The sequence below is a fragment of the Marmota flaviventris genome, chromosome 12, assembly GCF_047511675.1.
Source record: "Marmota flaviventris isolate mMarFla1 chromosome 12, mMarFla1.hap1, whole genome shotgun sequence".
Lineage (NCBI taxonomy): Eukaryota > Metazoa > Chordata > Mammalia > Rodentia > Sciuridae > Marmota > Marmota flaviventris.
Genome location: NC_092509.1, coordinates 17,104,340 through 17,248,518, shown reverse-complemented (window position 1 = coordinate 17,248,518; position 144,179 = coordinate 17,104,340). Strand labels below are relative to the sequence as shown.

General features: G+C 38.4%; 1 protein-coding gene across 3 annotated transcripts; it reads left to right on the top strand.

Annotated features, from left to right (window-relative positions):
* The first annotated feature begins 50,883 nt into the window (after positions 1–50,883).
* Larp4b (La ribonucleoprotein 4B) lies at positions 50,884–143,435 on the top strand. Of its 3 annotated transcripts, none has more exons than XM_027948015.2 (18): positions 50,884–51,159; positions 78,156–78,275; positions 80,026–80,085; positions 92,947–93,091; positions 93,336–93,476; positions 104,679–104,757; positions 106,350–106,486; positions 113,355–113,458; positions 118,102–118,212; positions 119,339–119,392; positions 119,481–119,690; positions 123,972–124,078; positions 124,566–124,817; positions 132,465–132,510; positions 135,288–135,452; positions 137,801–137,925; positions 138,022–138,130; positions 139,647–143,435. In XM_027948015.2, the coding sequence occupies exons 2-18, from the start codon at positions 78,195–78,197 to the stop codon at positions 139,932–139,934; spliced, it is 2,214 nt and encodes a 737-aa protein (XP_027803816.1). In that variant the 5' UTR covers positions 50,884–51,159; positions 78,156–78,194; the 3' UTR covers positions 139,935–143,435. The 3 variants fall into 3 exon arrangements, with proteins under 3 accessions (XP_027803816.1, XP_071475973.1, XP_071475974.1); XM_071619872.1 differs by lacking the exon at positions 50,884–51,159 and adding an exon at positions 51,736–51,869; XM_071619873.1 differs by lacking the exons at positions 50,884–51,159; positions 124,566–124,817 and adding an exon at positions 51,736–51,869.
* Positions 143,436–144,179: the final 744 nt, after the last annotated feature.

Below are 144,179 nucleotides of genomic sequence, written 5' to 3'. Positions count from 1 at the left end.
AAAAATACTAATACATTTTTTAAGATATATATAGAGAGAGAGTGAGTGAGAGAATTTTAATATTTATTTTTTTAGTTTTTGGTTTGGCAGACACAACATCTTTGTTTGTATGTGGTGCTGAGAATCGAACCCGGGCCGCACGCATGCCAGGCGAGCACGCTACCGCTTGAGCCACATCCCCAGCCCCTAATATATTTTTTAAAGCTATAAACAGGTTTATTTGGGTTTGCAGTGCTGGCCCAAGGTCAAGGGTCTACATCTGCAATGGCCTTCATGCTGGCAGAGGTGGTGCAGGGCCTCTTGTGGCAAGAGACAATTTGTATGTGTGTGTCTAATATGGTTTAGTATTTAAATAAAACCTTAAGAATATAACACCATTAATAATTTATGTTGCAGAAAAATAACGGTTTGCTTCAGTCCTATCCCCCACTCTCTTGGCTTACACCAATTTTGAACACATGTCAGGAGATATATGTTGAGAGGAGAATTCGGGACTAAAGTCTGCTAACAATAGGCACCTTACCACCCGAATCTTGGGGAGAAGGGTTTACCACCTTGAAGATGTTCATCCTAAGAGGGGCATCCAGGAGTCATGCTGCATTGTACAGCCAGAGTGGCTGTTGGCTTGGCTGCCCACCCAATTTGTATCATCAACATAGAGCACATTTCCTGGCCCAGAATCCGAGACTAATCAGTAGGACCAGGGGAATGAGTGAATGTATATAACTATATTTATTCAGCAATGATTACTGTGTATATGCACTATTTTAATTACTTTACAAGTGATTTAAAATTTAATCCTCATAAAGACCTTATGTCAGGCACTATTAGGTTATGGCTTGAATCTGAAGTGTTCCTCAAAAGCTCGTGGGTTGAAGGTTTGTTCCCCAGTGCAGCCATGTTTAGAGGTGGGGCCCTGGGAGGTGATTGGGTCATGAGGGCTCTGCCCACAAAAGTGGGTTAATTCTTTGATGGATTCATAGTTTAATGCCCTATTCAGAGGCGATAGAAACTTCAGGAGGTGAAGATATGTTGGAGGAAGTAGGTCATTGGTGGGTGCCTTTGAAGGGTCTAGTTGTCCTCGGGCCCTTCTTCTCTCTCTGCTTCCTGGCTGCCCTGAGGTTAGCAGCTTTGCCCTACCATGTGCTCCCCACCATAATATTCTGCCTCATTACAAGCCTAAGATCAATTGAGTCAGGTGACTATGGACTCAAACCTCTGAAGGTATGAGCTAAAATAAACCTTTTCTCATTTAAGTTGATTTCTCTCAGGTATTTTGTCACAGTAACAGAAATATAACTGACACTTACTATTAACCTCATTTTACAAATGAGAAAATTGAGGCACAAAGCATTTCTATTACCTGAATAATATCATATAGCTCATCAGAAGCAGAGGCTGAATTTAGACCCAAACTCCACCATTTGTTCCCTTAAGAATTGCAAATGAATGAATGAATGAACGAATAACCTTGGATGCAGGTTGTGTCTACCAAGTGAACTGGAAGTTTTTAGGTATTTGTCTATCACCCTGGTAGCTGTCTAGAAGTCTCTGACGGAAGCTTCCCTACATAGAAAATAGTTTTGTCTTGATAGGATTGTGGTCTTGGGTGAGCAGCCACCAGATTACCAGTCTCGCCAGGACCAGGCATTGTACATCAGCAATTTGCTGTCTTGATGCAAGGAACAGAGGGGTAGAATAAACCCAGAGCATCAAGTGCAGCCATGCTCACCTTCAAAAGGGATGCCCTGCAGAGAACTTGAGGAGCCACTTGGCAGATGTGGCTGTGGTTGGTGTGCAGCGTTTCAGCTAACCAGCGATCACAATCTGGCCCATTAATGACAATGGGTCCCACAGGTCAGGTGTCCACTGCTCAGAAATGATTCCTGATTAAATAATGTCTCCCACACGGACAATGCCCTGCTCAGACTCTCACTCCTCAAGTGAAGATTCCTAAGAAAATGGCAGCAGGGTAAGGAAAGATCTGTCTCAGGTCAGTCATTACAGTCAGACCTGCTCCACGTGGAGGCTCAGAGACAGCTGAGGAAGACAGCCAGGGGCTTCAACATGAGCTAACGAAAAAAAAAAAAAATGGTGGCGGGGGGGGGGGGGGGGGGGGAATTAAACTCCCATGGGATTGTGGAATGGCCTCTCTCAGTGAAATGTCTCCCGCATTTACTGCAGCTCTCTAAAATTCACATTTTAAAAAACAGAATAAGAACTGGGATATAGTCCCAGCTCCTCAGGAGGCTGAAGCAAGAGGATCCCCTGAATCCAAGAGTTTCAGACCAACCTGGGCTATACAGTGAGATCCTGTCTCCTGAAAAATTTTAAAAGTAGAGAAAAGTAAAAATAGAATGAGAATTATAAAGCAATAATTGAAAATGAGCACATTTAATGGAAGCTTTTAAAGAAAAACCTGTCAATATTTTTTGATAAATACTTTAAAAATATAAGAATCTTTAGTAATTATCTCCAAATCCTAGTGTCATGTTAATTGTGACTTTCTTCTGGAAGTCTGTATAAATTTGTATTTTATTTGACAGTAAGTGATTATGCTAGATGGCTTTATGGAGAAGACCTTCACTTTATTCTTAGAGTTTAACAAGCTGTTAGCTACCCATCCTTCCAGAATCATCACACAGGAAATTGAGAAGGATTTAACCCAGAAAATATGACCAAGCCATTTATCACCTCAAATGAGGAATTAGGCAGTTAAGGGAGGAGTGGAACAGGAGAGGACTTCTGGACGAGCAGAGCCAGGGGCACACTTGGGGTCTAATCTCAGCCAGCCAACCAATGAGCCTGCAGCGGGTATGCAGGCACTGCGGTCTTCCTTTGGGTGGCTCAGAGCAGGAGGCAGGCAGCAAGTGTGGGAGAGACGCTGGAAGCCAGGGTGCAGTTAGAAGTCTGGCTGAGGACAGGAGGGTGTGTTGGAGAAAAAGAGGAGTCAAGGATGCCCTGTGATTTTAGCCCAAATACCTGGAAGAAAGTTGTGCAATTAACTGAGATGAAGGGTGGGAGCTGGCTTGAAGAAAAGCATCTGGAGCTCACTTTTGGACATGATAAGGAAGCATGAGTAGCAAGTTCAACATCGAGGTGGAAACCTCAAGTTAACATAAAAGTCAGATTCAGTGAATGAAGGTCTGGGAGGAAGATAAAAATGTGGGGGTCAACCATACACTGATGACACTTACAGCTGAGACCAGAAAAGATAACCACAGGGGTGAGTATATAGAGGAGACTGAGGGGGAGGAGGGGACGCAGGAGCCACCTGGAGAACGGAGGTGCACCCTGAATCACGGGCTCAGTGCCAAGACCCCTCTCCTGCTCCGCTGGCCTCTGCTCTTGGGGCCAGGCCTCTGCCGTTTTTTCTTACCCAATGCTCTGGCTCCAGCCAGGGTTGGCGTCTAGCCTGACCTCTAGCCTGCTTGGCTGGAATCCTGTGACCAACCGCCTTGGTCCAGCCTTGCCCCCAGGGGTCTGGCCTCTGACTGCCTCCCCTGTGAGGAAACTGGTTCTCTAGAACTAGACTGCTGCTGGTGGATGCTGGGTGGCTCGCAACCCCAGAAACCCCTTCCCCATCTCACTCCTGAGTGTATCCTGCAGCACGTGGAATGACCCATTGTAACTCTGGGCTGCCCGGGTCCTGTCAGTCCAGACGACATCAATACTGCTCTATGGTTCTCTCTTGTCTCACATTTGTGTCCAAAGATGTCCCACGGCTTGTTAGTTCCCCTGTGACATGAACTTTGCACTTTTCCTGGTCATCTGTTACTTTATAGTATACATTTTTTAGGACTTAGGTTTCAGAATGAACCCAAATATTATTTGTAGTGGTAGGAGGGAAGAGAAAGGAAATATGACTGAACACCAAACACCTCACTAAACATTTTTCTGATCTTATATAATTGAATTTACACAAAATCCCATGCAATAAGTTTTATTCCTGCTTATCAGATGAGGAACTGGGATTTACCAAGACTGAACAATTTTACTAGTTACCAGCTAGTAAGTGACTGAACTCAGAGGTAAATCCAGGCCCGACTGGCTCACTAACCTTTATTTATATTTTCTGAGGTATACAGATACAGCCATCTACCATCTACGAAACTCTGTCCCACCCAGAGCTATACAGACTTTACCTCTATTCTCTCATTTAATCTTCATATCAATCCTACTATTGCTCTCATTTTACAAACAAATTGACACACAGAAAGAGTAGCTTTCAAGAGTTTGAACCTAGAAGGTCTGACTCCAATAACACCCATTAAATGCAATCAGCATGATATAATGTTCCTTCCTTCCTTTCTTCCTTCCTTCCTTTCTCTCCTATCCCATTCCAAAGGAGTATTAAGCAACTTACAGAAAATATGCTTTATAATAAAATGAAAAATATATGAAATATTTTTTTTTAAAACACAAAGGTAAAATAAGAATCTGAGGCCTGTTAAAGAAGCTACACAATGACTTTTGTGCACAGAGAGGCAGGCCATTCAGGACCCTCGTAATTGGGTTAGGGACCACTTGTTATGCTAGAATTCGGGACCCCCAAAGACCACCAGAGACCCAAGATCGATGCAAGCAGCAAAGAGGTGTTTATTGCGAGCTAGCTCGGTCCTCCGCACGCACACACAGCAACTGGTGACGCTGAGAGGCCCCGAGCCCAGGGTTTGCAGCATTTTTATACATTTTTTGGAGAGGGCAGGGACTTCACATACATTATAGCATCCCTTAGCAAATCATCACACACCGCGGGAAAATCAAATAACAACTCTAAAACATGATTAGCACATTCACTGGCGGGAACAAGTTAGGTAGGGGTGATTGGTCAGTACAAAAGGGGTATTCATTTGAACTGATTGGTTTAAGCCAAGAGGGGTGTACGCGCTGAACTACATGGTTTCCCAACTTGTTATCAACCACCATAAAATACTGGGAGGGTCATCTGGCATCCCAGGTATTTCCCTGTCTCATGCTGATTGGTGGCTGCTAGGGGACTGCTATGGATCCCCAGCTAGCCTGACTGAGTCAGGGACACCTGGTGCAGCAGATCTCTCCTGTTATTTGTAGATAAACAACTTAGCAGAGTGGGAATGTGCCTAGGAGTGCTCTGTGGGTTTTTCCAAGGACAAAGGCATGTCCCTTCCTTGGACAGGCTTTGCTCTGAGATAGAGGCTGGTTTTTCACACTACAATGGGGTCCTATGGTGGAGAAGAGAGATTGGGCATGGCTTTGAATACAGTATGGGCATGGTAGGATTTACAGTCAAGAAGAGGACTGGGGGGGTGGTGGTCAATGGATGGAAAGTTACAAAGATTGGGAGTGAAGGGCATTTAGCTAAACTGACCTGATAGGATTCTTGCAGAAGACAGGCCAGGGTGACCAGACATCTCCCAGGGAATGGTGGAGGAGGATCCTGATCAGATATTGGGTGTGATCAGATACCAAGGATGGGGGTGTTCTCCCTAAAGTGACCTAGCAGGGCTCTTTGCCAAGACAGTGGACATTATAAGGAAGTGCACAGATGGGTCTAGCAGAAGATTCGGAAGCTTGACTAAAGTTTGACCAAGTAAAGGATCTTTGTCAGGCCAGAAAAAAACGGAATACAAGAAAAGCATGCTGGGGAATGTATTGGGCTTTGCAAAAAGAGAATGAAAAACAAGTCAAATGAGTTTAGGCAACTCAAACACATTGTAACAATTTCTGACCTATTTCGCAGTATCCAGTTTAAAGATTCAAATAGAAGAACCCACAAACCCTTCTTTTGTCCTACCGAGCCTCTAGGTCAAAGTCTTTGGAAGTTTGATAAATCTGCTTTTCAAGATATCAACAAACCTTCAGAATCTAAGATAAAGCCAAGGGGATCTGAAGCCTCTCACCTGGGATCAAACCACAGCCTCAAGTCCAGGAAATAAATGAAGGACTTGAAAGGACTCATTACATTAGCCATCCTTACTCCACAGGAGGTAAGAGATAGAATAGCTTCTTCTGCTGCTGTCCTGAATTTGTCCAAATTTGCAATGTTCAAACGTGTGGAGGTCAGTTCTCAGTGGCAGACAATGAAAACAACTGTAGCTGAGAAAAGCACACAAGAGAGTTGGTGATCACAGAAGTGGGCTGTGGGTCGAGAGGCTGGATATCTAACCCTGAATGAACCAGAAGGCCAGCAACGCTTGAACACACTGAACACAGCACACCACCCAACCCTCAGTCCATGTGCCGGGCCTCTGCTACAGACCTATGCTGTAGGATGACCCTGGTCCAGTGTTTTAAATTGCCAACTCTTGTCTCAAATTCTGAGTCCAAAGTGTCTGGCCAAGTCCAGGGCATGGGTCTGTGTTCCTGCAGTGCAAGGGGCCATGAAAGAAAGTACCTGGACTTTGAGTTCTAATGGAGTCAGACTCTGCCCTCCCTCTGCCCAGTCATCGAGGGAGGACTTGCCCAAGCATCACAGGAGATACAACTGGGGCTGGGGGTATATCTCAGTGGTAGAGCACATGCTTAGCATATGCAAAGCCCTAGGTTAAATTCCCAGCACCAAAAATAAAATAATATCTAAAAAAAGGACATAGCTATGCATACATAATTTTGGCCCTACGTGGCATAGTGGGCCTTCTGTCTCCAGAACCTGTAAGTATAATAAATTTCTTTTCCTGGGCCTGTCCTGTGTTTTCTCTTGCAACTGCAGCTGACTGGCTTTCACATAAGACAGAACACCCTTTATTTCTGACGTATGATCAGTACCCTAAACAGTGTCCCTTCTGGGATCACAACAGTGCTTGACGAAGCCCTTCTAAATCGATGGACTTTGAACTCCAAACTATTTCTCTGTGGTCACGAAGCTGAACAGTAGTTACTCATAGTTCAGGAGCCAGCCAGGAATGCAAGATGTGTCTTTGCACGATTTTAGGAGATCCTATTTTGTGGGTCCCTTCCTTATTTTTCTCTTCAATTTCTAGCCCTTCTGGCAGCTTCAAACTTTAAATCTTTCTTTTCATCTCAGTAAAATTGCCACTTTGAGTTTAAACTCTGTCCTCACGTGCCCTGGAGGAACAGGGGAATGCCCTTAGGGGAAAAGTCAGATGAATGTGGCTAAACCAAGTTTACTCAGGGTGTTAGTCAGCTGTCTGTCACTGTGACAAAATACCTGAGATCATCAACTTATAAGGAAGAAAGGTTTGTTTTGGCTCATGATTTCAGAAGTTTCAGTGTATAGTTGCTTGGCTCCATCGCTTTGGGCCTGTGGCAAAGCCATCAGTACATAATAGCAGGAGCGTGAGGCAGAGGAAGCTGCTTACTGCATGATGGTCTGAAAATCAAGACAGACAGGAAGGGCCCGAGGGCCCAATATCCCCTTCATGGACATGCCTTCAGTGACCAGACTTTCTCCCACAAGCTCCCTCCTTTTAACGTTTCCACCTTTCAAGAGTGTCCCAGGCTGGGGACCAAATCTTCAACACAGAGGACTTCTGGGGAAAACTTATCCAAACCGTATCACTTGATTTACTTCCCTTATTTTAATGATACACGTCCTTCCAATTTCTGTCTGATTTTATGTGACATCTGATGGCTTCAAACTGCAGTTGTTAATATTTCATACAGAGTTTACCATTGTTATTAGCAGGAGAGTTAGTCCAGCAGAAGCAACTCTCCCATGCCCAAGACAGATTGGCCCACCTGTATTCTCCATGTGAAAGTACAGTCAGAAGATGGAATGACATGCAGTCAAAATCAGAAATTCTTACTGACTAAGAAAAATCTACTTCCTAATTCTCCAAATTCTACAAATCATAGAACATAAACATTTGACATACTCTACACCTAAAAAGCATCATATCAGAATAATTTCTTTCTCCTTTACATCTTCCTCTTCTATGCATTTAATATCTGTGGCATTCTATAGTTCTTTATAATAAATCACGTGAGTGACAAAAATCATTTTTATGTGGATTCAGAAATAGGAAAGAAAAGTTGTTTTTTCACCCTTTTTCATATTTGAACTAAATGGACTTCTTGTAGCTTTCACTAAAATGAAAAACAATTAAAATTAAAGAACAAAATTCTGCTCTGACATTTCTGCACAAGTAATACTCGTCGAAAGCTGTGTCTGGGTTTGAATACCTGCCAAAGGAACTGGGCGGAAGACCTTGCTCCGGCAGATTGGTGAGGGCGTGTGTGTATGTGTGTGCTAATGCTGCTTTAATTGGTTTGTGCCAAGCTGACAATCCATCTGACACACAGCAGAATGGTCACAGGACAATGGAGCCAAGTGCAACACTTGGAGCCCCAACGTTTCCGGTCATAAAACTTGGGCTTGGCTTGGGAGTGCCACTGGTTACATTTCCATTCTTTCTTTTCAGTCCCCATCTTCTCTTTCCTCTGTCCCTAATCCTTCCAGTTGAACTTCCAGTACATACTCCAAATTTCTTCTTTGTTGATGCTCAGTCGACTCTCACAATTACCATAAAAAAAAAAAAATGAAAGAAAACACATTCCTTAAACATCAAGAAAGAAGAAAGGAACACCCCAACTTTGAGAACAATCAAAGCTGACGCAGCTGTCGTTTCCCTCTTTGAAAATGAGTTTAGTCACCCATTCTAGGAACCAGAGTAAAATAAACACTTGAGTTGTTATTCAGTGCAAAGTGTTATGATACAGAATTCTTCATGACTGCTTTCAGAGGGCTCCTGGGCAAATATGTACCAGCTGCTTAGATTTGGAATCCCTCACCCTCTTGGGAGCCAGGGATTCTGTTGATCCATACAATCACAGAACCCAGCATTGGAAAGGATGGAAACATCACTAAATCCGGTTTGTACCACCTATGGTAAGATTTTTTTCTGCCATACCCCCTGAAATGCGGGCATCAATTTTCCGCCATGTGACGGGAGCTATGGTTTCTCAAAGCAGGTCCATCCTTGCGGGACAGGGTCAATGGTTAGAAATTTCTCGCATTAACTGAAATCCTCCATCTAGAACCTTCGTCTTATTGATCCTTTCTGTGTCCTTGCTATTTAAATGTTTTCTGCGAAAAATTGTCATTTCTTTGAATCAGTTTGTATTCATATCTGAGCTTCCTCAACTATTAATGGTAATCCTCTCAGTCAGAATCAGATTCCCAGCCACTTGCCCACAACCCCAGGGCAATAGAAGGGTCCCAGCAGCTTAATGCAGAGCCAAATATTCAGGGAATGTTCTTTAATCCTATACCAGTCAGTCCATGGTCTTGATCCTGGAGTGCTCACAGCTCCTTGAACTTCATGTCCCACTTGAGGCTCTTATGGTGTGGAGGCTACAGACAACCCTGAGTTCCCACTATCTCCTCGGGACACTCCATAGAACAAGAAACAGATTGTGACTTTGGGGCAGGCCACCATACATCCATTCCCTTCCCCCAGGATAACTTTTTTTCTCCCTATTCTTAAAAAATGTCACTCCTCTCTTGACCATTTGTTCAATTTCTTTTTTCTTTGAATCATTTTTTAGTTGTAGTTGGACACAATACATTTATTTTATTTATTTATTTTTATGTGGTGCTGAGGATCGAACCCAGCACCCCGCATGTGGTAGGTGAGCGCTCTACTGCTGAACCATTACCCCAGCCCCCCATTTGTTCAATTTCTTCCAGGCTTTTCTAAAAGTTAGGAAAAACCCTTTTCATCAAGAATTCTCCCCCCACCCAAAACACTTCCCAACAATAGAATTCATTGTCTGACCCTCATCTGAAATGGGCTTGAGTGGAAGGGAAAATGGGTTAGCTCTTTATTGCTACGAATACAATACCTGACAAGAATGACTTAGAGAAGGAAAAGTTTATTTTGGCTCACAGTTTCAGAGATTCAGTTCATGAGGGGCTGACTCCATTGTTCTGGGCCCAAAGTGAGGCAGAACATCTGATAGAAAGACATGGTGGAGGAGAACTGCTCTGCTCACAGAGGGCAGGAAGTGGAAAAGGGCTATAGGTAAGATGCACTCTTCCAGGTCACACTCCCATAACCTACCTTCTCCAGCCATGCTGCACCTGCTGCAATTACTGCCCAGTTGGTCCTTTCAAACGAGGATGGACTGATTAGGTTAGAGCCCCAATAATCAAATCATTTCACTTCTCACATTCTGACATTATTAACCCAGGAGCTTTTGGAGACACCTCATATCTAAACCATAATAGAAGACAAACAACAAAGGTGGATGTAGGAAGACCAAATACAAGTTGCAACTGCCCTACCTAGTAAAAGTGGAATCATTTTCTTAATCTCCTTCTAAATATTTGAAAATGTTTTCCTGAAGTCCTCTCCAATCCAGGAATTATTTCTATTTCTTTCAATTATTGCTCATAAAACATAGTTTCCTGAGTTTTGTTATTGTTGTTTATTCTTATTTAAACCTACTGTTTATCCAAGTCTCTCTTAAAATATGGTACCAAGACCTAAACACAGTGCCCGCGATTTGGTCTGACCTGGGCAAAAGGTCTTATGGGTCCTGGGATAGTCATTTTTCTGGGACATATACAATAAAGTTGAAGATAATATCAGTTTTCTCCCCAGACACATCCTATAGTGTTGACACACACTGAACTTGCAATTAAAATGGAACTACATCATCTCTCTAGAACTTTCTTTGGTATGCATGTTCCCTGGTGACACAGAAAGGAACTCACTTCTGCTACTACCACAAATTCCAAGATGCAATTTTTACCCAATGTTTCCATCACTTCATTCCATAAGCCAAGTTCTTTCTTGTGGCTCCAGAGGGTTTCAGCTTTGAAATGATCAACAAGGCAAGTGAAATTTTCAGAGGCCAAACTTTTGGGACAATCAGTTTTAAAGAAGCTGACTATGAAGTCACAGTCTCCATCCTCAGTAACTTGTCTTTGTGTTCATTTGATTAGAAGTAGCCTCATTAAAATCATCTTTCTACATCTATACTTAAGATGCCTACAAAGGGTAAACCCCTATCAATTTAGGCTAATTAGAGGAAAGCCCAATGGAATTAGTGAAAAGTCAAGCACATTTAGTACCAGAAATATGTGAATACAGGGTTGCCAAGTAGGAAAACATTCCTTGGAAACTATCTCCAAGAACTATTTTAATCATCATAAAAATTGTTTGTATGGCACACCTATAATAGTTGACCTCAATTTACTCTTCAGCAGCATTTCTTGCTTAGAAAGACTTTTTATTAGCTCAAAACTACACTACAACTTGAGCCCAGTATGATTATTACAAATTACCAGGTTTCAACTTAATGAGGTTTTCATGCCACAAGGATTATAGGTCTCAGAGAGAAGGAATCTTAGTGGGTATTAAATCCAATTTTCTAGCCATTTCTAGAAGCCACTGCTTGAATATTTCCTGAGCCAGATATGTGTACTTGGAGGCGTAACACAATCCAGAAAATAAGAAAATGCTTATCAAGGGAAAAATAAATTTCAGGTTATGAGCTCTATACTTTAAAAAGATGCAGGATTTAAAATGAGTAGAAATGAATGCTTAATTTGCAAGACTGTTCAAAACAAAGTGTTTGTATGATATTCGAGCTGATGGACTCTTTGATGTACAAAGAAAGTAAAATGTGTTATTATCCTCATTATTCCCAGGGAGCTGTGTTAACAATCCTCACCATTTATAATAGAGACCAAGCTGATTCCAGCTGATGAAATGGGTATTTTCACCAGAGAGAGCTATGGAAAGAACAGCATCTGACTCAGAGCATTTCACAAAAATGCTATTGAGAAGAGAAATGTAGACGAAGCAAAAGCACTTACACAGAATGTCCCAGAAGCCTCCAAAAAGATGATTATCTTGTTCTTATTTGGGACAGAATCTGACCCATCTTGTCCCATTAGGGGTAAGGCCCAGGCCCCTCAAGTTAGTACAACAGCCTGCCTGCCCACCTGTGGGCCCACAGAGCAAAGCCATAGCTAAGCATTAAAGGAGAGGAGGGCAGGGCAGGGGGAGGGAAAGGGACAGAGGGAGATGAATACAAGGGGGAAGAGCTGGGCACACGGTGGACCAAGGCAAGGAGTGGCCTAGCAGCTGTACCTGGTGCCACAAACAGCAGCCTAGCAGGACTATATCAAGAGCCCAGATGCCCCGAGTCAGGAAGGCTTAGAATAGACCCTTTGGCCCCTCTGGGCAAGTCACTTAGCTTCCCGTTCTATTTCCTAAACTGGAAGATAAGCATCTTGTATTTATACTAATAATCTTTCATCTATAAGGTCTGGTAGGGATTATCTAAGATAATATCTACAAAAAACATGTTAGCACAGCACCCAGTACACAGTAGACACTCAGAAATTTCTTTTTATCATTTCAATGCAGACTTGAGGACAATCGCTAGCTACATCAGTGTCAAGTCCTGCACAGCAGTGGCCGAACCTCCTGCCTGAGTTGTGTAAGTGGTATCAATGAACACAGAATTTCAGTTTTTCCAAACCCCCACTCTGGTTGCCCCAAATGCCAACACATAATTGCATTTCTTTCTCTTATTAAGTTTTTGTGTTTTCTCAGCAGTAATATATAATTTTTATTGCCAAAAGAACTTTTTAAATATTTTTAAAGATTTTTTAATTTGCTCTAATAAGTTATACATGACAGTAGAATGCATTTTGATACATCATAAACAAATAGAGTATAACTTCTCATTCTTCTGGTTGTACATGATGTAGAATGACACCGGTTGTGTAATCATATATGTACACCACAGGTTAATAATGTCTCATTCATTCTACTACCCTTCCCATCCCCATACCCTCTCCTCTCCCTTCACTCCCCTTTACCTAATCCAAAGTACCTCTATTCTTCCCTAGCCCCCCTGCCCTTATTTTGAATTAGCATCTGCGTATCAGAGAAAACATTCAGACTTTGGTTTTGGGGGATTAGCTATTTTGCTTAGCACAATATTCTCCAGCTCCATCCATTTACTGGCAATGCCATATTTTCATTCATCCTTAAGGCTGAGTAATATTCCATTGTGTATATATACCACATTTTCTTTATCCATCCATCTATTATGGGCATCTAAGTTGGTTCCATAGTTTGACTATTGTGAATCGAACTGCTATAAACATTGATGTGGCTACGTCACTGTAGTATGCCGATTTTAAGTCTCTTGGGTACAAACAGAGGAGTGAGATATCTGGGCTAAATGGTTGTTACTTTATCCTGAGTCTCACATGCACAATCTGTTCTAAGCTTATTATGAAAAATACTGAATCTGCTAATATGTAAAATACTTCTAATGTAGACCACATATTTATAAGTGAAGAGGGTCTGACATAATCCAAGGATTTCAAATTAATCAAACACACGTGTACAGGTTTCTCTGTCCTCACTCATCCTTTTCTGCTCCTTGGAGACAACTTCTTACAATGTTTTTAGCAGCTTTTTGTGAGGAAGAGGGGTATTTCCATCTCTTTAAATAAATGCTTACTATGCTACCTCTTGGTATTTTTGTTTTAGACATTATCCACAGATTTCATCTTGTATGATGGGGTTTATCTCTTCACTGCTGTTGTTCACTACCAAATACACACACACACACACACACACCTCCACGCACAGGCATGTACACCCCACCAACATATTCCCAACATGCTAGATCAGAAATATTTGGTGTTTTCTTGTATCTGTGTAAACACAATCTATGTGGTTAATTATCATTCCATTTCTTTTCGTGTATAACTATTAGCTCCAAAAATGAATGGATGTCATTTCCTTCCAGTTGTTTAGCTTCCTGTGTGTCTATTAGGGACTCATCCCTAAACTCCACATGAACATAAATCTCTCAATCTCTGTGGACAACTAAGATTATTGGACTATTTTGTCTCCTTGGCATAGATCTCCTGGAACCCTCCTCTGTCTTCCTGCTCTAAGCTGGACTAGTTTTTCTGGGCCCACCCTACTAACACTAGGTAGCATTCTCTTCTCTCCTGTGTTAGATTCTTTCTTTCCTGAACACAGTGTCTTTTTTTTCCTTTGTTTATTCCCTTGTGCAATAAGAACCATCCTTCATGAAAGAGTCCGTGAGAGATAAAAACATTGAGACCCTTCAACCTTGTTAGACAATTTAGATGGAAAATTATTTGCTGGCAGAGCATCTGGTATTGCTCTGTTATCTTCTAAAGCCCTGGGCTGCTTTTGAGTACTTCAATGGCATTCTGGTTTTTAGTTCTGTCTGATGTTGAACTTTTTCCCCTCAGGAAGTTCTTAGGATTATTGCTTAATACGCAGAGTTCTGAAATTTCAAGATATCACTTGTTATGGATCTTGCTAATCCTTTGTTCAAGCTGGAACCTCTGTTTCTATTAAATGTTTTACTTATTAACTGAACTACTAATGCATTTTTATACCTTTATTTTTCATCTCTTTGGCTTTTGGTTTTACTTTCTGAGAGATTTTTTTTTGGTGGGGTGGGGCGGGGGGCGGTGAACCAGGGATTGAACCTACTGAGCCACATTCTTACCATTTTTATTTGTTTTATTTTGAGACAGGGTCTCCTAAGTTGCTAAGAATGGCTTTGAACTTGTGATCCTCCTGCCTTAGCCTCCCAAGCCACTGGGATTACAGGTATGCACAAACACCCCCAACCTTTTTTAATTTAATAATTTTTTTTTAAAGACAGGATTTCACAAATTTGCTGAGACTGTCCTTGGACTTTCAATCCCTGTGCCTCAGCCTCCTGAGTTGCTGCAATTACAGTCATGAGCCATCAGCTTGATGTTTTCTGAGAGGTTGTTTTTGTTTTTGTTTTTTTTGAGAACTTTTACTTTCCAACCTTTCCATTGAATTTGACATTTATGTGATCAAAGAATTTTTAAAGCCTTTTTTCCCCTCTTCAGTATGTTCCTTTTTAAGGTATTCTGTTCTTGTTTCATGGTGCAATATATACTTTTCTCTATCTATGGATGTAAATTGTAGTGTTTTATTCCTTGAGGTTTTTTTCTTCCTGAGTAATGTCTATTTCCTCTGAATGGTTTTCTGTTTGTTCTGGTGCCTGAATTCAGCAGTGGATGCCTTTTGTCAAGAGTTTGATGATTTGGGGCTGTCCACTCATCACATCAGGTCACTACAGGTGGTTCTGCCCTGGGTTCCTTCTAGGGTTCAGCTTTCGTTGGCATAATGAACCAGTTACCATTGATCCATTTTCTTTCTAGTTTTTAGAGCATTCTTCCTCTCAGCTTCTCTTCATTTCCTTTACCTTCAAAGGCCATTCCACATTCTTCTTTTTAACTTTCCTTTTTTTCTCTCCGTCTCTACTTTCTTTCCTTCTGTTGTCACTTTAGAGAGATTTCAGGTAGGAACAAAGAAAAAACTATGTTTCAATTCATTATAATACTTCAGTTCCTTGTTGCCTTTTCAAACAATGCTATGCTCTGTTGTGGTTTGGATGAGATGTCCCCCCAAAAGCTCCACTTTAATGCAGAAATATTTAGAGGTGAAAATCATTGGATTTCGAGATATATAACCTAATCAATTCATCCTAGTTCCAGGATTACTGGATGCAAACTATAGGCAGGTGAGGGAGGTTGGAGGAGGTGGTTCCCTGGGGGGGCATGCTCTAGAAAGGTTCCTCTTCCCTGCATCCCCCACCCCCCCTGCTACCTGGCCTCCATGAATGAAGCGGGTTTCCTGCATCACACCTTTTTGCCATGATGTCCTGCCTTGCGTTGGGCTCAGAACAATGGAGTTGGCCAACCATTGACTAAACCTCTGAAACTGAGTAAAAATAAACTTTTCCTCCTCTAAATTATTCTTGTCAGGTATTTTTGTTATAGTGATGAAAAGCTGACCCACACAGAAATTGCTGCCAGCAGTGGGGGCATTGCTGTGACTAACCTGACCTTGTAGTTCCAAAGCCTTTGAGCTGGTTTATGGGAAGGATTTGGAAAAATATGGAGATGTGTTGTGGAAAAGATGCAATGTTGTAAGTGGAGCTTAATGGGTGACTCTGATGGAAGTTCAGAAGACCACTACAGGTAGTAAAACCTGTCCTTGAGGTTTCAGAAGGAAATAAGGACTCTATTGGGAATTATAGAGGCTTTTCATGTTACATTTTGTCAAAATAACTTGATTATATTTTGCCCATGTTGTGAAACGTTGTGTGAGGATGACTCTAAATGTGAGGGACTAATTAACCTGGCAGAGGACATTTTAAGGCAGCATAGTATTCAGGTGTAGATTTTGCTGGCAATTTTTAATAAAGTTTACTGTGAGAATCAGTGGCAGAAAGCAAAGCTGAAAGATTTTTAAAATTTGCAGTTTGACCAGAGAAGTACACATAAAACTAGGGCCCAGGAAGATGTGGTCTTAGAGATAACAGCTGCTAAAGAGATGCCAAGTACTTTGCCCAGAGACAATAGGAAAGATAAAGGTTGAGGGCATCTTGCGAATTTGCAAGACCACACTCACCATAGGCTCAAGGGTGTAGAAAGGAAAATTTCTTTAAAAAATAAATCATGGGAGCACCCTGCTTTCACAGAGGGGCCTAGGAAGTTGTTTCATCATACTCAACAACCCGGGTACTAATGGCCACTGCAGCTCTGATCCCAGGGCCCTTAGCTACTGTACAAACTGGCAGCAGATGTTAGCATTATCCATTTGTAGCTGATTCTGCAGGAATAGAGGTTGTTGGAGTTAGGGAGGAGTCATGGAGTCTTCTGCTAAGATTTCAAAGGAAGGCCTGAGAGGCCAGGTAAAGTGCAACAGGGTTAGAGTCCCTGTTATCTGTCCCGAGAAGGTGATATGTGAAACTGTGAAGAAGGTGAAGCTGGAATGGAGACCCCAGGAATTAGGAGATTCCAGTAATGAGGACTGCCACTGAGGAAAGCTGCTGACTGCAGAAACAGTCCACCTAAAAGAGAGCCCATGTGCACTACAACTGGATAAGGGCAGACGAGCAGGACTGCCCAAGCCCTCTGGAGAGCACATCCATTACCATGTGTCCCAGATGCTGTATGTGGAGTTATGGGACCTGTTTGGCTGGATCTCAGCCTTATTTTGGTTCCATCCCTTCTTTCTTTGCCTCTGTTTCTCTCTTTTGAAATGGTGATGTTTATTCTGTGCCAATGTATATTGAATATATGGAAATTGCTTTTGATATTACAAGGACTTGCAACCAATAGTTTGCCTTAAGTCTCAGATGAGACTTTGGACTTGGACTTTGGGGCAATGCTGGAACTGTTAAGTTTATGGGGGACTCTAGGAGATGGACTAAATGCATTTTGCCATTGTGAGGTAGACACATATATAACCTAATCAATTCATCCTAGTTCCAGGGAGCTAGGGGCATAATTTTATGGTTTACATATGAGGTGTCCACCAAAATCTCCTGTGTTAGTGCAGGAATATTCAGAGGTGAAACTACTGAATTTTGAGATCTGTAACCTAATAGTCCACCCTAATTTGAATGGACTAACTAGGTATAACTATAGGCAGATGGGGCATGGCTGTAGAAGGTAGATCAATGAGGACATGCCCTGGAAGGGTTCAATCCCTGTATCCCCTCTATCCCTTGCTTCCTGTCCTCCATGAATGGAGCAATTTTCCTCCACCACACACTTCCACCATGATGTTCTGCCTCACCTTGGGTCCAGAGTAATGGAGTCAGCCACCATGGAGTGAATCCCTGAAACTGAGCCAAAATAAACTTTTCCTCCTCTAAGTTTTTTTTTTTTAATCATGTATTTTGGTCACAGGGACAAAGAGCTGACTAACACATGCTCCAAATTGAGGAAGAAATTAAAGTAATGAATGAGACCACTGTGAAACCTTTCTCTTCTGAATCAATCAATCTTCCTTCCTTCCTTCCTTCCTTCCTTCCTCCCTCCCTCCCTCCCTTCCTTCCTTCCTTTCTTTTCTTATTTATTTGTTTTTGAGGCAGGGTTTCACTCTGTTGCCAAGGCTGACCTTGAGTTCCAGGGCTCAGATTTTCCTCCTGTCTCATCTTCTCAAGTTGCTGGGCTATAGAGCAATGCCATTGTTCCTAGAAGCCATTCTCTTCTAAGTAGCAAAGCACACTACTGTGGGGCAGGGGGAGTCTAAAGTTCTATTTCCATTAGTCATCTCTTTGGTTATTCAATACAAATCAATTCACGATTCTGAGAAAGAAACTGAGCTAAAATTCTATCTCTATTACATTTATTAATTGACATAACTTCTCAGCCAAAACAGAATCACCTCCATGAAGCAATGTTGCCATATCTTTTATATATATATATATATATATATATATATATATATATATATATATATATATATCTTTAGGCCTTGGCATCTAGTAGATGCTGATTAACAGATGTTTGCTTAGCAACTTGGTGAATAAACAAAGTCTCATCAATTATTTGACTATTCAACAACTGGTTAGTGTAGAAATGATCAATATGACAGATTTCTCTTCTTCTTTACTTTTGCTTATGTACAAATATCTGTAGTTTGCTAATTCTCTTACAACTTCTGAATTTTGTTCTCTCTTACTAGATTTTATGCTGTTTGAAATTATTGATTGCCTTGGAAGTATAGAATCATGAAAAGAGGAGGAGCATACATGTAGCACATAGGTCATCGAAGAAGTCAGTGTGGATGGAGAATGGTAGGACATGATTTCAGAGAGAAGCAGACCCAGATCTTGTGGGCTTAAAGTCAAGATGAGAACTGGGTCTTTGATTCTGCCACAGAAATGAATGAGCACCACTAATCCTCTGTCCTTGAGATCCTCTGATGGACAGGTATGACAGCAAGAGAAGCCAACAGCCAAGCCTGGGCTTCTTGATTTGACACTGCCTCTCTCTACTGGACCTACCCACCCAGACAATACATAGCGGGGAGGAACCATTCTCCAAGGGAAACCAGTGCATAGAGAATAAGAACAAATACATATGAAGCAGTAACAGCAAATGTCCACGCAACCCAGCCTGGCCCCTTACTCTGCTTTCAAGCTAACCCACAATGCAGCCATCTCAGAGGATTAGCATGGAAAGCAGAGGATGAGGGGTGGAGGCCTAAGCTTGCTGCCATTTTTCTTTGCCAAGGTGTCTACACTGTGTGTCAGTGTTTCATAACCCAATAAGCCCTCTCTCCCACAGTGGTGACTTATCCTTTCCATTCGTTTTTAAGAGCTGTACTTTCCTGAGCTGCCGGCTCTGGCCAACCCCTGCTTCCATGCCAAAGCCATTGCCTAATGAAGTTTCACTCTCCCCAGCAGTCTCAGCCACTGCCACAGTCAACATATCATGGCAACTGTCACCTTTTCATCAAAAACACTTTTGTTACTTAGTGGTGTTAATAGTGCCACCCCCACGGAACCTGGAAACCAGGATTCAACATGGGCTTGGACCTTGAACCCTGTATTTTGTGTCCTATGGTCTTTAACCTTGACTTGGGTTTTAATTTCTGCCTGTCTATTGAACCAGGCCACTGGTTAGTGTCAGTGACTTCCAGTTTTAATTTAGCCCAAAGTGATTATTTGCCAAGACAATATTTTACCTCCTGGATTCAGGATCTTCCTTTCTATCCTTGGCCCTAATCCAAGGATAGATTTCTTGGGTTGTACCTTATTCCATGACAAAAATAACACAAAATTATTATTACTGAAACTATCATTTAAAAAACTAACCTGATTGCTCTCAACTCAGGGTAATATAGTCATCCATCTGATTTCTGGGTCGGGGCAGGGGTTCTAGGAACTTTCCTAACTACCAAAATCCATGCTCAGGTCCTTTATATAAAATGGAGTAGTATTTGCATAGAACCTGGACCCACCATCCTGTATGTGTTCAACTGTCTTAATTTATTTATGACACCTAATATTTAAAACCATACTCCATATGATTTCTATTGGCAGCAGAGAGGAAGAAACGGATCCATTCACTAAATAAAAGCAGAATGATGTGGTGTATAAATCTGTTCTCAAGGTTTTACTTGATAATCAAGGGCTTATTTAAATAACCCCAAGGGAGTTGTTCCCAGGAGTCCACATTAAAACAAGTTGCGGTCCTTTAGTTAGAAGGAAACCCCCCCCCCCACCCAAGCTCAAGAGGGCAGGCAGGAAGGAGGAGGCCAGAGTTTGTATGTGGTTAAACCTAAGGCAGCGGTAGCAATGATTGCCCAGCAGAGCTGAGAGACACTCTGTTCAATAAGAGGTTCTGTGTTAGCCACAGAGCTATTCAGTTATCGACCTTGAGGTTCAGACACCACTTCCATTTTTACTGCAAATGCCATATAAACAGATGCAAATGCCATATAAACAGCTGATATACTACATTATTATTTTTATGACAAAGAATTTGTACATGTTCAGTACAGAGACGATTACATATGTATGTGTGTGTGTGTGTATACCTATATGTATGTTTGTGTGTTTGTGTGAGATGTGTATTTAATCCACAATTGACTGAATCCATAGATGGGGAATGCACAGGTACACTGATAAGTGGTTACATGGTGAAAAAGAACAAAGAAGGAAAATGGGACAATAAAGAAGTCCATCGTAGTTTGTGAAGTCAGGATCTCTCTGGGAATCGTGCCCTGGGGATGTGACTTGCTTCTCTCTCTCTCTCTCTCTCTCTCTCTCTCTCTCTCTCTCTCTCTCTCTCTCCCTCCCTCCCTCCCTCCCTCCCTCCCATTTAAAACTATGTGCACATTGAGCTTCAGGTAACTGTAGTGATCCAGTTGGGAGAGGAGGTGGGGCTTGACTTGCCAGGCATCCAGGGATGGAAAGACTCAAGTCAACATGTGGCCTGTACTCAAATGGGATGCAGAGGTGGAGAGAGCCAGAAGAGTAGGTGGAGGGTCATGGCCTGAACTCCACCTGTCCCACTTAGATACCATTGGCCCACATTCAGCCACATGGCCACCCTTGGTTACATAAGAGGCTTGGAAATGCAGCTTTTCTCCAGGTGCCCATTCATACAGCCCCAAAGTAGGAATGTTCAGTGAAAATAGATGATGGGGGTTGGTAGCTAGGAATCCATGCTTCAAGCAGTGACCATGGAACATTGGACACTCGTTAGTGGAAATATTCAATTGATTATTTCCAAATAAGATTATTTTCAAATGACAAAGACTAAGAATGCAAAAGAGCACCATCAGCAAAGGGATCAAGCAATAAATTATTTAGTAGATATGGTTAATTTCATAGAACTAATAGGGTATGTTTAGATTTCCAGTCTGATCTATAAAAGAGCCCAGTTATCACTTTCACTTACCACAAGAAAAAAGATGAACAGACTGAGACTCAACAATTCTTCTTAGAACCACGAGAGAACTGAGGTCACAGAGCAAACTGCCACCCCCCCAAACTGGAGAAGCAGAAGGACACAGGAAAGCCGAGTCTGCCCTGGAGCAGCACTGGGAGGAACATGAAATGATAAATGATTATTGCTGGAGGCTCACGATAGAAAAGAAAAAACACGAATCTAGAAATCTGTGTCCAGAGAAATTACCCTTTAAAAGCAGAAGTTAAAAAAAGACTTTCTCAGACAAACAAAAACTGAGGGTGTGTGTTGCCGGGACATCTGCCTTGAAATTCTTCAGACAGAAGGATAATGATATAAGTTAGAAATTGAGATCTACATAGAGGAAGAAGATTTCACAAAGAAAAATAGAGGTGAGATAAAATTTTTTATTTTTTCTGACTCTTAATGGAATTAACAGGTAACAGTTGGTTCAAAATAATAATAATAATAACAGTGATATAACAGAAAATTAGAGCTTATGGATGATGAGATGAATACCAGCAATGTTACAGGGGTTGGAAAGGAGGCAAAGGAAGAACTAAGTGCTGGTCTATGTATAAGTGGATTTGATTTAGTTACAAAAGTCCACTGAAAACTGTTGGGCAATCACTGGGGGAAAATAAAGAAGTGTAATTGACATATTGAGAGAGAGAAGAAAATGGAATTGCATAAAATGCTCAACTGCAGAAAGCAAAAATAAATGTGAAAGAACAAAGAACAAGAGCAACAAATAGAAAATCTCTACAATTACGGTAAATGTTAAACCCACTGTATCAATAAAGAATGTCCCATGTAACTAGAAGCGAGATGGCTACAGAAGGAAGGACAGTGGGTCAGAAATAGGGGGCCTGTTCTAACCCTGCGTCTGCCATCAGCAGGCTTGGCCATTCCTGTCAGAGATTTACCTGGGCTTCTACCCACATGCTGTTTCTCACCTTTGAAACGAGGACCTGAATGTGGCTCCAAGACACCGCCACTTGGTGCATGTGACTGCAGTGTCTTCAGGTCATGGGTCAGGCACACACAGGAGACTAAGGGCACCTGGGGAGACAGTACTGCTTTATTGCTTTGCTCTTCACAAACAGATTTGCTTCCCCTAGTGAATCTTACGTGGAGTTTTGCCAGCAGCTGTGTTGGACGCTACTTCATTTCCTTTCTGATTTATCTTCGTGGGCCTAGGACAGTGGCCCTTGTCTTTTCCTGTCGGTTGGAGTTGGGGGGGGGGGACGTGATAAGCACTCCTCACCAATGGACAGGTCAACTGATCATTCTGCCAATTTTCTCAGAAATTCTTTTCTTCTGCTCTTTCAAAGCTGTGACATGGAGCTCAGGAGCTGGTGAGGTCATCAACAGCATTGGAGGCACTTCCTAAGTGGCAAGGACTCCAGCAGCTTCTCCCCAGTCCATGTACCTGGACGCCCACTGGGATTCTGTGTGAGCAAACCTGCTGGCCTGTCTTCACAAATTACCAGCTGCTGCCAAACGCTGCTGTTGGGATCCCAGGTGGTGGCGGCACTGGCCAACTTCCAACTATTTCTTACAAAATATGAGTCTTCTTCTGATATTCTTCACACAGATCCTGTGCTCTCCATGTTGCTTTGCTTTCTCTTCAAATCCCTTCCTTATTTTTCACTCTTTCTTTAATACAATTTAATTTCATTTACCAGCCTTTCTCTGTGACTCCCCAGAGGCAGGGTGGTTAAAAATTACCCTACTCCAGAGTTTCCATTTCTCTTCAGCTCACCTTGGTTTCATGTTTCGTGCTTAATTCACCTTCATCTACCATCATGTTCCACAGAATTGGTGTATTTACCTTCAAAACTGAGGAAAAGTTGACTTACTTGCAGATACACCTCTGATTCTGCTTTTCTGAAATCCAGACTCTATCCTAATTTAATTTTTCAGAGACAGTTTTGGGCATTCATCGCTCAGAAAGGCAATTGTAGGCCAGGGTGGTGCACATCTGTAATCCCAGCAGCTAGGGAAGCTGAGGCAGGAGGATCGGGAGTTCTAAGCCAATCTCAGCATCTTGGTGAGGCCCTAAACAACTCAGCAAGACCTGTCTCTAAATAAAATATATAAAAAAGGCCTGGGGATGTAGCTCAGTGGTTAAACACCCTGGGTTTAATCCCTGGTACCAAAAAAAAAAAAAAAATCTTTTAAAAAGAAAGGCAATTGTAAGCACAAGGCTTAGTATAGGGACCCAGGGAAACTAAAGCTCAGCCTGGTGAGTGGAAACAGTAGGGTCTTTACCTCAGCCTGCTGCACAGCCACAGAGCAAAGGCCATGTAACCAAAATGCCATGGGGGCTCTCCTCAGGTTCGCTGTACCCAGGCAAGGAATCACAGGATGATTAGAATGTTCCATCCACACTGGGGAGCATGTCTGGGATTCCCAATGATCCTTTTCTAACCCTCGCCCCTCCTCCCACTGAAAGCTGCCTTGTATCCATCTTTTCTGCTCCACTGAAGCATCATTGAACAACTTCACCAGGACATCCTCTTACCAAATCCTCTGGCTCTTCCTTTCTTTTTTTTTTTTAATATTTATTTTTTAGTTGTAGGTGGACACAATACCTTTATTTTTATTATGTGGTGCTGAGGATGGAACCCAGGGCCTCTCACTTGCTAGGCGAATGCACTACCACTGAGCCACAACGCCAGCCCCTCCTCTGGTTCTTTCTTAATGCTATTGACAGCTCAGTCCTGACAAGCCTCTCTTCTCACTCTATCCTGGGCTGGTCCCAGGGGATCTCTGGTAGCTCCACCAGACAATTACTGTCAATCCACTTTCTCTGCCTGTACCCCTCTACATATCCACAGTCCTAGCACCTTGTGGCCAGCCACTCATTGTCACTTTACACTCTTGGTGATCCATATTGTTTTAGTCAGCTTTTTCGCTAAAAGACCTTACAAGAACAATTTTAGAGGAGGAAAATTTATTTGGGGGCTCACAGTTTCAGAAGTCTCAGTCCATAGATGGCCAGCTCCATTCCTTGGGGCTCAAGAGGAGGATGAACATTATTGGGAAGAGTGTGGTGGAGAAAAGTGGCTCAAGGCATCACACCAGGAAGCAGAGAGAGACTTCACTCACCAAATACAAAATATATACCCCCAAAGTCACGCCACCAATGACCCATTGGGGTCTTCCAGCCACACCCTACCTGCCTTCTATTACCACTCAGTTAATCCTTGTCAGGGGATTAATTAACTGATTGGGTTAAGTCTCTCATAACTCAATCATTCCACCTCTATGCCTTCTCTCATTTATAAGCTTCCAGAGGAACCCCACATCCAAACCATAACACCATAGTTTCAGGACTATCTATATATGAGTTACTTGTAATTTTTATCTCCAGTCCAGGTTTCTTACCTGAGTTTCAGAATTAGAAAGGCATCTTCCCCAGCAGGATGGCCATGGGTATCACAGATCTATTCGGTCCATAATGAGACTTTCCTTCCCTCCCTTTTCAACTCTGCAACGTCTCCTATTTTCTGGACTTTGAATAATGGCTCCATCCTCTATCTAATTTTTTTTTCTGTAGTGTTAATATTTTCCACATACAAATAACTTAAGCATAATAGGAAAATGGGCAAAATACATGAATAAGCAATTCAGATAAGTATCTAAAAACATTAATCATCCATAGTCATCATAAAATTGCCAATTAAAACTGTGAGATACCTTTTCTTCCTTTACAGGTCACAAAGATTAAACAGCATGATCACGCTTCATATTTTAGGAAGGAAGCTCAAGGAAAAGGGTACTTTAAAAATTGGTTAGATCTTAAAAAGTGCAACTTTCCCAAAGCATACTGAATGGAGACACATCAATGATTTTGTTTGCTGCATAACTTATAACCTGGTCATTTGACTCCCAGGAATGTTCCTTGTAGAAGTAATTATGAGTATGTACAAAGGTATATTTATAAGGACACTCATTATGGCATTATTTATAATGGCTAAGTGTTCTGAAAAAATGCCAATGTCTTAGAAAATGGATTGTTTTATGGAATTATGGTACATGCAGAACTTGGCCTACTCTGCAGACTTTGCAGACTATTTACTGACATGGAATGATAATTTTCATACAGAAAGAGGAAAATCCATTTTATGAAGCATTATCTCTACATTGGAATGCCCCTTTTAAAACACCCATATCATTAGAAGGACTTACACCAACCAAATAATACTTATTTCTTGGGGATAAGGATATGGAAAATTTCTCTTTTCTACTTTGGGTATATCTATATTTTTCACATTAATGGCAACAAACACTGATGCATTATTTTTATAAGCAGAAGAATCCAGTACAAATTATATCAAGAAAAGGGAGGAAACACCCTAGTCAAAATGCAACAATAGATGCCAAGAATCAAGAGGGTCTGAACCAAGGGGAAGGGAGAGGGCAACATTAGAAGATAGTTAGGAGAAGGGCCAGGAGCTGTTTCAGACTCCCTGAAAGGCCAACATCTACTCTCGCATTGTCAAAAATGTTTATGAATAGTGAGGAGGGTTGTAAGTTTGGGTTTAGGCTTAATTTAGAGTTTATTCCTTTTACAGAATGACAGAACAGAAAGGGGCAAAACAGACCACAGGCTATGGACTAGACCAGAAAGCTAGATATTAGAATTTTGAAAAATATCACACTTTTCTTCCAATATGTGTCTACATTAGAGTCCCATTTCTTTTTTCCCTTGCTTACTTCCCAAATGGAGAGCGCCTGTAAAATTTTCTCGCCACCCTGAGTTTAGGCTGAACAAAATTATAAGTTAGGCTTTTCCTGAGTGAGACTCTGCTCCGGTCTCTTGGATGTAGGTGTAGCCTTGGGCACATAGACTGGAGCCCAATAAGCACTCTGGTAACAGAACTCTGTAGTTTGTAGTTTGTGGTGCAAATCAAGCTCCAAGCTGCCATTTACATCTAGCTTTAGGGGTTGGCGCATGTATAATTTGATTTAATCTCTCAAGGTTCATGGGGTCATTAACAGTTCCAGAGCAAAGAAGCAGTCTGAGTCAGCTACTTGAGCAGTTGTACAAAGAAGGCGTCAGTTTGGTGGGTAGACCAGAAACCTGGCCTGGAGCCTTCTCTCCCACAGAGGGGTGTGTGTGCCACACTCCCTCCCATGGCTGCTTGGCAGGCACCAGTATATACAAAGTGGAAGACACATGATTCAGGGACCAAGGTAGGGAAGGAGAGAATTCTCAGCAGGCCAGGAACAGTCTACGTCAGGTGGGATTGAAGAGGGAGAAATTGAGGCCCACGGGTTCCAAGAAGCCTCACACATTTTCCATCAGGCCAGGGTTTTCAAAGGATTATGTTTTTTAAAAAAATTAACAGTGCAGTTTCAAGTGATTCCAGTTAGCACGGTAGTATTTACTTTGTTCATTTCCTGCTACAACTTAAAGCAGAGTATTAAGCTCTTATGATTTTGAAGTCAGGCAGCCTGGAAAAGATCTTTTAAATCCATGGGGTTAGAAAACAAAACAAACTATCAGGCCCAGGCAACAGGTAAAGACACACATTGCTTGGGCAGTAAAATATTTGACTGAAAAGACAATGACCTGAGTCAAAGTTCTCAGAGAATCTCAGGAGCAAAAATATCATCTGATAAGTAGAATTTTGGAAGTTTAGCAGTTACCAGCATTGCTTGGTCAGCATCAAAACCACAGAAAAGGGAGCATTTTAGGAAAGAAAGAAGTATCTCTAACCCCGTGAGGGACTGAGGACCAGGAAGAAGAGTCCGGCAATTTACTTAGGGATCGCCAACCCCATAGTTTTCCTGGCACCTGTGCTGCAGATTCATCACAAGCTGCAGTCCTGGTAGGGGTCCAGGGACCCAGGCAGGGTCAGAGGCAGGGGGTACAAGATGACAGGAAAGTCAGGATGCAGCGGGAACAGGCTTATATGAGCGCCCAGGGTTTGAGACCCTAAGTCCAGAAGTCACTGTGTTCCCTCTGCAGTGGTTGGAGCCCTAAGAAGGAAAAGAGGAAAGGAAGAAGATTCAGCTATTTGTTGAGAAAAGTGCCAAAGTCACTCTGGGAGGTCAGCATGTGGGATGGGACACATTGCCTGGGGAACTTGGGGAAGACATATACCAAGCAGTGTAAATGTCCTTTGTGGTGTCAAGAGCTTAGCTGCAGGACCACTTGGCCAGGACCACTTCTGTCTCATTTGGGTACTGTAGCCCCATACTCCCTTTCCCATCTGGACCCTGACCTCTCCATGGCTCCCTTCTCTGACTATCTATTCTAAATGAGTCCCCACTGCCTTCTCCACTGTGCCTTGTGACCATAGTGTAATTCCCAAATCAGTACCTCAAATTGTAATTTTTGTGTATTTCTTTCCTAGTTGTTATTTATAGCCCTATCTTCCCTTGTCCCCATGTAAGTTTCATGAAGCAAGAACCCTTTTGTCCAGGTAATCAGGGGTTGGGAAACTCCATAAGAGGCCAGATTTTTTGTTTTGAGGCTCTGGGTTACCTCTGCCTTTGGAGCTGACAGTGACCACACACACACATCAACAATGAGCTTGTGTTTTGGAGGGTTAGAGCCAGCCAGCTTCAGGGCATAAGACCTCTGGGTCACCTGCACAGTGTCCTGCTAGAATGCCAGCATCCTTGAGCTGACTTGCTCCTGGCTCGCATGACTTATAGGTCAGACCCCCAGCATAGTCTGCCAGGGCTCTGCCCATGCTGGACTGGCCTCAGCTCTTTATTCTCCTTGCTCACGGGTCACATGTGACTCCATCTTCACAGCTCATCTTTCAGATCAGCAAATACCTTCAGCACTGGAGTCAAATCCCATCTTTCCCTGGCTCTTGTTTAGGAATCCCCAGTTATCTCGTTAGGCATTGGATATTTTTCAGAGGATTGTGAATATGCTGCCTCTGCTGTTTTCCAGAAGGATTGGTTAGAATTACAAGACTTCAAGACAGAATCGAAATCCTTGTCATTCTGTCTCTGTGTGATTTTAATGTGTGTTCTAGAAGATTCCTTCAAGTCAATTATATGCTGGAGTTTATTCTGTATTCATTTGGTTCCTTGAATTTTGTAAGTTCTGGCTTATGTATTAAGTTGCCTAGAACTCTTTCTCACACTCTGATTGTTCCTTCTTCCAATCAAATCTGCCCTTTTCTTCATTCTGGTCTTTTTTTTTTAAGCTTATTTCTTTTTTTAATATTTATTTTTTTAGTAGTAGGTGGACACAATATCTTTAGTTTTTATTTTTATGTGGTGTTGAGGATCGAACCCAGTGCCTCATGCATGCTAGGCGAGCGCTCTACCGCTGAGCCACAACCCCCAGCCCCATTCTGATCTGTTTTGAGAGTGATTTTCCACTGGGCCCACAGATCAACTACAGGCAAAGAAGAAGCTATAAACACATATGTCTTTGAGAAAAGATAACATTAGGGCTTTGTGTATTAAAGAAGGAAATGGTTCTGGATCATGAATGAGTCCATCAATTCTGCATTCTTTCTCTTTGGCCTAACTATCTGGTGGAATTCTAGGAGAAATAGTCATGGCTAGCAGGTATAAATGTTTATATCACACTTATTTACACAGCCTGCTGTAGTTGCAAAGTCCTCTTTGGAGCCATTCTTTTTTTTTTTAATTTAATATATAACCCTTTGTTTTATTTTTATTTATTTTTATGTGGTGCCCAGGATCGAACCCAGTGTCTCACATGTGCCAGATAAGCGCTCAGTGGTAACTGAGCCACAACCCTAGCCCCTTTGGAGTCATTCTTATCATGGATTGAGGGCTGTGTGCATGCTGAGGGGAGGTAGGAGATGGTCCACACTGGAACTAAGTTCAGAACATTTAAATAGCTGTGTTGTTTGTCTACAGCTGCAAAACCTAGTAAGTAAACATCACATATTTCCTTCAAGCAGTTTCCACTGATAGCAAAAATATACACGCATCTGCTCAGGCTGAGTATTCTAAGTGCTAGAGTTTACTATTATGCTATAATTAGATGAAATGTGCCTGTACTAGGCGAAACCTAGGGAGGATGTCACAAAAATACAAAGTAGCAATATTTTCAGCAGCTGGTGAATCCCCTCTCCTGCAGGAGTAAACATGGCTCTAAGCAGAAGCACACCCAGTTCTGTGCAGAACTGTCTTGGTGGTATTGAGTTCACTCTGCTATAAACAGAAGGGACCTCAATTATTATCTGAGGCTTTCTCAGGGAGTTCATCACTGTCAGTTTCTGTCTCTGAAGGCGGGGATATTTCAGAGACATCTGCTCAGATATACTGCTCAGGGTCCTCAAATTACAAAGAAGCCCTATCCCCAAGTTAAGCCCTGAATGGTTTTGGGAATGACCTTACAAATGGTATTTCCACTCCCAGCTGACTCACTGAATACAACTGAGGGCTAATCCTGTGTCTTTTAAAAATATCTCTGTATGTATAATTCATACCAAAGGTCCACTATCAAGAGATGATCAATTGTGGAATTCAATGATAATGATGTCTTCTTTAGATGAATAAACAGGAGTTACTGCTGACTGAGTGACCACATGGGTTCGTTGCTTAATGCCAAACAATCTTCCAAGGCGGCGTTGTGATCCCCAGTTGTAATAAGTAAACTGAGGTTCAGCAAGAGAAGCAGCTTTATCAAGCCCACAATCAGTTTTTTTTTTTGCCAAAAAACTGGCAAAGCTTCTGAGGCTGGGTCAGCCAAACTAGCAGGACTGGACACTCCATGTTATGCCACACTGCTGGCCTGAGCACAATATTCTGCAAATGTCACCAGCCCCAGGTCTTGAGGACAGAAGCTACCTGGTTCAGAGAGGACGGAGGGACTGGGAGAGGATGCCCTTGCCTTTCCTTTTTGCAATCTGAACTTGAGCAAATGCTCTTCTGCCCTCAGGGCACTTGCCTCTGTGGTGTGTCTGTGTTGCTGTGGGGACACCCCAAAGCTGGGCTTCTTTTCCTACTCCTGAACCATCCTCCCGGCAGCAGCTGCTCCTTTATAGATGTGACTGGACTTTTCTAGTGTGGTCACCTTCATGACAGCTGGCAGTGCACCTGGTTGAAGGGGTAAATTTCAGCCAGCATAAGGGGGACAGGAAAAGAAGGAGGTACCCTAAGGTTTTCTGTGGGTGCTTTTCTCTGAAACCACAGATCCCCTTGACATACTGCATTTATTCACCACAATGGCAAGACTGGAAGGGTTCAAGACCCCACTCTTTAATTTGGGATAATGATCTGGAGACTGTCTGTGAATTAGCATAAAAGATAGGAGAGTGGCACCTTTCCATGCACAGACCAGTAGGACCAAGTTGGGGGTAGCACTGATTTCTAACTCGTCTAGTGAGATACTTTTGTAAAAAGAGACGCTGCAGTCTCTAAATCCAGTTATGTTATGCTGGTCTGATTAGGGATAGATGTTTCTCCTTCATCTTCAGTGGACCTCTTTGACCTTGAAGAACATGCCAAAGAACCCTGCTCCGTCATTATTGTTATATGGTAATGCATGTTTCTCTTTTCAGCTGCTGTGTTTGTGTTTTAGTAGGTACATCATGTTGTACTAGGACAGCTTGCTTGTGTGACCACGCAATTTTGTCATTAATGAAAGAGTGTGAGGTATTCAAAGTTGAAATATGAAAGCAACAACATAAAACTACAGGTTCACATAGAATGTGTTAAGCAAAAAAAAAAAAAAAAAATTGCATCATTATACTTGTTAAAGTATGGGAAAGGCAGACTTTATTCAGGACCATCCTGATAGGCCCAGGGACCATTACCATGGGTAGCATTGAGGGAGAGAGGCCAGGCTCAACTCTGAATACAGTGTGAGAAGAAGGGACTTGTAGTCAAGAAGCAGGGTGGTGATCAGTGGATAGAAAATTACTATGATCCATGGTAAAGGGGATTCTAGCTAAACAGACCTAACAGGGTTCTTGGAGAAGACAGGCCAGGGTGATTAGACATCTCCTGGGGGATGGTGGAGGATGAGGAGTCTGATTAGATATTGAGGGGATCAGATATCCGGGATGGGGCAGCAGAAGGGGGATCGGTTCTCGCTAAATGGACTTGGCAGGGCTCTTTGCCCAAACTGGACTTTATAAGGAAGTGCACAGATGGGCCTTGCAGAAGATTTAGAAGGCTGACTAAAGTTTGGCCAATGAAAGAATCTTTGTCTGGTGTTTATTCCTATGATTATTCAGAATTAATCTTTTGCATGTTACAATGCATAGCAAATATTAAATCCACCTTACACCAGGTCTTGGCTGGGTGAGTGCCACAAGTATGAAGTGGCTGAGATCCTCAGCAATAGTGGAGCCCCTTGATGACCAGAGTCCAGAGTCACTGTCAGGTAAGTACATTGGCTCAGAAATTTTCACCACCATACCAGGTGCTGCCCACTCAGCCTGGGCACATTGCTACAGCACCATGAATCCCAAAGGCTTTTGATTATTCTAACAGATGCCCCTGTTTCCAATATTAGGTATTTGGTGAAGAAGATTTCAATTCAGCTTTAAAAAAGAACAATATTTTAAAATCAAAAGAATAATTATATTGTAATGTAGTAAATGTCATTTTTTGGTTGACTTTGATGATTCAGAGTTTGAAGAATTTTTTTATTATTACAGATTCATAAAGGAGTGTCTAATGAATATTAGTGAATTTAATCTAGGCATACTTCAGGGTTTTGCCCTGAGTCCTTTCTGGCTTTCTCCTTATCTTTTCTAAGCAGACACATCAGTTTTGGTGATTCTAGAACCATTCATATACTGAAGATGCTGGTATTTTTTACATTCAGTCCTGACTTGTCCTCTGAACATCACACAAGAGATGACATCTGTACCTGAATGTCTTGTGGTTATCTCAAATCAGGCACAAATGAAAATGGAGTCCTGACCTCCATCCATGTTAGCCCGCCACCTGCATTCCCCCAGCTACCCCTCACTTCCCCAACCTCTGCCCTGTAATTCTCATCCTTATCCCCTATTTATCCCCTTTTTCATGCAATAACAAGTGCTGGCTCCCCAGATTCTTCTGGGTAAAACACGACAGGAGGTATGTTTCAGTTAGAGACAACGGCATGTACCAAAGCCCTGTAACAGGAAAAGAAGGCCTGTGGTGTGTGGCAGAGAGAGAGAATGGGAAAGGAGATGGCTCCAGACCACACAGGTGCCTGGAAGACCTCACTTGAATGAAATTCAGAGGAAGTCACAGAACCAGCCTTCCCTCTCTGGGAGGACCCAGCCTGGACTAAGTTGCCATGAGTCAGTGCAGAGAATAAATCTCTGCTCACTTGAACTAGAATCTAAGTACAAAAAAATAACAAATGTGGAAAATGGAAAATATTCCTGAGATTTTTCCATGTTAAGTGGAAAGGGACAATTAGTACAGCTGATCACTCTGTTCAGTTATCACTGAGTGGGTATCTAATGTCCCCTTTTGAAATGTAGGTTAAGAGGTCATGGCCCAAGCTCTAAGGCAAGAGTTCAGATTATAGTTCATGAAAGGAGCTGTAGGCTCATCTGTGTCATCTTAACTGACTATATGGACATTTTTCTAAAGTTACCACCACCTCCCTCAGACTTTGGAAGGAATATGTGACCTCATCAATATTTTGAGATCCACAAAGGCATATACAATTTTTATTTCATATAAGATAGAAAACACTTTATCTCATTTCCAAATGTGACTTATTTATGTTAAAGTCCTGGATTTTCTGATTCACAGTCACTGACTGAATCTATAATGCAAACAACCTAAAGTTTTACAAGTGGAATCTACTCTTCTCCAAAGGAGCAGAAAACTTGAAGAAATAGCATAGAGACTAAGTCTCTAGCATTTGCTGGGCTTTGAATAATTGGATGGTTTTGATCCTGCAGTTTCTGCCTTTCTATGTATTGACTAGCCAGATGGACTGAATTCATGTATTTTATTTGAAAGTTAGAAAAGAAATTATAGAATGCATAATTGAGGGCTATTGTCGGCATCAGGCAATAGAATAGGAAGATGGATGTTTTGAAATTGAGAACTGTAAGGGGCTTTTATTTTATTTTTTCAAAGAAAGTAATGGCAGGAAATAAGAATGATTCTTTACCATTCCTTAGTATCAAGAACACCAGAAAATAGTACAGCAATCTGCCTAGAACAAAGTGAGGAAAACTTCATTTCAGACTCCTGCAAAAAGTGTACAGTCAGAAACACCCTGAAAATTAGTTAAGTTCTTCCTATCCACTTCCCAGGGATTTTGTAAGTGAACATCCTTTAATTTTCTTAAATGTGGAAAGAGTGGTGGCCAATTAATATATCTTGTCAGAACTACGTGACTTCCAGGGAGAAACTTGTAATAAGAAATGATCGTACTTTAAGACCTTCTTCATCAGCTGTTCCATTTTTATATCCCTGTTGATTAGCTTTAGAAAAGTTTGTAAAAACATTTAGCAAACTTCTTACTTAAAAACTGACTCTCTCTCTCTCACTTTCACTCTCCTTCCTTATTGTCGTTACCTGAGCTGCTTTCCTCTGCCACACCTTTCCACCATGATGTTCTGCCTCACCTTGGGCCCAGTAATGGAATTGACCATCTATGGACTAAGAACTCTGAAATTGTGAGATGCAAAGGCATTGAGGAATGAAATTGATCAAATTGTGTGTGTGTGTGTGTGTGTGTGTGTTGTGTGTAGTGCTGGGGATTGAACCTAGGGCCTTGTGGATGTAAGGTAAGCACTCTACCAACTATGCTATATCCCCAGCCCTCAAATTGTGTTTTTACATGTGTGAATGTGTCACAGTGAAACCCACCACTGCATAACTGATCTGTACCAATAAAAATGAATATATAAATACACTATGGATGATATTAAATATATAAGAAATTGTTTGTGTCCCAGGTGAAAAATCTAATGAAGAAATTAAGGTATTTTAGATGGCTAAAATTCAAAGGACAGACTAAGGACCATATTGATGGTATTTTGAGTCAAAATGCATGTCAACTCTGTTGCTTTTACAAGTCGGAGCCATAGAGGACTGGCTGTGAGGAAGTGAACACGAGGAAGCCAGGCTCTCAGTAGATGGAATTGGCCCAGAAGACTGGGTTGATCCCTCAGGGGGTATCCACAATCCAAAGGGTAGTGTTCAGACTTGAATTAAACAGAAATTTACTTCCTGGAAGAGGGCAAGGAGAAGGTGGGTCTCCGCAGCAGAAGAACACAATGGATGACTCAACATTGCAGGAAGCAGAGTGCTGTTCCAGGAACAAAGATAGAGAAGAAACAGGGTCAGGAGAAAGACTGGACAAAACTGCCAAGAGTTTAGCCAGCCACGCCAGGTTTCTGGCCCTAGAATTGAGCAAATACACATGCATTAGAAAAAGGACACAGACAACCAAGAGTTTAACCAACCCCACTAAAGATGCCAGACTGGACCTCAGGACACCACAGATTATTTTTATGCAAGTGCTTTTATTTGTATTACTCTATTGATTGAAAAAGAATGGTGCATATGAAGTAAAATAAATATAAACTATTCAAAATATGTATAATAAAAGTAGTTGATCTGAGTGGTAAAATATCCAGACCCAAAGATTTTTACTGCAGTGTTTTCTCAAACAGTTAAAGGATTAACTCCAATTCTACAACATCTTCCAGGAAATATAAAAGGAGGGAATAGTTGTTAATTAATTTCATGAAGCCAGTGTTACCCTGACACCAAATCTAGACAAAAACATTTTTTAAAAAAGGAAACCTATAGACCAACATCTGTCATGAATATAGGTGTAAAAATCAATATCAAAATAGCAAATGGAATTTAGCACATATAAAAACTTATATAATTAAATTTACTCCAGGAATATAAGGTTGGCTTAATAGTCAAATATCAATCAATATAATCTACCATATTACTTGCCAAAGAAGAAAATCAAATGATCATATCAATTTTTAAAGAAAAAGTATTGGACAAAATCAACAACCATTCATGATTTTTTTTAAAAAAACTTACAAGCTCTCAGAAAAACAGAAATAAAGAAGAACTTTCTGAACTTAATAAAGAATATCTACATAATGCTCATAGCTAATAATATAGTTCAGGATGAAAGACTGAATGCTTTCTCCCTCAAATTAGGAACAAGGAAGAGTGGCTGTTATCATCACTCCCTTCAATATAGCATTGAAAGTCCTGGCCATTGCAATAAGGCAAGAAAAGGAAATAAAAGGTAGATATATATGGGCAGTGAAGAAGGAATGATGAAGGGGGGTCCTGTTTGCAGATGACATGATTGTCTACACAGAAAACTCCAAGGAATCTGCAAAAAACCTTCTAGAACTAATAAATGAGTTCAGTAGGATCACAGATACTGAAAACATACAAAAATTCATTATATTTCTAAACAGGAGTAATGAATCCATAAGCACCAAACTTAACAATAAAGCATCACTTATAATCACTCAAAAAATTAAATAAGGGCTGGGGATGTGGCTCAAGTTGTAGTGCACTCGCCTGTCATGCGTGAGGCACTGGGTTCCATCCTCAACACCACATGGAGATAAAATAAAGATATTGTGTCCACCTAAAAGTAAAAAATAAATATTAAAAAATTAAATAAGTGTAAATCTAGCAAGACATGTACAGGATTTATATGGTAATACCTATAAAATGCCAAGCAAAGAAATCAATACAGATCTAAGTAGAGAAGTGTAGGGTGTTATGGATTGGAAGATTCACCATAATAAATTGTCAGTATTCCCAAACTAATATACAGAGATAATGCAATTCTTATCAAAATGCCAGCAAGATATCTTGTAGATACAGAGAAGATCATTCTAAAATCTGTATAGAAAGACAAAGGAACTAGAGTAGACAAAACAATTTTGAAGAAGATGAATAAAGTGGTAGAAACAGCATACCTGATATCAAGATGGATTATAGACTTCAATGGAAATGCAAAACTTAATAACCTTTTAGCAAAAATAAACAAAAAATTTCAGAATCTAGGGCTAAACAAAGAGTTCATAGACTTTGCACTATTATCAGAATACTTAAAAAGAAAAAAAAAATTTTGGTACTGGAGTGCTTAGCCACTGAGCCATATCCCCAGCTCTTTTTATGTTTTGAGACAAGTTGCTTTGGGCCTTGCTAAATTGCTGGGCTGGCTTTGCACTTGCTATCCTCTTGCCTCAGTCTCATAAGCCACTGGGATTACAGGTGTGCACTGCCGCACCTGGCATCAAAGGAAAATTTGATAAATTTGACATCATTGAAAATTAAAACTTGGCTCTGTAGACTATGTGAAAAATACAAAAATACAAGCTACAAACTGAGAGAAAATATCCATAAGCTACACATTCCACAAAGACTAATATCTCAATGTATTAAAAAATCCTCAAAATTCAATGGTTATATTTAAAAAAAAAAACCTGTTCAGTTAGAAAACAGGCAAAAGACATGAAGAAACATTTCACCAAAGGCAAACATTTCACCACATACAGTCAGCAAATAAGCAATGCATATGCTCAACATAATGATAATGAACATAGAGAGCCAGTAGGGAACTGCAGATGAAAACCATAGTGAGATGTCACTGCATAGCCATCAGAATGACTGAAATGAGGCTGGGGTATAGTTCAGTTGTGAGCACTTGCCTAGTTTACCCACAGTCCTGGAGTCTCTCCCCAGCATGTGTGTGTGTGTACATGTGTACATGTATGTAGGAATAGCTAAAATAATAGGGACACTACCAAATATTGGTGAAGGAGGGGAGAAACCAGATCACTCATACATTGTTGGTGGAAACATAAAATGATACAGCCACTCTGGAAAACAGTTTAGGATTTTTTTTAAAAAAATAAACATACTAACAATCCAACAATTGCACTCCTGGGTATTTGTCCAGAGAATGAGGACTCACGCTCACACAAAAACCTGTGTACAAATGTTCATAGCAGTTTTATTGATAATAGCCCCAAACTGGAGACTACCCAGTTGGACTTCAAAGAGTGAATGATTAACCAAACAATGGAAAGTCTATATTATGTAATACTACTCTGCAATAAAAAGAAAAAAAAAGAAACTATAAACACACCACAGCATGAATTGATCTCTAGAGAATTATACTAGATAAAATAAGCCAGTGGCAAAAGGTCACATACCATAGGTTTTATTTATAGAACATTCTTAAAATGACAAAATTATAGAAACAGAGGCCTTGAGTGGTTTCCAGAATGAAAGAGGGGGTGTGGGAAGAAGGTGGGTGGATCTAAGGAGGCCTCCTGTGAGTTGTTCCATATCAACTGGGTCGATTATTAGATCTGGAGGCTGGCCCTTGGCCAGGTACCCAGGGACTGGTTCCTCCTGAGATCTCTCCTTGGAGTGCGGAAGCACCTTCTTACCATGGGCTCACGTGGTATACTCTAGTGGTCCATTGGCGGAATACAGGTATAGGGCACACAGGATCTCTCTGTGATATTCCCTACAAATGCATGTGTATTATAATCATCTCAAAATGAAAAGCTTAATTATAGAAAGCAAGGTAGCACACCATTATATATGGAGGCGTGATTATACTCGGTAGGTACCAGGAGTGAAAAACTGAGGGTGGAAGCACTGGGTGCTATGTTCCCAACTGGACAACAGAAGGACTTCCCTCTCTACAATCACAGTCAGCAGTTTTGCAATGGTATATTTTAAACCTCTTTTGCTTGCATTATTATTTTTTTTAAAGTCACGTAATTAACTTCATGGTTTGGAGAACTTTTTATACTTAAAGATGCCACTATTCATTAGTCAACCAACAAAATCCATGACTTCTTGTCCTTCCAGGACCAAAGAATGTTTTCTTTTGCAGTACTGGGATTGCCCAAGGGTTCCTGCCTGCCAGGCAAGCCCACTATAGCTGAGCCACATCCTCCGCATTTTTTACTTTGAGACTGCATCTCCCTAAGTCACCCAGGGCTGGCCTCAAGCTTGCAATCCTCCTGCCTCAGCCTCCAAAGTCACTGGGATTACAGGTGGGTACCACCGTGCCCTGCTGAACGTTTTGTTCTCTGAATGGTTAAGTGACATCTTCCCATATTCCTAGCACTGTAGAAGCCATCTATAACTGGGGCAATTTGATATCCTTCATTAGAAGATGTGGGTCAGTCCCTGACCAACCACTGCCTGGAAAACCATAGCATTAGGCTGTTTGTATTTCTAATGCAACAGTGCCATATTTTCTCCATGCCTGAGAGAAGCAGAACAAAACTTTTGTTTGTTTGTTAGCAAGAATTGGCAAACATGCTGGTTTTGATGAAGGAATGATGGTTCTGGCTTCCTTTTCAGGCTGAAGCAGATTTGCTTCTGGTGCACAGCAGATAAAAGGCGTCTTAGAGTTAAAGTTGTGGTGGTTCTTGTGTCCTTTTATCTGGGACTCAAATTCTCATCATTGAATGTTTCCCGCCTCCCATCCCCCAATTTTTTTTCTTTTTTTTTTTTTTTAAATCTAATGTATCTGCTCTGTTTAGCCATGGTATAGTTTCTAATTCAATCCTTTGATTCAGCAAACAGGGGGAACAAGTTCCAAAGATATTAAATAATGTGCCAAAAGTTAGGGATAGAAATGGGATTGGGTATGGGGGGGGCGTTGTGGCTCACGGGTAGAGTGCTTACCTAGCACATGCAAGGCGCTGGGTTTGATCCTCAGCACCACATAAAGATAAATAAGTAAAATAAAAATTAAAAATAACAGACATGGGATCCTGGGCCCCATTCTCCCTTCATCATGCTGCCACACTTAATGAGAGGATGCATTTTCAAGGAAATTCTATTTCCCTAAGTTAATATAATTCATTAATAACTGGAGAAACTACCATATTCATTGCCATAGATGTTATCAGGAAAGTAATTTGCTCACATTTTGTTTTTTCTTTTTTTTAGTTTCAGATGAACACAGTACCTTTATTTTATTTATTTATTTATATGTGGTGATGAGGATTGATCCCAGTGCCATTATGATAGCTAATTTTTTTATGTCAACTTGACTGGATTAAGGATCACCCAGAAATCTAGTGAAGTGTTATTCTGTGTGTATCTGTGAGGGTGCTTCTACAGGAAGTTAACAGGGGGGTTGGGTGAGGACTGGGCTGGAATGAGCCATCCTTAATGTGGGCAGGCACTATTAGCCAGAGAGAACAAACACAGAAGGTGAATTGATCTGTCTCCCAACAGCTGGGACATACTCTCCTGTCACAGACATTAGAAGTATGGACTCTGGCCTTTGGACTCTGGGTCTCCCACAAATGACCTCCTCTTCCCTGGGCTCTCAGGCTTTAGCCCTCAAGCAGAGAAGCATCTCAGGAGCGGCAGCTTGCAAATCACCTGCCCTGGCACTTCTCAGCTGCATTAGAGCATGAGCCAACCCCCTGATGAATCTTTATTTACAGATCCTATTGGCTTTGTCTTTCAAGAAAACTCTGACTAATATACCTTCCTGCATTCTTGTGGACAATTGTGCATTTACTTCTAAAAACAAAAACAACAACAATTATTCCCTAATTCGACAACTTAAAAATCTTTATATTTCCATTTGTAATTAAGAATTGATGTAAGACATACAAGCCAGAAAAAGTACTATTATAAGAAAGGATGTGGGTTGAGGTTGTGGCTCAGTGGTAGAGCACTTGCCTAGCATGTGTGAGGCACTGGGTTCCATCCCCAGCACCACATAGAAATAAATAAATAAAATAAAGGTATTGTGTCCATCTAAAACTTAAAAAAAAAAAAGAAAAAGAAAACAAAAAGAAAGAATGTAAAGATCTTGAGAAATTTTCAGAAAGAATATTAAAATTAAAAAGATTGCTTTTATTTTTATTAGTTGATTTTTGTTATTCTTTGTGTGGTGTTGATCAAGAACAAATAAATTTGGAAGAGTACCAAGAAGCAATTAACATCCATAGAGAGACTCTTCCCACTTTTTCCATTCTTTCATAATTGGATTTTTCCTGGCTGGAAGTTAACCTCTACTCAAGATGTTAAAAAGGTCAAAGAATATACTGTTGGATAGTGTCTTAGCCTATTCTTCCTGCCACCACAAAATACCAAAGACTGGATATGTTAAACAACAGACATTTGTTTTCTCATAGTTCTGGAGACTGGAAGTCCAAGGTGGGGTGTCTTTGGGGCTGGTTCCTCATAAAGGCTCTTCCTGCAGTGCAGACAGAGCCTTTTTACTGGGGTGAAAACACTCAGGTCTCTCTTCTTATAAAGACACTGTCCCAGCAGACCAGAGCCCAGTCTCATGACCTCATTCAACTTTAATTACCTCCTTATTCAGAATATGTTCAAACTGGGGTACTATAGCTTGGATCTGGAGTGCCTCCCCCAAAGTGCTAAAGGCCTGGTCCTCAGCTTGGTGCTAATGGAAAGTTATGGAACCTTTGAGAGGTGGGGCCTAGTGGAAGGGTTTAGGTTACTGGGGTCGTGCCCTCCAGGGAATGGCGGAGTGGACACTGGCCTCTTCCTCCCTTCCTTCCTCCCTTCCTTCTTTTTTTTGTCGTCTTGGCCTTGAGGTGAACAGTTTGCTCCACTGTATACTAGTGCCACCTCAACACAGGCCCAGAGCAACAGGGCTCATCAGTTATGGACTGAAACCTTGGAGACTCTTAGCCAAAGTAAAACTTTCCTCCGCAGAAGTAATCTCAGATATTTGTTAGAGTGATGGACAGCTGATTAACCCAGGGGATTAGGGTGTTAACATATGAATTTTGGAGGAACACAGTCAGTCCCTAAGAGTAATGATAAAATGTCTTTAAAATATGTTACATAATAATGTGATAAAATGTGAATTATAAAATAGGTTATAATATACACTTATATTTTAATGGATAAAAAATTGGAAATATTTAAAATCTACAAGCATAAGAATCAACAGACATTTATTGAATTCCAAACTTTGTTAAATACTATCAGCAATTTACCGACCTCCAGTTTTACATATGACTTAGATTATATAACCTACCCCCTGGGGTTAAAACTGTCAGGGAATTAACCTTCAGATACTGACTTAACAAACAGGTTACCAACTGAATTTAATCAGAAATCAAAGAATATTAGAAACAGAAGCTGAAACCTGGGGCAAGGAACTTCAAGATGACAAAAAAAAAAGAACTCCAAGTCAGAATCCAGTCAGTGGTATCTGCAGGGTAAAGTGCATCCCAGGGCAGGGAAGGGTCATACCAAATAAGAGTGGGGTCAAAAATATGTATCCAATGGAAAGATCAAAACCAGAAGGGTTTTGGGAGGAGAGGAAATCCACTTTCCCCTAATATTTATGGAATGACCAGCACTTGTACATTGAACTGCCTTCAACTTTTGCAGTAGCACAGCAAAGTTGGTGTTGCTTTCTCTCTGCAGATGAAGAAACAGAGACATGTAATGCAGTGATAATGGGGCAGAGGGCAAGTATGTGAGCTAAGATTCAAACCCAAGTCTGCCAGTGGTAGATCCATGCCCTACCACCACCTTTTCTAATGTTCAGGACCTCGGAATGATGATGTTTGTCAAAGATTTCCAAGCTCACCTTGTAATGGAAACCAATCAACACCTCCCCAATATAAAAGGTTTGATGAGCCAACAATTCATGTAGTTGAACTTAATAAAAATATTTCAATCTCCCTACTTAAAATTTAGGTGACTATCAATTCACTGCATAGCTACTCTTGAGGAGTAGGTAACAGATGAATATTGAAATCTTAGTCCCTAGCTACATAGTGATATGTGAGTGAATAATTAGCTCAGACTACTTTATTGAGAATGTTAAAGAAATTTAATCATATTGGTGGAAAAGTTTGACCTTAGAATTCAATGTCCCTGGTTTATCTCTTCCTAATTCACATCAATCATACACTAGTAAGATTTGGGGATCACCTGTTAACATTTTCCCTTAATTTCCAAGACCTCAAAGTCAGTCATGTCTACTCCTCCACCCTCACCCCTCACCCCTCACCTTGCACCTCTCTTCCACTGAGTCAGGATGTCCTCCTGCTTACTAGGAATGCCGATCATTCCACCTCTTGTAGGACCTCACATCATCCACTTCCCTTGAGAGGGATGGCACATGTTCTAGAGTACAGTGTGCCAGGAGCTAGGGGTGAAACCATGGATCCAATGACATGGTGCCTGCAGGGATGCCAATGAAAAAGCCAGGAAGAAAATGTTATTACTCTTCAGATGGTGCTGCTTTCCCCAGGATCTCGTACATCAGTCCTGCCCAGTTTCTCCTTTACAAATCTGCTTAAACACTCACATACACACACACACACACACACACACACACACACACACACGCAAGCACGCACAAGATCTTACAGCTAGGCATAGTGGTGCATGCCTAAAGTCTCAGCTACTCAGGACAATGTAGAGAGAAGATTTCTTGAGCCCATGAGCTCTAGATGCCTCCTCTAATTCTAACATCTTTGAGAGCTCAGCTATATTACATGTAGTATTTCTTTGTATACTTACAAAAATATTAAGTATGCTGTTGTGTAGCCCTTAACAAAGAACATAGTGCCTGAGATCAGAATGGACCTTCCTCGTGTGTACTGAATAGTTCTGAGGGTGGGGTGGGGGTGCATATCAACATGAGACACGTTGCCTGAATTAAAGCAAACACACTAGGCTATAGTGATAGGATCAAGATCTCAAGACTGAAGGAATTCTGATTTCTATTAGGTTTCAAATAACTCACATCTTCATTTAGCAAAAGGTTACATAACCAGAGATGAACCCATGAGACACATTTTTTATCTTCCAGTGGAATTGAAGCTATTCTGCACTGAGCAAAGATATCACAGTCTGACTGAACTATCAGAGAGCAATATATTAAGCCTGATTACTTCTTTATATAGAAAGCCATTTGTCTTCCATTTGCTATGTTAAGCAAGGTATATAGCAAAAAATTTCCACTGAGTGAAATGTGAAATTTCCATATTTTGATGGAATTTCCATTCTGCTGACAGAGAATATAGAACACATGATGGTATAATGGGAAAATGCCAGAATCTAGCGTGCTAGTTTAGCTTTCTATTTACTTGCAATGGAATCCTGGATAGATTATTTTATTCTCTGAGTTTCGCTTTCCTTATTTATAAAATTATGATAACTTACTTTTCAGTGTTATTTTAAGGATATAAGATACTGCATATGAAAACCATCTTGCAAATTCAAAGTCATAAATGGTATTCATAATTACTGATATCATTATATAAAAGCACTTGAATTGCTGGTAAAAATCCTGTCATATTGGTAGAAATTTCAAATAACATCTTTACCAATATTAACTTTTTTTTTAAGTGTAAGAGTAGGATTTATTCAAGTGTGCATAGAAACGAAACTCCTGCAGAGTGAAAGGGACCCAACAGGGGTTGCCCTACTAATATGATTTATTCAAGTTAGATTATCAGATCCATAAGTAGAGTCACTACAGTTTTGCATTTTGAAGTCTTCCATTTTGTACACTCAAGTTTGCTCATCTTAAAAAATCTCTCCTTCTGCTCCATATTTACTCCTTGATACTGTCATCTCTGTCTCCTTCAGGGTTTTTATGAACAAACTTCATAAAAATACTGCTTATAACCAAGATAAGATAAAACAGAATAGAAGATATCAGAGAAAATTGCACAAAGTAAAAGTATTGTTTCATGAAACGTTTTTGTGGGGTGGTTACTGGGGATTGAATCCAGGGGTGCTTTACCACTGACCTACATCCTCGGTTCTTTTTATTTTTTATTTTGAGAAGGGTCCACTAGGTTGCTGAGGGTCTTGTTAAGATGCTGAGACTAGGGGTTGGGGCTGTGGTTCAGTGGTAGCTCGCTTGCCTAGCATGCAGGAGGCACTGGGTTTGATTCTCAGCCCACATACAAATAAATAAAATAAAAGGTCTATCAACAACTAAAAAATATTAAAAAAAAAGATGCTGAGACTAGTTTTGAACTTGTGATCCTTCCGCTTTAGCCTTCGGAGTCTCAGTTGTCAATCTGGCAGTTTGGACATTTTTTTTACAATGCTGGAGATTGAGCTCATAGCCTTGTACATACTAGGCAAGTGCTTTACCACTGAGCTATATTACCGGACCCTTTTTAAAAAAATTTATTTTGAGACAGGTCTTTCTAAGTTGCCTAGGCTAGCCTTGAGCTTGTGATCCTCCTGCTTCAGCCTCCTGGGTAGGTGGTATCCCAGGTATGTGCCACTGCACCCTGGCCATTTGATTTATAAGCAAATGTGAGTGCCTTCAGGTTGGGTACATACTCCTTATTTAGCCATAGACTCATCATTCCCTATTACCTCACTCTAGCCAGTTCACATGCTGATTGATGTTCACTGTCAGGTTCCTAAAGGCATTTGAATTTGAAATCCTTAGCAATACATACAACAATATAAATTAACTTAATCACATAAAAAATTTCAAATTAATGAAGAAAAGATTTGTACACTAGAACATAATTTACTAACTGAATTAAGCCACAATTTCCAAATACTGTTTCAAACTTGGCCTACAAAAGCAGTGAATTATACACACTTAGGGAATTATTAGCTTGGCTTTGCTCACTTGTTTTAATTATGCTGTTCCAAATTCTTTGGAGAAGCACAGAGTCCAGTGAGCTGTGTAAAAATCAAGAGAATTAATTTTGTTCTCATCCTTTAGTTCAGCATTTCATCAATAGCATGTTGTAACCATTGGTGAATCATAGATTCACTTAAATGGTTGCATCTAGAATGAACAAAAATAAAACAGAATAGAAGATATCAGAGAAAATTGCATAAAGTAAAAGTATTGTTTCATGAAACGTTTTTATGGGGTGGGTACTGGGGATTGAATCCAGGGGTGCTTTACCACTGACCTACATCCTCAGTTCTTTATATTTTTTATTTTGAGAAGGGTCCCACTAGGTTGCTGAGAGTCTTGTTAAGATTCTGAGACTAGGGGGTGGGGCTGGGGCTGGGGCTCAGTGGTAGCGCGCTTGCCTAGTATGCATGAGGCACTGGGTTGGATTCTCAGTACCACATATAAATAAAATAAAAGGTCTATCAACAACTAAAAAATATTTTTAAAAAAAGAGATGCTGAGACTAGTTTTGAACTTGTGATCCTTCTGCTTTAGCCTCCCAAGTCTCTGGGATGACAGACATGTGCCACCATGCTCAGCTTCATTAAACTTTTTTAAAAGTGTGGTTAAAATATACATAATATGAAATTTACTAGTTTAACCATTTTGAGTGTACAATTCAGTGGGATTAAGTACATTCATAATGTTGTGCAACCATCACTGATATTTCATGAAACTTCTGCTCCAACTGTTGTTCTTTCCCATTAGAATAATCTTCTTGTTTCTTAAGAAGTTGAGTGTTAAACCAGCATGGTGGTACACACTTGTAATCCCAGGGACTTGGGAGGCTGAAACAGGAGAATTGCAAGTTTGAGGCCAGCCTCAGCAATTTAGCAAGACCCTGTCTCAAAATAAAAAAATTTAAAAAGGGCTGGGCATGCGGTAATAAGTGCCCATGGGTTCAATCTCAGCTACTCCCTACCCACTGACAAAAAAGAAGTTGAGTGTTCACTGATGTTGGACTAAAAATAGTGTCCACTTTGCCAGGTCTCCAGGAGCCTTCACCTACTTCAGTGAAATGAACTTACAACATGCTTATGAAGTTTGGCTCTAGGCCTGAAACCTCCAATTCCAGACTGGGAAATCTCTCCAAAATCTCTTGTTCTCATCGGCTCATTGTTTTTCTCCATGAGAGCTGCTGTCGGGCAGGCAATCAAGGTAGAAATGCTATATTTTCTCAGGCATACATGATGATTTTATGCCTAAGTACATAGGTCAAGTATTTCAACAGGTACCCACAAGAAACAGGATGAATATAAGCTGCAGCCCCATCCATTCTAGACCAGAGTGGTGTTAACCTTCAAAGAAAACACAAATCCAATGTCAGAAGGCTTGACTAAGGAGCCGAGGTCTTTTCTGTGGGTTTCTGTAAAGGGGCTATCCTCGTGGTTTCACAAAGCACACCGGGGGAAGCAGTTTCTCAGAAAATCTCTCTGGATATGATCCTTCTTCCCAACGTTCCATGTCCATGCAACCCTGCATCTCTGGTTCCTTGCTACTTCCTCCTGAAGTCACCCTCCTGCAGGGGTCTGGTGTACTTGCTCACACGGTTCTATCACATCTGTCCTCAGTGTCCTAGGCTGTAAGACCCAGAGGTTCTCCCAGGCCCCCTTGTTCCTATAGCAACGAGGTATAGAGTATCCTGGGAAACAGTCCTCTTTGTGTTTTGAGCAATGCATTGTCATGGAATATCTATAATAAATTAATGTATTCATCCACATGTTTTGATTATTGTGGGGAATTAAAAACATGCAAAAGCAGGAAAAAGAGCTTTATGAGCCCCCATGTATCTATCACATTCAGCTTCAACAATTTTCAACATACTTGCCTGTCTATTATTTCCTATATATCTCTAACAACCTTTCAGATTATTTTGGAGAAAATCCTAGACATAATAGACAATATCAGGTCATTCATCAATACTTCAGTTTTATATCTAAAATATATTTTTATTTTGAAGAATTTTAAATTTAAGGTTACAACTACATACATATAGTACACCTAGATTTACCAAGATTTTATCATTCTCTATACACACACACACACACACACACACACAGCCTTTGTGTGTTTTTCATAAAACTATTTGAGAGAAACTTGTAGGTATCTTGACTTTTCATTCCTAAATAATTCAGATTGTTATTTCCTAAGATCAAAGACATTCTCTTGCATAACCATAAAACAATGTTCAGTTCAGGAAATTTAACCTAGATTATAAGACTTGTATAGAATCTATATTAAAATATCAATAACATCATGATAGCAACTTTTACTGATCCAGAATCTACTCTAGGATTACACATTACACTGAATTGTGTTTTCTCCTTAACCTTTAATTTGAAAATCACCATCAATCTTTGTCTTTTATGAACTTTGACATTTTTGAAGAGTAGGAGTCAATTGTTTTGTAGAAAATGTCCCTGATTTAACTTTGTTCCATTGGTTTTATGATTGCATTTCTGGCAGGAATGCCACTTAACTGAGGTAGTCACAAAGCACATGAAGTCAGTCAGGATGCCATTACTACTGGTGCTAACTTTGATCACTTGATTCAGATGGGGTCTGCATATTTATCTGCTGTAAAAATACTCTTTTCTGTTTGAAATACATAAGCAACAGGCTTTGAAAAATGTTTAATAGAACATGTTTCTCACTGTGCTTTCACTCAGTGATTTTAGCATTCATTGATGATTCTTGCCAGGATAAATTCTATTATAGTTGCAATATGGTAAATTTTGAAATAATTCCTTCTTAATTTATTAATCAGCATTCTACTGTAGAGCTTTCCCCTTTCCTTCCTCATCTTTTTTTTTTACTTACCCATTTCTTTTTTTAAATTTAAATATTTATTTATTTATTTTTTAGTTTTAGGTGGACACAATATCTTTATTTTTATGTGGTACTGAGGATCAAACCCAGTGCTTCTTGCATACTATGTGAGCACTCTACCACTGAGCCACAACCCCAGCCCTTACTTACTCATTTCTTTGTATTTCTTATTATCTGTATGAACACATGAATTTTTAATTCAAAGTATTCTAATGTATTGCTGTCATTTATTTTGATACTTTCCCCAAATTTGACCAAGCCAGTTCCTTATTGTGTTTCTTTTCTGATTACTTTAGTGGCAGGAGATAACTTTACAGCAAAAGTTTCTAAGCACACCTCCTTGCCTCATAATAAATCTTGGCTCACTGAACAGGACTGGCCTGTCACCTACTTCCCATCTGGTGTTCCTTCTCTTTAGAAGGCTTGTGGGCAGAACCTCCACCCTTTGTCTCTGGCCTTAGGCTATTTATCACTTTCAGGTTCCTTCCCTATGATGGCTTAAACCTCCCCTTTGGTTTGCCTGCTTTCTCCCCTCCCTAGCTCTTAGCAGAGTTCCTAAAGCAGACTAGGTACTTATTAATGGGCAAATGAATAGTTCTAAATCATTAGAAATAAACTTTTGAAAACTATGGCTAAATAGTTTAAATGTAGCACATGAGAATATACAGTATGAAAACGTGTTTATTTTTTCACAGAAAATACAGGGAGAATGAAAAAAACGTTCTCAGCAACTGAAACACTGGCCTTTAAAAGGGAATGTCTTGCTTTTCTCATTGGTTAAATCAACATTCATTCATTCAACAGGTACTATGTGCCACCTATAGTGTTACAGAGATCACTGAGCTGCATCTGGCCCCGGGGAAACTGATCATTTTATTGGAGTGATAGTCACATGTCAATTGAAAATTAGAGTGTAATAAAGCTTTAATAGAGCTATGAATGAAGCACAAAGAGGACACAGAAGGAAAATCAACCATCGACAGAGAATAGATTTAAATGGTTGACTTTTGAGCTATTATTTGAAGAATAAACAAGATTTGACCAAAGTAGGGAATACTTATGGCAAGGGAAATTGCATTCTTTAGAACCTAGGGGCTCATGAAAGCATCACACATTTAAAAACAAATTCTTTCCTCTCAATGCAGTGCTAGGGATTGAACCCAGGGCTCTGGAGCATGCGAGGCAAGCACTCTACTACTGAGCCACATCACCAGCCTTGTGTTTTGTTTTCATAGGACTTATCACAAATCTGTTGGTTTGCTTTTCAGTCTTCAGTGCAAAGCTTGTGCTACATTCCAGAGTAGCCCTAGCAACTCACCCAATGTCTTAAAACATGTTTGGTACATGAAAGTGATCGAAAAGTTATGGTGTCTAACCCCACAAGGTACGAAAGGTAAGTAAGTGACTGGGCTGAAGGAAGACAGGCTAGGACTAGTTTGTGAAGGGACTTCTTTCCATGAAAGAGAGTTGGTTTTCCTTGTAGGGGGGAAAAAAAAAAAACAAGGATCCAGTGAAGGCCTTTAATGAAAAGATGGTGACAAAATTTTTTAAGGAAATGCTTGTTGGCACTATGAATGATGGACAGTAACCAGAAGGCAAACCTACTAGGGAGAGGGAGAAATGTTTTAATTCATTTTTTTCTCCTGAATTATCATATATGCTTTAAATATTAGAGGAAAACTCAATCTTAGGTGATTATTATCTGTAAAAATATAGCTATGAATATTTAATTTGCGATTTTTTTCGGATGTGACAGGTATTACAAAGGAGAAGACACTGATAAGGATGGCATTACACATATACCCAATATAAGGGGGAGGAGTCCAGGAGGCTTTCTTCCAAAATGTAGAACTGTCAGAATTTGAACATCATGGATAGGAACGAACAAGCAGCCCAGGTACACAAAGACCACGAATACACATACCCAGACCCAGACCCACAACAGCCTCAGTCCTCCACCATGCTAGGGGCAGAACCCAAGGCTCAGACCCAGAATAGTCTCCCTCCACTGTGGTAAAACCCTTGGCTAGGCAAGCACTCTGGTACTAAGTCACATTCCGTTAGCCTAATGCCTTTTTGATGGGGACGGGGGAGGCGGGCCCCAAAATTTGGAATAATTCACATATGATATATATCATCAAGAACAAGGATACAGAAAACCAGGCAATAAGCTTAAAAGGGAATGCTTTGTGCCCCGCCCCCCCGCCCCCCACTAAAATTGATCAAGGGAGGGTAAGACATTCTTGTTTTGGAAGACATTTGCTACTCGAGTCTAGAGTCTTTCCATTCTCGTTGAAATCGCGCGGAGTTTTCGTGGACCCCGCTCAGGAGCTACTGCAAACACCTTCGGTTTCTCAGTTCCAACCCCTCGTCCACATTCCGCACTTGCAAAAGCCTGTCTTCCAGACCCAGGGCCTCGCTGGGGGCGGGGAGAGGGGACTTTGGGCCAAAGTCGCCGTCGCCAAAGGCGCGAGGATCTAGGTTAGGGGTCGCGGTCCCGATGGGCAGGGTTGGGAAGGGGTCGCAGGACGCAGGCATGAAAGGAGTCCAGGCCCTGGGGAAGCGACACGGGAACCGGTCGCAGTGGTGGGGGGGCGCAGGCGTCCCTCTGTCGGTGGGTGGCACAGGGGCAAGGGCGGGGGTCGAGATATCGGGGAAGGGAACAGAGGCAAGGGAACAGATGCAAGGGAATGGATCAAGGGAGGGTAAGACATTCGAGAGCGTCCTCGACCTGAGTGTTCTCTGCTGCCTATGAGAGGTACACGCAGTAACCGTAGTCCCAGGGTCAGGTCGCTCCCAAGACCTGCTCGGAAACAACCTCGCAGCCCACCGCCTTCAGGCGGGGCCGCGGGGCGTGGCGAGAGGCTTGCGGCGGCGTGGGGCGGGGCGGGCAGCGTGCGTGCGCCGAGAGTGCAGCGGGAGCGGGGCGGGGCGCGGCGCGGCGCGGTAGAGAAGGGAGTTGTGCGCGCCGCGGGGCGGGCGGACGACGTGCGCGCACGCGCCAATCACAGATGCCGCGAGAGGGGTGCGCGCGGAGAGGCCAAAGGAGGCGGAAGGACGGCCCGGGTGCCGCCCGCATCCAATCACCGCGTCGCGTCGCCATGACGTGAGACTCTCCCGGGCGCCGTTCGCCAGTCGGCTGGCCCGGAGGGTGAGTGCGCCGGGGCAGGGCGCGGGGGCGCGCGGAGGCGGGACTTCCGTAGGTCCCCGGAAGTGGGAGCTGTGTGTTCTCATGCGAACGGGAAGGAGCGTTGGGGATCCGGAGTCTCGAGGTTGAGACATTTTCGGGCCCGAAAGGGGAAGAATCCATCCCCGCCGCAGCCAGCCCGCGCCCGCACTTCTTTCCTGCCTTCGGCCCGGCCCGGCCGCGCCGCCTCTTCCTGCCGTCTCCCTCCTCGGCCGTCCCCGCGTGTTGCGCGGTCGCCGGGCACCGGGGCTGCGGCGAGGAGCCCGCGGGCGGCCGGTCGGGCGGGGCGGGGGGCGCTGACAGGTGAGCAGGCCTTCTTTGGCCACCGGCTGGGCGGCCTTCCTCCTGGGCCGGTGCTCGGACCCGCGCCCGCGCCCGTCTGTCACCGGGCCGCCATCTTCCCGGAGGGACGAGGCCCGCGGCGGGCAGGGCAGGGCCGGGCACAGGCTTCGGTCGGGGATGACTGCGGCTGGGGCCTGGGTTTGGGGGGCCGGACAGGACCGGGGCCGGGGGGGACCAGCGGGGCCGGTGCTGGGGTCAGGTGGGGCGGGAAGGACTTGCGGGTCAGGGCCGAACGGGTCCGGCACGGCCTGGCCGGCAGGGTTGTGGCACGGCGGGGCGGGTCCAGGGTCGCCCCCGAGGCCTTGTGCCTTAGGCCCAGCGGATTCGCCCGTGCAGAGAATGGGTTGGGGTCGTAGGCCGCGAGCGCCCTCGGGCCGGGCCGGGCCGGCGCCGGGTCCCGCAGTGCGGCGCGGGGCTTCGCCCCCTCCGTCCCGTCGGAGCTCGGCTCAGGCGGCCTCGCTGCTGCTCCGTCAGGGATGGGTCATTAGGGAATCGCATTCCTTTAGAACCAGGAAGTTGGGATCTTGTCGCTCGAGTGTTTGGAATGCTACCTTTCCCACTTGATAGATCCGACCAGGGGTACATTCTGAAGGAGTTAAAAAATGAAAGTCAAACGGGTAGATTCCCAGCGTTGGTCACAGGACTGGGACCTACAGTCTGCACAGGAGCTGGTAAGGAACTTCTTAGTCACCTACTTCTTGGGGGTGTACGGTTGGAACGTCGAGAGCAATTTCGACTTCAGGTCATTGCGTATTGTAACTTTTAGTGAATGTAATCTGGCCTTCTCCCTCATTTTCATGTAAAACGGTCTTGAATTTTAGCTGAGATGGAACTTGCGAAAATTATGTCTGCCTGGCTTTCATTTGAGACCTTTTCACTGGCAACAAAATATCTGGACTTAATCATAAACTCAAAGTTTGAGCTTTTTGGAACTGAATAAACGGATTTTTCTTGACTGTGTAGTAGAGTTAGTTTGTGAATATGAACATAAAGTGCGAGGGGTTTGATAGAGATAATAGCAACTTGAAGTGAATGTGTGAGTAAATATTAAAGTAATTTTCTCTTGAATTTTTTTTTTTTTTTTTTGGTGGGGGCAGGATATTTAGCTATTATTTTCGGCTGTGTTAAATACTGAATTTGTGCTGAGTTGTAGTTTGCAAAGGCCGCAAAGGGAGAGAGGAGTGATGTTCACTTTTTGGGGGTGGTCAGACAGTATGCGATTTCCATACTTCCCCAACCTGCCTGGCTCCCCTAATTTACAGTCAGGGTAATTTACAGAAGTTGAAATGGTTGTGGCTTTTCCCTCTGTGTTTAATGTACTGAAAAGCAGTTTTGTAATCAAGCTATACAAGAAATGACTTAAGGAGGTTTGCTTGAGTTGTTAAAGTGAAATACTTTCTGAAAGGCATCAAATTAACACGTTATTTAGTCAACCATAAATTTAATTTATATACTTCCTTTGAAGAAAGGGAAATAAATTTTATTTTGTATTCTAAAATATTAATGTGATTGTTTACAGGAATAAAAATATGACATGGCTTCTTGTTTATTAGAAATTATTTTCTTGGTGCTCTGATTTCTATATCTGTAAAAGAGGGATGATAATACCCTTACAGGACTATTGTATCACAAACATGTAGATGTTGGCTGTTTTTGCTATTTTATTATTGAACTGCTGTTTTAATGTTTACTGTGTAACTGTTAACTTTACTAGCAGAATTTGTTTGTTTGTTTGTTTTCCTTGATCAGGGGTATCTGGGCAGAGAAGACAGGTTCTGAAGGCAGAATGTAAATTTGGACAAAAGAGTTACACTACATTTGAGTAGGAACCAGAGAGAAAATAAATGATAATATAACTATAGAATTTTCTTAGCATTCATTTTGCCATGTTCTCTAGATGAGTAGCTGAAATTAAGTGGCAGCAAATTCAGGGAGAAAGTTTATTTTACTTAATGTTCTTGAGAATTGCCCTTGAAAAAAATGAGATTTAGAGAATTAATTGAATTTAATGTGATTACCATAAATATAAACAAATTTTGACAAATGTATATTTAAACTTGAAACATTTAACTTAGTCACCTGTTTTTATGAAACCATCTTCACCTTATCCTAAAACATAATTCTCAAATACTAAATACAAATTGGGACATCAAATTGTTAATGGTAATTACAATAAATTGCCCTAAGTTACCAGAATAGCTGCACTCTTAGTGTAAATTGCAACAATATTTACAAATTTTTGTAGTGACCAAGAAATAACTAACAAGCTTCTTTCTTTCACTGTTTTAATAAAAAGTGTCATGTTGACATTCATACTTTTCTACAAAACTATGAACTAGTATTATAATCTAGGTCTTCCAGTTTTAGAAAGGTGTTATCTTTTTGATGGTATCTTGAGGTTGAAAAAATGCTGTGTTGGAACAAATTCCATATGTTCTTAAGTTAGAGTAAATTTTAAAATGTTTTATAACCCTTGTTATACTCTTGCAGATTTCTCTCAGTTTTAAGGATATTCTTTCAGATTGATAAATGTAAGAAAATCCTAAGGTATACTTCTGTTAATTTCTCCTATAAAACGATAAGAACAACCTTTTTATATTGGGTAGAAGAAAATGTCAACACTCGAATTGTATTGGTGGAAAATACAGTGTTAAAAATGGACACTGCTCCAGGGGTTTGCTTTTACTTTGTTTTGGGACTTTTTTCATATGAAAGAGTTCTCCTTTTTCTATAAGAGTAATTTTAGAGTACACAGTACATGAAAGACTACCTTCTAAGATGGTTAAACTCATCATATCTTAATTTTACTTTACCATTAGTTCAGTTTAAACTTTTTTGCTCTTAGGCTTGTTGATATCTTTGAAGTTGCTGTACTTCTGAAGTTATATTGAATGAAAAATGAATTTTTATTTATATTTTTAAAAATCAGGACATGAATTGTAAGGTAGAAAGTCATTGGGTTCCCTTGTGAAGAGAAGGAGAATAAATTCTGTCTTGGAATTTTTTCCCCTGATGTTCTAATGGTGTTTTTCCCACGTGTAAATATCTCCTTTAGGAACAGGGAAAAGTATTAGCTCAGCTGTTTCCTTCCTTTCTCTTCCTTGTCCTCCTTCCCCCGTACCTTTTGCCCCTCAATACCTTATAAACTCTCCTTATACTGTTTTTTTCTGTGAATCTGTCATGACTCTTATTTTAATCATGAAGGATTTGCAGTTGAGTGATGTTGCTGATTTTACATCTTTCATAGTCTTGTTCTTTCTTTGTTGTCAGCCTCAGCTAGTGTGATGTGTGCCATAGAGTGCACAATAATATTGACAATATTTTGTACTTAACCTAAATTTGAAAGCATGCTAATTTTTTTAGGGGACATTTAATACTCATGATATAACACCTAGTCTTCACTGAAAATGTTTGTGAAATCAAACTTATAAGTTAGGCTGGTATTTATTTGCCTGACCAAAATAATTTATTATTTGCATATACTAATTTGTTATACTATAGTCAGATTACTATAAAGTTATATATTTATTGCTTGGCCCTTTATAGAACCTCATCAGGACTGTCCCAGGTGCTCCTAAGCATAACATGCCTCCCACTGTGTGTGACTGTGCTACCTCTGTCTTCTTTCATTTACTGCCCCACCTTTCAGGCTGGACCACTGCCTCTCTCTCCTCTGCCCTTTCTTCTCCTCCTCCCCCTCAACTGTGGTGTTGCAAACATAGGTGCCTTTGCCTGAAATTGAATGTTCCTCTTTTAAATTTTTAAAAATTTTTACTTATTTCCTTATCTTTAAGAAGGCATTTCAGGAGTTTTTGCCTCAATTTCTGAGGTTAGACTCAGGGCTTCTCTATTTTCATAGCACCTTATGTATACTTTGTCTTATTCAGCAAGTATTAATTAATATAACCTCCTTATGAGCAAGATCCTTTGTACATACCTCATTACCCAACTCAGAGCCTGGTATACAATAGATGTTTAGTAAAATTAGTTTAACTAGAGGGATAAAAGCATGCCTAATGACAACTCCCACCTTAGTTTTAGAGAAATTGTTTCCAGATCATGTATTTGCTTAAGTATGTAAACAAATGTGAAAATTTTCACCTAAAAAAGATGCATTAGAGTCAAGGCTTGGCGTAGATCTGTAATCCCAGTGATTTAGGAAGCAAGGCAGGAGGATTGCAAGTTCAAGGCCAGCCTCAACAATTTAGGGAATCCCTAAGCAACTTAGTGAGACCCTGTTTCAAAATAAAAATAAACAAATAAATAAAAAGGGCTGGGGATTTAGCTTACTAATAAAGTGCCCCTGGATTAAAGAAACTTTCTCCTAGTGCATAAAAATTATATTTAAAAAATTTTAACTGACTTTTCATAGCTGCATCTACTGTATAAGTGGTTTTGGTACAGTAATTTAACTGTAAGACCTCCAGATTTTACATTCTCAGTCTTCCAATCTTGCCTTTTTTGTTTTGCTTTGAAATTAAAACAAATTAGCCAAAACAAAGCAGTTATAATATTGAAAACATTTTTAATGCAGTGTTCTATTTAGTCATGTAGACTAGCATTTGGATGCTGATGGCTCTCAGTTCTAAACTTCCTCAGGTAGATCCCTATAACTGTCACATTTATTATGGCATATCTTGCACCAGACTCTCCTTGTTTTTCTTCCCTGCTTTATTTTTCTTCACAGTACTTATTGAATTATAACACACCATATAAATTACTTAGGGGTAGTTTGTGCTCTTGAACTTGACTGTAAATTCCATGAATTATGGGAGATTTTGTTCATTTCTTTCAGTGATATGAGCCCAGAACTTAAAATTGTATCTGACACATACTATGCACTAAATTATTTATTATTTACTCGTGTGTGTGTGTGGGTGTGGGGGTACTGGGGACCAAGGACCTCATGCATGTTAGGCAAGCATTCTACTACTGAACTATGTATGCTCCCAATCCTCTGAATAATTTATCAGTAAATCCCAGGGTTTTAATAGTGAACAAAAGGAGTAACCCCCACCCCCTTTGGAGCTTACTGTCCCCTGAGGCAGGTAGAATGTCACATAATCAAATATAAAAGTACAGTGTACTAAGAAAAGTCATAGATTTAGGCCTGGAGGGATCAGAGAGACTTCCCCAAGGAAGTACTGAGATTGAAAGAAGTGGGGTGGGATGATAGAATAGTCTTCTCAGCAAAGAGAATGACATGTTCAGTGACTGAGGTGGGAAGGAGCAGAGAGTTATCAATGTAGATGTGGCTTAAGGGAGAAGGTGGCTCGGAAAAGTAGGTGTGGATCTTAGGTCCCATGTAGGTTGAGACTTTTGCTCTTTATCTTGAGAACAGTAGAAGCAGTTGGAAGGTTTTAAATGGGGAATTATTTGGTCAGAGTTGCTGTTTTAAAATGATTGTTCTGGTTTATGGAAGTATTCTTGGCGGCAAGGTGGAAGGCCCTCTTCCAGTTTATACTTCCTGTTGTCATAGTTGAAAAGGCCCATCCCTGTCTAAATGAAGAATAGTTTACTTAGAACACCTTTAATTTGTATTTCACAAAGCCATGCATGTTTAAGAAAAGACTTTAAAAATGACTTAAAAATATGCCTTAAATCTGCTTGCATGTGTCAATTGTTTAAGTTATATTTGTTATTTCAGATTTTATTAAGGCAAACTAATTATCGGATTTCCTTTTTAGGAACATCTGAAAAATGGGAACATTTTGTTTTCATATTTCAAAAAGCTTTGTTTTTATTGTCAATGCTCAAAATGTAGGGATTAAAAACAGTGACTGATTTGACATGAATTTACAGGTTGCCTCACTGATTGTTCTGTGTAAACAGGTTAAACGTTTCCTTTTCAAAAAATATGAAATTCTTTTAAATGTTAAGACACCATACTTTTCTTAACATTCTTTTTTTTGATTGTGTTGATGAGATTTTTATCTATGTATTTTCTGCCTTACCAGTTCAGTTGAAAGCTTGCTCTCTTTGTGCCTGTGTGTATTTGTGTGTGTGTATTCATGCAAACAATAGTACTTCTCTCTAGTCTATAGGAAGCCTTCAACACATTTGAGTTTATTTATTTTTTTAAGTGGATCCTTAAAAAAGGAAAGTTTAGTCACTTTGGGGAATGGTGGCACTTCTTCCTGAGAAGCAAAACCAGATTCTCAACCTTGTAAGGTGCCAGTAGATTACCTTTTAAAGGAAAAATCAAAAGTCAAATTCAAACCTACATGGGGAAATAGTCCATTGCCTTAACCATTTGACTATGATTACATGAAAATCTTGAAGTCCCTGTGGAAAAAAAAATGACCTCTTAAAACTCTAGAACTTCCAAAGGTAAAGGCATTTTGTGTTTTTAGGACGAAAAAACATTCAAACAGAATTGATAGTATATTAGTTGTTGTGTATTTCTTGAGTATGGTTTATGTGGATGCTTGGTTTGAAAGTCTTGGATAAAACCATCTGGCCTGATTTAAGTTCTGTATTTTTTTTTTTTTTTAATATTTATTTTTTTAGGTGTAGATGGACACAACACAATGCTTTTATTTTTATGTGGTGCTGAGGACCGAACCTGGGTCCCACCATGCTAGGCGAGCGCTCTACCGCTGAGCCACAATCTCAGCCCCAAGTTCTGTATTCTTCTGTGGTTAATATCTAGTGCTGCTTGTTATCAGTCTAGTTGCTGGTTCAGGTTGCCCTTTAGCAGTTCACTTGGAGTACAGGCCACTCTGTAAATGAGCAACTGATGAATCAGCAGTATTTGTCTCTTCACAACTTTAGCCATCTAGGGAGGGAGAAGACCATCAGGAGTACCCAGGGGTGAAAATGCATGAAGCTGTGGCACCAGTGGTTGCTGCATATGCTTGTGTCCTCAAGTTTTTTTTGCGGCTCTTCCCATTTTTTAGTATACCTTGATGAACTTGATTTTTTTCTTCTGTAATCATTATCCCATAGTGCAGATGAATTAAACCTAAGCATGCAGGGACCAGAAGTAGAAAATAGAATTGCCAAAACCAATAAGCTGCAGGAGCATTTAGGCACATGGAATTTAAAAGTCATTTCAGTTAAGAGTGAACTGCTGTGTGATTAGAAATGTAAGTTTCTAAGGAGACTAAGAAGACTCTATTTTCTTGTTTTTTTTTTTTTTTTTTTTTTGGTGGTGCTCTAGATAGAACCCGGACCTTGCAAATCCCCAGCCCCCAAGTTCAGAATATTGAAAGTGTTTATTTGTTGATGTGGTAGTTTTTAAACTATAACTGGGTTTAAGTTTTTCATAAAAATCATGTGAGGTTACAGCTCAAGATAGAGTCATTATATGCCCACAAATTGTATGCTAGCTAATTTTTTGCAGGAAGCGGGGAGGGCAACAAATAAATGCTGGCTAATTTAACTTCTGATTTGGTGTGTGGAGGTGTGGTTAGATAAGTTTATTATAAGGAATATATTTACCAAATGTTTGATAATAATGAAAGCATTTAGTAAACTTTAATCCAAGTATATGAATTGTTTTGTCAATGTCATTGCTGACAGTCTGGAGTTATAAGACTGAAAGGGGAGACCTTTCATTCTTTTTGACTATTCATATAATGTTAGGTGTGAATAAAGTAGCACTTTGAAGTAGTATAGTACTTCAGAGATTTCAAGTTTTTATTTACATTATTTTGTCAACTGAGGTTTGATAACTAGTTTCTGAAAATAACTGCTAGGAAAACAGTGTGATATTGTATGTGCATTTTCAGAGTTTTAGAGCTCTACAGACTCAGAAATTAAAGCCCACACTGGTAAACTTAGAAATACGGCTGGCTGGTTGGTGGCAGGGTAGGTCTGTAACTGGTTTTCAAAATTCAGTATCTCATTGCATTCTCGGTTACAGATCTTACTGTGAGAGTACTTTCAAGGCATGCCCTCAACCAAGGAACATCAAAACATACCTTAAATTAGTGAAAACATTAACTTTGTCACAGAATTTTAAACAATAATTTTTAAAAATATAATTTTTAAAGCAGATTCTTCAAACAGCTATTTGTGCTTTTTAAAAGATTGAAATAATGTACAGTCATGCATTGCTTAGGATGGGAATAGGTTTTGAGAAATGTGCCTTTGGGCTATATTATTATGTGAATATCATGGAATAAGTAAAAACCTAAATGGTGTAGATCAGTCAGTGCACATACACATAGATGCTGCTGCTGCTTCTTTTTTGCGATATTGGGGATTGAACTTGGGCCTTTGCATACAGTACTTCAGTCCTTTATGTGACTTTTTTTCTTTTCTTTCTTTTTTTTTTTTTTTTAGAATTTAATCTTCATTTGTTTTTATGTGGTGCTAAAGATTGAACCACACATGTGAGGGACATGCTCTACCACCGAGCTACAACCCTAGCCCTTCATGTGACTTCTTGATGCAGTTGGGAAACTTAGAACATGAAGTATATGACATTGCTGTTAGTGTAACAGTACTGTTTTATAATAAAATTTAAAAATATATAAATAGTACACTCTACCATTTAAAAAGTATATTATGGTACACACATAAACCAGTAATGGTCATTTCTCTCACTGTCAAGTATTATCTACTGTACAGATTTGTGTGTGCTATATTTCTATACACCTTGCAGTGCAGTAGGTTTTTACCAACATAACCACAAATAAGATTATGCATTACATTAGAATATTAATTATGCCATGATGTTTCAATAGCTACAGCATCACTAGGCAATAGGAATTTTTCAGCTCTGTTATAATTTATGTGACCACCCTTGTATATGCTGTTGATGATTGACTGAAATGTCATTTTGCAGTGCCTGCCTACTTTTATTGTGGAAAATTAAGAATTTTTGTCATTTTAGATAATCCATTAACCTTAATCCAGATAGGAAAGTGCCAATGAGTGTTCTCATTAACACTCTAGTTTGTGTGATACACTGCAACTTAGAGTTCATCTTTGAGAAAACTAACCTAAAAGAAATTCATATCAATTAAATTATTTTCTTCCTAAAGTATTCGGACCATTTTACTATCCACAGTTGCTGATGTAGGTTTATGTTTAGGCTCAGGGGTCCAATGTGAGTTTTTTGCCTTCTTATCCATAACTTTTTTCTAAAGAGGAACTCTTTAGAAAGTAACTTGCAATGAGCTCTCCTGGCTTTTGATTTACCATCCTCAAGCAACTTCTGTGTGTGTCAGGATCTCAAGTTCAACACAAGACAGCTTTCAAAGCCCTTCAGAGTGAGAAATTAATGCAAATTGCAGCTGCTCCCACTCTCAACACTCTTATTTGGCTCATAATTCAGAGAACTGAAAGCTATTTCTTTCATTGTTCAGAACACCTGTTTTACTTTTTGGAAATCTGAAGTCTGGAGAGTTTGCCTTATATCATGCAATATGGGTATAGCAGAAAATGGCATTTTTCTAGCTTGCCACCAAGCCCATTGCAAATACTACTCAACTCTTAGAAAGGGTTGATATCTGTGTTGCACCTTGGATCTAGGTGACACGATAGTGCATATTTGAGAGCTTAAATCACACATCACAGTTAAGCAAGAGAAATGTAGACTCTAACCAGAAAGTTAATATTGTCATTGAAGTTGGAGGCATCCCACACCACATTAGTGAGACAGGTTCGTTTACCTTGCTGAATAGTTATTCAGAATTATTGGTGCTGATTGGAATTTTACCAAGCTTTTGAAAAAATCAGTTGTTTTAGGGATTGAACCCAATGCCTCTCGCATGCTAGACAAGCACTACCATTGAACTATGTTCCCAGCAGACTGATTGGAATTTTAAATGGCTGATTTTCATAGTTTATTTGTGACTTTTATTATGTTAGGCATATTGTCCAATGAAATGGATGTGTAATCTTATGATGAGTTTTAATTTGGTTTATAAAAATAGAGATGGTGATTTCTATGCTTCTAGTCCCTACATCAGGAGCCCCAGGTTTCTGTGGTACCCAGGAGCTGAAAGAACACTAAAGGGGAACACTAAGCATCCTGAAAGCCAGAAAATGGTCCCAGGCTGAGGATGAACTGTCAGTGGCATGTAGCTGGACAGTGCTGCTGGGTGAAGACAGATCTGCAGAGCAACCAATCGACTCTGGATGTTCCTTGCCACGGGAGCACCATGGACCATCTGCTCCAGTGTCTGCCCTCAACTGCATGTCCTCCTGCCACCCAGGAGGACTGTCAATCAGAGAATGCAACACAGACCACAGCAATTCTCAACTACAGAGGGCCCGGCATCCCAGGGAGCACTTTAAATATCTGGGGACATTTCTAGTTGTCACAACAAATGGAAGGTGTCCTGACACTCAGTTTCTGGAAACCAAGGGATGCTGGACATCCTGGGACAGGTTGGGAATTTCCATAAAGTGGAGATACTTCCCTCCACCACATCAAGGGTGCTCAGGGAAAGTCCACATACCCGAGCTTCTCTGTGTCCCAGGATTGAGCCCACCAACGTCTAACAGTCACTTGAAGACCGTGCACTAACTTCCCATGGCCCTCCATGTGAAGCCATTTTCTTTGCTGTGGAGAGCAGAGGCTTGCTCAGGGCATTTGAGTGACCAACTGAGGCTGCACAATGGCATGATTCTTGTCTTTCAGGCTCAGTCTTTGCCCGTCATTCATTTTACTTCCATAATTCAGAGCATACTTTCTTCATTGGCTGAAAAAAAATAAAATAAAATAGAGATGGTGCTGTCTAGGATACGTATATTTTGGAATATTAAACCGAAGTAAGATATGTTTTTAAATTTATAATTTTGGAACTTCACTTTTTTAAAAAAAAGTTGTATCACTATTGTAAATAACAATGTTAGGGAGAATTGATCATTTTAAAATTATACAGTTTATGTTAGAAAAGATGAAAATGTCTTCAATTATAATGTCTAATATTTGAAGATCATAGTTTGATTCTGTGTTTAGAGTCAGTAGCTCTAACTTTCTGAGAAATTAGGTATTTCAGAACTTCCCCAGATCTGGCTGTGACTCTCTAGTAATAGTCAACTTTTCTGTATGTTTAGGTCTCAGGTGCACTCATATGAACACACATTTATACAAACACTAAATCTACATTATCTACAATAAAAATGAAAATTTACTCGAAGTAATTTTACCCTAATACATATATTGCCTTTCCTCACATTAACCCATCCTTTGCAGTGTGTCAGTGGGGGACGCTTTTAGTTGAAAACATCTTATTCTCCGTGTTATTGTAATTGGTAGGCATTTTTATCCCATATGTTTAGTGCCACAAAAGGAGAAATTATTAAACATGTACTAATTGAGATTCTACTCTATTTGGTACTGTATTAGGAGTACTGTGGTGAATAAGTTTTATCCTGCTTTCATAGTGATAGAACTTTTGAGTTGATGGGATGCTGATAATTTGATGGTGCTATCTTCCAGGGTATTAAAGGGTATAAGAGCACATAGAATACCTAACCCAGACTTTGTGGGGAGAATGGGGAGTAACATCATAGTAGCCATGTTTATTTCCAATTTGTCTTGGGTTGCATCTACTGGAGAGTTTCATCTGAGATCATGAGATGATTCACGTGCTTCTAAGAAGGTCATTTTGTGACCTAAGAGACAGAAAGAAGTCTGTTTAAGAGGTTGGGATAGTAAATTGAGTTCAGAGATGGTGGTTTTCTTAACAGTTTAGTGGAAGTAGGAATGGGGAGATGAAGCTAATTTGAGAAGAAGTTAAAAATGTTTTCATAGTTTCCTGGCCTGGGCAACTAGGTAGGTGGTATATGTTTCCTTGAGATAATGATTGGTAGGTAGTTTTGATTTGTTTTAAATGACAAGTGAAGTACCAGAGTGACTTAAACAATTGATTTATAGGAGACTAGAGGTTTATAAAATGTTTTCTGGACATTTGCTTCTAATAGATAGTTGAATTGAAATTCAGCATTTGGTTATGAACAGAAGCCATGGGAAGGTGAGAGCATGAGGGCATAACTCCAAGAGACAAAGTAGTAGAACCTCCTTCACCATAAGGTACCCTTTGTTACTGTGAAATCTGGGACACCTGTGGAATACTGAGGGCTGTGGCTAGTAGGCTTCTCTTTAGTTCATGTCTTCTTTTCCTAACCAGTTAAGTTCTTACTTACCAAAGCCAGTACAGTTTGCTCCCAAATTGTTCCTATTGGTTGTACTCACTAGTGCAGTTGCCATAATTATTACAAACTAATATTGTATTCTGTAAAACAAAATGACTAGAAGAAAGGGTTGTGAGTGTTCTTATGACAAAGAAATGATAAATGTTTGACATGACATTTAACTTAAAAAGAAAACATTGTGACGTAATGTGGTATATAGATGCTCAATGGAATATTGCTCAGCCTTAAAGAAGAATGAAATGGCATTTGTTGGTAAATGGGTGGAACTGGAGAATATTATATGTTAAGCGAAATAAGCTAATTCCAGAGAACCAAAGGCTGGATATTTTCTCTGATATGCGAATGTTAATTCACAATGTAGGGGGAGAATAGAGGCATTTAGGTCTAGATAGGGGAGTGAAGGAAGGGGTGGGAACATGAGGGTAGGAATGATAGAAGAATGAATTGGACATTATTACCCTATGTGCGTATATGATTTCATGACCTGTGTAACTCTACACCATGTACAACCAGACAGATGAGAAGTTATACTCCATTTATGTATGATGTATAAAATGAATTGTACTTTTTTTTGTTAAAATTTATTTATTTATTTTTATTATTTCTTACATACATCACAATAGAGGAGTGCATTACATTCATAATTTTTTGCATTGCAATGAAATACTTTTATGTATAATTAATTAGAACAAATAAAAAATATTAAACATTTTAAAAAACGGCTACAGTTACTCATTTGAAAACTTTGCAGTCTTAAAAATCACTAAGAAAACTTGTTGAATTAGGTATATGGATAAGATGATGAAAAATTGTAGGAGAATCATTCTAGAAGCAGTAGGCTATTCATTTTATTAGATGTGATTTATGTTAGAAATAAGAACATCTAATATAGTGACCGAATCTAGGAAATAGGTCCATGTGAAGGAACATACATAAGTTAAAATGGCTAATTGAATGTACTAGTTTTTATAATGGTTAATTGCATGTACTCGTTTTTATAATTACCATTTTAATATACTTTTTATAGTTCTTCCAGTTGCACTGGACAAGAAAGCTTTTCTCTACTTAACACAGAGGACGAGCATTCCAGGGATGTTGAGAAAGTGGTTTAGGGAAGCAGTGGAGCAGGCCTCACAGCAGGTGGTCAATCCTGTGCTGCTGGGAGGTTGGTCCCTTTAAGTAGCAAGCAGGAAACTGTTGATGGCTGGTGATCTTGAGAGGTTGAAGACAAAACCAGTCTGAAGGAGGTGCCTATGGGAGAGCTTGCTTCCTGCAGTCCAGGCCAGGTGGGCATCCAATCAGTGTTGGTGACCTGGCACCTGTTTTTGTCCTCCTCCTTCCCAGTCCTTCTCTTCCTCATGCTCCATCCCTTTCTTCTGTCTTTGAGACAGAATAGGTTTTGACATGTTTAAATAATGACAGGGAGGACCCAGAAAGGGAAAGATTAAAGATAATAGGAAAAGATGGACATAATTAAAAAGATAATAGGAAATGAGATCTTGACCATAGTTGGAGGGGCTGATGTTAGGGCCACTGCTGCTCCAATTAGTTTTTCTCCAAATAATCTTTAATGTACATCCATTTTTATGAAGTTTTTAAAATGGTCATATCCAGGCTATATTTAGGGAGTCTTGACTTGTGAGGTGCAATTTTCAAGAACTATATAGGGTTGATTGATATGAAATATTTCCCTTTCTTTCACTAAAGTACTAATATATCTACTAAGAATGTTAAATTCAAGAAGAGAAGGCTGCACATTCATGTATATTGGAAATAAGACTTTTTTTAAAAAAAATCACCTCTTATAATGCTTTTATTTACTTCCCCTGTCCTCCCTACCTTCCCTGTTTTTGAGATGAATTTTCCTGAGTTTAACTCATGGATTCAAATGATCCTCACGCCTCAGCTTCCCAGTAGTTTGGACTATAGGTACCTGCCACTGCTTGGTTCAGCTAAATAGCTTTTCATTTTTAAGGAAGGTGATTTGCATATTCAAATAACAAGACTTGAGGGAATATAGTAAAAGCTGTGGTTTAGGGGCTATAGTAAGGACTAGAAAGGTTGCTGGGTTGTTTTTTTTTTTTTTGGTACTGGGTATTAACCCAAGGTTGCTTTACCCTAGCCCTTTTTATTTTATATTTTGAGACAGGGTCTCACTAAGTTCTGAGCCTGGCCTTCAACTTGTAGTCCTTCTGCCTCAGTCTCTAGGTGCTGGGATTACAAGCATGTGCTTCACTGCCATTGTTAGCAACTATTTACTGCTTTAGAGCTTTGTAGACCCTTTGAAATTTCTTCATGGCCTGCTGCATTTTATTGCCCTTCATTATACATTCAAGATGTTCTCACTTTGTTTTGATTTAATAGTTATTTGATTAATACATATCAGTTGTACCTTTTCCCCAAAGCAGAGTTTTCTTTTAGTTTAACATGCTGCAAAACTGCATAATGTAGTACTTAAAGAAATTTGTCTTTCAGGAGCACTTATACACTGTTGGTTGGATTGTAAACTAGTACAGTCACTATGGAAATCAGTATGCAGGTTCCTAAAAAGACTAGGAGTAGAATCATCATGTGACCTAGCCATATCACTCCTTGGTATTTATCCAGAAGAACTAAAGTCAGCATACTACGTGCATATCCATATTTAGAGCAGCACAATTCACAGTGGCTAAGTTATGAAACCAGCATAGGTGTCTGTTGATGGATAAATGGAGAAAGAAAATGTGATATATATATATATATATATACACACAACAGAGTTTTACATAGGCATAAAGAAGAACAAAATTTTGTCATTTGAAGATAAATAGATGGAATTGGAGAATATCATGCTAAATGAAATAAACCCAACTCAGAAAGTCAAGGGTCTTATGTATTTTCTTGTATGTGGAAGGTAGGAAAAAAGTAGGGAGGTTATGAAAATGGAAGACTTTTATAGAGAGATGGGGATCGGTGGAAGAAAGAAAGAGGAGGTTCTAGGCAGTGAAATAGACAGTTATTTAATGTGCATATACAAATATATCAATCACACTCTTTTAATAATAATGCACCAGTAAAAAAAGATGGAAAATCGATTTTATAGAATGAAGAAGTAGAAATAACCTGTCAGACTCAAGTGTAAAATTTTTTTGCTAAAGTATTTTATATGTTGTTCCAAAATTCCAGTTTTTATTGTAGAAATTGGAATGTATCCCCACCCCCACCCCTGCACACAATAGAATAGTCAGAAACCTTAGTTTCTGGTTCTGTTCTCTGATTCCATTCCTAGGAATAAGCATGCCCCAGTTTGAGTAGCAGAGGGTTAAAGCAGCTTAGAGCTGTTTTCCAGCTCTGACATTGTCATTCTTTAAAATGTTGAATTCTAAATTTGCTCTTTACTACCCCCATTTTCCTCTTTATGTTATGTACATTTAAAAAATTCTTTCTCTGTTGTTCAGGGGTACCACTGAGCTACACTTCCAGCCCCTTTTTATTTTGAGACAGGATCTCCCTAAGTTGCTGAGGCTGGCCTCAGCTTGAGATCCTCCTGCCTTGAACTTACTTTCCTCCCTCAGATTTAGGATTACAGGAGTGTGCCACCATTCCTAGCTTTTTTCTACATTTTCAGTTGAAAGACTATTGCTATGTGATTATAAATTGGAAATCACAACAGAATATGATCTACAGTCCTTAAAGAAATATACAATGTATTCATAGGTTGAGGTCAATACTTTTTATATTTAATGGAGTGAAACAGTACACTCTTTAGAGTCTGTTTCCAAAGTGGTCCTCTGGGTCTCTTCCATGTTATGTCACTGATTCTGACTTTTCCTTGAAACAGTTGTATTCTTATATTACTGCCTTGTCCATTGGCACTTTTATTTTCAAATGAGAAGATGAAGATTTTTATGGAGAATATCAATAATTGCAAAATGATCACAGTCAAAATGTAGTTAACAAAGTTATACAGTAAAAGAAGGAGAACTATATATATGCAGTTCTCTCTCTCTCTTTTTTTTTTTTTAATGTGGTGCTGGGGATTGAACCCAGGGCCTTGTGCATGTGAGGCAAGCACTCTTCTAACTGAGCTATATCCCCAGCCCTATATATGCAGTTCTCTAAGGTAAAAATAAAATAGAAAATATATTGAATCAGGCAGCTTTGTTCTACATATGAGATGTCAACAGTAAGTTGTTCTTTTCCTTCTCTGGACTCTACATTTTGCTTGTCATCAAATCAACCGTCAGTGTGTGGCAAAGTTAGTTAAGAGGCACAGAATTTTGGTTGGAGAAAAGTATTTGCAAATGAACAGAATGGTCTAACAAAGACTTGAGAACAGGGTTGAAAATGAGGGACACTTGGGGCTGGGGTTGTGGCTTAGTGGTAGAGTGCTTGCCTACAACATGTGAGGCACTGGGTTCAATCCTCAGCACCACATAAAAAATAAATAAAATAATAAAGGTGTCCAAAAAATGAAAAAAAAAATGAGGGGACACTAAATAAGGCAGGTTAAGATTTGAGTTTCCAGCTTGGCATTCTGTTAGGTTAGGAACAGCAAACTTAATCATACTTCTGGGATTGACACGCTTAACGTAGAAAGTAGTTCTTAATGAAGAAAAATGCTGATAAAACAGAAAAATGAAAGTCAAAATATATTCCAAACACTGAACTCAAAGGATAAATGTCTTTTCAGCTATGGAATTTAACATTTCTATAAAGTTTTTACTTATACATTACTCCTTCCACTTTAGGTTAACTGAAGTAAATGTGTTGCATTATACCTGCAGAGGCTATAGATTTGGGGTTTAGCACTTCCTGGCAGTGTGTTTCCTTTCTGATCAAGGAACTATGCGTATTGTTAAGCCTGCATTTTGGGAAGATAATCCTGATGTAGTTGTCTGCTTTTCCTTCTTGTGAAAGTGTGTGAAGAACTTGTGGAAAAACAAGATAAAGGCACAGCAAGGAGGAGCAGAAAGACAGAAAGGCTGCAGCTTGGCAGGGCTGATTCTCTTCATACTGCAGCTTGGGGGTGGTGTAAAATAATGTTGATCAAAGGCCATTGAAATTCCATTATAGCCACGTGCTGAGTGAGAGAAGAGGATCCCCACCCCTAATTCATATTGTTACCCTTGGTTCACATCAGTTTTATTTATCACTGGGTGTGGTGGTGGTGCATGCCTTTAACCCAGTGACTGGGGAGTTTGAGGAAGGAGGACTGCAAATTCAAGGCCTGCCTGGGCAGTTTAGCTAGACCCGGTCTCAAAAAATAAGGATTAGGGATGTGGCTGAATGGTAGAATGCCCCTGCAAAAAAGTGTTTTATTTATTGGAATGGTGATTTGGTATTTGTAAGAGGTTTAATGGGTAAAATACTTCTAGCCAGAGGGTTAATGAGATGACCTAAGCCTTATGTTTTGTGTTGTCTTTTAATAAAAATCTTAACTAATGTGATTCTTTAAAAACATTGTCCTCTCTAAAATGTGTCAGAGAACCAGGTCTTTTTTGAGGGGCCTGGGAGGTGGGGAGGTACTGGGGATTGAACTCAGAAGTGTTTTAGAACTGAGCCACATCCTCAGGCGCGCACCCCTCTCCCCCTTTTAAGACAGGGTCTCACTGAGTTGTTCAGGGCCTCACTAGATTGCTAAGACTGGCCTCAGATTTGCAATCTTCCTGCCTCCGTTTCCCAAACCTGCTGGGATACAGGAGAAAAAAGTCTTAAAGGTGGAGGGGACTTTTTTCTTTTTTTGTGTGTGTGGAATTATTATGTAAGTTCTAAATTAAAATCTATTAGTGAAAAATTTTTAAAATTAATTTTTGTATATGTCATATAGATAACTCTTTCAATAAAATCTTGCCAACAAATAAAATTTTAAGTCTTGTGTTTGATTTTATGCCTTCTCTAGGAGCAGAACCAACTCCAACTATAAAAAATAAATCACATTTTCCCACTACTGGCCTTTTCAGTAGAAGCACAGATATACACATATAAAAGGAAATTAAAAAAAAAAAATTGATCTTGAAGTTTATTGGCAGCATCTGTTTAGGAATATTCCGGTGTTGGATACCAATTTAAATGTATAATTAAACAACTGCTTTACTGAGGTTGCATTCATTTGAGGTTGGATTTCTTTCATCTGTCAGTATCTTTGTCACATTTACTCTAAGAATACTCGATGGAAAGAACTATGATAGATACTGAGAGTTAACAGTTTTCTGGAAAGTAGGAAATTTTGCTCTGTAAATGTTTCCAACTTTCAAGCCTGTAAATTCATTTGAGTATATAATCTGTACAAGGTATGCAGAAGAAACAATAATCTTCCCTGAGGTACTCCCAAATTATTTGGTTTTGAAACAAGAATTTGCATTTTAGATTTTATAGAGTGGTGCTGGCAGCTATGAGATAAGCAATATAATCTTACCAACAATGCAAGACGAATGAGGAATTAATTCCAATTATTATATCTGTTTAGAGATGGGCATATTGAACTCATAAAACATTCTATTATTAAGAAATATCCTTTCTTCTAATCCTAAAATGTATGATTGTGCTTTTAATGACTTGTCTACTTTTTTTTGTAGTGAATTTATTTAGTTACAGAGATTAAAGTCTGATAGTTAACCTCTTTCTACATAATATGTTTAGACATTGAAAGTAACAAATTTAGACTTTTAGTACATCTTTAAAGTTCTTAGCCTAATTTTCTTATTTAGGTAAAGCTTTCACTTATCTAGTTGAATGTTCATTTACTTTTTTTTTTTTTTTTTTTCCTTGTGGAATGATCCCAATGGTTATTTTGGAGTTCTTAGAACAAATACATGTTTGTATAGTAGCATCTTGTATCTCCTTTGCTCATGTTCCATCCTTAACTTTTGCTTTTTGTCATTGATATTTAGAGTTAGAGGAGATATTAGCAAACTTGACCCTTCCCTCATTTGTGGATGCAGATAGAGACATGGACTGCTTAGACAACACCATAATAAGCATAATAAGACTGTTGTATATTTGGCTATAATCCCAGCTACTTAGGAAGCTGAGGCACAAAAATTTCAATTTCATGAATCTGGACAACTTACTGAGACTCTGTCTCAAAATAATGAAAAGAAAGGACTAGAGTGCCCCTGGATTCAATCCCCATTACTAAAAGGTTTTAAAAAAAAATGATTTTAGCTATTCAGAGTCCCTTACATTTTGAAAGGAATTTTAAGATGAGCCCATCAATTTTTGCAAAAAATTTCTGCAGCAAAAAGCAGGTTGAAGGCTGGGGTTGGTGGTGGAAGCACTTGTCTGGCATGTGGGAGGCACTGGGTTCGACCCTCAGCACCACATATAAATAATAAAATAAAGGTCCATTGGTAACTAAAAAAAAAAAAAAGCAGGTTGAATTTGGTAGGGATTGTATTGAATCTGTAGGTCAATCTGCATTTCATTGTCATTGTGAAAATATGTTCGTCTATGAACACAGACATCTGTCCATCAGAAGCAAGTTTTGAAATTTGTCTCAGAGCAGAATTCTCAAACTTTTCATCTGAGAACCTGTGTACAGTTTTATTACTCAAGACTCCTGAGGGTTTTAGATTATATGGTTTATTTCTGTCAATATTGGCCATATTAGAAATTAAGATTCAATAATTTTTAAAGTGTATTTTCTTAAATAATAATGTCAGACCTGTTAAATGTAACATAAATAATACTTTATGAAAAGTAGCAGTTTTTCCAAAACAAAAATAATTTAGTAGGAAAAATGGCATTTTACTCTTTTTGTAAATCTCTTAAATATACGACAACAAAATCTGCTGGATTCTCATCTTCATCCTAATAACACATCACTCACAAATGAAATACCATGACACATGGTGATATGTTATTTTGGTTGAAGTATGTGACGGAAATCTGGCTTCAAATGATAGTTGGAAAAGTGAGGAGTATTTTCCTACAGGCCTGAATATTCTCTGATACTACACCAAAAGGTCACTGTAGTTTTGTTAGGAGAAAATGAGAGTAAAAAACAAATAACATCTTGGCATCATTTTGAGAATAGTTTGATGTCCTATTCCCACTGAAAGGGTCTTTGACATCCTTGACAATGTCCAGCTCATGCTTTGAAAACCATATGCTTAGAGAACAATACTGGTGTAATTTTACAGGGACACCAAATGACATATTTATTAATCTTGATAAACATGGAATTAGTAAGCTGGATCTTTTATTAAGATAATATAATAAAAGTAAGTTATTAAAAATTGAAACTACCTGAAACTTACTAGGTCTTAACAATGACACATTGTTAGTTTTTTGGTTTATTTCCTTCTAGTTTCTTTAATTTTCACTGGCAAAGTTATGTGAATATTTAAAAAATATAGGTACATTTTTACTATTGATAGTTTTACATCATGCTTTTTGCTTTATGTAGTTTTTTGTGAATATTTTAAATAATTATAATACATTGCACTTTCTGCTTTTCCTTGGTTATTTTGTCTTTTTTGGTTCTTTTGGCCTAAAACTGCTGTGAACTTTGTCCATAAAATGGTTTATACATTTTGTATTTTATTATTGTAGGTTTTAAATAGAAATAGCTTATGAAGTTTGAGGTATGTATTGACAGTATATCCAAGTTATATTTGCTTTTTACTTCCATTACAGACAGTCTTAAGCACGTAAAAGTAAAGAGTATGCTGCGGTGATCCTCACATTGCCTGTATACCTGCCATCTGGTTCTAGACACCATCAACCTGCTGCCATTTTTGATTTGTTTATTTGTTTTCTCCCTTTGGGTTTAAAATCATTCGTATGTATTAAAAGCAAGTGCCAGATATATATATGTATATTTCATTAACAAATCTTTTTATCCCTTATAGTCAAGGTCTTTAAAATAAACATAGCAACACCACCTTGATTGAACTCAATAAAATTAGTAATTATTCTGTAATGCCCTTTATTACCTAGTCATTGTTCAGTTTTTCCTACATCTAAGTGCCATTTTAAATTTAATTTGATTCAGGATCCAAACCCAGTTCTCAAATTACATTTGGTTATTTTGGTTAAAGCTTTTATAATTTATAGCAATAAAAAACTCTCTATATAAATGTATTTTATTTGCTATAGAAATGAGATCATCTGTCTTGTCCCACATTTTGGATTTAGCTGATGACTTTGTACTTTGTGTTATTGAACATGTATTTCCTCAGGATCCTCTTTAAATTGGGAGTCAGATCCAAAGGTGTGATTAAATATAGTTTCTTTTTTGTCAAGAATAGATGGTGGTATTTCATCACATGAAGAAGTATATAGTACCTAGAGTTTCAGTTTTAGTGGTAAGACTGGAAAGTAGTTTCAGTCAGTGACTGATTCAGCCATTTGTGAAGTTCCCAGTTGTTCTTCACTTGATCATTTTAACAGACATGATGATCATTGCCTTTATTGTTTCTTTAGATGTTAGAATATTTTCATCATCTCATTTTTCTGTAGTTCTTGACTTAATCAGCTGTTTGGTTTTTTTGAAATTTGGTTTATCTAGAAGGGCAGACAGAATGAATGAGAGTCTTAAGAACCTTTAGAATAATCAGTTGGTAATCTTTTTTTTTTCCCTAAAATGGTTTTAGTTGTAGATGAACATAATACCTTTGTTTATTTTTTATGTGATGCTGAGGATTGAACCCAGTGCCTCACACATGCTAGGCAAGTGATATACCACTGAGCTACATACAACCCTAGTCCCCCAGTTGGTATTTTAACAACCTCCAAAGATGTGAGCAGTGTGATGGTGCTGGTAATTTTAGCCCTCGTGTACTTTTATATACTGTACTTGTATTCCATTTATTTTAATCTTCACATATCCCATCTTTGGCCATCAGGAGTCCTTTCCTTCTTCCTCTCTTATGGCTCCAGTGTTCTAGTGACATTACCATAGTAGTCTTCCTTCCTTTCACAATAAGATGTCCCAGGTTCATCTTCAGTAAAAGAATATTCTACAAAATAATCAGCCAGAACTAATGAAAATGAACTGGGACAGTTTGGAGAGGACTAAACAGAAATTTTGGCTGCTAAATACAGTGTAAGGCCCTAGATTGGATCATGAAATAGGAAGAGGATATTTGTGGGAAACTCTGTTTTTATACTGTAGTTTAAAAAGATTCTCTGGGTCTTATTTAACTTCTTTAATTTTATATTTGTATCTCTTATATGTGAAAATCTGTGTGCCTAATAATATAATTTCTATTTAGTTTGTTCTGTGTGGCATATAGATGTGTGTTCTTGCAGTATATAAAATAATTTCAAAATAATTATGCCAACATTTGCCTTAAAGAACAAGCTTAATGAATGAATATTAGTAATTGTTGAATTTTTAGAATTTCGTATGCAAATAGTCTTAAAATTGCAGTTCTCTGAATAGTTATATAACCTGATTGTAATTAAGTTTGAGATCATTTATGTTCTGAAGGATTGCCTTGAGTATCCAAAAAAACATAAAAATACTTAAGAAATACCATTCTTGTATGTATGAAAAGAATACTTCAGAAACTGATAAGGCCTAGGAGAGACTAAACCTCTCCCAAGTGTTGAACAGGATTGAGAAAACTTCCTTTTTAGGCTGTAGCTTTGATGGATGAGATTAAAAAAAATGTGCTGCTAGGTCACATATGAAGTTTAGGGTACTAGGAATTGCCCTCATTTTGCTTTTTATATAAAGAGAGATTAAATCAAATCAAGAATAGCTCCTATGTAACTCAATTAAAGCTTTGTGAAGGGTGTGAGACATTGAGGAGTATGAAGATGCCTCAGACTCTGAGGTTCTGTGTCAGGAAATACTTCCTTTTTGGTTGTCACATTCTTCCCCTCTTCAGTATTTCTTTCTTTTTTTTTTTTTTTTTGGTACCTGGGATTGAACCCAGGCATGCTTAACCACTGACCCACATCCCCAGTCCTTTCTTATATTTTATTTAGAGAGAGGTTCTCACTGAGTTGCTTAGGCCTCATTAAGTTGCTTTGAACTCTCAAGCTGCTGGGATTACAGGCATGTGCCACTGCACCTGGCAGTTATTTCTCTTTACAATCTAAAGATATGCTTTTTGATCATGGGGTAGGGGACAATATAGTTTAAGTGTCAAAACAGTGCTGGTCTCCTAAACCAGTGGTAGAATGTGACTTTGTTCTTTATTTAGACTATTATCAATACTTGCATCATCATACTCAAGTTTTGTTTCATTCTAGATTTAGACTTTAATAATAAAGTCTTAGAATGTTTTGCAATTTTTAGTGTTTACATCAGGTAACTATCAGTAATTATTCTGTTAAACTTCACAGTTATAGAACTTTTTTGAAAAATTATATCAAGTCAGTAATTAAGAGATATTTGTGTAATAATTACTTTCTTATGAACAGTTGCAGAGTAGTCAAATCAGAGTCACTGTTTCATTGTAAAATTATGCCAATATTACTTTTTAAAACGTCTTATAGAATATTTCAAATGTGCAGAAGCCTAGATAGAATAGTGTAATGAATGAACCTCTGTACTCCTTTTTAAGATAAACAATTATGGACTTTTTTTGGTCTCTGTTGCACATATTTTTGAGTAACATTGCAGACATCACGTTATTTCCCTCTGTGAGTATTTCAGTATACATCTTTATTTTTTTTAAATTATTTTTTAGTTGTAGTTGGACACAATATCTTTATTTTATTCATTTATTTTTATGTGGTGCTGAAGATTGAACCCAGGGTCTTGCACGTGCGAGGTGAGCATTCTACCACTGAGCCCCTCAGTATACATCTTTAAAGAGAGATCTCTCTCCTTATGCATATATTAAACATAACCACATCATTATCACATTTAAGAAAATAGTCATTCTTTAGTATCATCAAATATTCTGCAAAATTTTTATCTTTTAAAAAAATGGTTTCATCCACTTATCTAAATAAAGCCATTGTGTTGCTGGCTCATTGTGTGTCTTCAGCCTCCATGTTCCTCTGTCCCCTCATGTGCTGTAAATATGTAATGATGATATTTGTAATTCAGTCTAGGGAATTAGAATGCTTGTGTAGCATGCCCAAGGCCCTGTGTGTGATCCCTAGCACCACAAAAGGAGAGGGGAGGAAAAAAACAGATTTAAGGAGCATGATATGGTGGTGGTGGTATTCCTATCAAGAAGTGCATAATTTCCAGTTGTCTGCAAAACGTAGGTAGCACGTAAAGGATTCTTCTAGTCAAATTTTCCTTTTGGATGCCATATCTTATTTTCAAGCAAAGGTGCATCCTTAAGAACAAACATCATTTCTTTGAGAATCTTAAAAATCTCGGAGTTAATATTGGTAGAAGCATTTATACCATCTAGGACTTCTCTAGTTATTAATCTGCATCTTTATTTTCTGGATTTGATGCTTCTGTGATAATTGGTGTTTTGTGATAGGTAGGTTTTTTACAAAACTAGATCCATCTGTTTGGAAGCAATATCACGAAGTCACCTTCCCTGCGTGCTACTTCCATTTCTTGGAAGTAGTTCTTTGTTCAGGTGTTTCAGAATCATCTGCATAATTTTAAAAAAACACTCATATTGGAGCTACAAAAGTACAAAATCACAGTTTCCTTGTGTTATTCTTCAGTGTATCTAAGGACTGAGAACAGTGACCTGGAATGTGTCAGAACCAGATGTTCCTAAATCTGTTTTCTGAAGTTCAGTCACATATTCTACTTTGAAGATTTTTTTGCTGTATTCCAGCAGTGTTCATAGTGGTACTTCAAATGGACTCACTTTTTTGCTTAATTTAACAAGAGGTTAATAGTGCCACAGACACAAAAGAAAAAGATGCACATTAAAATGAAATGCGTAACTGTTGAAATTTAACTTGTCATTCATTCCACATTTTGGAAAACAGTGATCTCCATGAAAGAATTTATTTTAAGCATTTCTTCTTGGCTAGTTTATGTTTTCAGATCTGTTTTACAGCATTTAAATGTTTTGTGGTTTTTGTGATTTCTGATACCATTTTGACAATTGGATGAGATTGGCTTTGATCAGATGTGTTTAAATTAACAAGGGTTTTGAGAATTTATCTCATGTAGGGTATTGAGAATAGGAGGCAGCATTAAAGAAATGAAAAAACCTGTATGAGTATGTAGTAAGAAATAGTTATGATTTAAAGTTTATTTTTCTGGCCTTCTGATGACTCTGTTTTCAAAAGTGCCTGAAAAATATACCTGGGTTAAATCAGATTCTTTGTTTGTGAATCAGTGTAGCTTACAGTGAAAAGAAGAAATGCTTTAACAGAAGTCTTGGATTCCTAGGAGTCCTTATTATGTAAATTTATGAAAGTTACTTCCTTTTAAGTCATTTCTAAGTTAATTGAGGTATTATACATGAAGTTCAATGTCCAGCCATTGAGTTACGCAAATGCTTCCCCAAAACTGTAATATTTATTCCATTGCATTCAAATTGTTTTTAGTTTCTTATGATTGAGGATTGTATTTTGGTTCCTTTTGAATTATTGTTTATCCTGACAACAGTTATTCTTGAATAAAATAAAATTAATGGGACCAGTTAAAAACAACATGTATAAGTTAGGGATTCATCAAAAACTATATGTTTTTATTCTGGACTTTATTGATTATGTAATTTTTGGAGGGTTTTTTAAAAACATGTTTAAGGTATACAGCACATTTTGATAAACATAGTGAAATGGTTACTATAGTCAACCAATTAAAATCACATTTTTACCTGTTTATGTATGGGTACTTAGAGCACCTGAAATCTTTCTTAGCAAGTTTCTAGTATATAGTATAATTCAATATTGTAACTATAGTCCTTGCAGGTATTAGATCATAAGCTTTTTCATCCTACATGTATCTGTAGATTTATACCCTTTAACCTATTCCATGCCTCATTCCCTGCTAACAACCATTTTATTTTCTATTTCTGGGTAAATTAGTTTGCACATAAAAGTAAGATTGTACAATATTTGTCTTTCTGTGACTGTCATGTTTCACTTAGCATACTCTCTTATAGGTTCATCTATGTTGTAGCATATGACAAGGTTTTTCCCTTTTTTAAAGACTGAATAACATTCCTGTGTGTGTACACACTGCAATTTCTTTATCCATTCATCCATTGATAGATACAAGTTGTTGCCAAGTCATAACTATTGTGAATAATGCTTCAGTGGATGTGGGAATGCATATCTTCATGAGGTGGTGGTTTCATTTATTTCAGATATAGACCAAGGAATGGAATTGCTAGATTATATATTATGTTTTTTTTTGAGGAATCTCCATATTTCTTTTCAATAGTGACTAAACCAACTTAAATTCTTGTCAACAGTGTAGTGTGCTAAGATGCCCTTTTCTCCATGCCCTGAATAGCCTTTCTATTTCTTGTCATTTGGGCAGTCACCATTCTAACAGGTGTGAGTGACGTCTTGTGGTATTGATTTGCTTTTCCTTGTTGATTAGTCATGTTGAGTACTTTTTATTTATTGGTCGTTATTATGTCTTTTGGAAAATGTCTGTTTGGGCTCTTTGGCCATTTTCAAATTAGGTTATTGCTTTTTACAGTTGAGTTTGCAAATTTCTCATATATTTTTGAATATTAAATTCCTTAATTTTCTGTTTTTTAAAAATCATGAATTTCTGGGCATAAGGGGATTTTTCTGTGTTATCATTATCACCAAATTGGTATGAAGAAGAATCTTACTTAAAATAAGTATTATTACTTCTTGGTGAGTAAGGTGTTAATTATGGTCAGTTTTCTTTAAACTACTTACTGTTCAGAGGGATAAACATGTCCTGGATTTAACTTTTTAGTAATGTCATTTAAGAATCAATCATACTGTGCCCCTCAAATGAACTGTTCACTTTCTTTGTCATTTTGCAGCATCCTGAGGTTGGCATTAAACTTATCCCAGTGGAGCCCATGACTTCTGATCAGGACACTAAAGTTGTGGCTGAACCGCAGGCGCAGCGAGTCCAGGAGGGCAAGGACAGCTCTCATCTGGTGGGTGTTGTGGGCCAGGAGGGCCAGGGGCAGCCATTTCTCTTTCTTTACCTTAAACTTTAGAAGCAAATCAAAATAACAGCACTAGAGTACCTTAGGGTCTACGTATAGGTGGTATAGTCTTACAGAGGGGAAAGGACTTCTTACCCATCTGAGGTTGAGATAAACAAGAGAAAAACATATTTATTTAGTAATAAGTTTTATGTGACACATAGCCTTCAGAAATAAAGACAGGGAAAGCTATGTATTTTTCACAAGTCTAATACAGAAGTAGAGAGTTATGTAAAAGCATAGACAGAAGTAGTTATGATCTAATAGTAATAAACTGGGGAGAACTTAACAAGGGCACTTTGTTCCCATTTTTCTTGGCTTCCTTATGTGGCATTCCTGTCCTCTGAGTGTAGAGCAGGACCCCCTCTGAAATGAGGGTCTTAATATTTATTTTCAGGAGAAGGTTATCAGGTTTTATGACTCATTTAAGAAGAAGAAGAATGAGGTGAGTATTCTATATTTAGTTGTAGATGAACATGATAAGTTTATTTTTTTTTGTAGTACTGGGGATCGAACCCAGTGCCTCACATGTGCTAGGCAAGCACTCTACCACTGAGTCACAACCCCAGAATGAATATTCTAGTTTTTATGGCCTGAATCTGCTGTTTTCTTCACATGCCAAGATGCAATGATTGGGGTGTTGTATCCAAAACCTCATCAGTCTTAAAAAATGTCTGGGTAGCTTAGTAGGGAAAACTGTAAGAACCAGGTGATAGAACTAAAGGTTAGTTGTAACTATAAATACTTGAAGCTTTGTTATTTATTTATTTAGTTAGTACATTCTGTGGATTGAACCTAAGGGAGCTTTACCACTGAGCTACATCCCCATCTCTTTTTATTTTTTTATTTTGAGACAGGGTGTAAGTTTCATAGGGCCTTGAACTTGGGATCCTCCTGTTTTATCCTTGATTACAAACATGTGCCACACACATTTAAAATTTTCATATTTCAAAACAAGAAAATGCAGTTGTAAATCCTGAACTAACATCATAGCCACTGTAATAAAGTAAAGCCATTATAGCCATTGCAGTAAAGAGTTATTTAGGATTATAAATTTGAATACTTTCTCTTTTGGGGGGATACCAGGGATTGAATCTTGGGACGTTTACCCACTGAGCCACATTTCTAGTCCTTTTAGAGACAGGATCTTGCTGAGGTGTCTAGGGCCTTGCTAAGTTGCTGAGGCTGACTTTGAACTTGGCTATTCTCCTGCCTCAGCGTTCCAGGCCTCTGAGATTACAGGCGTGCACCACTGTGCCCAGCTTGAGTACCTTCATTTTATCATGTTAGGAAATAATATTTCATGTTTCTGAATTGATTTTAGGAAAAGTAACTTAATTTTTCCCTTTTGAAACTTAGAAGGAATTTTACTTATAATGTGCTGTGAGAATTTTAAAAAGCAATTTTAAGACTCCTATAATCTGAATCTTATAATTTATGATTTTTAAAATATATATATTTTTAGTTGTAGTTGGACACAATATCTTTATTTACTTTTATGTGGTGCTGAGGATGGAACCCAGTGCCTCACATATGCTAGGTGAGTGCTCTACTGCTGAGCCACAACCCCAGTCCATAAATTTATGATTTTATCATATGAAAATATATTTACCAGTAGCTTTGGTTTTGCTTAATTACCGTAGTTTGAAATGGTTGTCTTTATATTACAGTGATGGTATCTTTGTTTTCAATTTTACAGATGAATGGTCCTATATCTCAAAGCACTTCTCAAACAAGTTCCATCCCAGCTTTGAGTCAGGTAATTAATTTCCAAGATTATCACAGATTGTTTAATCACAGTGGAGGCTCACAGATAGCTCCTCACAACAAAAGTTTATTGTTTAAAAAGATATATGTATGTAAACACACGTGCATGCATATGTGTGTGTGTGTGTGTACACACACACACACACATAAGTTAAATGTTAAATGTTTCTCAAAAAGACAATGGGGACCCGGTTCATCACTATATTCCCCCCACAGTAAATGTCAATATTGTGTGTCCTTTTCTGTTCTCTGTGTAATGTACAGTTAACAGACAAGCAGTGTTCCATATTTATTCTTCTCAGACATTCATCATGTTTTTAATGGTTCACTGTTAGTATATGATTAGCCTTACATTTTGATAATCTCTTTGGAGCACACAAGTTAAATAGTAAATAATAAAAGAATAAGGAAATGGAATCCCATTGTTTTTAAATCCTGATTTTCACCATTTGCATATGCATATGTGAAGTGTATTTATAGTATTCCAAATTCAATTCTTAAAATATTTATAGTAATCCTCATCTGTTTGCCCAAATAAGCAGTTTACATAGAAATTAAAGGAGAGGTTGGGTTGGTAATCTCGTGTGTGTGTGTGTGTGTATGTGTGTGTGTGTGTGTGTGTAGAGCTAGGGATCAAAACTAGGGCCTTATGCATGTCAAGCAAGTGCTCTACCACTGAGTCACATCTTCAGTCCTTGATCTAATTTGAATCAGGTAGAATTTCTAAAAACATTTTAAAAACACTACCCTAAACTCGTATATTTCATCATTTTATTATTCCTGTTGGATTGGAAGTATGCAGTTTGATATTTAGATTTACCGAGTTGTGCAACCATGGCTGGCTGTAATGTAGTTTTCGAATATTTTCATTACCCCCCACCATGCCCATTTACAGTTAATCCCCATTCCTCCCTTATTCCTGGTCAATCGCAAGTGTGCTTTCTGTCTTTACCTTTTCTGTATCCTGTTGGCTTCCATAGTGGCTTGGTGTGCTGTTTCTAGTACGCAGATAGGCAGTACTTTGAGTGAAATTTGAGTATTAATTTATTCAACAACACTTGAATGCAATTGATAAAGATGGTTAAGACAGTTCTATGGGGACATTGTTTGCAGATTATCATGAGATACACATATATCTATTGTAGCTCTATTACACTAGGAAAGTTTATTACCAATTTTTGTGTGAACTTTAGATACAGAATGAGTATAGCCATGGAGATAGGAGGCATTGAGGTGTAGTTGTGTCTACAGAAGAAATGTTTTTCTGTTTTGTCCCTAGTTAAATAAAGGAGGGTCATTTTGAATGTTCTGACTTTGATGTAATAAAAGGCTACTGTCCTTGAAGCATATTGTACTAATAGAGTTAAAGTACTAAATTTGAATTAAATTTTCCTGCATTTACAGAATGGGAAAATGATAAAAACTCTGGAACTCTTGAGTATTTCAGAAATTGGAAGGAGACTAGGAAGGGAGTGGTCAGAGAGATGTAAAGAAAAAAAGACGGCAATGTTTGGTTGAAATGGAATGAGATAGTGGCCAAATGAAGTGACATGAAATAAAGATCTATTGATTAGACAGATTGGAACAAAGTGGGTCTTCAGTTGTAACCTTAGCAAGAGCAGTTCCAAAGGGCACTATAGGCAAAACAGATTCAGGACGTGGTGATGTAATGTACACAAGAATGTTCTACATACGATATTTGCTTCGGTGGTGAGAGGATGGATAGGGAGAGCAGGAGATGGATCAAAAGGGCTTTGAGGCTGTTTGAGATGAGGAGGCAGCCAATCTGGCAGCGGGTCTCCATGAAGGATCTCCTTCATGAGGAAGAAACAGTATCTGACAGTGGGCATTTGGCAACAAAGTCATTTGGTTAAATGCCTTTAATCTTACCTGTTAAGGCTACAGACACCATCTGTAGCAAAGACCATTATCAAAGGTTTTGTGCTGCTGCTGAAGTCTGTTCAAGGATTCCAGATTCGAAACGCTGCTGCTCAAACAACACAGTTTGCAGCCAGGTTGCCTGATTTTCCTTGGAGTAACTACTTTGGCCTTGGAGTAATTTTCCATTTTGATGATCCTTTTGCATTTTACCATAAATGAATGGCAAGTTTGAGAGAAGAATGTAAGTGTGTGATGTGTTTAAAGTACAAGTAATATGAGGTAGAAGTGTTAAATTATGTGCTGGGAAGAAAAACACATAAGTCATTCTACATCTTTTCTAATCATAATGTGAAACTTAAAAGCTTAAATCGGAAATCAAACTCTTCTGCATACAAAACTTATGTTCTGTAAAATGTGATCTGTACCAGAATAATCTTTTAAAACTCTTTTAAAGGTAATAAGATCAGAAAACTTGAGTCTTTCCATTTATTCATTAAATTAAATTAAAAACCATTTCACTTCTTTTCTCTGTGGTAGTGCTAGGGGTTGAATTCAGGACTTCACATGTGCTAGGCAAGTGCCTTACAAATGATCTCTAGTCTCAACCCAAAACCTCACTGTTGATCATATAGTTTCTGAATGAATATTTATAAACTAGTAATTCAGATTAATTAGTACAGCCTGTATCTTGAATGAGAGTAGGCTAGCTATCAGAAAGCTCGAATTTCCATGAAAGTATCCAGTGCCTATTTCTTTTTTTTTTTTTAAGAGAGAATTTTTTTTTTATAATATTTATTTTTAAGTTTTTGGCAGACACAACATCTTTATTTTTATGTGGTGCTTAGGATTGAACCCAGCGAGGGGCGCGTGCCAGGCGAGCATGCTACCGCTTGAGCCACATCCACAGCCCCCCAGTGCCTATTTCTTATATATGGACAATAACTACCTCTTTTTAGCACATTATTTATCTTTCAGGTTAAACTTGTCAGTAGTGCAGAGTGCTTTTGAGATACTTCCTGCTATGGGTACTAGATTAATTTCTTCTTTTTTCTCTTGCCTTTTTTTTTTTTTTTTCTTAGTTATAATTTTCAGGCATCTACAGAATGGAGTGAATAATATAGTGAACCCTAATGTTCCCTTCATGAAAAAGCATGACTCCTTCTGCTGAGCTGCTTGTTTGTTTTTTCCTCTGCCTTATACACATAATCATTTAGAATTTTATGTTTCTGTTTACTGGAGCTTGTGATGCTCCTGCCTCAGCCTATCATATAGCTGGGATTACAGGTGTGTACCAACCACACCCAGCTTTTCTGGGGTATTCTTAAGCAGATCCTAGGTAATTTGTCATTTTGCCATAGTAGTTCCTTATTATCTCTCTTATGTTTATTCCCATATCTGATAGAATTAGTTGTAATTTCTTTATACCCACAAACATTATTTCTTGAATCTGGAAAATTAGATACAACTGTAAATAGCTATGAATTCAGAGAAACAAAGTTCTAGAAATTGTTTTCTTTTTGGGAATTTACAGACTAACTTCTTTGGTTGACAATTATTCCATGAAAAGTTATTCAGAAAATATTAAAACACTCTAGAAAAACCAGAAGTCTGAACAATTCTTCCTTTGGCTGAGATAACAATTTTAATTGTTTCATAATTTAGTTCATGAAAATAAGAAAAACTAATGTAGCTCTGTGTGTGTGTGTGTGTGTGTGTGTTTTCTCTCTGCTGTTCTGAACCTTTGGCTTCCGTGGACTATTTGTGTTTCAGCACATGGAGTATGATAGTTGTCAGGCAGGGTTCTCTTGTCATTAGGATTTGGATTTGAGTGGCAGGAACATGTGACTGCTGTGCAAGGAGTTATTTTTGGTGTGTGGGTGTTGGCTTCTCAGAAACCAAGTTTGTGTGAGATGCATTTGTAGAGGCTCAGAAAAGGACAGGCGTTGTAATGTGAGTTTTTGAACTTTTGAACATGGGTTGTTGCTTCAGCAAAGAATTAAGTAGTGACAATGACAATGAGAAAATTGGCCTGCTACAGAAATCTGTGGTGGAGAAGGAACCGGAGAACAAGATAAGTAAAACTTTATCTTCATTATTTGATACCCTTGAGGGTGAGGAGCTTCACAATGTTGAAAATGGAGCCAGCAGAGCAGCTGCCGGCATTAACGTGTGGACTAGAACTTTTACAAGATCTGGGTACAAAGGAAATCAGAGACCAAATCAGTCACTGAATTCTATTTCCTCTTCTATATATAAGTTTTTAACTAGATATGAAAATTTAGATGAGAGAGATAAGAATTCAGATATTGTTGTTACTGAGCAGAATTCTGAGAGTGTCCCTGACCTCCTGTGCTTGGGTACTGACAGACAGGGCTGTTCTGAAGATGGCCAGCCTGTCTTATGTGTGCCAGTATGTTCTGACCAAGGTCTCCAGGAGGAAATTTCTCCAACTGACCATCTGTGCTATTACATAGGCACTTGTGAAAACTCGTTTATAGAGAAAGAAAGATTGTTAAATGTTCAAATCAGTGGTTTTAAAGAGAATAATAACTCTTTCAATGTGTCCAGTAGGGTGAGGCAAGGTGAAAACCCTATTTGTGTTGATGACAAACAGTGTGAGAATTCAGGAAAGGAGTTTTATAGCATTTGTGTTATAGACCCTGACTGCCTGCACATGGAAAAGGAACTGTGCACTCCCATGTATGGAGCAGCTACAGGAGAAGAATGTCATTCAGCTGTTACTTCTGAGGGGATTCATAGAGTGGATTGGCCTCTAGATAACAGGAAGGAATGTTCAGTCTCTCATGCCATACAAGGGGCAGGAAAGTTACAGCTGCAGCAGCAAGAATTGTCACCACAGGATATGCTGGGTCTAAATGAAGCGAAGGAAATATTTAGTAAAGTAACTAAACCTAGTGTGGAACTTTTAGTCGACAGTGATCCACCTTGTGAAGCAAACGTTGATAGCCTTCAGGCTGAGTCTTTAAGGGCAAAATCTTACACCCAGCCTCCTAAAGATTATACAGAAAGTAGTACCTTACATAATATTGGCCAACTCCATGAATTAAATATTAACATAGACAGTGACTCACTAAAATGTATGTGTGCCATCCCTGAAGAAAGAAAGAGCCATACTTCAGGAATAGGAAGTCAGATACATGATGCATCTATTAATTTACTTAATGACACTTCGTATGTTGAAGAGAATGATGAATCTAAAGCTGTCACAGTTATTGTTGATCAGAGTTTAAACTTTAAAAATGAAGGAGAAAATCAGTCCACAGAACCACTAAAAGACAATGATTATTTCCACTCCAATGCCAGCAGACCAGATAGCTTTCTTTCTTTTGATCTAGATGGAATTAATTTAAGTCCCAAAAGGTTTATCACCTTGGAGGGCTTTGGAAATAAATGTCTCCTAGTTCATGCTAATTTTGGAGACGTGGCTCTGAGTAGACTTGATGACAGGCTGGATCCTGTACCTCTTCCTGGGCCATTGTTGATGAAGGAGAAACACCCAGGGGAGAGCATCTTAGGAAATGGAAGTCCCCGACTGGTAAACAGAGGAGCACTGTCATTGCAATCAGAAAATAGTTCCTCTTATCAAGATGAGAATAGAATTCATATTTTGGAGACTGAAAGTCATGGCAAGGAGAGCGTCTTTGCATTGAAATCTTGGTGTCAGGCAGATCTGTGTGCAAATAGCAAGGCAGATAAAGCTCGGACACAAACATGTGACTTAACTGACATAGGGTGTGAATCAGACGTAGAGGGGACAATCCAGATGATAGACAACTTCAAAGTTAGAATTTCACAAGGAGTTCCTCCAAACAGTGAGTCTCATGATAACTCTAGATCTCTTCAGGGTATCTTTATGTCCTCTGCATCTGTTTTCACCTGCATTGGTAAAGAAGAAAGGGAAAGAGGCCTGCATCATAAAACAGAAGATAAAGTATGTGTGAAGAATTTGGTCAGTATGTTAAATGACCAACTACGTGATCCTCACAGTTTAGAAAATGCCAAAAAAGAGTCACAAGAAAATATTTGTAGAGAAACAAGTGAAGAGGACATAGAAAATGTCAAGTCAGATTCTAAAACAACCCTTGACTGGGAAATAGGGGTACTAAAGTACAAGGCAATAGTCACTGAGGATGCACTAGCTTGTGTGTATTCTAGTATAACCGAAAATTCTGACCTAGAAATTAGTCAAGTAGAAAAAATTAATGAAACCTATAGAGTGAATGAATACAAAGATAAAGTTCTTAATGTTATATCAACTTTAAGCCAAAGTTCAAATTCAGTCACACAGAAGACAAATGTAGTAGAGAAGAACTCTATTATAAATAGTGGTGAAAGCCGAAAACAGAAGCAGATTTTTTCTGAACCAACTGAAGAAGTTTCTGATTCTTTTGGAAATAATTCATCTAAGTTGAGTAAGCCAAAACTAACATGTGAAAAAAAGAGCGAAAGACTTTGTTTGCAGAAAACCAGTATTGACCCTAACATTGTTGACTGCTTAGGTCCATGTGGGACAATTGGATATGCAAATGATTTCAAACAAAGAAATGCCAGGTCCATGCTTAAAGAATCTCCTTTAAATGGTGAGATGCATTTTATGGGAAATTCCAAGGTAACTTTAAAAAATATGGAATTAAGCAACACTTCTGATGGACGTTCCTGTTCGGTTAATGCTGATCCCACCCAAGTAGACAGATACACAGCTATTCCTTTTGATGTACCCCAAGTAATACATGCTGTCCCCGTTGGCAGCAAAGAAATAGTAGTACCAAGTAGTGATAATGTTTTATCACTCACAGAAGATACCTTAAATATATCTGAAAATCCCCCAAAAGTGAATTGGCAGAGTTTTCCAGAAGACTTATACTCCCATTATTTAAATGAATTTTCCTATTACCCAGTGGGAGGGCTAGCAGGTCAGATATTTTCTGAAAGACTGGCAAATGGATATGGTGGATATCAAGTGGGCTATCTCTTGACTAATACAATTGCAAAAGATGCATCAGAAGACGAACAGGTATTTAGTGAGGATCTACACAGTAAGCCACAGGACTTAGAAGATGCTTCATTTTCATTGGAACAGACCCCTTATCAACTACCAGTGTCAATGGACAGTGTTGTTTGGGGATGGCCAAATAGAGGTGGACAGTTAGTAAGTATATTTTATCAGTGTTATTTTGCTGTGATATGATAGTCTTTTTAATGGCTTTTAGCTTAAAATTAATGAAGCTTTATTCTAAACAGTGAGTGGTTGTTTGAATTCTTATACAATGCTGTGAATAACAGTAGCATCAATTTAACCATGTCCAAATAGAAGAATATGAAGTCTCTATTGCTGTATTTAAGCCACAGTTTGTGTGTGAACTAATTTGCATTAAAGCATGTTCCATTATTTACCCCACATCAGCTTTGTGTACACTCTTCTTTGTGGATGTTGCTGCTGCTCTTTCTTCCTTGCCTCAGTGCAATAAGGCCCCTTATGAGAGTATATGTTCACATTGGTGTGTTTTAACCCCTGACAATGCTAGTCACACTTGCAGAATATAAACTTATTTAAAAATAATGTGCTTTCTGCTACTTTTGTGTGGGAAGTATATATCTAAAGCAGGTAAATTTTGCTACTTTTAACTGGCTTTAAAATCTTGACTGTTTTCCTTCAGTCAGAGTCACTGTATGTAGCTCTTTCTCAGGTTCCTGAGAAGGGGCTGATCCCTTTGGTTTGGAAGTAGCTTTGCAAATGATTCTGTGGGCAGCTAATTTGAGTATCTTTCTAGAAATTCTGTAATAAATGCAAACATTATTCAATAATAGAAAAATAGTCTTGTACATAAAACAGACATATCAAAATGTTGCAATTGAAAGGACATATACTTGTTCCTCAGTATCCACGGGGGATTAGTTCCATAAGCCTGGCAATACCAAAGTCCATGGATGATCAATCTCTTATGTAAAATGGTATAGTATTTGCATATAATCTACACATATCCTCCCACATACTTGAAGTTGTCTCCGGATTACTTAACAATTCCTAATACAAAGTGAATGCTATGGAAATATTTGTGCTGTATTGTATACAAAAGTGATGACAAAAACTTGTACATGTTATTACAGACGCTGATGTTTTCCCAAATATTTTTGATCCACATGTATCCATAGACACAAAGGACTGACCACTTGGAATACAAAATCTCATTTATTCAACCAGTAGTTTGTTATTTTAGTGGCATTAGGCAAGAAAACCCATTGATAATATTAAGGCAGTAGGTACAATTCAAATACTAATATCTGTAGTATGGAAATAAACAAGTAGAAATCCCATCATATAATTTTAAGGAATTGCTCATTAACCCTTTTTTTTATCCTTCTATAGCCATATTTAGAAGTGTTACCAGAGTCCCATTTTTCTCCTTAAATAGTTGTAGAGGGAAAAAGTGAAAAATTAAGCCTTTAAAATAATATACATGATTTGGTGTGGTGGTACATGCCTATAATCTCAGTGGCTCTCAAGGCTAAGAGGATCACAAGTTCAAAGTCAACCTCAGCAACTTACCAGAGCTCTAAGTAACTTAATGAGACCCTGTCTCAAAATAAAAAATAAAAAGGGCTGAGGATGGGCTAAGTGCTTAAACACCCCTGGTTTGAATCCCTGGTACAAAATAATAATAATAATAAATAAAAAACATAGACGCTTTCATGTAAGTACATACAATTGGCAGTTGACTACTAATTGCTCAGTGTTTAGTAGTTGCATGCAGTGTGCAAAGGATTCCTGTTGCTGTCTGTATTTGCATGACTTTAACAGGTACATGCTTTCTATTTTAAATTAACTTTATTTAAATCATGAGATATGCCCAGTTTTCTAAGTTGAGGCATTACCACATTTAATGGTGTTGTCTTACTTTTTCAGGTTATTTCCAAAGTGCTGTTACAGATATCTTTTTAATACTAAATCTTAACATAGCAGCTGTTTCTCCATTTTACAAATAAACAACCAAAGGTGGACACTTCAGTGACTTTGAAGTCAGTGAATTGTTCTGAATTACTAAACTTCATTTAGTGCAACTTCCAAGAACAGTACAGACTTGGGGTTTTATTTCCCCTGTTATCTCACCTATTTTATGTTTGCCATCTAAATGACACCTCTGGTATTAGTCACTCTAGTTCCTACTCAGTAACTCCTCAGATGGACCATTCTGTTCCTTTCCATAAAATACAAACTTATGAATTTCTGCTACTTTTGTGTTGTATGTATCTAAAGCAGGTAAATTTTGCTACTTTTAATTGGCTTTAAAATCTTGATTGTTTTCTTTTAGTCAGAATGACTGTGTAGCTCTTTCTCAGGTCTCTGAGATGGGACTGATCCCACTGGTTTGGAAGAATCTTTGCAAATGATTCTGTGGGCAGCTAATTTGAGTGTCTTTCTAGACTTCTGGGAGACCAAGTGTGCTGTAATAGCTCTTTGTTTTGTTTTTAATTATTTCTCTATTCTATTATAAATTATGAATTAATAATATTTTTAAAAACGGATATTTCATTTTGAGGGGCAGAGGAGTTTTTGTTTGTTTAGAGTATCAGAAATTGGTGATACCCTTCTCTTCAGAGAAGTAGCATTAGCTGTTGATGTAAAATCACTTCAGAGAGTGGCTGTTAAGGTCAGCCTGCTTCTGATTCTAATAACCATTGCTTGCTCGTAAATTTTCAGTGTAAAAATAAGACTTGTATAGCCAAGCAGATGAAACTAGAGTTCTTGATAATTATTTAGAATTATATATGACTACAAAGCAAATAATCATATTTTAAAGAAATGCATCTTTGGGTTTTAAAAAAAAATATCATTAATAAAAAAAATTCCGTATGTGCATTATTAGGAGTTAATGAATTCTTGACTAATGTTTTGTTTTTGCTGATATTGGAACACAATGTTTAAAGAAAAAAGTTAGCTCATTAATTGTACACATTAATGGGTTACACTAGAACTCAACTTTCTAATTGCCATTATTTTTGTTGGCAAGTTACTTAATCTTGCTCTGCCTTGGTTTTCTAATCACAGTATTTATTGAATACTGGTTAACTGCCTAAAATTGTGCTAAGCTTCTGATTTTTTAAAAATATCTTTATTTTATTTATTTATTTTTATGTGGTGCTGAGGATCGAACCCAGGGCCTTGCTCGTGCTAGGCGAGCTCTCTACTGCTGAGCCACAATCCCAGCCCCTCTGATTCTTGATTTAGGCTAATTTACCACTTAAGAGGTAATAACTTCTTAAGGGTAGGGTCCTGTTCATTTGAAGCATAAAACTTTGTACATGTTGTCAAATAGTGGAAATTATCATTTTCTGTGTTGTCACTTTGTTAGGTATTGATTCATTCAGCATATTTCTCAAGCCCCTCCCTGCTAAGTTCTGGACTCTACTGGGTATTAATGATACAAGGTGAGCAAACCATGGTGGCTGCCACCAAGAGTGTGTAGACAGTACACTCCAAGCCTAGACACCAGGGAGACCATGTGTGCTGTAATAGCTCTAAGTGCTGCTCATGGCCACTTCACAGCCACCACAATGAATCATCTGCAATAATGAACTAAAAAACATTGGTTACATAGGACCTTTGTTTGCAAAGGTGCTGAAACTGGAAAAGGTTAATGTCATTTGGTGTTAAGAATTTAAAGAATGCGTAATGTGTACACGAGATAAAAGGAGTCTTAAGTGGGAGGAATGAAACTGAGGTAGGAAAACTTGATTGTGTCTAATTGGGTGTTGGAAAGAACACTGGGCCTAATTAGAAGAGGCCATTTACACAAGTACTAAAGTAGAAAATAGAATAGAGAAATAATTTAAAAACAAAACAGGTCAAGAAGATGCAAATACTTGTGAAAGCTTGGGTGTGGTGAAGTAGGGAGTGTTTTCTGTACCCCTCTCTTAACTCTGGGAGGCAGGAGGCAGGTCGTGTGTTCTTTGTTGGAGCTCCATGTCTTAGCACTGTGCTTGTCATGGGCAAACTAGTGAGCATTTACTTGTTTGATGGGTGAGAGGATGAGAGAGAGAGAGAGAGAGAGAGAGAGAGAGACTAATCCTAGGCAGAATTAGAAGCCAAAGATGAACTGGAAGGTTAGAGGTAAAAAGGGAAATTGTAAAATCAGTGTTTCTTGATTATAATATTCTTGAAGGAGAAGGAGAGCCCTATCCTTTTCCTACTTAAAAAAGTAAAAGAATTCCAGATAGGTACTCATTTAAGCCTCTGGTTTTGTGGGCATGATGTTTTAATTATTACCCAGTGCCCAGAAAAGCAGTCAATAAGTTGCTTCCATAGCGTGAATATCTGGCATTTTATCCATAAGCCTGGTACTCTCAGTTTCAGAAAATGTTGTATGGTTTTCTCTGCCAGCCTCAACACCTGAGCCAATGTGAATTTATTATGTCTTTAAATTTTCTAATCTGTGTGTCTCCTTGATAGCTTAATATAGTGCTTTCCTACCTTTTTGCATGCCGTGGAGCACAGAAACTAGTACCTTCAGCACTGCACCCTGGCATAGCACAGCACCCTGGCATAGCACAGCAAGGCTGCTCTCAGCTGGAGTACTAGCCTGAAGAACACATGAGACCAGGACCCCATCCCTTCTTAGGTAGCTCTACCTCCCTGCACCATGGTGTGAAGGCTGGTGGTGTGTTTGAAAAGGCAGACAATTTATCTAGGTTTGTCAAGGGATTGTAATGGCAAAATTGAAGTTAAAATTTGGGGAGCAAGTGCCTCTGGGATGTTTGGTTTTTCTTTAGACCTTGGAGAGTCATTCAAAGTTTTTAAGCAGAAGTAAACTAGACTAGTAGAAAAACCATGAAAGTGGGGACTATCCAGTGTGGGGGGATGGCTCTTAAGTATTTTAGGGTGTATCTGCGAATGGTATTCTAGACAGGACAGGAGGAGACAAAGTGCCAGTGTATTTAGAAAAAGCAAGGAGGTCTATGTGATGAAAAATTAGCTCAAGGGAGTGGAGCTGTAGTAAGAACTTCACCTGTTACCACGAATGAGCCAGGCAGCCTTTGAAGGGATGACTCCAGTGTTTGAGCAGAGGACTGCGATAGCTAGTCTAAGCTACTGAACATCCTTTATTGTAATAATTGCTAATGAGTGTGCCTGGTGTGTGCCAGGCACCATGTTGGGTTCTTTAAATGCCCTGATTCAGTAATCCTAGAAGACGGGAACTGCAAAGCTCATTTCTCAGGTGAAGTTAAGTTAGAGGGTAAATAACTAGCCCCACGTTGCACACCTGTTTGTGGAGAGTTGTAAGCCCCAGTGGAGTGAGGGCTCATGTAAGAACTTTGGGCAAGCAGCATGGGGATCACCTGGAGTTCCCACTGCAATAGGATTGGGAAACTGTGTTCTGAGAAAGCTCTGAAGGTGAGATGGAAGTGCTTTTAGGAGTGGAAATAGTATTGTAGCTCTGCTGAAAATGTGAGAGATTTTGTTGTCCTGCTCAGTGGATATTTTAGCTTTCTCTCGTCCTCCAGTAGCTGACAGTCCTGTTCTTAGGAGGAACTTCCGTTTTGTACATCTTTGGCTTATGTGAGTGTTTGAAGCTTTATAATTAAAATTTTACCCCATTTAATACATTTACATTGTATTCAAATTTGTAAATTGTGATTTGTGTTAGATATTATAGGAAATCACCAGTTATTTATAATTACACTATTTGTGAGACACTGAACTCTTCATGAAGGCAGGGACTGTACCTGTCATTTGCAGCATCTAGAAGCCTGTGCCTAGGAGGAACTTAAGAACCTGGGGGCTAATTAAATGTTCTGAGCACTTCTACTTTGTGACTTTTGGAATCTGATTTTATCCCTGAGGTCTGCTCAGCCTTTTAACCCTAAATTCTCTTAATGTAGATGTAGTTTTAACCCTTCAGTAGCACTTAGTTGAAATTTGGATACAAATGTATATATAAATTTTTTTTTCTAGGTACCAACAACTAAGGTTTCAGAGCTAAACCCGAATGCGAAAGTATGGGGGACTCATATGTTACATTTGGAGGCAAGTAGTGCTGCTGTTGGTGTGAGCGCTGCGTGGGAGGAGGTGCCCAGCCATCGAGACTGTGGCCAGCAGGGTGAGTTGTGAGCATGGCCTTGACCAGGAACACCCCTGTTGTCAAATCTTTGCCTCTGTTACTATTTAATCTCTTTGAGAAGCTGTTGATTTTTTTCCTTTGTTTCCTGGTTTGTAATAGTACTTGGAGTCTGGAGATCTTTTATAATCCAATTAAAGATTTTGAATATCTGCAAGTATAAGTTTTTTTTAAAAGGAACATTATTCTTCTAACACTGCCTTTTGGGATAAAATTGCAATTATAGGATTGGATGCCAGTGGTGATGGTGACAAAAGTCAAGAGAATGCAGCATTACCGGACTTACAGGAGTCAGACCAGACAGACATGAACACTTTGGCTCTGGATCACTCAGAATATGAATCTCTGCCTGAAAATAGCGAAACAGGTGAAACTATTTTATGAATTTGTTTTCATATAGAGTGTGGGCTTTTTAATTATTTATCACTTAGCTTATTAAATATTTCCCTAAAAATGTATCTTTTGTTGCCTCCTTTTAATTCTCCTTTCAATTCAGTCTCAACATGGATGCAGAGATGAAAGACCCTGTGGGGGAAGCATCATGGAGCATGTAAGACCCGAGTAGCATCTGAGGCGAGTGGCATTTATTTAGAAATAGAAGATTGTTCATAGGTGAAGCATCAGTAAAGTGTAGAGATGAACCTTTAATGCTAGAATTGAGAGTGAAACAAGTTGGATAGAGAGAAGGGCATAAAGAGGGAATATAGTGGTAGATGAGGACAGTTGAAGTCTCATTCAAGAGTCTTAGAAACCAGGAGGATTTGAATTTTATCCCCATTATTGATGAATGAGTGACATAAAGAAAGCAAGATATTTGGGAAATATAAATTTTACAGGAATGTGAAACAGTGGCTTTGAGGAAAGAAAACCTAAGAATCAATGAAATAGGAAGTTGTGTTTTTCCTGTTTAGGGTTATGAGGACATCAGCATTAGATTAATGGCCATAAAAATGGAAAGAAGAGAGTAAGTAGGGAATGGAGATTTCTGGACTTAGATACACAGTCTGCCAAATGACACTAGAAATGTCATTTTAAGATGCCCACTTGCTGTGGGCATTTGAAAATGTGAGGAAGCATTTGGTCATCACAGTGACCAGGGAATACAGACAGGGCCAAAGATGTCAGACCTCCATGGTATGAGACATAGTCATGCACAATGACTTAAGACTCAAAATATGGCAAAATCAGCAGTGTCTCTTAAGCAGGAAAATACTGTTCTATAACACTGTTCTCTCTTTTTTATAAACTTCAGTTTAGCTTGCTGCCTTAAATCAGATCACATGAATCAAGTATTTATAAAGGAAAACAAAAATAAAACTATGTTGTTTTCCTTTAAATATAATTGGGATAAAATTGCAATTATAGGATTGGATGCGTGAATTTAACGTGAATTACCCGTTTTTGTTCGGTTTGGTACCAGGGATTGAACCCAGGGGCACTTAACCACTGAGCTATACCCCAGCCCTTTTTTATTTAGGGTCTTGCTTAAGGACTCACTAAGTTGCTGAGGCTGGCCTCAAACTTATAGTCCTCCTGCCTCAGCTTCTCAGGCCACTGGGATTACAGGTGTGCACTACCACACCAAGCATATAGTTTTCTAAATCTGATTGGGGTAGTACCAGTGTGTAACAAATTTAATTTGATTAGTTCCTCTTTGTTTAACCCAATACTAACTGTTCAATGATCTGGAAATAGCAAAACACTGGGATAAATTGGAGTTACTGTGAGGTTGAGTGAACTTTTTAATGGCAAAAGGAGGGAATGCTAGTCATTTAAAACAGATTTCAAAAGAAGATAAAAATGTATGATAATCAAAGGGAAAGGAATCCTGATGGTAGAAAATTAAAAGGATTAAAAGTAATTTAAACATGAGGTTTATATCGAAATGATCCAAACCTTGGACTGGATCAAATTATACAAGATGAAAGGTAGATAACATTACCACAAATGAAATGATAAATGTTAAAAATATTCATGTAAAATTTAATTTCAAAAGAAGTTGGTTCTTTGCAAAAGGTATTTAAAGCTGTTTTCAAAAGAAGAACCAAGGAGAGGGTATTAGTTTTCTTCTGGGGTCTGGGTTGGGTCAACATAGAAATAGTTTGAGGTGATGGGAAGCTGTTTACCTCCAAATTTATTTCTGGCTTAATCTAGAAATCAATCATTAAAAGACAAAACAAAACCCACAGACCTACAGTTAAGTTACACTCTCGTTATTATCATTATTTGAGAATATTTTTTTCATTGTAGATGGATACAATACCTTTATTTTATCTTTACGTTTTGCTGAGGATTAAACCCTGTACCTCACACATGCTAGGCGAGTGCTCTACCACTGAGCCACAGCCCAGCTCCAACACTATCACTATTAACATTTGGAAACGGCAAATGAAGTGGGAGAAATGATTCCTGTAGATTGACTAGTAGGAATAGCACAGAGAATGCTTACTGAATGTTGTTTTTAAGTCATTCTGGTTATTTTACCAAAGACTCACTCAGAAAACAGACCTCCCTTTCTATTCTTGTTGCACTCTTTTCCACTGAGTCTGTGTTGTATATGAAGGATACTTAATAAACACCCGTGTGTTTGCTATAAAGTATTTGCCTGTCTTCATTGTAGTATCACCAGTCCCTGTAGTGCCTTTGTTGAATGACTCCGTTGACCTATGTAATTGTCCATGACTTCCTCCTGCATCCTCATGTCCCTCGTCATTCTGTTTGTTACCAAAACCATCTTTCAATTACTTCCTTCTGTATAACTTGAACTCCCTTCATAATTGCTTAACAAATGCCTTGAATTCATTTACCTTTAATTCTGTACCCACTGTGTGTCTATACATGAGCAGATAGATAAATGTGGCTGAAAAAGATATGCAGCAGTGTAGAATGGTCTCGTTTTTAAGTTTATGGTCACATATTTCCAGTGAGCCTCAACATTGCTCCACAGTGCTGTTGTGTCATCTAGTAAAACCCTGTTGCTAGGCAGTGGTTTCACACTAACTCCTCTTCATCCCTCCTCCTCTTCCTATTTTTTCTTTTCATTTTTTTAATGTACAGCATAACGTATAATCAGGTACAATAAACACCATATAATTTAGGTATCCCTCAGCTTTTCTATAAGTTTTATGTTCCTTAGATTAAGGTGAGTTAAGGAAATATTCAGTATAGTATAGAATTGATTTGATGACTCTTTCCTCATTATTTTCTCTGTCTGGTTTGGAAAGTTATAAAACTATCACTGCAGTGTAGATCATGAACATATCCATCACCAGGAAAATCTTCCTGTGCCCTTTCCTTTTCTCATGCAACCACTGATCTGCTTTCTGCCACTGTAGGTTAATTTGTATTTTCTAGAATTTTATATAAATGGAATTTAACAGTATGCTTTTTTTTGGTCTGACATACTTAGCTTATTAGTTTTGAGATCCGTACATGTTGCAACATACATGAATAGGTTGTTCCTTTTATTGCCAAGTAGTATTCCAAAATATGGATGTACCTCAGTTCTTCTACCTACCTCTTGACAAATATTTGACTTGTTTCCAATTTATGCCTTTACAAATAAAGCTACTTTAAAATTTATAAGCAAGACTTGGTAGGGACGTATATTTTCCTTGGTAAATATTTTGGAATGGAATGGAATGGATGGACCTCTGGGATCAAGTTTATCTTTTTAAGAAATGGTGAAGCTGTTTTCCATAGTAGCGATACCATTTTATATTCCCCTCCATCCCCGTTCCACTCCCAGGAGTGAATCAGATCTCCAGTTAGTCCACAACTTCACCAGTACTTGTTAGGTTTTGATTTTAGCCAATTTGAAAAGTAACATGATAGGTCTTATTGTGGTTTTAATTCATATTTCCCTAATGACTGATTGATATCATCAGTCATTGATATCAAGCATTTTTTTTAACAGACCTTTTTGAAAAAGTTTAATTTTAGGTTCACAGCAAAATTGAACAGAAGGTACAGAGAATTCGCATACACCTTTGCCCCTATACTTTCATAGCCTTCCCCATTATCAACATTGCTCACCAAAGTGGCACATTTGTGGGACCTGTATCAGCACATCATTATCATCCAAAGTCTGTAGTTTAAAGTAGCTCTTGGTGTTATACATTCTAATAAATTCATGATTTATATCCACATTTGGTAGCATACAGACTAATTTCAATGCCCCCAAATTTAAAAAATCCCTCTTTCTCCCTAACCCATGGCAACCACTGATTTTCTTTACTGTTTTCATAATTTTTCCTTTTCCATAATGTCATAGAGTTGGAATCATACCATTTTGTAATCTTTTCAAATTATCTTTCATGTAATATTATACATTTTAGGTTCCTCCATGTCTTTATATGGCCCATTTCTATTTAGTGCTTAATCATTCCATTGTCTGGCAAATGAGTTTATCCATTCACCTGCTGAAGGACATCTTGATTGCTTCCATGTTTTGGCACTTAAAAATAATGCTGCTGTAACAGTGTGCAGGTTTTTGTATATATGGTAAGAATTCAGCTTTCTTTTTTGGTAAATAACCAAGGAATGTGATTGCTGTATTGTCTGGTTTGTTTTGTAGGAAACCATCAAACTATCTTCCAAGGTGTCTGTACCAGTTTAGTTTTTTTGGGGGGGTGGGGGGGACCAGTGGTGCTTAACTCTTAAGTCACATCTCTGGCCCTTTTTATTTTTATTTTGAGATAGGGTCTTGCTGAGTTGCTGAGGCTGGCCTCAAACTTGTAATCCTCCTGTATCCACCTCCTGAGTCAATGAAATTACAGACATGTGCCACTGCACCTGGCTCTGTGTTAGCTTTTGCCTCATGTATTTTGAGGCTCTGTTGGGCACATACATGTTAAGCATTGTTATGACTCTTGGAGAATTGACCCCTTTATCTTTATACATTATAAAGAAGCTTTCCTGACTTGAAGTCTGTTTCTAAATTTAGTTACTGCTGCTTGTCTTTGATTAGTTTTAGCATAGTGTTTCACTCTCCATTAGATTTTATTCCCTTAATTAAAAAAAAATATTGTTTTAGTTGTAGATGGACACACTATCTTTTTGTTTTTATGTGGTGCTGAGGCTTGAACTCAGTGCCTCACACATGCGAGGCAAGCGCTCTACCGCTGAGCCACAACCCCAGCCCTTCCATAATTTTTTATAGTGATAAAATAAATATATACTACATGAAATTCACCATCTTAAGACTTTTGGTTTTGTAATGCTAACTATCTAATCCAGCATGTGCTCTACCACTGAGCTTCTCTCAGCCTCTTAACCAGTTTTAAGTTTCCCATTAAGTAATATTAAATACATGAATTCCATTTTGCAGCCATCACCAGCATTCAACTCTAACTCTTTTTATCATAGAAAACTGAAATTCTCTGCCCGTTAAACTCTTTAGCCCAACCAACAGTCATCATTCCACTTGCTATCTAATCGAGGGCCCTCCATATAAGTGGATTCATATAGCATTTATCTTTTCGTGACTGGAATGTTTCATTGTTAGCATAATGTCCTTGGAGGGTCATCCATATTATAGCATGGGTTAGAATTCTTTTCCTTATTCAATAATTGTAATTATATGTATATACCACATTTTGCTTATCTGTTTTTCCACCTGGAGTTGCTTCCATCTTTTAGCTGTTGTGAAAAATGCTGCTACATTTATAGGTGTATAAATACCTCTTGGAGATCCTGGTTTCAATTATTGTTTTGTTTTGTTTTGTTTTTTATAAAGCAGGGTTTACTTAGAAAGAGGTAACATAGACTTCTTCTGGGAGGGAGAAGGGGGCCATAGCCGATATCCTCATATCCTCAATTATTGTTGATAACCAGAAGTGGAATTTGTTGATCATATCATAATTCTATGTTTAATATTTTGAAGAACCACCATATTCTTTTTCCATAGAAGCTGCATTATTTTAAATTCCTACCAATGGTGTATGAGGTTTCCATTTTCATAAATCCTTGCCTGTTGCTTTTTTGTTGTTGTAGAATTTTAGGAGGTCTCAATATATGCTAGACATTAATCCCTTATCAGATAAATAATTTGCAAATATTTTTTTTTCCATTCTGTGGGTTGCCTCTATTCTGTTGATAGTATCTTTCATTACATAAAAACTTACATTACACAAAAAATTACGTTATGTTAGAGTTCCTCCTCACTTTTTTGCATGTGGATACCTATTTTTCCTGGCACCATTTATTGAAAAAATTGTCCTTTCCTCTTTGAATGGTCTTGACATCCTTAAAAATCATTTGGGTTCTTTGTTCTGTTCCGTCTGTATATCTTGTTTTTATGCCGTTAGTTCCTCAACAGAGGTGCAGACACAGTGGAAAAAGTGTAATCTTTTCAACAAATGGTGCTAGAATAATTTGTGTATCCATATGCAAAAATAAAGATAATTTTCAATCATATCTCACATTGTATACAAAAATTAACATGAAATGGATCACAGACCTAACAAACATAAAACCTAAAAAATAAAGGAAAACCTTTGTGACTGTGGGTTAAGCAAAGGTTTCTTAGGTACAACACTAAAAGAAAGACCCATGAAGGAAAAAAATGATTAAGTTTCTGCTTTTCAGAAGACACTATCAGAGAAAAATGAGCATGGTGACTCACATATATATAATTATAGATTAGGAGACTCTATTTGTAAATCACAGATCTGATAAGGGTTTTTATCCAAAACATAAACTGATAAAATTCAGGAAAATAACCCAATAATAAAATGAACAAATAGACAGCACCAAAAACACAGGCATATGCAAGCATGTTTGAACTTTGTGTTCTATAGGAGGAGCTTGAAAGTCACTGTTCTGTCCTAACAAGTGAAGAAGCTAAGGGAAAAAAAACACAGCTCTTATTAGAAGAAATGTGTGCTCACAGGGTAAACCAACTGCCTACAAAGTTGAAAAAGACAGAGAGGTGAATAGAATCAACAACTTACTGAGCAGAAACCTCTGCAGGAACTTGAGCCAAAGTAGGAAAACATGAATTATAACCGATGAGTTGCTAGAGCCACGGGGTGGACAAGACTGAATTGAAGACCACTTAGGGGCTCGGTCAGAATGAGTTCCCATAATTTTTATGAATTTTTACTTCCTGAAGTCATCCAGATCATTAGTGAGTATGAGGGAGGGGATCTTGTGTTTTTGGCAGGAGAAAGGGGGAAAGGCACCATTTTAAATTAAGACATTAAGCATTCTGTTCATCTTAATTAGTGTGTGCCCCCCAGGACAGACTACCTCAAATCTAGTTTTTCCCATCAACATTTTACATTAATATGATATATTTGTCACCAATACTAAACCAGGAGCGATACCTGTTACCCTGATATCTTTTTTTCTGTATCAGAATCCTATCTAGGATACCATTTATATTTAGTTAGAACACTTCCTTAGGCTTCTCTTGGCCTTAACAGTTCTCAAACTTTCCCATGTTTTTGGCAGTCTTGAAGGGTTTGAGTACTGTCAAGTGTCTTGTAGGATACTCTTCTGTTGGAATTTTTCTAATGCTTTTCTCATCATAATGTTTGTATTTGGACTAGGGAGGAGGACCACAGAGGTAAAGCACCATTTTCATTATATCAAGGGTACACACTATCAAAGGGACTCATGTCTGTTCAGACCTTGATCACCTGACTGAAGTAGCATTTGTCAGATTTCTGAACTGTAAAGCTACCCTTTGGTTTCTCTTTGTTTCTATATTCTATTGTTAGGGTGGAAGTTTCTCTGCATAGAGAAAACTTAAGGAATTTATGGTCTTCTATAAAAGCAGAGTCCAATTAAATTGTTTGAAATTCTTGTACATGAGTGATTTGTCTCTTCTTTATTAACTTATATACATCTATTTACTTGTATCAGTATGGGCTCAGGAATGCTTACTCTGTACTTGGGTAATTATCCAGTAGTATTTTATTGCTCAAGTTGTTCTGGCTTTGGCCTTTGGGAAACTCTTAGTTGGTTCCATATGACCTATTCCTGTCAGTGTAGGACTTTTTGTTTTGCCTTTTTTTTTTTCTTCCTACAATCAGCAATTTCTCCAAGGATCCCTAGTTCCTTGTATTGGAGAATGACATTAGAACCCATACCCTCCTGGGCTCCAGGCACGTTCTCTTTTTGTCTCATTTATTCTTTTTTCTTCATTTCCCCTTTCCATTAGATAGGCTGCTGCTTTTGTTGTTGTTTGAACCAGGAATTGAATTCTGAGGTAGTTAACCATTGAGCCACATCCCCAGCCCCTTTTTATTTTGGGGTCTTGCTAAGTTGCTGAGGCTGGATTTGAGTTTGAAATCCTCCTGCCTCAGCCTCCTAAATCCATGGGATTGCAGTGGAGGAATTATCTCGCCTGACTGGATTAGGCTTCTTTTACTTCAGTTTGTTGTTTGAGTGGTTTCTTTGGTTGGTGTTTATACTCTGTCAGTTAACAGAGTCTAACTTCAGGCCAGTGTGTACCACTTTACATGAAACAGAGGAACCACCTTGCTTTGGTGCTTTTTTCACTGTTCCATCTTACAATACTAAGATAAAAAGCTTACATGTCTACGTGTGTAGTTACCATTTCTCTTTATCAGTGGCTTTGAGCATTTTGTAACATTGTCTCTTGTTAAATTAAGCTACTTTAAATTATCCCACAATTTCTTTCTTATATTGCCCCCTCTGTCCATTATAAAAATTGTCATTTATTTTGAGAAGTTCCTATTGCTGAGTCTTCAAGTTTACTAGTCTTCTACAATGTCTGATCTCTTAATTTCAAGTATTTCTAATATCAGATATTATAGTTCTCATCTGTTGATGTTCTGTTTGGTCTAGTTCTTCCCTCAAGGTAGCGGGTTAAGGTCACCAGAAGGTTAATGCACGTATTCATGGTGCTCAGGGTTTCATGTCCTTTGTTGCCTGATGTCCCCTCTCTAGAAAATTTTATTTGTTTTGTTGTTATCATTGTTGTTTTTAAAAGGAAAATAAATCCAGTCTCTGGAAGCAGATGACCTGGTGTCTACTGACACCACCCAACCTAGCAATCTCTCAAGTGAGCCCTCCTTTTCTACATTATCACAAACTGCTTTGTTTTGTCTACAGAGTCATGGATTTCTTTATTGCTGGATCATTTCCTATCATTGTAATGCAGTTTCATCACTTATCTTAAGTGAAACCACCCTGACAGCCCATCTTCCCCCAGCAGGATGCTTCAAAACAGTTTTCTCTGCTGGCTGCCCCCACATCTTTATCTCCTAGGTAGTTCCTTCAGGCAGACAGTTGTCTTTTCAGCCCCCAAATTGCATTTGTCAGGCTCTTTTAATGACCCTGGAATGGTCAGTTCCAGTAGTTAATTCTCACTATATACTTACCTGACATTACTGTGTCCTTTTTATAGCTGCAGATCCTTCATGTGAAACGATTTTTTTCTCTCCTCTCAGCTCTCGACTTGCTGTTCTGCTGATACTATTCTTGACTTTCGGGTTGCTTCTCTGTGTCTGTTGGCCTTCCTCTTCTTACTTCCCACTGGATGTTGGAGTGCCCTGGGTCTAGAGGCTGGTACTCTTCTCTGTTCCACTCTTGGCTTCAGTATTATCTGTATTTTGAATCCTAAATGGTGTTGTCTCCTTGATTATTGTGTTAGCCTCCCAACTGGTCCCCCTTTTCCCCCTTGTACCTTTCACAGTCAATATGTGCCATCAAACCAGAGAGGTCTTTCCAAAATGTCAGTTCTGACCACCATTTGACCCAGCTATCCCACTCCTCAGTCTATACCCAAAGGACTTAAAAACAACAAATAGTAATAGTTATGCAGCCACATCAATGTTTATATCAGTTCAATTCATAATAACTATAGAAGCAACCTAGATGCCCTTCAATAGATGAATGAATAAGAAACTGTGGTACATATACACAATGGAGTATTTATCAGCATTAAAAGAGAATAAAATCATAGCATTTGCAGGTAAATGAATGGAATTGGAAAATATTATGCTGAGTGAAGTAAGCCAATCCCCAAAAACCAAAGGCCAAATGTTCTCTCTGATAAATGGATGCTGATCCTCAATGGGGGGGGGGGGGGCATGGGAAAAATAGAGGATTTGTGATTGGGCAAAGGGCATGCAGGGTTAGGAGGGAGCATGGGGGCAGGAAGATGGTAAATAATTAAAAAATGTCAGCTCTGAATTGGTGTCTTATTAAATTCTGACATCCTTCTTGATCTGATTCATAGGTGCTCAACTTTGTGACCTCACTTACCAGGTTCTCTCACTCTGCTTCTCAGTTACCCCTGCCTCCTTACTATCTGTTGACTCTATCCCTCTAAGGTCCCTGTACCTGCCCAGTTTAGAACTCACTTTCCACTGCCTGGCATACTCCACATCCTTCCCATCAGATCAGATGTCACTTCCCATCTAGAACAGCATCATGCAGCTCTGGCCTCTTATCCTGGTTTGTTTTCCTCTCTGTGGGTTTCTATCTCACATTATGTTGGGTAGTTATTTATTTAACTACCTATTGTCTGTCTCTCCCTCTGGAATGTTGGCCTTACACAAGCAGAGGCCTTGCCTAATTTGGACTGAATTCACAGTTCCTGCAACAGATCCCAGTATGCAGGAGATACTTAGTAAGTATCTCTTAAATATGGAGGATGGGATGTGAATTTAAATGGAATGACCAGGAGAAGCCTCTGAATGAGGGAATGATAGGTTATTTTTAGTTTTCATTTTCATGTCTTGTGGTTTCCTTTATTTTGCTTTTGGTTGTTTTAACAGTTTTGTTTTCTTTTTGCTAGTGAGAGTGGATTTTGTTAAACCTCATTATATAATAGTGACCTGAACTTTCTGTCCCTGTTTGTTCTAAATGCCCCCGCTTTATTTTTTCTTTTTCATGATCTTTAATTTTGACTTTCAAATTACCAATGTCTCTTATGTTATTCTTGCACATATATGGTTGGAACATAATCACATATATGATTGACACATAAATTAACCAGGCTGATTTATATGGCAGCACATGAAAAATCTTAGTGTTTTAGCACTCCAGTTCTTTTCATCTCAACATTATTGAAACAACCTGTGTCCAGAGTGTTGCGGGTGGTGGTGGAGTGTCTTGGCTTAAATCTGGGTTCACTTTGGTAGAATGCCTGGTGTTGTCTACGACCATACACACATAAGTCACCTGTCATACTGGCTGACACCTTCTCATAAGCAACTTGTTCTGGGATTTAGAATGAACTTTTATGTCCTTTGAGTGTCTGATTTGTTTAGTATCATCTGACAAGAACATGACAGTTTCTCACTTATTGCTTTGACTATCTGGAAATTTAAAGGCAAATTTAATGCTCTAGTGTAGAAGCTATTTAATCCTTAAACTGTGATGTTTTTGATTTAGAGGGAAGAGAGGGAGACTGTTTTGTTTACACGATTTACCCTTTTCTAATAGGTAAAATAATAGAAGTGTTCTTTACTTCATGCATGGGTACAAGTGTGTAAATATGTATATTGAAAGTACTAGAACTGCCATACTGAATTATCTGCTTGGAAAATTTTAAGCTATTTTTCCTGAGTTGATCATTACTTTTATATAGGAGGAAATGAGTCTCAACCAGAAAGCCAGGAAGACCCCCGGGAAGTACTTAAAAAAACATTGGAATTCTGCTTATCTAGGTAAGACTGGTTTTTCTAGTACTGAATATCCCTGTTGGTATGTATTATTTATTATCTATAAATGTGATTTTACATAGAAGACTATGTATATACTAAAAGGTGTGTGTGAATACTCTGTGTGAATTAGATATCTAGAATAATGAGTAAATAGGCTTTTGGCATGTTAGGTAATTGATCATAATCTTCAGGTCAGTGGTCCCCATAGTTGGAGCCTCAAATTCATCTTGATAGCTATTTGAAATAAAGATTCCTTGACTCCCTACCTGCTCCTCCCTTGCCCCCATGCCACTGCATCAAAGTCTCAGGTAGTCTTAGAATCTTGAGCCTCAGTGAAGTTTGGGCAAATTTCCTATGTTGTCACTTAGACTGTGCCAGACACTGCAATAACAAATTGTTATTTACATAGCACTCATGTTTACTTTTGTGGGTTCCCCCTCCAAATAATACCTTTCATAGTGAAACATAATAGCGTCTTTTAAAGTTCAAATGCCAAAACTAGATGTAAAGGATTTGAGTATGAGATAACTGATTGGTCATGTGTAACGCTTTCTTTCAGTTTGGTTTTTCAAGTGTTCTCTCAAGCCCTGAGGAACCCATGGAGTTGTCTGATAAAGGGGCACTCAAAGATAGCGGGATTATATGAGATTGAGGGAGGGAGGGAACGTGCTGGGCTTTCCTACCACTTCCATTTTATCACAAATTAGGAGCATTGAGTATATTGCATAGTGGCATAATTTATGAACAAAAGATGGGGTAAAAGTTGAAAAACCTATGTCTCTTCTACTCACAAACCTTTATCTAGCCCTCATGAATCTAGAATCACCCACATTTGTGCAGTAGCTAGGTGAGATGAGTGATAGAAGGGTATTTCCCTCACAAGGGACATTGTAAGAAGAGTCCTATGAAACCCATTATTGTGTTTCAGTTATGAGGTGTTTTTGAGGGCCTTGCTCATTATATCACACATTGTCTGTTTCCTGCGAATTCACAGGAAACATTTAGCTTTGACCAAAATACTAGGAAGTCGCTCATCTTGACCTGAACTGCTGATTATTTGTGGCTTACCTTTTGACCTTGTGCATGAAGTTATACTGATCCTGTTTTCTTCCTTATAATTCTGGCTGCTAGGAAGCCAGAGCCGGATTTGCAGCTTCTCTAGCAAGTATCCAGATTTTATAGCATGCATTTTGGGTACTGACTTTATCTTGGCATATATATATATATATTTCCTTGTTCATTCAGCTAGATTTTCTTACCGTAAGAAGAAAAAAAGACTTCTGTGTGTATTTTTAATAAATTATTAAAGCTATTTAGAACAAAGATAAGCCATAACTACATTTTAAGAATAATTATCTACTCGTTAATTTTGATTGGATAAAGTGCAGTATATTTTACTTTTGCTCTACCTCTCCAGGTGTCTTGGAAAAAATAAACCTATGGACAGAGAAAGAGCAAATAACAGATAGGAGGCCCAGATCTAACCCCAAAGTCATACCATGCCACATTCATACATCTTGTGAAACTGATAATGCACTAGATGAAACTTCTTTTTAAAGAAATATCAATTAAAAGAGATTGTTTTCTTTCAACAGGGAGAATCTTGCTAGTGACATGTATCTCATATCGCAGATGGATAGTGATCAATATGTGCCAATTACAACGGTAGCTAACCTTGACCATATCAAAAAACTCAGTACTGATGTGGATTTAATTGTTGAAGTGCTAAGATGTAAGTAAATGACAATTTGAAATGAATAACACTTGTTTTTACACCATTTGTCTTATCGGGGACTCTTTACATCTACCAGCCACCAAATGGTACTTGTTGGGAAATCAAATACTCCTTAGCCTTTCATTCCTTTATGACTGGTCCCAATAATGGGAACACTGAATTCATAACGAAATCTCAGTCTGCTTATTTGTCATCTGCAGGAGAAAATGAATTTTTTTAAATGGAGATTATAAAGACAGCTGTTACATTCATGAAAACAAAGGACTTAAAGTAAAATACATTTTAATTAGCATTTTTGCCACAAAAAGAGTTTCTTTCAAATTTCAACTTCCTTAAGTTCCTTGTTTAAGTTTTGATGAAACATTGTAGCATTTTTCCTTAAAAGTATATTGTGAATAAAGTCCCCCCCCACCCAAATTTGGCAGCATCAAATGTGTAAACATTACATCAGTGAATTACAGGAATTTCAGGAAATGTAGATATTCAGTATTGGCCTGTTGTACCAAATTGCAGGTTGTGTTCTAGTTTGCTTTGCACACTTAAGCTTCTACAGCCTGTTTTATTTTTTAAAAGAAGAAAGACAGCCTTTATGTAGGTATAAGTGACTTGGAGTGTGCATATTCAAAATGTATACTCAATCAGTTTTGAATGAATGCATGGCTGAAATCATAAGAGAACACCACTTCCCCTATGTTCCCTGAGTTTCCGGACCCCTGGTGGTGCCTCCTGTCCAAAGGCAGATTCCTTTTCTATTAAGTGTGTGATATTTTGAGCTCCTTTTTGAATTGGGTTAATTATGGAAATTCACATTTTATACTGTAGCTACAAATACCAGGTGAATGACTTCTATAGTTTCCCTCATTAGACTCAACTTGGTGGGTGTCCTTCACAGTGTGAACTGTGTGTAACTCCTCTCCCGCCACTGCATACATATCTTTGAATGATTGGACATTGCTATGCCTGAATTAAAGCTTTGTTTCTCTCACTATTCAAATGCCTTTTCATTACTTACACTTCTGTAGAGGCAATTGTTTCCACCTTGTCCCTGTCCCTGTGTACTGAAGACACAGTCGGTGTACATATTTTTTTCTTGTGTGAGTTTGACTTTACAATAGTGTAAAAAGATGAACATCTTAACCTTTGAACTTGTAATTTGATTTTCTAGTCACAAATAAAAGTTTTGTTTTCTGTTTTTCTGTTGCTTTATAAAAAGTGAAGAAATTGGCTAACATTATTACCATTAACTGTGAGTTCTGATTGTCAATATGGTAATGTTTTATTTCCCACTTTTGCCATTTAGAATAGAAATCCAATTTTTAATCTACTTTACAAGGCCAATAACTTTCTTGTACTTGTCTGTACTCGGTTAAGTCTTTTGATTATTCTTAGGTATCCCATATTTAATTATTCCTCTTTGGCATACAATGCAAACTTTGCTGCCCCTCTGAAGATAATTTTACAGTTGTAATGTTACTTTTTATCCATTTCAGTTTAGCACTTTATTATCTATTGTTCTTTTTCATTCAGTTTTTGAACAGAAAGAAATGTACACATATAATCTATGTGATCAGAATATAGTTAGCACATTATATCCATTGTAGTTCTAAAGAGGGTGACATAAATAAGCCCTCAGAGGCTTTTTTCATCTTATATCTAAATCTTATTGCCATCCTCAAGATATTTAACAGAGTCAGATATACAGTGGACACTTTAAAATTATTTCATTTAAATTTGAGTAATGTAAAACTGTTGTTGATTATTTAGATAAACTAATTTCCAAACTATTTCTGTGTCATAATACACATAGTACATATCACAGTGTATTTGCTTCAAATGTTTTGTTTTACAAACTCATTTTGATTAAAATTGTCTATTTGAAAAAAACACCAAAATACTTGTCATCAGAAGAAACAACATTGTATTCTGTTCCTGTGTTATGTGTTAGAACTAAAAGGGGAGTTGGAACTACATGTTTTCAAGAAGAATAAAATTTTAAATCCATAATGTGATTAAAGGCATATTTCCAAATATTTACAAGATGAAATCAAGCGTATAAATATTGGGTATGTGTAAAACAGAACTCTTTTTCCATGGATTCAGTTGCACATGTTAATTGTATAAAAGCCTGAATAAGAATGAAACTTTTAATTCACTGTAAAATGTTATAGGGGCAAATGAATTAGGGAAGGGAGAGGCACTGAGGGTTTCACTAGTATTTCTTTTATTGTCGTTTTATGGAGTAGAATTTACATACCATAAATTACACATGTTTAAGTGTACGTTTGATAAGTTTTGACATTTGTATACCCATGAAATTATCATTATTGTATCTCCATGACTTACCAGAGGTTTCCTCCATCCCCTCACTAGGTGCTCTCTGGTTGTGTTCTATAGATTTGTTTGCATTTTTTTTTTAATATGTATTTTTTTAGATGTAGGTGGACACAATACCTTTACTTTGTTTTTTATGTGGTGCTAAGGTGTGAACCCAGTGCCTCACGTGTGCCGGGCGAGCATTCTACCACTGAGCCCCAGCCCCAGATTAGTTTGCATTTTAATGGAATCTATTATGTAATTTTTTTTTTTTTTTTTTTTTTTTTGAGGAGCAATGGCTGGCTTTATTTACTCGGCATAATTGTTTTGTAGTTGAGTGTATCAGTAGGTCATTGCTTTTTATTGCTGATCAGTATTCCATTGAACCGGAATTGACAATTGGTTTATTCACCCCTCATTGTAAGATATTTAGGTTATTGCCACATTTTGACTAGTATAAGTACAGTTGCTCTGAATATTTGTGTAAAACTGTATGAACATGTGCTTCCCTTACTCTTGGGTCAGTATCTGGGAGTAAAATGTCTTCATTGTGTGGTAGGGTTATAATTAACTTTATGAACCCACCTACTTGTTTTCCAAGGTGGTTGGACCATTTTATAGTTGGATATCGCCAGAAGAGATAGAAGCCGCACTTGCTACATATCCTAACCAACACTTGGAATACGGTCATTTTAATTTTAGATGTTTAGTGGTATCTCACTGTGATATTAATTTCTATTTCTTTACTGTTTTTTTCCATTACTATTTAGTGGGCTTTTTGTTATTGTTTTTGTTGTTTCGTTTTTGTTTTTTGTGGTACTGGGGATTGAACCGAGGCCCTTGTGTATGCAAGGCAAGCACTCTACCAGCTCTATCCCCAGCCCAGTATTTTTTTTTTAAAATATATTTTATTTTTCAGAACAGTTTTACTGTCACAGCCAAAGAAGGTACAGTATAAATAATAAACAACATCCCCCACCAAAGTGATAGCATTTGTTACAGCTAATGAACTTATATTACCATATCATTACCATCCAGAGTCAGTAATTTACATTAGGGTTCATTCTTGATGATACATTTTATGGTTTAGACAAATACATAATAACAGTTATTCACCATTATAGTATCATACAGATACTATTATAAATCACTGCTTTAAAAATCCTCTATGCTTTGCCTATTCATTTTCTTCCTCCTGAACCCGTGTCAATCATTAATCTTTTTACTATCTCCATAATTTTACCCTTTTCAGAATGTTTTAGGGTTGAAATCATGGAGTATAGTGTTTTATATACTGTATGATGGGCTTCTTTCACTTGATAATATACAAATTTCCTCCAGGGATTGATAGCTCATTTCTTTTAAGTGCTGAATAATATTTTATTGTCTGAGTGTACCACAGTTTATCCATTCATCTACGAAAGTACATCTTGGTTGCTTCCAGGTTTTAACATTTATGAATAAAGCTTCTGCTTGTGTACAGGTATTTGTGTAGATTCATGTGGTTAGAATATTTCGTTTTATAAGAACCCACCCATATTACTTTTTCTTGAGAATATATTCTCTCATGATTATTAGCCATCTGTCTGGTGAAGTGTCTTTTCAGGAGTTTTGCCCATTTTAATGGTATTGTTCCTTTTTAATTTTTATTTATTTAGTTAGTTAAGTTAGTTGTAGTTGGTCACAATACCTTCACTTTATTTATTTTTTACATGGTGCTGAGGATTGAACCCAGCACCTCATGCATGCTAGGCGAGCGCTCTCTACTGAGCCACAACCTCAGCCCCCCTTTTTATTTTTAAGCTTTGAGTTCTTTATTTTAACAGTCCTTTATCTGATGTGGTTTTTGCAAATATTTGCTCCCAGTCTGTCACTTGGCTTCTTATTTTCTTGACATATTTCACAGAGGAAGTGTTCTAAATTTTATTACAGTTCTGCTTATTGGGTTGTTCTTTTTTGGATAATGTCTGGTGGTGTGTCAAAAAGGTCATTGCCAACCCCCAGTTTATCTAGATCTCACCTATGTTTTCTTCTAGGACTTAACATTTTACATTTAGGTCTGTGATCCATTTTGAGCTAATTTTTGTGACCAGATTAAGGTCTGTTTTTACATGAAAACAATTTTTTTTTTGCATATGGATGTTTAAATGTGGATTATATTTATTCTTTCAGTCTGTCACTTTTTTGTTCTTGTCTTTTGAAGATACATATGTGTCTGTGTTTTGTTTTGTTTTTTAAGTTTATACCATCCTTTCGGTGTTATACTTATGATATCTTTGCCTAGTCCCAGGTTACAAAAGTTTTCTCCTATAAGCTTTATAGTTTTAGGTTTAAGATTTGGATTTGTGTGTATATGTGTGTTTAAGTTAGGATTTGTACATTGTGTGAAGCATTGATCTAATGTGCAACTGTTGCAGCACCATTTGTTGAAATAACTTCTTTTCCTACTACATCACCTTGTGGCTTTTGAATTTTAGAATCATCATTGTAATTTTTCAGAAAGGCTTGATGGGTTTTTACTGGAATTACAATTGATTGTTAAAATTTGCTTGAGGAGAATTGATGTATTACCAATATTAACTTTTCCACTGTATGAATACCTTTATTTAGGTCTTTTAAATTGTTCCCAGCAATGATTTACAGTTTTTAATATATACGTCATTAATCTTTTATCAAATTTATAATTACTTCACATTTTTTATGATATTTTTAGTTTCTAGTTTGAAAGTACATAGAACTACAATTCACTTGTATATTAATTTTGTACACTAAATTCAATTAAGTTTTTATGAAAATTGTATTAGATTTTCTATATAGGTAAACTTGTCTGTGAATGCCTCTTTATGTCCATTCTGGGTGCTGTTCGTTTCTGTTTCTTGCATTATTGCATTGGCTAGAAGATCTAGTACAGTATTGAATAGAAGTAGGGAGAAAAATATTCTTGCTTTGCTCCTGTTTATGGTGTGTGTGGGAGTCATTTCAGGCTTCTCGCTTTAAGTGTAATGCTATTTCTAGTTTCCTCACAAGTGGCATTTATCTGATTGAGGAAGTTTCCTCTGTTTCTAGATGGCTGAAATTTTTTTCTCCTAAATGAATGCTGGATTTTGTTAATTACTTTCCCTACATCTCTGTGATGGTTGTATTTTTTTTTAACTCATGAATGTGGTGATTTAGATTGCTTGATTTTTTTTTTTAATTGGTAAGCAAAAGTTACCTTACTGAGATAACCCCACTTTTATGATTCATTACATTTTTATATATTGCTGGATTCAATTTGCCAAAATTTGGTTAAGAGTTCTTGTGGTGTTCATGAGGAATACTGGCCTGAAATAGTTTTTTCGAACTGTCTGTTTAGTTTGGGTGTCAGAATTATTGGTGATTTGTGTCTTGATGGTGGTAGATATCTCAGTCTAGATTGTGACCATAATGTGTTGTAATTGGAATTGATAAAAAATAATTTCATAGAAATGACACCAAAACACAAACTTAACCAAAAGGGGTGCACATAAAAACTGGTGAAATCTGAATTAAGCCTGCTCCTGGGAGTATTGCACCAACATTGGCATCTGTTATGGTTTGGATATGAGGCGTCCCCCGGAAGCTCCTGTTGATGCAGGAATATTCAGAGGTGAAATATTCAGTTTGTAATAGAGCTGTAACCTAATCAGTTTGAACAGACTATAGGCAGGTGAGTTATAACTGGAGGAAGTGGGACACACATACACATTTCTCTTTGCTCATGAGCTGAGCATTTTTCCTTTGATGGGCCTTCCTCGCCCCCCACCCCCATTTGCTTCCTCACCTTTGGAAGCAAATAGAGCAGTGGAAGTGGAGTTGGCCTTCTGTGGACTGAACTCTCTGCAACCATGAGCCTCAAATAAACTTTTCCTCCAAGTTGCTCTTGTCAATATTTTGGTCACAGCATAGAAGGGAAGAAAAAAAAAAGCTTATACCATTTTTGCTGAGACACTATTAGAGTTATTGACAGATGTTATCATTAGGGAGAATTGAGTGAAGGTAGGTACGCGAGAGCTTTCTGTAAGACTTAGAATATTGCAAAATAAAAAATTACAATAAGACAATATTTTAGGGACTTATAGAAAGGAGGAAACCATTAATCCCGTGTTTTAATCTACTAATATTGTAGCTGCTGTTCTTTGTTTCATAGTGTTACATACATTAATCCACTTTTAGGACTTCAGATTTCCATGTTTCTTCATTTTGAAAAATTTAAATTCAAGGTTCGTTTAAAACTTTTTGATAGCTTGTATTAAACTAACAAAACTGGGCTGGGGTCGTGGCTATAGCACTTGCCTAGCACATGGAGGCACTGGTTCCATCCTCAGCACCACATAAAAATAAATAAATAAAGTAAAGGTATCGTGTCCAATTACAACTAAAAAATAAATATAAAAAATAAATAAACTAATTAAAACTTGTGGTTTTCCATTGTATCCAGGTTTCTTCAATGTGTTTAGTAATATGGTGTGATATTTTCCATTGAAGTGTCATGTTTTAATATTTATGGGTTTTTCCTCCCATTCCTTTACAGCTTTACCTTTAGTTCAAGTGGATGAGAAGGGAGAAAAAGTAAGGCCAAATCAAAATCGTTGCATAGTAATCCTGCGTGAAATCTCTGAATCTACCCCTGTGGAAGTAAGTGACTATTCCTCTCATGGGTACTTGGACATTTTCCTGAGGGTTTTTGGTGGTTTTGATTATTTTTATGACTGTGTTTTTAGGACGGCTTATATTTAAGAATAGAAACCTAACAGTTAACACTTTTCCTAGGATTTATATACTCTGATAGTTATGATGTGCATTCCTCGTAGAAGGAAACAATCCTCAATTCTTTTAATCTCAGAGCTCCTTTACACACTTTACACTAAAAATATAGGGTTTGTATATTTCAATATTTGTAAATTAAAATGAGTTTAAATATTTATCTAATAAGAAATAATGATAAACCCCAAATTAAGATACAGGGCACTTTTATGATAAATAATTATTTTAAATAAATATTTTATGAAGAGGGAGTTGTGAAGAGATCCCTGAGCACCATTGATGTTGCTGCTGAATCCAGGCTACTATGCCCACTATTTCATTTGCCAGTGAATTTCCACCATCAGTGCAGATGTCTTCAGAGTAAAAAGACAAAGTCATCTTTGTTCATGAAAATGGAATGTGAAGATCATCATTAGAGAAGCAGTGGCTTAGGGCAGTAATTTTAAGGAATAAATCATAATATTTGATAGTTTTAAAATATTGAAATTGACTGATATGCATTGCTATAAAATCTGTTACTTCTCCAAATGGTTAACTAAGCTGCACTGGTGCTGGGGATGGAGCTCAGTAATAGACTGCTTTCCTAGCATGCATGAGGCCCTGGGTTTGATTCCCTGGCACAGTAGAAAGTAAAATAAGTTGCACTTTGTAGTAAATACTGGGGGTTATGCCTGGAGATAGTGAAGATAAGTATTGATGGAAGATGCTAGGAATTTAGCTCATCAGATCAGTTCTTAACCACCTCAGAGAACAGCATCTACTTGCTCAGGGGGTGCTTAATCCAGTTAGCCTGGTTTTCATTTCTCTTAAGCCTTATGTGATATAAGCCTTTCATGCTACATGTCTTTTTAAACACTGTCTCCTCTGCTAAGGAAATAGCACACTTTCTAACTGTGCTTCCATGGTTCAGGTTTTAAGTCCTAGTTTATTTGAAAGTTTGTTAAGAACACATGTAAAAAATGTAACAAAGATAAGGATTCCAACAAGGTTGTAGGTGTGAGGGTAAGAAATCATATTACTCTTTAAAAAGGTTTTGTTCTAGAGGAGGTTTACTTTCTGTTTCACCAAGATACTTTAACTAATTGTATGTTGTAATACTTGGAGAAAAATAATTATATTTTTATTCAAGTTTTGAATATGAAGGACTAGGATATTATTATTATCATCATCATCATCTAGATATCTTTGTTATTTAAAACATGGATCCTGTTCTTCAAAGCTTGAAATGCTTATAAAAATTATAACTGAGTAGAATTTTCTACAGTTAGCTGTAGACATTGATCTTGGTATCATTTGTATTCAAAACTGTACTCACTTAAATAAGTCTGTTGTCAAAGTTTGAGCAAAATTAAGAGAGAAGGCTTGAAAGAAACCCTGTGGTAATTATAAAGTTGAGAAATAAAGAAGGAAAGTAAGTACTCCAAAACAATTTGAATAGGAAATAAGTTTCCAAGGACTGTATGATGCAGAGTCCATCTCTTGATGCTTAGAAGTATAGGGTGAGAGTTTCTAGAAAGTTCCTTAAATGTGACCAGATGCTTCTCAATGGTTAGAACATTTGAAATCTTGATCCAGTGTTTCATTTATATATATATATATATATATATATAGTGTGTGTGTGTGTATGACAATGGAATGCATTACAATTTATATTACAATATAGAGCACAATTTTTCATACTTGTATACAGAGTATATTCAGACCATTTCATGTCTTCATACATGTACTTTGGATAATGATGTCCATCACATTCCACCATCATTTCTAACCCCATGCTCCCTCCCTCCCCTTCCCACCCCTCTGTTTATCGAATTTTTATAAAATAGTTTAGAGAGAAACCTCACAGAGGCAGAAGAATTAACCACTCCAGTACAGTATTGACAGCCTAGTGGTACTAAAGGACTATTGGTTGAGTTTAGAAGTAGTAATACTAACTAATGTTAGTCAAGTATGACTTCCGCATTAATGTATTAGTTTTCTCTTTTAGCCAAAAATTATTTATCAGATGTTACATATCAAAATAGGTGTACAATTCCAGGAAACAATTTTTATAGTCATTTAATTAATTTCTTTACTTTGTGAAGAGTTTACTGGATAATAATTTTTTAATGAAATGACCTTATTTTCCCTTTTTGTTTTTCTTTGGAGTCTACTTTGTGTGGTATGAGTGTAGCCACTGTAGTTTTCATTTATTATTATTATGGTATGTCATCTCCATTCTTTTTATTTTAATCCATTTGTGTCTTTTACATTTAAAATGAGTTTCTGGTAAGCATTGCATAGTGGAGTCTTGCTTTTCTTACCCAATCTGAAAATTTTTGCCTTTTAATTATGAGTGTAGCTTATTTATATTTAAGTGATTAATGTTGTTGCTGGGTTTAAATTTGTCATTTCACTATTTCCTTTTTGCTTCTGCTGTTCTTTGTTTTCTTTCTTTCACCTTCCAACCCTTTTTTGGCTTACTAGATATACGTGTTGTTGTTAGTTGTAGTTGGACACAATACCTTTTTTATTTATTTATATGTGGTGCTGAGGATCAAAGCCAGTGCCTCCCATGTGCTAGGCAAGTGCTCTACTGCTGAGCCACAACCCCAGTCGGATATATGTGTTTTTTCAGTGCTTGCTTTGTGGTTTATCAGCATTAAGCTTCCTAGAGTGTACCCTTAAATTAATGTAATACCATTTCTCTTTAGAACAATATTCTTCTAGTTTTGCACCTTCAGCCCTGTGCTCTTGTCTTGTACTTTAATTCTGTGTGGCCATAAGCCCCACAATACATTGTTTGCTTTGAACAATTTAATTTTCTTTTAAGGAAATTAAAAATAATAAAAATGTGTTTTTTATTTATCTAATATTTGCCATTTCTAGTGCTTCTCATCCTTTGTCTGGGTCTAGACTTCCTGTCTAATATCACTTTCTTTTTGCCTGAATAGTCCTTTAAAATTTCTTGTGTTAACAGGTCTGCTAGTGATTTTCCCCCGCTAGCTTTAATATATTTGAGAAAAGATTTTATTTTAGGCCCATTTGCTGGGTATAGATTTCTAGATTGACCAGGGAAAGTTTTCTCCCTTTCTGTTGTCATTCTGTTCTCTTCGGGTATGCACTGTTTATGACAGTGAATCTGCCTTTTTTAAAAATCTTCATTCCTCTGTGTGTGATAAATCATCTTTCTCTGTGTGATTTGAAGATTTTATCACTGATTTTAAACAATTTGATAGCAGGGTACCTTGGAAAAGCTTTCAGGTTTCTTATTGAGGCATTATTTTTCATGTTCTCTCTTCTCCTTTTTTTTTCTTTAGAAAGTATCTAAGTAGCTGTTAATCCTCTTTATTGTACTTTTCATTTCAGACATTGTATTTTTCATCTCTAATTCGGGTCTTTTAAAAATTCCTCTATCTCCATTTAGCATTCTCAGCCCAGGTTTTGGAGCATATAAAATATATAATCAGTATTTTATTGCTTTTGTCTACTAATTCTGTCATGTGTCACTTCCAGATTTAATTTGATCTGTTTGATTTTAGGCCATATTTTTCTATTTCTTTACATACTTAGTAGCTTTTGAATGAATGCCAAGCGTCTGATGTTTACTTTACTAGGTACGAATATTTTTGTATTCTGATAAATGTTGTTGATTTTGGTTCTGAGATGCAGTTAAATTACTTGATGATGGCATGCTCCTGTTGTCCCAACTACTCGGGATCCTAGGCAGAATTGCTTGAGTGATCTGCCAACCTGGGCAAAACAGCAAAACCCCATCTCCATTACTTTGAACCAGTTTGATCCTTTAGGAATATTAGTAAGATGGAATCAGAGCAGTCTTTTCTCTGGGGTTCATCTTTCCCCACTGCTGAGGCAGTGCTTTTCTGAGTACTGATTTTGGGACAGTGAATTTGGGACAGTTTTCCACTCTGACTGGTGAGAAGGCAAATTATTCCCTGCCCATGAGCTGAGTCGGGGGTTATTATTCCTTCTGATCATCACAGGTGGTATTTTAAGCTCAAGCTGAGGACCTGGGGAGAGTCCTCCATGGAGCTCTGGAATTTAGGCATGAGCTCAACATTCTCAGGGCTCACCTTGTTCATGTCTCCTCTCTCAAGGACTCCTTTCCTAGAATGCCTGATGGCCAATGTTGGAAAACCCTATTTCACTTGCAATTGTTTGTATTGTGTCATATCTTGGCCAGCAGCAAAAATTGAGCTAATATTTTTTATATTTTAAATTATCTTTGTTCAAAATAATGTACTTATTAGCCTGGTGGTTAAAATGGTATCTTATCTTTCAGATTATTTAGCATAATGATATCTTGGAAGCAGGAAAACCATCAATAAGTTGTATAACTATATTCCTGTGTCATTGTGGTCCTAATTCTGGAAGCTGCACTGAACACATTATCCTTTTTTGAAAAGAGATTTACCAGGCATCATCATGTTGAACTGTGCTTAAGAGAATGCTTTTTTTAGTGAGGACAAAAAGTGGCATAACTGAGAATTAATATCTAACCTCTCTTCCTGTAGGAAGTAGAAGCACTATTTAAAGGAGATAACTTACCGAAATTTATAAACTGTGAATTTGCCTATAATGATAATTGGTTTATTACATTTGAAACAGAAGCTGATGCACAGCAGGTAAGTTCTCTCCTTGATCTCCCTGTGAAGTACATAGTTTACCAGTAATTTAATATCAGTACGTAGAGTAAATTTGGGCATTGAGGTTATTATATCATAGTGTTAAGTTTGGATATAAAGTGCAGACAAAATCGAGTTGTATAAACCTAAATTGGATGTTCTGTGAATAGTTTATATAGCAATATAGAAAGCATGTGACATTACAGTCTAACAATATTGTAAGATCAGCAGCTTAGGAAAATCAGTTGAAGGAGTGTTAGTACCTTGAAGGACACATGCCGAGTTAAGGGACTTATATTTCCTTGCTCTTAAAGGAGACTCTTGTTTGAGGGAAACAAATTAATGAGTGTTCAGTAAGAAATATTGCAACCTCTACTGGAAGTCCAAAAGAGAAAATTCAGAAAGCTAAAGATAGGTTTTAACTGGAGAGAAGGAGAGAAAGGGGAATGGGAGATTGGAAACGCTATGCTTACAGAACATAGCGCAGTGCTGCTGACCTGCTTGGAGAACATGCTGGATGAGCTTGAATGGGAATATGTGGATCCTTTGGACTTTATGTAAGGGGCTTAATATAGATCTAATTTGGAGAAGGGATAGCTACACATAAATAATGACTTTCTAATATTTTAGTTTTCATCTTTTTTAATGTTTTTTAGTTATAGGTGGACACGATGTCTGTATTTTACTTTATATGGTGCTGAGGATCAAACCCAGTGCCTCACATATGCTAGGCGAGCGCTCTACCTCTGAGCCACAATCCTAACCCTAGTTTTCATCTCTTCTCCCTCTGTTTAGAATTTCATTTCCTGAATTTCATGTTTCCGATTTCAAGTTGGGATTAATATTAGGAACTTTGTATTCAGTATTCCTCATTTCCTCCCAGGTCTTTGGTAGACTTTAATGGTATCTATTAATTCTTATAAAATTAGTATATATCTTGTTTATGAGAATTTTTGTGTAGCGGTTCCATAATTGCTGAGGTTATTTTAAAGGATTTGTGACCCAAAGAGGATAAAGAATTACTATTATTGCTCCTGTTTATTACCATAGAATCCCTTTTTTAAGCTATTGAATTAACTATTAGTTCATGTTATTTATAAGGCTAACTGGATGATTTTGCCCTTAGGCCTACAAATACCTGCGAGAAGAAGTAAAAACTTTTCAAGGAAAGCCAATTAAGGTAAGCAAGACCAGTTGATTACATTTTCTTTTGTTTTCTAATCATTGTTCTTAAGCATTGTAATAGAAACTTAAATATTTTCAAACAGGCACGGATAAAAGCAAAGGCAATAGCTATAAACACGTTTTTGCCAAAGAATGGATTTAGACCTCTGGACATGAACCTTTATACACAGCAGCGTTATACAACATCATTTTATTTACCTCCAGTATACAGTCCCCAGCAGCAATTTCCTCTGTACAGCCTGATTACCCCCCAGACATGGTCAACAACACATAGCTATCTTGATCCACCCTTGGTAAGTCTTTTTTTTTTTTTTTTTTTTAATTAAACAGACTTCTATATTGTATATAGACACTCCACTGGGTACTTTGAAAGTTTAAATGCCTTATCTAATACAGAAACCAGATATATATGCAATTTGCTGTAATAAAGCAGATCTTCAGGCTATGCTGTGAATTTTAAATTCAATTGAGTGATATAGACAGAGCTATCTGCACAAAAACTTTGAAACACTGTGACTGTGATTCTTGCCCAGTCTGCATTTCTTCTCCTGTAAAATGTAGAATACAGTGAAAACTCTGAGCATATAGAGAAAATATAACTGATGTCATCCCTCTGAGCATATAGGGAAATGGCAAGTGGGGAGCTGTTCAGGAGATAGGTATTTAAGTGAGTTTCTAGTAGTCTGAAACAAGTGAAATACATGCTTTCTTGCAGAGCTTTATTTTACTTCTCCCACCAGCCTCAGAGTTGGTTGGCATGGTTAATTTTTACAGATACTGGCTTGTGGTAAGGTCTGTGGTTAGAATTCATAAATTTGTAATGGATCTAGTCATTTTTCTGCCATTATGGTTTTGCTAGAGTTGGCTAGAAAGATCAGCTGTTCCTACTTGGAAATTAGCTTGAATTTAATTGCATGGGATGCAGGAGAATCAGCAATCTGTGATAAATGTCCTTGAAGTTGAGGTCTGGGTTAGAAAAAGAAGATAAGTTCCTGTATTGGAGGTTTGCATGGGGTAGGGATGCAGGTTTAGTTGGAATGAGAGAGGTAGAGCGGCAAAGTGCATAGAAGGTTATAGTCAGAAAGCAAAAGTTGAGTTAGTAACTTTGAAAAGAGTTTGTATCCAGGATATGGCTGTGGACCAGGTCAGGGAGAGACTGGGTAGTACTCAGGGTCAGATGGCTGGGAGCCACTTACTGGCAGAAAAACTGGGTACATGTGAAAGAGAGGGATCTTGAGAGAAGTGTTGTTTCAACTTTAATTGCTGATACAATTAAAGATAAATGCCTATGGGAAAAAACCTCAGTCTTGAAAAGTCAGATGTACCAAGGAGGTGATAATTGCAAAAAAAAGGTCACATATAAAATACCCAATTAAGAACTTCATGGGATATTATGTTGTCACCTAAATTGAGCCTCTCTGTTAGATATGAGTTTTGAAAAGGGGTCAAAGAGAAGGAAGCTTCAAGAACAAAAAGCATGCACAAAAGCATGCAAATGGTTATGGACCAGATTGTTTCTGAGCAAAAGCATAGACTGGGCTCAGGAACCTGGGAAGCAAGGCTGGTAAGTTATCATGCCAAACTATAGTGTTCTTACATAGTGTCCTGAGGCATGTGGACTTTGACCTTCTGGGAGGTCATCTCTGGTTCTAAGCAAGGGAAATTAAATCATACTCCATTTAGAAAATAGCTTTTACAACCATGTAAAGGATATACAAGGACAGTTGATTTATGAGAAGAGGGTCTCAAAGGGGTCGGCCTGTTAGCACCCCAAATTCTAGAACTTCTGCAATAAAAAATATTTATGCAAGTGGCTAAAATCCAAAGTTACTTCTTTTTTGAATGAATTCTAATGGAAAGAAGGTACACTAGTTTTTAAAATATGGCTGCATCTATAAAAACATATGGGAAGCTATATAGTTGTTCCCCCCCACCCCCAAAAAATATATCAAAAAAGAACCTTAGAGGCTAACTACATTGCTTAGACTGTCCCTATTGAATAAGTTCTCCCCAATGTGGCCAACACCATGCTTGTCAGACTCAGTTCTTCCTGTAGTCACTTGCTTCTCCCTTTCTTTAGTTATATTCATCTGTACCTGGACTGGACCCTCTTGGAAATCCTAGGTCATTTATGGTCTTGACTGGTTTTCCATTCAGGTTGCTTTTTTTAAGATGGTCATGTGGATTAGGCACAGTATGTGAGCTCAGTCCTTTTACCAGTACTCTTTTATTTGCTCTGAAACATTGTGTCACTGGAGCAAAAGAAAAGAGATGGTTGCCTGTTTATTCTCAGCAGGTTATGAAACGAAATTATTTTATTAAATTAAAACTATTAAATTATTTTGTTCATCTGTTTTATTTTTAGGCTCCTAAAATTATTCAAAATACCAGAGTTCCATGTGTAAAATTGCATATGTGAAATAATTAGTCTTTATCGGAATCCCTGTGATTTAAATCTCCAAAATCTACCTATTCTGGAATGATATGGGTTTTTTGTTTTGTTTTTGGGTGGTGGGTATGAGGGATTGAACTTAGGGGTACTTGACCACTGAGCCACATCCCCAGTCCTATTTTGTATTTTATTTAGAGATAGGGTCTCACTGAGTTGCTTAGTGCCTCACTTTTGCTGAGGCTGGCTGTTTTAGTCAGCTTTTTCAATGCTGTGACTAAAGCAACTATGAGGAGGAAAAGTTTCTATGAGGGCTCATAGTACTCCTGGGGCTAGAGATGAGGCTGAATATCATGGCAGGAGAGTAGCAGAGGGAAGCAACTCACATCAGGAAGCAGAGAGAGACTCCAGATACAAAATATATACCCAATAGCCCCGCCCCCAATTAACCACTTCCTCCAGTCACACCCCATCTGTCTCTAGTCACCACTCAGTTAATCCCATCAGGGATTAATTCACTGGTGGTTAAGACTCACAGTCCAATCATTTTTTTTCTCTGAAACTTCCTGCATTGTCTCACAGTGAGCTTTGTGGGGGATACCTCGTACCAAAGCATAAGACTGGCTTTGAACTCATAATCCTCCTGTTTCAGCCTCCTGAGCCACTGGGATTACAGCTGTGTGCCACCAGGCCCAGCTGGAATGATATGTTTTTAAATAGTCTGATTCTTATTGATTGAAGAATTTTTCAAGTAGTGATTCTACTGTATAAGTTTTAAGTATTTCTCTTGTTGCCTTTTTTTCTTAAATCGGTAAGTGATAAACTATCTGTAATACCCTTTTTCTCTTACAACTTCAGTTAGCTCTAGAGAAAATCATTTGTTCTTTTTCTTTTCTGTTTCCCTTTATCAAACATGGAAGAAGCTATACATATTACAGTCAATTCAGTGAAAATGTTTAAGAGTGGGAGCCAGGTGCAATGGCGTATACTTGTAATCCTAGCAATTTGGGAGGTTGAGACAAGAGGATTGTGAGTTCAAGGCCAGCCTCAGTAATTTAGTGAGGCTTCAAACAACTTACACCCTGTCTCAGATTTTTAAAATAAATAAATTAAAAGGGCTGAGGACATTTGCAGTTGGCTAATAAGCAACCCTTGCCACCTAAAAAGAAAAAAGAAAATAAAAAAATTAAGGGAGGGGACTGGCAAGCTCCAAACAGCTAATGCCTTCGAAGGAATGTCATTCATACAGACCATTTGAGGTCATGGGTCCAGAAGCCAGAAAGTTAGTGATCTCTCTTTATCCTTTTTTTTTTTTTTTTTTTTAAAGAACTATTTCAACAGTAAGTTTTGTGTATTCAAATCAGATATTTGAATAATTGGGTTATGTTAAAAAATCTGCTTAATATTTTTAACCTTTTAAGATTATATTTGATTTTATCTTTAAAGGGCTCTATGAATAGACCCTTTATAATTGTCTTCTGAGTTTTACGTCAATATGTTAATATGTCAGGTGTTACCTTAAAATTGCACTCTCTGCTTGCCTAGCACACGTGAGACCCTGGGTTCCATCCTCAGCATCACGTAAAAATGAAGTGAAGATATTGTGTTCTCCTACAACAAACAAACAAATAAATAGATAATAGATAATTGCACTCTAAGGGCTGTGATAATGAAGTAAGCAAAATTAGAGTAAGTATATGAATGCTCCTAAGATTGAGAAATTTGATTATAAGATTTTGGGGAGGAAAGAAATGTTGACTTCTTGCTAGGAATGGAGGTAGTATTATTATTAACCCTTAGGTCAAGCATTTGGATGTTTTCAGATAATATCTGTGTCTAAGACCCCAAGTGATCTTGAGTAAGGTTCTGTCCTCACCTAGTGTCAGTTTTACATGTGTGAATTGTGTTCCTCATTGAATTCTCATAAACATAAACTGAGATGATGCAGAAAAAGTTCTTAGCACCAGTCTAATTGTTGTGAGTGCTCAATAAATATTAGCTTTGGTAATAGTCTTGCAAGATGTTTTTCTTAGTCCACAATTATTTTTAAGTATAATATGGAACTTACTTACTATCTCTGACAACAGGAAGCAGTGACTTCTGTTGCCCCAAGATATGATGCTATAGACCAAATTGAAGTTTATTTCATGGCATGTTTACTTTTTTTGTTTGTTAATTAATTTAGGTAACTCCATTTCCAAATACTGGATTTATAAATGGGTTTACGTCTCCAACCTTCAAACCTGCAGCATCTCCTCTGACTTCACTTAGACAGTATCCTCCTAGAAGCAGGCAAGTTCCAAGCATGATTCAGACGCTTATGAGCTTCATGTTAACTGTTTTTTGTTTTGTTTTTCAGTAAGAAAGGTATATTTACCTTATATGTTAGGTATATTTGACCACTAGAAATGCTCATCAGAAAAAAAACTAATGAAAGTATTCAGCTACAGTCTACAAAGATTAAACACCAAAATTGGTTGCCTACATAAAGGACTAGATGGTCTTCAGAGAAGGCCTTTGAGATAACTTGTGCCATGTGTGTCTGCTTTTTAACTTTGTCCTGGACTTAGAGCAGAGCAGGGCCTTGGCACATGATTACATCATTGTGTGTGTGTGTGTGTGTGTGTGTGTGTGTGTGTATTGTGCATTAACTGTTCCAAATAACATTTTTTGTATTTGTTAAGTAGAGAACAGATTTTAGCTTAGCTGTTTGGCTTTAAATTCTTGTTAAATAATGCCTTGTTTTATAGCTCAGCATATATAAACATTCCATTTACAGGAATCCTAGTAAATCTCATCTGCGCCATGCAATTCCTAGTGCAGAGAGAGGACCTGGACTACTGGAAAGTCCATCAATATTTAACTTCACCGCAGATCGGTTAATTAATGGTGTTCGGAGCCCACAGACAAGGCAAACAGGGCAAACTAGAACGCGAATACAAAATCCTTCAGCTTATGCCAAGAGAGAGATTGGAACTGGGCGTGTGGAGCCAAGTAGTCTTGAATCCTCTCCTGGTTTAGGGAGAGGAAGGTAAGTTGTTATATATGATGCTGAATAGATACTGTGTGTCAGCCAGGCTTGGTGGCATACACTGGGACTGCCTGTCCAGCTACTTCAGAGGCTGATGGAGGAGGATCACAAGTTCAAGGTCAGCCTTGACAATGTAGCAAGACACTGTCTTAAAGTAAAAAAGTAAAAAAAAAAAAAAAAAAAAAAAATTTAAGAGGACTGGTGATGTAGAGCACACCTGGGTTTTGTCCTTTGTATTATATCTTAAAATATTAATATTTTAAAATTTCTTAAATTTAGATGTTTTATAATTATTTTCTATATCTCAGAAAATCAAATTGAAAACTATAAATATTAAAGGTTTGTATACTTGCTGTGGTAATTGTTAACTTTTAGAGCAGAGGATTTAAATGATTTATGTGTGTGTATATATGTAGTATGAAATTTTATTCCATGAGAACTGCAGATGGAATTGAACTCTTCTAGGTTGCAGCACTTGTAGGGAGTCTAGAGCTCTGCAGTTCTCAGACTCCATCTGTATGCCTGCAATCTCACTGTGGTTGTTGTCTCTGTCCCATGGGCTTCTTGCTTGTTTCCTTTCCACCTAGCAGTGGCTTAGAGTAGAGACATACCAGAGTTTGATATCTAAGCAAACCAGCATTTGAATTCCATTCCTATTAAATTTATCTATCAACAGAAGCTGTCATGGTGAAGTAATGTCTGTCTATCATACATTTTCATACTGGGACAAGTAGTCTCATGCCCTTGGTGCCTCAGTGTCTCTTCATTACCTGGGACTCTTACCATGCATCATGAATGAAACAGCTTCCTTCTCCCTGTTTGCATGATATAGCTTGATCTTTCTTCTTGCTTGTTGTCTTGCCTTCTGTCTTTTTTTTTGTATATCTGCCCACCCAAAGTCACTTGGTGCGTGCGGCTCTCTCTCTCTCTCTCTCTCTCTCTCTCTCTCTCTCTCTCTCTCTCTCTCTCTCGTTCTTTTTACATATGCATGACAGTAGGATGTATAAACTTACCTCTATGGAGAGGTGAGGTTAGAGAAGGTGAAGGTGGATCCTGGAGTTTCCCTCATATAGTATTAACTAGGTCAATTCATCTCTAATTTGATAGGGACAGTCATGATTCTTTTCTGATGAATGATGAGCAAGCAGTTCATCCTTCCTGAGCCTTTTTTTCTTTTTTAAAAATAATTTTTAGTTGTAGATGAACATAATACCTTTATTTTATTTATTTATTTATTTATTTATATGTGGTGCTGAGGATCGAACCCAGGGCCTCACAAGTGCAAGGCAAGTGCTCTACCACTGAGCTGCAACCCCAACCTTGAGCCTTTTTTTTTTAAACTTACCTTGAAAAGTTTTAAGAGAAGATATTTCTGTGGTCTCCCTATACAAAGTTTATAGTACAATGACTGACATACAGAAGCTCTAAAAGTGTTGGTTCGTATTTCTTCCTGGTACAGTAAAGGCACAGCTCCAAGATATTGCAGGTTTGGTTACATGCTACTGCAATAAAGCAAAAATTGTAATGAAGTGAGTCACAAACATTTTATTGGTTTTCTAGTACATATAAAAGTTATATTTACACCATGCTCTAGTAGTATAGTAAGAGTGCAGTAGCATCTGTTTTAAAAAAATAATGTATATGCCTTAATTTAAAAACATTGTTTTGGGGGCTGGGGTTGTGGGTCAGCAGTAGAGCATTTGCCTAGCAAATGCGAGGCCCTGGGTTCGATCCACCACATAAAAATAAATAAAATATGTGTCCAGCTACAACTGAAAAAAAAATTAAACAAACCCTGTTTTGCTTAAAAATGCTAATAATCATCTGAGCCTTAAAATTCTGATCGTTTTGCTGGTGGAGGATCTTGCCTCCATGTTGATGACTGCTAAGTGATTAGGGTTGCTAAAAGCTGCGGTGGCTCTTGCAGTTTTTATTTTTATTTTTAATATTTTTAGTTGTAGATGGACATAATGACTTTATTCTATTTTTTTTTTTTTTAATGTGGTACTGAGGACCAAACCCAGTGCCTCACACGTGCTAGGCAAGTACTCTACCACTGAGCCATAACCCTAGCCCATGTTGCAGTTTCTTAAACTAAGAAAACTAAATCTCTTGCCATGTTAATTGACCTTTATTTATATATATATATGGCACATATATATGTATAAATAAATAAAGTAAATAATATATAGTATATATAAGTAAATAGTGTGTATGTGTGTGTATAAAGTTGTAGATGAGCACAGTACCTTCATTTATTTTTATGTGATGCTGAGGGTTGAACCCAGTGCCTCACCTGTGCAAGGCAAGTCACCACTCCTGAGCTCCAGCCTCTTGATTGACTCTTTGTTGTGGTTGTAAAACAGCATAAACAGAATTTCTTTCAAAATTGAAGTCAATCCTCTGAAATCCTGCTATTGCTTTATTGCCTAGTTTATGTAATAATATAAATCTTTTCTTCTTAACAATATTCAGAAGACCTTTACTAGGATTAGATTCCATTTTAAGAAATTACCTTTTATGCTCATCCATAAGACCTACTAGTGTTCATTAAAGTTAGGTCATGAGATTATAGCAATTCAGGCTACATTTCTAATTTAGTTTTCTTGCTATTTCCACTACATCTTCTAGTTATATCCTTCACTGAACTCTTGAGCACTTTAAAGTCAACAATGAAAGTTGGAATCAGCTTTTTCCAAACTTTGTAAATGTTGATGTCTTGGTCCCGTCCTTTGAATCACAAAGGTTCTTAATGGCATCTAGAATGGAGATTCCTTTCCAGGTTTTTAGTTTACTTTTCCCATATCATCAGAGGAATCATTACCTGTGGTATCTGTTCCCTTATGAAATGTATGTCTTATATTGAGATCTTAAAAGTTGAAATTACTCCTTGATCCGTGAACTGCATAATGAATGTGGTGTTAGTAGGCTTGAAAACTACATTAATCTGCATTGCCAGTGAGTCAATAATATTTTGAAGGGAGTCTCCCCCCGGCCCCAAGCAGCAGATCTCAATGATGGACTTACAATATTCAGTAAGCCATGTTGTTTACAGGTTTTGTTGTTGCATTTATAAAGCACAATTAGAGTAGAGTTACTGTAATTCCTTAGGGCTCTAAGATTTTCATAATGGTAAATGAACACTGGCTTCAAGTTGAAGTCATCAACTGCCCATCCCCTAACACAGAATCAGCCTGTCCTTTAAAACAAGACATTGACTTTTCTCTATCTAGATGGCAGCATTTTCCAGTAGAAGACTGTTTCATCTACCCTGAAAACCCCATCACTGAGTGCAGCCACCTTTGTCAGCCATCTTAGCTTATCTCCTGGGTAACCTGCTGCAGCTTTTCCATCAGCACTTGCTGCTTCCCCTGCACTGCAATGTTATGGAGAAGGTTTCTTTCTTCAAGCTTCCTGAGCCATCCTTTGCTAGCTTCAAACTTTTCTTTAGCTTGCTCACCCCTCTCAGCCTTCCTAGAGTTGATCTCTGGATTAGGGTTTTTATTAAAGGAACATTGTTGCTGGTTTGATCTTCTCCCCAGACCACTAAAACTTCTCCGTATCAGCCATAAGGCTTTTTTGTCCAGTTATGATGCATGTGTACTTTTATTTCCTTCAAGAATTTTTTTCTTTTGCATTCATACCTTGGCTTTCAGCCAGTTCTAGCTTTCGATAGGCTTTCCTTGCTATGCTTTTTCGTTTCTAGCTTTTGATTAAAAGCAATAGATGTATAACTCTTTCTTTCACTTAAATACTTGAAGACCATTGTAGGGTTAATTTCAATATTAATTTCAGTATTTTTGGTGAGTCAGGAGGCCTAAGGAAAGGAGAGAGATGAAGTAATGATTGGTGGAGCCACCAGGACACATTTATCAATTATATAGTCAAATGCTGTATCATTGACTGCACTGGGATCCTGTCAGCAGTGTGATCAGTGGCCCTCACAAAATGCTCTCCTTGCCTTCACAGCACTTCACTAATACACTAGAAACCTACTGACATACTGGGGACCATGTGACAATAGGCCAAGCTGGAACCTGCTGGCTAACCGCCCATCACTCAGAATGTGAATAGCTGGGTGAAGACAGAGCTACAGGCCTGAGATGGGTTCTAATTCACAACCACAAAGTGTGACCCAGTGTGGCTAGCAATGTGGTTGCAGATCTTGGCACTCAAAGCAATTGGAATAGTAACCTCAAGAGTCAAGTCACCATAACAATTTCAGAGTAAACAAAATGAGACACAAAGTAAGCACATGATATTGTATAAATGATACTGATACTTCTGCTTCACCCTGGGTTGTCACAAAACCTTCTGCTGTTAAAAAAACAGCATCTGAAAAAGAAAAAGAGGAGAACACGATAAAATGAGGTGTGCCTATATGTGCTTTTGGTGCATTTTGAGAGTTAAAGAGGAATCCAGAAGCAACTAATCCTATCTGTGCTGATTAAATCAGCATCTGTGAAGCTGGTGGTCAGATTGTAAGAGTGGCCACAGGCAACATGGTTTAGTAGAACTGGCATTGGACTGAATATAGGTCAGGAAAATAAACAGCAGCAGCTGTTTTGATACACATTTGGTTCATCAAGTTTTGAAGACTGAAAAGACAAAAGGGGAATATTGAATAATGCTGAGTTAGTGATGCTAGCTGGAGCTACCAACCTTAGGGTGGAGTTTGGGGTTGTTGGAAGCTAGGAAGGAAAGAGCCTGCAGAGCTAGGCACAGACTTCTAGGGACAGGGGTCTGCCTAGCTAGCTCAGTGCTGGTACCTCTCAGGGGCATGTGTAAAAGAGTACAAACTGGAAAGACAAGTTCTGTGCCCTCTTCAACCTCCCAGTACCTCTTAGCACTCCGTATTAATAAAAGCTTTACAAGAAGCTTCTTGGCAAAAGAACAAGGGGATTTGCAGAAACCCAGCCACATCACAAAGTAGTATAAAAAGGTAGGTAACTAACACCCTATACCTCTTAGACACTGTCACCATTTGTATCCTCCAACAGTGTTTGAACTTTAGTGTGGCAACTATCTGAAGCCTGTACCTTTGCCTGCCAATGCAGATTTATACAAAAGGAGACTCCAACCGTCTTCTCAGTCATGGAGTCATGCTCCCACCTAAGTAATCCACAGCCTGAAGGTAAAGCTGCCATCAGTGATACAGGGGAGAGAACAGAGCTTAGCTAGCACACGCCAATAGAGTACAATAGCCAGGGACGGCAGCATAGTTCCCACAGTCTGTTTTTTTTTTTAAGCCAGTGAAGGTACAAAGAGCCTCCATAGTCCTTGTTTCGGAAGTGGGCTATGAAGTAGAGGTGAAGCTATGAAGTAGAGGTGAAGCATGTGATTTCCTTCTTTCTCTCTGCATTATGTGCTGTCTTCAGAGACATAATTGAGTGCCCTTGGGCCCTTCAGCAGGGTGATCCAGGCCTTCCTTCCTGAAGGACCTGATCTGATCCACTGTGGTCATGGCCCCCTTATGTCTCCTTGGCGGGTTGGTTTGTTTTTTCATTAACATTTTCTGTTGTACTGAAGCACTAAGAGGCTTCCAGAGAGCCCCCCATGGGTCCAGTTATGCTCTTCCTACCTTCATGCACAGCAGCTACCCATAGTTTTTGTCACCCCAGCCAGGTTCAATGCCAGATGGTTGTCTAAGGTTTCGTCTCTAGAACCATGATGTTTCACCTGATAGAAAACATCATGGTTTGGGGTCTAAGACATGCAAACCACCAGCATTCAAAGTTGTGGGAATGAGAAGCACCGACTCTGGTATAAAAGTGATTCTCTATGATGCTGCAACCTCACCTCTGGTTATAGAGCCATGCTGGGTCACACTTTATGGTTGTGAATTAGAACCTATCTCAGGCCTGTAGCTCTGTCTTCACTCAGCTATTCACATTCTGAGTGATGGGCGGTTAGCCAGCAGGTTCCAGCTTGGCCTATTGTCACATGGTCCCCAGTATGTCAGTAGGTTTCTAATGTATTAGTGAAGTGCTGTGAAGGCAAGGAGAGCATTTTGTGAGGGCCACTGATCACACTGCTGACGGATCCCAGTGCAGTCAGATTGGTATCCAGGACACTGCTTCTGTTCCAGTATGAAGGAGCTACTGTGGTCAGACACCACAGTTGTGATGAGCTGTACCCACCCATGGTGAAGGGCTGTCCCCACATGGGTTCCATGCGGTCCTGTCTTTTCAGCAGCAGCTGCAACAGATGCTCACACTGTTCACCCAACACCCCTCTTTTGAGATTATCTCATTCCTGTTCCTTTTCATCTCTCATCCAGCCAGATCTGTAGCTCCTTTGGAGGTTAGAGTGTGGATTGAGGGCAAGGAAGGACTGGTGGTTGAGGAGCCATGCTCCCTGTTCTTGCAGGATAGTGGATTGCTGCATCCATGTCCTAAAACCATGATGGATAGCTCAAGTCAGTGGTCACTAGTTCCACATTCAGGAGTTTAATCTCTTCTGGGGCCCAGTAGATAGCCAGAAACTATTCTGGATTAGTTTTTTGCAGAAGGAGAGAGTACATTTTCTATTAAAGATGGCCTGGCTTTTTTTTTTTTTTTTAAATATTTATTTTTTGGTTTTCGGCAGACACAACATCTTTGTTTGTATGTGGTGCTGAGGATCGAACCCGGGCCGCATGATGGCCTGGCTTTGATCCAGAATCCTAAAATGTTTGTGTTATACTTCTCCAAAAGGGGCTGTCCCCCATAGGGTCCATAGAATGTCTCTATTTGGTACAGAAAATGAGGTTTCTAAGCTTATCCTTCTAATTAATAATGTCATCTTAGGTAAGACCACTTTTTGGTTTTCTGTAAATAAAGGAAATAAGGTTATTTTTAAGAATTTGTAATCAGTTGAAAAGATAAAAAAGATAAATGAATAAAAATAAAATCATAAACTGAAATTCATTGGTGTCTTGTTAAACCACAAATCCTTCCAGGGCAGTGGGAATATCTCAGCCATCTTGGTGTTCTCAAGACCTTACATGATGTTACCACTTAATAAATGTTTGTTTATGCAGTTATAAGCTGCAGTGCTGCCTAGCATAGCCTTGCTGCATGCAGGGATCTAATTTTGAATGGTAGGAATCTAGAACACTCTTCATACAGCACACAGTAGGGAGAGAAAACTCTTGGGATTTAGATAGCCTTGTGTGTTTTTTGTGGTAAGGGAAGTCACTGAAGCAGAAGAGAGGTATAAGGGAGGAAGAATGGGACAGGTTATCTGGGGTGTTTGAAATTTTGATGATAAGCAAATATGCATTTGATGAATTTCTTCTACATTTAGAATGACTCATCTGTGTAGTTCAATGTCAGACATTATATTTACATCTTGTCATTCCAACTGAATGGATTCATATCTTAACAAAAATTTTAAGTAGCCACTAGGTAAATTATTTTAATATATATTTTTATACCTTTTAATGTTTACCTTTCCAGATATCAGTTTTAATTCTTTACTACACCCTTGTTGTTATTTTGTTTATCCTTTTAAAAGTGGGGCTTTTAAAGTCAAAAATCATCTTTGAAAGATTACAAAGTAATTAAGTCTGGTTGATGCATGCTTTGAATATGTAAGTATAAATACATGCTCAGTAAATTTTCCAAATGGGGAAAAAATAGCCTTTTTTGCTTTCCATTCCTCTAGGAAAAATTCCTTCGGCTATCGGAAGAAAAGAGAGGAGAAGTTTACAGTGAGTACATCAAGCATATGTCATTTTCACAAGACATTAATACTAAATAAACATGACAGGTAATCAGATGAGTTAAGGCTTCAACATGAGAAGGAACCTTTCAGAAAAGTTTTTCTTTTAAGGTGATATCTACAAGGAATAACTAGTGTTTTTGGTGGCCTAAAAAATTGTGGAGTTTTAAAAAATATAGATTGCTAACTGTTTTGTTATTCTATAGTATATAGATACGCACACTGTGGAATAGGTGCAGCCAAAGGCTGACTCTAAAACATTACTGTGGTCTACACATGTGTGTCAGGCATGTTCCCAGTGTGAATAAATTAATTGTAGAATTTAGAACAAAGTAGCCCCCTCCCTGATCCTTGGGGAAACATCACAAGACTCCCAGGGATGCCTGAACCTTTGGATAATAATGAAACCTATAATTTAGTGCCATTTCTATCTTAACTAAGCTCTTAACACACACTGTCGTTGCAGTTTTGCAGTTTGTGGTGCAGTAACAAAATTAGTATGAATTTCTTTTTTTTTTTTCTCAATTTCATAGATAGAAGATTCATTCCTACTGTTGATCTTAGCAACCACAGCATGCAATTTTATTTTTCAGTTGGAAGCTTTCACCGTTTTACTTAAGAGAAGCACTTTGTGGCTTAGCCAAATTGGCATCATCACTGTCCAAAACTTTGGAGCCATTAAGTAAAATAAGTGTCCTTTGAATATAAGCACCGCAATACCACAGTCAATCTGGGATAATAAAGATGGCTGCTAAGTGACTAAGGCGTGTGTTGCATATACCGTATGAATACACTTGGCAAAGTAATGGTTCACGTCCCAAGCAGGTCAGAGCAGGACAGTGCAAGATTTCATCATGCTACTCAATATGACATGGTTTAAAACTTATGGATTGTTTTTTTCTGAAATTTTCTTTAATATTTTGGACCATGGGTAATGGAAACTGGAACATAAAATCATCAGTAAGGAGGTACTGCTGTAATTAGAGCCATTAGACAAGCAAAATAAGCTTCAATATAGAAATTTGTTCATCAGTTCTTTTCATTCAAAACATTTTGTCATCTACACAGTATATACAAAACATCATTGCCTTCTGCTATAATTGACAGGAAAAATCCCAATTAAGTATAAGTTCTTTTGTGTGGTAAGTATATGAGATGTGGTCATTTTGCTTAAATGGATTAGACAGAGTCTGTCCTGTGGAATATATATATTCAAAGTGGAAGCGGGATCTTTTCAACCCCAATGATAGGAGAATATTGTAGCAAAACCAGCATTGTATATAAAGACATTTAAGGAAGATATCCAGTGGACTTGTAGATAACAGAATTCCACACTTGGAGAACTAGAAAAAACCTTGAGAAAATTCTTGGTTCAGCACCCTTAGCCATTGCGTGTGTGGTTTATCATCACAAAAGATACATTCTCTTATAGAACTCAGAAATTCTCCCGGTAATAAGTTCAGTCTAGTTTTTGGTTAATCCTTTGGCAAGGCAATTCATGTTGTTTAGTTACATTTTTTATTAGTGAATCTCTATGGACAGATAGACTAACCAAGAGTGTCATTTGCCTGTCCATATTCTACACTCTTGTTCTGAAGCATTTTCATTCCATTTCTAGTTATTTTGTTTTCCTGATTGATGTGTTCATACTTGTTAACCAGTTAGAAGTTCAGGAATATAACTCATGTGTTACATTTATTGTAGAGAATACACCAATTGTAACTGCATACTTTAATTTACAGACAGGTACAAATATGTGAACATTTGAGCCCAACCAGGAGCAACAGTTTTACCTCAGCTATAAGCATTCAAATCCTAAACTCTGCCTTCAAAGTCAAGTCCTAATCACTTTGTAACTCCAACATACTGTCTTCTCTTGCCCTTAAGATTTAGAAACTTTTTTGTGAAGACTCAAAATGCTTATCCTTTGAAATGGCATTCATCTCAGAAACATGTAGGTGTTTTTAAACCTCTAAAACTGTTTGAATGCCAGGCATAACCTGTGATCCTAGCAGCTTGGGAGGTGAGGCAAGAGAATCAAAAGTTCAAGGCCAGCCTCAGCACCTTAGCAAGGCCCTAAGCAATTTAGTGAGACTCTCTCAAAATAAAAACAAAAAGGGCTAGAGATGTGGTAAAGTACTCCTGGGTTTAATCCCTGGTTTAAAAAAACAAAACAAAAAAAAAAAACTTGCTTTGAGGTCTCAGTGTCTGTGTGTGTAACTTAGAACTTTGCTGGATTATTTTGAGCACTGTGTTCATTTTACTGGATCGTAGGGAGCATGCAAGTGGTTAATAAGTAGAAGTCTAAGGGGCTGGGGTTGTGGCTCAGTTGTAGAGTGCTCGCCTAATGCAAATGGAAAATAAATAAATAGAGGTATTGTGTTAATCTACAACTAAAGTGTTATTTTAAAAAAATTAAGTACAGGTCTGGTTCTGAGAGAACATAACCAAGTAAAGCTAAACTAAAAGTAGGCACTTCTACCACTTAAAGACATGGTGGGGATGCCCAAAATAGTTGTATTCTTTTAGCTTAGATCCATGTTCATCCTTTAATCTGCTTTGACTTGAGTTCTGACATATTTCTTCTGGATTCTGGTCTCATAGGGAATAATCCTGTTAATATAAATTTCTGGGAAATGTTGGCCCATTGTTCATTGTTTGCAGACTTTTTTCAGACAGATGTGATAATCCAAATATTCTTTGCCTTACTCTTGTGTGTTCTTTCTTCACACTCTTGTGACTTTGTGGGGTGTTGTTCTGTTTCAGAGCAGCCAGACTCAGTCTCCAACACCACCAAAGCCTCCATCACCAAGCTTTGAACTGGGACTGTCCAACTTTCCTCCATTACCTGGAGCTGCTGGCAATTTGAAGACAGAGGACTTGTTTGAAAACAGGCTATCTAGCTTGATCATAGGACCATCAAAAGAAAGAGTAAGATGTTACAAGTCAAACAGTTACTGACATACACTGAGCACTGATTGGTGCCTGGAACTTTGCCAAGCTCTTTACGCTATTATTTATTTGTTTGTTTGTTTATTTATTTATTTATAAATCCTCCTGAGAGGTTTGGAGAGGTTGAGTGATTTGCAAAGTACACACGGTGTTGTCAGTGTTGGACCCAGGGCCAGGGTGTGTGTGGCTCTGCCATCTACTGATGTCAGAGGTAGAACCTGCGTACGGTGTGCTATGTAGACTGTCATTGGAAACCTAGGTTGCATTTTCCTTATTGTCATTTTGATACCCTTTATTTCACAGGACAACAGAATAAAATAGAAAAATCTGAATTATACTAGAAGTAACAGTTTCTAATAATCTCCATAGGGCAAGTAGCAAGAAGCTTGGAGTAACTTTGCTATAATGTAATAGATTTGGGTGATACTGTAGGCCACCATACAAGGTGTCAGGAATTACCACCCCAAGGATCAGCCTCAGCTACCTGGGTCAAAGGCGCTTCCTTTCTGGCGCTCCTGCTACATTCTTATGTAGGGATTTGTCCTGCTGCAGAATCAGTGTTTTAAGGCTGTGAAAGTTACAAAGAAACAGCTTTCTCCCCATCTGTTAACTGTGTGTGTGCCCCCCAAGGAGCTGAAGCTGTCCTTAGTATAGGCACTCCCTAGTCCACAGTTCTCAAATCAGAATCGCCTGTGTGTATCTTTGTCCAGTGTAATCCACCACCACCACCTTTTCTGCTGTCACCTGACAGCAGAATTTCCATGGCTCTGGATTTGGGGGCAGGAACCATTCCACATCCCACATTAAGAACCACTGTAGTGGACGTGAACGTTCCTCATTTACTAGGGCAGAGTATAAGATGGATTTTGCTGCAGTATCTTGAGACTAAGATCAGGTGAAATGCTTAGTCCTTTGCATATTGGTAAGTGATAATTTCTCCTGTTTTTAACCTTGGAGGTTGTGTGTACTGCAGGGTTCTAGATCTTATAGAAAACAATGGTGTTAGAGAATTGGTGCAATTTAATAGCCCTAACCACTGGTTTTCAAACGTGGCCTGCTCCCCCAGAGGATGGGTAAGAGAGAACAGGCAGGCTCCACCCTGGTTCAGAAACAGTAGCTACTGCTTTGTGAGTTTTGAGTTTCTCTGTAACATTTCTCTTGAGGAAAAAAAAAATCATTACTTGAGGAAAATATGAGCCTGATTGCATGGCCAGGGGATATGGTCTGCATTATTGCTGCTTAGGGGTGCATCTCCAACAGCTTCTTGCATTTACTGGACACTCAGATTTTAGAGCTGCAGAGAAGGACTTTAGAGGTTAGACGTTCGACCCCTCCTTTATTAATGTGGGGCTTGTGAGCGTCACTCTGGCTCTTTCCAAGCTCAGTAATATGTCTTTGTTGAGTGACATCAAGGCTGAACATATCTTGAATTTAAGTACCCTTTACAAAAAGGAAGCTTTAGCATTCCTCAGTTCTGCCAATTGTTTATTTGTCCTGTTGCCTTTCTTAAATTACCTAACAATGTCATTATGTACAACATGAATAAGATTGAATTTGTATGAAATAGTTGCTGCACAGGAGTTGCTAACTGAAGAAGATGATCTGGATTTATTTATTCTTTGCTTTGTAGCCTTAGACAAATTAATATGAATGTTCTAGGCCTCAGTTTCCTCACCTGTTAAACTGGGAACATTAACACATCTGCTTCCCCAGGTTGTTTGTGAACTCAAGTGAGGACTCCTATGAGTACCTACACTTACCACAAAGTACTCAAATGCATTTTAGTAAGTTACAAGAATGAGTCATATTCATCTATGTTAGGAGCTCTACACTTAGCTGACTTTGAGAGCTTATTAGCTGCCAGGCTGAGGTGAGTCCTCAAGTATCAAATGAATAAGAGGTGTTAAATAGCTATTCAGTTGAGAAAATAAGCTTGCAGATAATTATCATAGGAATGCAGAAGAGACAGCCCAGGACACTAGATCAGTTTCTGCATTTGCTGAGAAGAGGGATGAGTGCACTATAGGCAGAGGAAAAACTTGGACCTTTTTTTTGACAGTTTTGCTGGAGAGAACCATCTTCTCTGTCCTTACGCTGACTTGACTGTTTTTCAGGGGGTTAGGGCGTTATTCTGTTCCTAGGATAGGATGAATATACAACTGTATTTGGCATTCAGCCCTGCTTGTACCCCTCACAGGAACCAGGCTCTGCAGACGCATTTGAGGTTTCTGTCCTTGTATTAATTGGTAGATCCTTACCTCTTTTTACCAAAGATCTGATGAATGCTGCTTTAGCCTGTCTTAAATTGTTACTCTGGTGATTTTCAGAGCCTCAATGCAGATGCAAGTACAAACACTATACCTGCAGTGGTCCCTAGAGAGCCCTCAGTGCCGGCTTCCTGTGCTGTATCAGCAACATATGAACGAACCCCTTCCCCAGCCCATTTACCCGAGTGAGTATTAATGTTCAACTGACAGTGTGTAGTTTACTAATTTGAGTGACCCATAATGACACATCAAATTCACATACTGGCTGATATTTTTTACAGGGATCCCAAGGTGGTAGAAAAGCAGAGAGAAACCCACAGCATGGACAGACTCTCTTCTACCCTTACTACAACCGCATGTAAATCAGTGCAAGTGAACGGAGCTGCCACTGTAAGTATTTGTTCTTGTCTTCTTCCCCCAACAGTCACAGAGACTTTAGTGTGACAAAAAGACACAGCATTGCCCTCTTGCTCGTTTTTTTGTTGTTGTTGTTGTTGTTGTTTATTGTTTTTTAATTTTAAATTTTCGTTTGTAATGTAGGCACTTTTTTTTTTAATTTATAGTTGTAAATGTAGAGCCTGCCTTTATTTCATTTGTTTATTTTTCTATGTGGTGCTAAGGATTGAACCCAGTGCTAGGCAAGTGCTCTGCCACTGAGCCACATCCATAGCCGTCAGCTCACTTTAATCCAGTCTAATGTGATACATTTTTTATGTGTATCTGTGTGTATTATTTTCTGTACAAAATACCCTGAATATTGACTAACAGTTCTCCACTTACTACCCTGGTCACTTCTCTTCATGACACCTTAGAGTCCTTCCATTTCAGTGTGGATTGATAGAGGTTTCTTGAGTAGTAACAATACTCCCCAACTCCTGTTCTTCCATAGAAATTTTGATCAGTTTAGCATTTACACTGTGATAAAAAACAGAAGAATATTCCAGGTTTACCTGGAATACACCTGCATACACCTGTAATTCCAGCTACTTGTGTACCTGAAGCAGAAGAATTGCAAGTTCAAGGCCAAGCCAAGCAACTTGGTGTCCTAAAAATTAAAAGGACTGTGGATGTAGCTCAGTGGTAAAGCTCCCCTGGGTTCTAGTACCAAAAAAGGGGGGTGGCAGAGTAACTAGAAAGAAAAAAATGGATGAGCTCTTACCCTATGTGACTAGCAGATCTTCATTCTGGATTCCAGTTGCTCTTCCTTCCTGTCTGGTAGATTTATTTTTTGTGAGAATAGCCTCTCTTACCCTGACTTTAGTCATTCTCAGTTTGGGCTTGGGTGAGCTGTTTAGATTTGGAGGTTAGGAGTTAAGCCCTTTAGCCCACTAGGTTGAATGTTTTTAATAGGGTAAAATAATTAGCACAGTTTTGGGTAGGTAGCATATATTAATTATCTTTTTTGCTCAGCCATCATGATTCCGCATGCATTAAAACCCTATTACACTTTTCAAAGTTTTTGCTTTTATCTTCGTTGTTCTTAAGCTTATATTTCCTGCCCTCTAATTTGAAATGTGTTTAAAATTTTAAAAAAGTTGCGAGGGCTGCTGTATGACAGCTGTGCTCCCCCTTGCGAGCACCTTGGAAAGCCTGCCTCTATGTGCTGAAGAAAGTAGTGTTAGTGTCTTTTTCTTAAAGCATCATTTTTCCCCCTTAGGCCTCTTCTTAGGCTTCCACATTGCCCAGGAACTCTTAAAGGCTGCACAGTGGACAGACTTTGGGCACATTGGGTTCACACATCATTGCTATACCTTTTATAATTTTACCCATTTTATAAAAGTAAAAGTACCTGTAAAGATGAAAATTTACTTACAATTGAAACTTTCTTTTTACTTTCACTTGATTTCCCATGTCATCCTTGGAAATGTCATTTTGTATATGTAATTTCACACTTGTCTGTTTCCAGGAATTGCGAAAACCCAGTTATGCAGAGATTTGTCAGAGAACGAGTAAAGAGCCTCCTTCCTCCCCATTACAACCCCAAAAAGAACAAAAGCCAAACACTGTTGGTTGTGGGAAGGAGGAAAAGAAGCTCACTGAGCCCATGGAGAGATACAGGGAGCCTTCTGCCCCCAAGTCCACTCCTGGAGCCCCCAAAGACCAGAGGAGGCAGCCGGGGCGCCGACCCTCACCCCCAGCTGTCGGGAAGCGTCTCAACAGAGAACAGAACACTCCCCCGAAGTCTCCTCAGTGAAAACTGTATGCCTGGGAGGGGTCGCAAAGAGCTGTATTAACCACAAACAAAACTCTTCCCACTCAGTACAAGAATGAGTCGCTGGTTAGGAGTTTGCAGTGTCTGTGAGGCCCATGGGATGCCTGCAAGTTATTTTTCTTCTGTGAGTCGGATTCTCCCACTCTTGAAAAAAAATCTATTTTTCAGGATTTAATTAATATAAACCTTATTTTAGGTTGGTGCTTAACTGGAGGTGATGCATAAGTCTGATTTTTTTCAGGATAGAAAAATGCATTTATCCTAACAAATTGATATTTTTTATTATGCCTCCACGTGGCTCTGAACGTAAGCTATATATAGTGAGTTTTTCTAAATTAAGGGAACTATGCTACTTTGTGGGGTTTTTTTTTTTTTTTTTTAATAACTGGTCTGCAAGTGCATATCTTTAGTGTCCCAGCAGATGGATGAGGGCTGATAGCGCTGACAGAGGCAGCCCCCGCCTCACAGAGGAAGGGGCTGTCAGTGTCAGGGCGCCAACATACTGGCATGGAGCTGTGTTTTCATCTAGACCATTAACAGGTGATTCTAGCTTTTTGATTTAAAAAAAAAAAAAAGTCCTTTTTTTGATCTAGTGGGCAGAATGAACCTGCAGAGAGCACCCTAGAAAGATTTGACACCTTAGAATTTTGAAGTACTGCAAGCAAGTAACCAGCTTCTCACTCCAGTTTCAAGTGGCTATTATGTAAAATAAATTCAAAGCACATTGTGAATAGAACCTAAATGAAAATATAAACTTTGTTGCCCACTGACACATTACCACAAGTTGTACCATGATGTTGTTTTGATCCCTGTGAGCTGGCTGCCTGGCTCCTGGCCTTGTGCCTGCTCTGTGCACATTTCTGTCCATGTCCCCCTAAGCACTCTCATTGAAGAGTCCACATCTTTAGTCAGCTCCATGTGGATGTCTTCCTGTACCTCTGCATCGGCACATGGATTTAAAAGTATGTAACCGTGAAAGAATGGTGTTTGTGGTTTTTCCCCCTCTTCGGCTTGTGGAGGACAGAAATTCCTGCTCTTTTTACCTCCAAGATGAGGGTCTCATTGATTCACTTCTAGAAGTGTTGCACTTCTGATGAACAAGGATGCACTAAAGTTAGCAAGTTTATAATAAAGTTAAATATAAATTATTTTGTTTTAAAATGCCTAAAATTTTTCTTTAAGTATTCTAAGCCGCAGACATTAAAATATTTCCTGCTAAATGTAACCATACAGTTTATTCCACAAAATGTTATTTAACAAGACTGAGGGTTTTTTTTAAAAAAAAAAAAAAAATTATTTCCATCCAATATTTAAAGACTTGAATTTTATTTAAACTTGAAAATGACTTTGCCTTAACTTTTGTATAAGACAGCTTAGAGCTCATGGAGACCGGCCCCTGGGTTGGCAGGAGTGGATCAGAGTTACTCAGTTACCGGTGTGGATCTCTTGTCGTTAGCTTTGCTGAGTAAGCATACTGTAGTACAAGAACTAGTGGTAGTTTTTGTAATATACCTTAAAGATCTTCAACAGTTGATCTTTTTTCAGATTGTTGAAAAATCCTGTAAATGCAAATAGTCGATACTGTATTAAATATGTGCACTTGGGAGTGTGCTTTGCTTGTACAGTTGTAAATAATCAGAACATATTAAAAAGGTACCCTACAGAGAAAAATCTGATAAAAATTATTGATATATTATAAATGTTGCTGTTGAGCTGGATGTAGATAAACTAAATGTTGTGGTTTGAACATTATTTTAATTTGTTGAGGTTTTTTTCCCCCCCTCTTATATTGGTGTGTTGAACTGATTCTGCCTCTTTGCTGCAAAAGGGAAGTGGAAAGTCTTATTAAAAGCCTTCAGATGTTTTCATATTCTTAAAAAGTATGTAAGTACATGCTAATCATATCTAATGTGAAAGGGTTTTGAAGATTAATATAGAAAGCAGAAACTAGCAGGATATTCAAGTGAAAGTAAAAAAAAATCTAATTAAAAAATACACTGCTAAGTGTTAATCCTGCCAGAAAAAAACATGCCTGATGTATTTGACCGTTTCTTTTCAGAGCAGTTGTCATTATTCAAATATATAGAAATAAACACAATGCTAATAGGCTTCAAATACCCATTAAAGGAACATGGGAATTAATTTCTTTATAGTTGTCAGATCACTGACCAAGAAGGAAAAAAAGTCAGAAGTGATTGATTTCTTAAACCCAAGCTAACAGATACTATAAAAGCTGGAAAGGCGAGCTCTGAGACCTAGGGTCCTTCATGTCACATATTTGCTGGAGGAGGGCCAGGGAATTGATAGCCACCTCATCCCCAAGTCACAACACCCACAAGGTGAATCCTGGTTTTTAATAATGGGCAGTCCTTTCCCCAAGGCGCAAGCATTGCAGCGCCATGTGTGTAGGTAGCCAGCTATATAGTTCCTCAGTTTGTTTTATGAGCTGAAAGTATAAAGGTCAGCAGCTGCACACAGGAGAGCAGGTGGGCACGTGTTGGCGTAGGTAGTCATGACAGTGAGGGTGCTGTTCTGGTGGGTTCTTCTGCCATTTAGAGGAGGTCAGTGCACTGTTGATTTCTGCTTAGCCAGTGACCGTCTGGCATCAAGAGCTGAAATTATGCTCAGATGTCACTTTTATAGCACTCTGTTTAATTAAGCAAAGGTGATATGCCAAATCACTACATGTCAAAACAAAACAAGACAAAAAACAAAACGACCTTTCTGATAATACCTTAAGATTTTCCATTCAGATAGAAAATGGGAGTTATCACTATAGGAAGCTGTGAGGGCGCATGCAGACTGTTGCTATGTCACATACAGCTAATGATATGTGGTTTTCATACTTTTTATTTACTCCTTCCTTTCTCGGCAGTATCTTGAGTTATAGAATCAAATACTGCAGTCACAAATGACATTTTAACTTGTAAAATTGTGTGATACTTATCATTTGGAAATATAGGAGTAAGAATCTGGCCCGTGTCACCAGACATGAATTTTGAGTGGTCGCTCTCTAAGAATTGGTGTCATGATGTCTCTGATCAGTCCCTCCTGTCATTGCATCACTGGTTGCCACTAGTGGGTGGCAAAAAATGTCTTATGTTGCTGTATTAGGATTTTTGCAGTTTACATTTAAAAACTGGTTCAATGTATCACAACAGGTGACTGATGGTGCATACCTGTCTTTGTGTCCCCTTCAGTGAGCTATACTCGTGGGTTTTGTGTGCTTTGTAGCCTGTTAACATGGAAAGCAGCAGACAATCGAAGATTCAAGGAGTACTAACAGCTGCCAAGTCACAAAAGTGTAATGTGGAAGCTTTCTTGAGGGTTTACTTTTTGTTCTACTTCTTTTCATTAAGACTGGAATCAAGCTTACATGTAAACTATTGGTAATTTAAGTTTCCTTTTGTGTCATTCAGTGTAAAACTGTCTAATTTGGAAAAAAATGTAGGTTATGAAAAATAAAGATTTAGGCACTGTTCAGTTTTTCTTTTGATTTTTTTAATTAAAACTTTCTTCAAGAATGCTTTTTTTTTTTTTTAATGATTTTTTTGTTTTGTTTTGTTTTTGTTTTTTTTGGTCTGTTCCCATCAGTGTGTATGAGAAATACACAGGTGCCCAAACTTAGTTTGAGTTGTAAAGGCTGCCCAACGTGTGAGTTGATCCACAGCATTCGGGTTTCCCTCTCATGTATTAAAAGTGTGCAGAGTGAGCATTAAAATCAAGTGTTCATGAAGAGGCTATTATTGAGCCCAAGGTTTACCATAAAAAGTAAATATTCCTGGGTAAGGATTTCCTATTTCTTTTTTGTTAAAATGACGACGCCTCTCCTAACAAGTCCCCAGAGTTATTTGGAATTGCTTTTGAGTCGGTGTGGTCTCCAGATCACAAGTGAGTGGTCTCAGAAAACAAACTTATGGACTCCTGCCATAAATACTGGTGGTGCCAACATGCATCTGAGGCTGAGGTGGGTGAAACAAACCTACTAGACCTTGGTCTGATTAAGTTGTTAACTGACTGGTTTTTCTCTGCTGCAAGTTGCCTTTTCATATCTTTTCCCCATTTTTCTACCAGGTTATCTTTTTTTATTAAAATAATGATTATCTGTTTTGTCTATGAATCCATTGTTTTACATGTACATATATATATAAAATATTTTGTCAGTGTACCAGTTGTCTTAACTTTATTTAGAGTAGTATTATTTTTATAGTTTTTAATTATTATGTA

Coding starts and splice junctions, on each gene's coding strand:
- Larp4b (XM_071619872.1), top strand. CDS start 51,801: ATGAAAGTCAAACGGGTAGATTCCCAGCGTTGGTCACAGGACTGGGAC. Junction 93,092..93,335: donor TCGAGACTGTGGCCAGCAGG/GTGAGTTGTGAG, acceptor TTGCAATTATAG/GATTGGATGCCAGTGGTGAT. Junction 119,691..123,971: donor GCTATCTTGATCCACCCTTG/GTAAGTCTTTTT, acceptor TAATTAATTTAG/GTAACTCCATTTCCAAATAC.